Genomic DNA, 113,883 nt, shown 5'->3' with positions numbered 1-113,883 from the left:
TGACGAGTAGAATAAATTAAGTTAGATATCGCTACAATCCGTGGAATAATTGTTTGTTTTTGTGTTATAGACGGATATTTCCATTCGATAACATTCATAGGGTCCAACTGGTGTGGAAGCCATTGAAAAATTAAGGCAGCTAAATATTTTTCAGTGTTGAGTATTGCTACAAAAAGGGGTATATTTTGAACAATGCGATTCGCATATCCTCGCGTAATTTTATTAGCAATAGTTTTAAGAGCGTTCTGCTGCAATTTGTCAAGTTTTCGAGGGGCATTCGCCCCCCCCCCTCCTTTCAGCAGGTGCACCAATGGAGCAATATCCTCATTGGAAATTCCACAATAGGAGCGAAGCCATTGAATATCTCCTAATACCTTTTGAACATCTTGTAATGTAGAAATATTGAGATTAATCACAAGTTTTTGAGGCTTAACCTGTAATTGTGTAACTTTAAATCCTAAATAAGAATAAGGTGAATGTTTTTGAATTTTATCAGGCGCCACTATTAAACCAGCGGCATTTAATGCCTGATGAAGGAAATCGATAAAATTAGAATCAAGGTTTTCCGCTGCACAAAGAATATCATCCATATAATGATAAATAATACAATTCGGAAAAGTAAAACGAATAGGTTGTAAAGCGGCAGCTACGTAATACTGACAAATGGTAGGAGAGTTTTTCATTCCTTGCGGCAATACTCGCCACTGATATCGTTTATAAGGTGCTTGTTTATTTATAGTTGGCACCGAAAAGGCAAATTTTTCTTTATCTTGTTCAGCCAATGGTATCGTGAAAAAACAATCTTTTAAATCAATTACTAAAATTTCCCATTGAGCAGGAAGCATAGTTGGAGTTGGTAGACCAGGCTGCAAAGGCCCCATTGTTTCCATGACAGCATTAACAGCTCTTAAATCCTGTAAAAGTCGCCATTTTCCTGATTTCTTTTTTATAACAAAAACAGGAGTATTCCATGGACTAAATGATTCCTCTAAATGACCTAATTTCAACTGTTCCTCTACCAAGGTCTGCAAATGCGACAGTTTCTCAAGTGTTAGCGGCCACTGCTCTACCCAAACAGGAGCAGTTTGCTTCCATTTTAAAGGTATTGGGTCCGTCAACTGTCGCTGTGCAGTGACCGCTAAGTAAAAGGCGATGTCTGTAACACAACTCCCCATTGCGTTAAACAGTCCCTGCCTAGCAATGCGATTTCTGTTTGCATAACATAAGGTCGGACTTTTGCAGATAAGTGGGGTTCATTTGTCTTACACATAGTCACATACTGAGTACTAAGCATTGTAGATTGTTTTCCTCCTATTCCTTGAATCATGGCACTAATTTCTTGTAGAGGCCAAGTAGTTGGCCATACCTTTTTTGGAACAATTGTAATATCAGCACCTGTATCTAATAACATCAACAATGTAAAAGTAAAACCATCATTTTGCTTAAGTTCTACTTCAATTGTAGGTCTGTTTTTCAGGATAGGTATAGAAAAATATACAGAAGGATCATTAGTTGATCCAAATCCACTTGCCCCTCTTATTCTTTCTTCCTTATTGGGCACCATTGCCTGGAATGGAATTAACTGTGCTATTTCTGTTCCTTTTTCTATCGTTATGGGTGGATACAATGCTTTAATCATAATCTTAATTGTCCCGGTATAATCTGAATCAATAAGACCTGGGAGAACAAAAATTCCCAAACGAGAAGCAGATGATCGTCCGATTATCAAAGCACTGAGCCCATATCCCAGCGATCCCTTTTCCGTAGAATCTACCACCTGTACCATATCATTTAATAATTGAACAGTATTAGCAACCCTAATATCTACTCCGGCGCTTCCGGCAGTTTTCCCCCGGAGACGGTCCAAGCATCCATTGAACTGGGTACCCAAGCATAGGGAATCCGCTGGTTTTTCTTGGAGGTATTTAGTGTCATAGCGCCCCTCTGGTTGGCGCTCATTATCATGTTTCCCGACTGCAAAAGCTGCCCCTGTTTAGTAAATCGCGCACGGCATTCCTCTACAACATGTCCTTGTCGCTGACACCGCGTACAATATTTGCTTCCTGAATTATTTTGAGATTTCTTGGGACAAGTCTTTTTAAAATGTCCTTTTTGTCCACATAAAAAACAAATTCCCAAGCGTTGCCGAGTATTTCTAGGTTGTAAAACAGGTTGAAGGGCAGCGGCCAAAGCTTTAGCTTGTGCCTGGGCATATACTACAGCCCTATCTTGTTCTGCTACTAGATCTGCCCTAGCACAGGCTTCCATCATTTGTACTAGCCCAGCCGTTTTTGGTAACGTTGAAAGTATTCGCTTACACACATCATTAGCATTTTGTACAGCCAGATCAAGCATTACAGCTGACTTTGCTTCGGTCGATAAGTTTGGTGATTTCTCTATTGCAGTTCTCAACCTATCCAAAAATGTAGAAAAAGATTCCGATGGCAGTTGCAGTATTTTAACATAAGGTGGGGATGCGGTCGCAGAAACCTGTAGTGCTTTTAATGCGACGGCAGCAAGAGATTGAGATTGCTGTAATATTCGTCGATCTAACCGAGCTTGTGCCCTAGGATGCACAAAAGCTCCTTGTCCCATCAACATATCGATTGTCGCAAATTTCAATGGGTCCCCATCTTGCAAGTCCAAATTTTTCATTACTGCAAGTTCACAACGTTTTCTCCAATCATCTTTAAAAACTAATCTTTGCATGGGTGACAAAATTAACGATACCAACGTTTCTATATCAAAAGGAGTGAGAATATTTTGCGAAAATACCACATCAATCAAGTTTCTTACATATGTATTATCCAAACCATATTGCATTATTGCTTTTTGCAGTCGATCTAATAACTGCCAATCGAACTGCTGCCATTCTCGCACCTCCGCTCCTGCAGCGTTATGATGAAGGTGCACAGGAAAAGCCTTTAATGGACCTAAGAATTCGCCTTCAATAGCTGCATCCCGTATTATTCCATGCCATTTCTGACCAGCGTCCACAGTCTGTGTTTTTTCGTCTTGCATACTTGCACTCTTAAAACCTGTTACTGATTGTCGTTGCAGTTGTTGATATAGATTCTGTAACAGTCCTGATTGTTGTCTCATCACCTCCTGCAGCCTCGTACCCAACTGCCCGAGAGCAATTTTTTGCCTATCACCTTCTAACTGTAATGCAGAAGCTTGCCTTTTTAATTCCTCCTCCTCACGCTTTATCTGCTGGAGTTCCTCTAACGGCGAATTTTCTTGCTCCATTATTTCATTTTCACTGATTGGAGGTGCAGTAAGGGCTGCAGACTCCATACCCGCCTCTGCACCAGTTTCTTCAGGGGAAAAATAATCAGGCGGCAATGGGATTTCAAAAATAGACTTAGCATCTCTTACATTTGCTGGCAGAACCACAGGATCAGGTGAAGAAATAGAAGCCTGCTCACTCTTTTTGGCTTTTTCTCGGAATGAATATCCTAATGCTCGTTCTGCAGCCTCCATAATTTCAGACTCAACGCGAGTCTTTTTCATCAACTGATTTATTAAATACCATACATGACTAAGGGTTACTGCTTCCTTATTTCCAACTTGCACGGATTCCCATAGATCCTTTCCTAAAGCCTGCCAGCAGTCTTCCTTAAAAACCTCATCCATCGTTGTTAAAATGTTCCTTCTCTGTCCCCATTGCAACAAGTCCAAAGCTCCCTTTTCCTTCAGAGCTATTTCATGCTTCTCTGCCAGAGATAACAATATAGCTAAAACAGCTTTCACTTCTACTGATACAGTAGATCCCATTATGAAGCAAGCCGCTCACCTGGTACCAGTCAGTTTCCAGCGGCGCCCGTCGTTATCCCAGCCGTCTTATGACTAAGGCTGACTCAAAATATTCATAGTACAGTTTTCATTCTCCAACGTCGAATCACGTCGGGGTCACCAATTGTTGCATAACGACGCGAGACAGAGACTTCTTCAATATGAAGCAGGAATCATGTCTGTCTTTATTTGCTTGTTAGTAAAGTATTTATAATCAACTCGCGACCTTCGAGTACATTTTTGGTCTTTGTCCAAAGCACAATTACAGATAAACAGGATCTTAAAACAGGATACAAGATAAAGCCAGATTATATTCTAAATATATTACAAGCTCTATAATTAGCAAAATGTTCCTCCAAATTACGTTCCACCTTCTTTAATGATATTCTATTCCTTATTTATTGTTTCCTACTTATCGCCAAGCTCCTTATTCTTTGTACACAACTTTTCCGAAAGTCATAACTCAGCTTAATTACTGGATTTTGCCAAACCGTAACTTTTCCATAAGTCATAATTCAGCTTAATCACTAGACTTTGCCAAATCCTTATCTACCACGTTGTAACATCGTTCAGTCATTTTACTTAATTGCAGAAAATCCCACAAGGAACTATGCAACTTTTCAAGCCAATTTAAAAGAAATTATTTAACATACTGAAAATGATTAAGATGATGAAAGGATTGCAGCACCTGTCAACAAGGCTGAGAGACAATGGGACTGTCAGCCTGGAAGAGAAGGCTTGGGAGGGATCTTATCAGTGTGTATAAATACCTGTGGGGGAAGAGTGAAGGGGATGGAGCCAGGTTCTTCCCAGTGGCAGGACAAGAGGCAATGGGCACACACTGCAACACAGGAAATTCAGTTTAAACATAAGAAAAAGCTTTTCTTACTGTGAGAATGGTTGAATGCTGGTACAGCTTGTCCAGAGGTTGTGGAGTCTCCATCTTTGGTGAGCTTCAAAACCTGACTGGACGCAGTCCCAGGCAATCAGCTCTAGTTGACCCTGTTGTGAGTGAGGCAGTTGGACCAGACAATCTCCAGAGGCTCCTCCTGAGCTTACCCATTCTGTGATTAGAAAAGAACTGCTTTCTAAAGGAGTTTAACTGGGTTTTTTAGGGTCTTTTATCAAAAGATGCATATTTTCTCAATAAAAATGAAATGATTGTCCAGACTGGTATTTAGTGACATGCAACACAATATAATTACAATTAATTCATGCTTCAATGACCTAATGAAGCTAAATGCAACCTAATCTGCTCCATCATGCTTTAGTGGAAAAGACTGCAAGGCGAACAGGGGTGCCCAGGTGCCCTCTTGAAGTTATTTGGGCTTTCAGCAGCTGCTGGTGGTTTTGAGACCTTTGCATTCCCCGTTTTCCTGGCGTGCTCCAGCTCTCTCGGCTGCACCTGTGTCCTCTCTGAAAGCAGCTGCTGTGGGCTGTGGTGTATTTAATGGGAGCCACATGGCCAAAGCAGCTCGGCACTGGAAGCACCAGCTTACTGCTTTTTTCTCCCTTTGAATACGTGCATCTTTTAAGAGCTCAAACACGGTAGAGGAAGTGGCTTCTGAGGCTCTTCAAGGTCAAGAGGTAAGAAATTCTGTGTTTGCTGACTATTAAGTAGTAAAACAAGAGTAGGGATTTGACACGTGACTTTTCTCTTGTCCCACTCCAGTGATCTGCTGGCTTCCAGCTCCACCCGTTGCTTTCTTCCTTCTCCAGGTTTAAAGAAACATTGGTATGATACGATGATACTGCCCATTCTCACAGCTTTGATGAACCCATGGGTTGGTTAGGATGATCAGGAGTGCCTAAAGTTAAAGGGGTGCTCTGCTAGGTCTCTAGGGGGAAAAGGAGAGACAGAACCTCTTCACAAGTTCTGCTTCCCCCAAGCAAGGTAATAAAATCTCCAGTGGTACTGGTAAGGTTTGTGTGGGGATACCTCCCTCAGGCTCTGGATGAGCGGGGTGAGAGCCAGGCCAGGCGGTGGTATTGTGGTGCAGCAATCTGTGAAGCCAGACCAGGGGTATTGTGCGTGCTGGCTCAAGAGACAGGAGGGTGCTGATCAAGCCGTGTGTTGCAGGCTGGGCTGGCTGTGGCCGGGTTTCCCGGACATGCGTACACCTTGCAGCCACTGCAGGTCCTAGGCTTCCTAAGCCCATAGCAGTGGCAAAAGGCAGGTGTATGGCAGCGTGTGCTAGCACAGACTTAAGGAGGGACTGAGTGGGCTGGGGTTGCTCGCCACAGCGTCTTTGGAGATTGGTAACAAGTCAAAGGCAGTGATAATTGGTGGATGTGAAGTGGTTGATTTGGCTTTTCCTTGTCAACTGTTTGATTTCCCACCAAACTTCTTCAGTGACCAAAAGCCAGAGTTGACCAAGCTCGAGACACCAGGCGGCCGGGAGATCTCCACATCTCCCAGGTGGTTTTCTTGTATGTGGGCTGCAGTAGTGCAAGGCCAATGTTTTTAAATCACATGGTTTGTATGCTGGTTTGTGAAAACAGACAGTAGTGATTTCAATCTTAAAGCTGGGACACACTGTCTCTCCTGGATTCATCCTAATCCTTACCCTGGCATGGTGGGCATTTATATGGGTTGGATGAGGACTCACAGGTGCTGTTCATCCTGGCAGCTCTTTGTGAATCCCAAACTAAAGCTCACGTGTGTTGTTTCCTTCTAAAATAGTTTGTCACAGATGCTTTTGCTCTGGTCTTTTAGTATCTCCTTCTATTTGCTTTGGCATTTGCTCTTCAGACTTGTTCAAAAGCCACTTCGCCCAGTTTGCTGGGTCATTGTTGAGCAGGAAAATACCTGCTGGTCTTCAATGATTCTTTGCTCCAGCTCTCCTCTCTCTCTCTCTCTCCCCCCTTACTCTTGAAAAGCTTTGCATTGCCTGTGCCTTTGGTGGATTTCTAGGATTCAAATTTGGATGTTGAGGTGGAGGCGGGGAAAAAAGGGAATTGAGTGGTGTAAGCTCTGGGCTTTCACTAGCTGCATCTTGATGAACCTGCTCTGTTATAGTAAATCTAAGATACTCTTTCTTCTGGACGTTCGCAGTGGCTTGCATGTTACTTCAAGGCATGAAGGCAGGATGGTTACTTGTGTCTCTTTGCTGCCTCAGACTGTGCCTTAGGCTTTGCAATTTGTTAGAATGTGCAGTTTTGTTGGGGGGGATTGGGATTTTTTTTGCTTATTCCTCAACTTGCTCCTGGTGACAGGCAATTCTCTACCTCTCTTGGTTGAGCTGCTGCACTGACAGAATCAAGACACAGTCAAAATCTCTTGTTGTAGTCTGACTGAACCGTGGCAGTATTTTACCTGTTTTGTACCTCCTGTGTGTTTTCTTCCCTAAGCAGAAGTGGGAGAGTGAAGGTGCTCTCCCGAACTCGTGTCGGGCAGTGCTCGGGTGAAACAGTGGCTTCTTCTGTTATATCGACCTTGAGCGTGAGCAGTGCGAGTAGCAAGCCTCTTCCTGGAATTCGGAAGTTACGAGGAGTGGCCTCTGCTTTTTAATGACAACTGTGAGGGTGCAAATCTACCTGATATGTGACTTACTCATTAGCAGTGGAGGGGGCTGCTGCTGAGCTTCACCTTTGCTGCTTCGTCCTTCCTGCTCTAGGTAACACCTTGTTGAGAAACAGGGAAAAACCGGAGCAGCAAGGGAATCACTTTAAGAAGCTGACTTAGTCTTCTTGCCATGACAGAGCAGCCCAACTGTCCTGACTTCAGTCTGCAATTGTAGAAAAGCTCAGTTTCCTGGCAGTTTGTTTATTTATTTCAAATTCATAATACCAGTACACACAGGGCATAACACATGACTTCTCTGGAACAGCAAGTCTTTTGCAAGATATTTATTTTAGGCTTCTGCTGAACACATGAATAAACCAGCAAAAGAAAGAAATTACAATTATGACAATGATGAGGTCAATCTTAGAGAGAAAATTGTCTTGAGAGCACCCATTAAGTGAAATTGTCACTTGTGACAACGGTGTACATTCACAGACACAGTGGGATGCAATCGGTTAATGGCTCCTTTGGCTCAATGGGAGGTAGAGAAGCAGCTGCCTTTGATTTTTAGCCTTCTTGCACACCGATGCTTTCCACGGGGGAGTGGTAAACTGGAATATTCTGACCATCCCGCAGTTTCAGGGTGACATCCTGAAGGCACCAGCTGACACAAACCAAAAGAGATTTTTAAGTTGTTTCAATCACTTTTAATATAGTAGTAAAGTCAGTGTAGAAACAGCTGACAGGGAGAAACAAATCATTCCACGCACTCATTGCTCTTAAAAATTCTCTCAAATGTTTTAAAACTTGGTTTTCGAGTGCCAGCTTCTGAAAGCTGTTTTCCCTAATAGTGTAGCGCAGCCCAGATTTAAAGGTCTGGGATGCATGTTCCTATTTGTTGCAACCCGAATAAAATCCTGCTAGCTATTTTTAGACAGGACATTCCTCCCCCGCCCAGACCCAGTGCCTTTCTTCCTCTCCATCCTGCGGGTGCATTCCTTGCTCCGCTCCTTTCCAGCCGTGGAGCCAGGCTGTGTTGCTAAGGAATTATCCCGGCTTGGAGGGGTTTGAACACTGTGCGATCACTCAATGTGACTGCTGAAACCCTGACGGGCTACGAAGGCAGTTACTCAAAGGAGAGGGGAAACTGTGTTGTTTGGAGGCTGAGGGGAGGCCTTTTCCTTCCCCTAAGCTCTGCTCCAAACCCAACTCTGTGAGGCTGCTTTTCCAGCTGGGAAGGACTATTATTTTGGGGTACTAAGGATTTTTTCAAAAGCTCCTGGTGCTCGCCCAGCTCTGCTTTTGCTAGAGTCGGTGCCGAGTACGTACAATTAGGTAATTAGGCTGCCACACCTCTGTGCTCTTCCCTCAGTCCTTCGCCTCCACCCGACCTGGGACAAGCAACTGCCTCATTTAAAACAGGGCTTGAAAGAGCAACCGGTCGCTCCCCTCAGCACGGCCTGGGGTCTCGGCCCTTCCCTCCGCTCGCTTCGGGGCAGGCGAGCATCGCTTCGCAGGACTGGTGCCTTGGCCGCCCTCACCTCCGAGCGCCCTCCCCATCCGTGTGCTGCCTGCGCCTAAGCAAACGCTCCCTCCCAGGTCCAAACCAGCTCACGCACTCCCAATTTCCCTTCTTCTCAGTTGTGCTCTTTTTTTTTTTAATAACTACATAAATAAATAACCCCTGATGGACAGACTGCTCACTCAGAGTCTGAAGCATGTCAGTGGCTTGAGAGCCTCAATTACTTTTGCAGAGAGAGCTCACCTCCCGGTGCCTTTTTACTGTGTCCGTATCGGTCTCGTTGCCTCCACGTGCACGCTTTGCAGAGCCCCACCAGGATGGCCCGATTACAAGTTTGTTACTTCTCTCGGGGATTTCGGGAGCTCCTCTTTGTGGAGCAGATGGGAACAAGCCATTTTACTCTTAGTTCCTCAGCTGGGTGCAAGGACACTAAGTCCTGCCTAGCCCCAAGTGGAGCTAGGACCCCACGTGTAATCCAAGACAGTTAAGTCTGACAGATCTGTCTGCCACAAACCCTTTTATAGAAGATGCTTCTCCCCCTCCCTTTGCAGAAGAAAAGCTTGCAGAAGAAAATGCATGGAGAGCTCATTTTAAAACAAAACTCTGAGATGTATGCACTTCAATTACTGCCATAGTTTAACATCTTGCAATCTTCAGTTATCCTCACAGTAACTCAGTGAAACAGGAGGGAACTGTTATTTCCCTCCATCTGTGAGGAGAGAATGAGGAGGAGTGAGGAGATCAGAGCCCAGGGAAGCGGAGGTGTGCAAGAAAGGTGGCTGGGGACCTCTGGGGGTGTCCCGGGTCACTAGGGAGGAGGCCAGGTCTGGTCCTGAGCCTCTCAAGTCCCAGCCTAATGCCTTTCTCCGATCATTTTACACCTTACTTCCCATAGCTATTCAGAAGAGAAATACAGTAAGTTGTGCTCATCTAATTATGAAAAGAAAACATTACCATATGGCTGGTGGCAGCTGAGCAAAAATGTTATAGCTTTGGGTTTCTAAATAGAGCTACCCAAAGTGCCTAAAAAACCTCTGAGAACAAGTACATGTGAGGAGGTTTGCATTTAATGAAACTTTCTCGTGTAAAATGGGGGACTTCAAGTTCATGTAGCAATTCTTTGCTCAATTCTAGGAACCAGTTTACCCTTGACAAGAGAGGCTTTCAGGCTTCAGTATTAAAAAAATGTAATGATGTGGAATCAGACCATCCTTCTACTGTAATATCTCTGTTCTAGCACTATAAAGACTGTGTTTATTGAAAAAAAAATCCTGCATGATTTTTAGCTCACCTTGATAGGCTCTGATGTGTAAGATAATTCCCCTACAGCAATACTAGATACTAGACTGCAGTTAGGGCTGCTGTTCAACGGCCTTGCACCTTCATGGGGAAGAGGGGTGGGAGGGGACAATACGTTACCTTGCCTCACAGTATTTGTATATATATACTGAGCTATAGTTTGTAGAACACATTTCACACAAATGAATGGCTCGTGTTGTTCTGTTTGTATTCATAGGGATGAGTTCAATATATTTCTCAACTAATTTACATTTTTTGTCATAATGACGGTAATAACCTTTCACAAGACCTTCAGACATGAATTTCCTCTTCCTTTGTGTGCATGATCTCAGCAACACGGATGACTAAAGCAAATATCCTGCTCCACTCTTTTCTCCTACCACTTCTCTCCCTGCATCTATACGTTTCTCCCAGTACGCACCATTGACGGGAGTGGTCCATCTGTGAGTCAATATAGAGGTACCCCGCTGACTTTGTTCCAGATACCGGTAACTTTATCTGCAGATGTAAAAGTATGTTGAAGATTCAGTGAAGCATGTTACTGAAATGGACATTTACTCCTTCTACAGTCAAAGACCCAACACCTCCCTTTTAACTTAAATGCTAATTTTACTTTTTTGAATGTATTTCAGAGTTTCACTAAGCTTTTCAAATGGCTAACGTGTGTATGGCTATACAAGTATGCCTGTTCTGCCATACATTAATCTCTCTCTGCTGGAAGAATGTACTGTGTTACAGCTGCAACCCCCAGGGAAAAACCACTCAGTCTCTGAAATATTTATGAGCAAACACCTTTCCTTACCAGAATGCATGGTGATCCAGAGGTGACCTGCACTGTGCTAGAGCTTCCCATAACCATAACAAGCCTGTAGGTTGAGATCCTCTACAGATCAGTACATTAACATGCATCAAGGCAATGAGATGTTCAATGATTTTTCACAGTGTCACAAATTCTATCACTCAGTTGTTTAACAAACAAAGCTAGGAGCTGCAGCACCGACCACAGCTAATTGCACTTGGTCTAACATTTGAATAAAATAAATGTTTCACGTGTAGTGTTTGCTGGTGGTACTGCAATCACAAAGGGAAAATGGCAGGGGTTCTCCAACTGGCCCAGTAGGCAGGAGCTGGGGATGTTGTGGAGTCAGTAAATTGATCTATGATATAATCATCAATGATGATTAACTAGTTTATTTCATGAGAACATGAATATTTATGAGCATGAAAAAGCAGAGAAGAAAGTTGGTGGTTTGTGTCCTGGGTGAGGTCGGCAGAAGGCAGGGTTTGACTTCACCCTGAGTCACCTGAGAAACCAGCATTCTTAAAAGGTGACGCAGGAAAACATCAGTGGGACAGGTTCCTCCTTCTTTTCAGCATAAGAGATTGTGCTTTTTTCCCACGTTTTTTGCCTTAGATATGTTGCCTTGTAGAATCTCTAAAACCTGGGAAACTGGGAAACATTTTGGCTCAGGGTATCACATGGGTGAAGCCTGGCTGGACTGAGATGGAAAGTGGAGCTTTATGAGAGTTGGTTAAAGGTTGATTTTTTTTTTTTTTTTCTTGCCCTGACAGCCCCCCTCCTTCACTGCACCATCTGCCCCATTCCTTACTGCCCTTGCTTGGTCTCCAGGACTCAAAACTAGTCACCAGGAGAAACAAAATGATTCAAATGTGACGAGATCCTTCAGCGAGTTGCCCGGAGAAGTCGCTAGGGACATTTTGTGTCATGAGTAAAATCAGGGAAGAGCATCCTGGATTAAGAGGTAAAAACACTGATGGAAAGTCCTCTTCAGGCAGCAACCCAGCGTGGAAGTGGACTTGTGTTTGCGAGGTTTGCCTCGCCCCAACCCTGGGCTGACGCAAGGCAGCCTTGTGCAATAATTTAGAACCCAGCGCAGCATTCTCCAGTCACTATGTAATCCTGCGCTGGGCAGCCGTCCTCCGTGGCACAGATTTACGGGTGCTTTTAAAAACCATACCATTTGTGCTGTACCACAGCATAGCTGGTGAGCAGCTATAAATCTCTGTTCTGAATAAAGCTTTAAAAACTAGCACGGGACGTATCTGGGGAGAAGAGGGAGGCAGCTGCTATTTTAAAGATGGATCTTGATACGGTTTCCAAAAATGATTTTGTGGCTTACAGTAGCAGGAGGGGGCTTGACTGACTTGGGAGGCCCCTTGGCATTCTGTGATGTGCCCATATAGCACAACATGAAGATGCCGCTCTTGCTGTCTCTAGTCCCTTGCATTAGAGCATAGATTTATGCTCTGGAAATCCACTCCTCTTCCAAATCAACTGGCATCCCACCCTACGGCCTTCCAGTGCCCCCAAGTCACTCGTGACCTGCTGAAAATCCCCTAGCTGATCTCTTGTCACCTGGTGCCTTGGGAAGCCGCCCTATGACACTGCCTCCCCAGCATTACCTGTGCTCTTTCTGTGTCCACACGGTTACTCCCATCCGTCAGTCGGATGTTGTGAACCTTAAGAGGGGGGGCACCCAGGGCTTCCAGGGCATCGGGATTGCTGTTCAATTGCTCCAAAGCCTGCTGGTAATACTGGGTCCTGGCAAAGCTCTCTAGGTGAGAGAAACAGGGTAGTGAGGAGACTGTCCACTTAAAATCAAAACGTAAGTTAAAAAAAAAAAAAAAAGAAAAAGACATTTCCTCCAGACTACCACACCCTCCCTGAAAAACACTGTGAAACCATTAATTAGGAGAAATCTGGCTAAAGGAGGAAACACAGGCTTACATCAGAGAAGCAGTGCTGAGCTGTAACGTTATTCAGCTCACTTGGGTGAAGAGGGCACTGAATACAGTCTCTTCAATACTGATATACAGTTCAGCTTATGGCTATGTCTCCCTGCTTTTCATATGTTTGTACGTCATCTAAAAGGAACAAAAAAGAAAAGAAGGAAAAACAAAAAAGCATAAGGGTGAATATCTGAAAATATTCTGAATGTAATTGAATTTTTTTTTAAAGGAGGTACAGAATGGAGAATATTTTGCAGACGTTGGTCTGAGACAGGATCTGCTGCTGTGAAACTCTTGCTGTGGTCTTGATGCAGCTTTTCAAATGGCAGCCATGAAGCTGCAACTCTACTGACGGGTGCATTAAGAAGGAGGCACAAAGAAGTGCCATTAGAGTTGCTGCTTGACCATTAACAATAGCACAGTAGACTGGATGCTGCAGTGTTGGCATTTGGAGGACAACTGTAGTAAATTGCTATTTATCAATGTGTGGTTTCTATGTATAGCTGGGAAATGCTGTCCATTGGTGACCACTGCACAATGCAGAGCTGTGAGGCTGGAAATGTGCCGACCCTCCTTATGGAGGCAGAGACTTACTTATAAACAGTTTTAAGGCTTGCCCGCTGAGAGGTCTAGATGTGCTTCTAGATGAACTTCACCCTCTTGACATCAAGAAGGGCAGAGTTAAGCTAAGAGTGTGCATGTGTGAAAATCCTACTCTGGCAACTTTGCTCTCCAAAGAGTTTAAAACAAGGTGTAAGGTTTGTTTCCTGGTCTTTTGTCTGTCGGTATTACTCTTGGAGCGTGAGGCAGAAGGATGCTGCCCCCTTTTCCTAATTAGAGGTATCCCCTGTGAGCAGGCAGCATCCAGTTGGCATAGAAACAGCTTTGCTAGGCTGCAGCCTGCGCTGGTCCTCCCCGGCCCCCTGGGCCATCCGAAGGAGCTCCAGCAAAAGGGGTTGCAGCACGCCAGCCCTTTAGTGCCTACAGATCATGGCAAGGAGCCACCCAGACCACATTACAAGTATGTTGTGCTCATCCTGCAGGTTGGAGGGGAAATGGGTTTGAGCTTCCTGGTGCTCCTGCTCAGCTGTTCCTTGTTAGCATTATGTCCGTGTATCGGACATAAAATGCCCAACTAATCTGTTTGTCCACACGTTTTCAGTCGGAGAGCTGAAAGGATGCTGGGGTTGGTTGTGGAGGCTCCCGTGAGGAGGGTGTGGAGGTGAAGAGAGCAAGTAGAAATAGGATTACCTGAGTGTTTGTACAAGCTTTCGCAGAGACCACGTGTCTGCAAACTTCCCTTCAGCCTGAAGGAAGGGGAGGGAAGCACCCCTCTTCCCCCCGCTCCCACCACTATGGAAGCCACTTGCTCCTCACAGGTTCCAGTATGGGCCAGTTCTGTGCACTGGGATAGCAGAAGGAACTGGGATGTGGGCCAAGGGAGAAAGGGTCCCAGTGTGGCTCCCCTGTCTGTTGGAGGTCACAGAAGGACACACTCTGCAGCAGAAAGTGTCCTTTCAACAGCCTGGTTGGCTTGTCACCAAGTTACCAGACAGCTACTTGGTGGCCACTGATATTGCAACAGAGCAAGAAGTAGCCATCGCCACTTGATTGCACAGCTAAGTGATGCAGGGAATGAGCCTTTTGACTTTCTGTATAGCACAGGGGGTGACATTCCCCCAGCCCCCCCCCCCCCGGGGTTTCTAGATAATAATGCTGAAGCTGAAAATTAAAAAATGCTAATGTCCTTGTTAAAGCCAGATTCAGCATTTTAAAGCGTAAGAGGATCATTTATCTGTCATGTACTCCAAAGCTTGAGGGCATGAGCTGCCTAAAATGAAAGCCTGCTTTCCACCCTTGTCTGATTTGTTATTAATACGTGTAAAATGAAGGGGAGGTTTCAGAGCTTATTTGAGGGCTTGAGGAACAGGCTTGGCTATGCTTTTCTGGCAGCATCCTCTCATATAAGGGTAGAGAAAAAGCAGTATCATTTGATAGTACTAGCAAGGGAGAGGCATAGGGCCAAGAGGCCTATGGGACCCCCCCGAGAGAAGCAAAGCCTATTTCTGGTCTGATGCTAAATATCTAGAAACAATTTTAGAGAAAATAAACATCTATCATTTGGACTAATAATTTGGATTCTTGGCCAAAGACACGTAGCAACTAGAGCTGTCTATAAACAGCAATGGCACCTGTCTAGCTTTTCTCTCCTTGCCCTGGTTTTCTCAGTGCTGAGTGCTCTTATCGGCCCTTCATTCAGGAGAAACTAATGATGTCTTAGCACTTCACAGGCGTGTTGTGTTTAAGGGCCAGCACCACAGAGAGATTTACAGATAAAACTGCTAGACTTTAATACCTTTTCACAGATGGTCCTCTTTTCCGGCCCAGTTGTAAAATCTCAGCAAGAAACAAAACCTGCATTACTGCCTACGCTTTCACTTCGCCCTCACCCTCAGGAAACCCCCCAGAATCCAGACTTTCTCCTGACCACAGCAGCCTGCTTCCTATGCAATACTCGCCTCTGGAAATGAGTGCAGCAGCACTTGGGAGAGCAGCAGCCCTGGGGCTGAACAAAGCGGAGCCCACGGAGGCAGAACCCAGGGGCCACACTTCCCTTAACTTCATCTGCTTTTCACAGCTTGCATGCTGCTATTTTCCCTGCTACACAAAAGCAAATGAAAGGGGCAGAGGAGAAATAAGGTTGCTAACAGCACCAAGACTTACTTTGCATAAGATTATACATCACGATGCATCCCCCGCCGCTGAACAGTCCCATGAAAACAGCCATTTGCTGTAGTTTTCTTAGAGAAGCTGGCATTTTTCCTCCCTGAAAGGGAAGACATTTGTTGTAAAAGAAGAAAGCTAAAGGGTTATTTCCCCCCTCCTCCTCTTTCCTAAAAGCCCTTTCCAACCAGGCCTGAATGAAAGCTCAGTGCACAAGCACTGAGCTCTCGCTTGCTGGGGCCCCACCGCGCGCCCAGAAGGAAGGGTGGTGAGAACAGAGCAAACGGGGGACCCAGCCGGGTTGAATGTGTTTATTCAACTTCTTTTAGCGATGCCACCACTTCGCTAATTGCCGAGAAGAAAATGACCTCCCCGGTGTGGCCAGGGGCCAGCGGCACGGCGCATTGTTGCGGGGGCTCCTGGTGCCTGTGCGCTCGCTCGCACACTGCGAGCATTCAGGCTCCGGGGGCTGGATTTCTCTCTCGAGTAAACTCCTCTAAAGTAAACACGCTTGCGGCAGGGATGGATTTGGCCTGGAGTGGTCAGGGACGGAGCCAAGCCAGCACTGTGCCAGCAAAGATAATGGAGCCAGGGTGTGTGTATTCTGTTGTGCTGGTTTTTTTCCCAAGCCGTGGATAAACAGGAAGGCTCTTGCAAGCTGTTTTTCTTCCTTCCTTCCCCCCCCAGCCCAAGCTTGCCCTTTTCATGAGTCACAATTTTGACATTTGAATGAATGACCCAGCAGAATAAGAAACACCTCTGAGAAAGTCAATCTGCTGAACACTTCCACGGTTTGGGTAAGAGGGGGCACCGTGTGGCCTGAAGAGCCTGAGCTAATGCTCCTGCCCGCAGCAGGTTAGTAGGAGTCTGAGCTGAGTCGTCAGTGGGAGAGCAGCACGTTGCTTCAGGCTGTGGCAGGACGGGACTTGACCGAGCATCCGAGTATCGGCTTAATGCTCTTGCTTCTCTTGCAGCTGGGATGGTAGGGAGGAATGGTCTTGATAGGAATTTAAAAAAAAAAAAAAAATTAGCCAAAGGCAGCCCTTTTTGATGTAGGCACATAGACATGGGAATACCTGGCAAAGCCATATGGGATTTCTAATCCCAAAGGCTTCACACCTCGATCCTTGTGGCACGATGGTGTGACTTAGTGTTACACTCAGCGAGAGCTGGTTAATAAACCAAGGCCCAAACCACTTACAGAAATGTGACCTGGGCAAGGCTGTTTGAGTCCTGTTGTGAAAACCACCTCTAGCATCCCTCAGGTATGCGTTAGTCAGGTATTGCTCTGCCGACAACCACAGTTTAGAGAGGGTGGAGAGGCAAATGTCAGGACTCCTTCCCATCGTGGCCGGGTCAGGGTGGCACGGGCAGCCTCCCTCTGCTCACCACTCTGCTGACATGCCCGTACGCCATCTCTTGCGTCTTCTAGCCCAAGGGAAACCATGAATACAACCCAAGTACAACTTTCATCTACTGCCCTGTCAGCACTAGCATTCAATCATAACGCATGCTATCCCTTAGTTGAAGGCTTTCCTTGTTAACTAGTTCCCTTGATTTTAAGAGCTCTTAATATTTAAGTCCACTGTTTAATTTACTTCAAATTTATGGATGGCTAGTAATGGTAGCAACCCAGAGAAGCATGTGGGTATTATGTCTATTTTATGCCCCAAAATCCCCAAATTGTGCCATTGGTACAGTCAGTCACCATCTCTCTCACTCCTGATCTGTTTCTCTGATGAGTTTTCTTCTTCACTTCCCCTGGGGAACTTGAGTGGCGTGAGAAGTTGCAGCAGAGGAAGTACGAGTGTGTTTTTACAGAGAAACGGCAGTGGTTGTTTCACAAGGACAGCGAGAGCTTTCTGCTTGCCTGCTTCTGTTTGCAACTTTCCTTAAATCGCAATTTATAACATTATTTTCCCCCCTTCAAACTGCAAAATCTGATCAATCTGAGTTTCCCATAAGATTCATCCTGCCAAGAGGATGACACCAACACCACGTAACAGGGGGGGGAAAAATAAAGGTGGTAAATCTGGAAAGTGGATCAGATGTAACAGGCTGTGACCCGCGACGTTTGCTTTTGCCCCTTTCAAAGCTGCGGCCAGGCAAAATTTGCTTTCTGTGATGAAATTCAGGGTAATTGAACGCAAATGTCTGGGGGTGGGGGGTGCTGCCAGCAGTTTGCTGAATAAAAGTGGGAAGACGTGGAGCTCTTGCACCAGTGAGGAGGTTTTGACCGAGGCTCAGGGGACCTGCCTAGCAAAGGGCGGAAATTAGAGGCTCTGCAACTCGCTGTCAGCGGGTTTGAGGTTTGTTAGGTCTCACGGTCTGCTCGCACCCAAACAAGGGGGATGGAAAGTAAGAGGAGCTTCACGCTGATCGGTCACGGGCTTGCACATGCTCTCATCACCACCTCTGCTCACAGCAGGTCAGCGGCCGCAAGCGCCACGATGGTGCCATGCCACGATGGTGCCATCTGGCAAGGAAGCTTGGCAGCTGAGAAATGGTGATCCTGGCAAGCACTGCTGCCCCATGCAGCACTCTTGGCTGCTCCTAATGTGCTGCCTCTGCCTGCAGCCGTCGCACGTTCCCGGTCCTGGTGAGTCAGGGACATGGGGGGCTGAGGTGCACCCAAGTTGCACAGCCCGCACCAGCTCTGCGAAGGTCCTCATTGGCGTAACAGGGAGAACATCTCCATTGCTTGCTTTCGGTCGCAGTGGGAAGCCCGCAAGCTGGATCACCCCATCCCTAGGCTAGCCCTTGATGCTCTCCTCCCACTTATTTCTCAGCTGTTTTCTCAAGCCAGTTCTATGACAGAACGTTGCAGGAAGAGGTTCAGAGCTATGCATTTTAATGAGCCTCTCAAGACCTTGCAAACCTTCTCTTTGACCCCGCAATTCCCTGTTAGCTTCCAAAAGCAGAGACAAAGGTGTCCTTGGAGCCCAGTGCATCCCTCGCAGGTGGGCTGCTGCTCCCCTTCCCTGCCGTCATGGTCCCTTGTGGCATGGATGTCTGGGTATTGCATCTAAATCCCTGAGCATCCCTCGGCATGCAGCTGCTGATGACTTCTGAATGATGACACTGGAGATCCTAATGGTGTCAGCTCTTGGAAGACCGAAACCCAGCAAGGAGCTGTTGTCTGCGAGGACTCATCGCTAGGATTTCTGCCCTCTGGCCAACCGTGTTTGCTGCTCCCATCTGCTGCTCTGCTGAAGTGCCATGGAGGTGGCTCGCTAGGGAAGGGAAGCAGAGACATGCCCAGAGGTGTGCCTCCTGTCCTGAGCCTTTCTGAAAATTACTTACAGCCTGCAAAGCGTAGAGGCTATTAAAGGGAAGGACCAAATCCCCTTGACTTCATTTGCCACAAAGGGAGTAACTGTAAGACAATGCATTTAGGAGAATCTTATAGATACAATGTGCAATTGCCTCCTAAGGAGGGAAGTTCATGTTGCTATCTGTGGCGGAGATCTCCCTTCAGAACCTGTTATACCACTAAAAAGTATGCAAGTCAACTGGTGGAAAAACAGATTTCTTCACAGCCGGTAATTTAAAAAAGCACAATTTCCAAGCTATGCTGTTCTGCAAAAACATCTTTTCCCCTGTGCTATTTGCAGCAGTAAGAAAGATTAAGTGGAGATTAGCACACACAAAAACACCGAGCCTACAGTAACCAAAAGAAGAGATATTAAATCATTGTAAGTAGTGTTCTCTAAAAATAAATAATAAAAAGCAGAGCTTCCTAATAAGGGTAATGTTCATTTTGTGACTTGAAAATATTAAGATATGGTGGAGAAGGTAGTATTCAGACTTGACTTTGAAACTAAGCAGGACTCAGGCAGTTAACAAGATTTAACAAACCCAGAGAGGTGGAAGACTCCCAGGGTCACATGTGAAATGGTGGGTTACTGCAACAATAAAGTCTGTTTTTAATTAGACTTTGTTTTCTCCACAGAGGATCTTCTAAAAATAGGCTGGGCTTAAGAGATTCTCCCTTATTTCAACAAATTCAGATTTTCTGTTTTGGTCTCTGAAATTCACGTGGCAGAGACTGGTCTCGGGCACCTCCACCAAAGGCAGGTAGTGGTGAAGCAAGGGCATTTTCACCAAGCCACAAACATTCATTTGATTTGCCTCAGACTCCAGCGAGGGAGCTGGGGCTGCAGGTTCTTTGGGGAAGGCATTTCCTCCTCCTCCTCCTCCTCTTCCTTCTCCTCCTCCTGGCACTACCAAGCTCCACCAGCACCTCCAGCTTCTGGGTGCTATCTCAGACAAAGAGTAAACAATAATATTGCTCTAAAATCAAAGAGAAGCAACTTGATCCATGCGAACTCAGTGTGATCGCTGCTGGCTATCTCAGTTTGGGCTGCTGCCTATGCACTTGGCCAAGACAATATACTGCCAGGCCACCAATACAAGCAGCTGGGAGCCTTTAAACCACTTTGAACCACTGTAGTCCTGAGGTGTTGGCGTGACACACTGAATATTTTTGGCAAAAGACTACTATTAAATTAAAACTTATTAATAGGGCTGAACGTGGACCTGAGCATCTAACTTCAAGGCTGGAACTGTTGCCTAACCCTTCTGCAATGAAATTCTCCCTTGGACTGGTGGGATTTGAGTCAGCCCCAGGTCCAGCTTTTCTATAAGCCACCAAGGTAGTCATGGAAGTCACAGGAGATGAGGATAATGTCAGGCAAACCACACACAAGCACAGGCTCACACTTGTATTTCACATTCTTGCTCTCTTACCCATCCATTGATCTTGTAAGATCCATAAGGCATCTGGGTGTGAGCCAATTTCTATACTAATAACATGCCAGGACAACATTTTAGAGACAGCTTCTTGACACCCGCTGTCTACAAAATACCTTCATCATCAGTACTGTCACCAAAGAGAGGACAGTACAGCAAAAGTGTTTTGACAGGATCATCATTTCAGCATATTATTTTCCCCTTTTTCACGGAAATAGTCTCAACATACTATTTACCTCATTTCTGAGAAGTAACAGCACAAATTGTGCCCCCTGCTAGCACGTTCGGAAATACCAAAGACTTTGCATGTACGATCTGCCTTCACCAAAACCTCAGCAACTTGTAGGAAAGAAGTTTGCTTAATTCACAGTCAAACCAAAAGTAGGAGTAATATTTTTTTTTTCCCCTTAGTGGTTCTTCTCTAGATGCACTGAAAAGGCGTATTTCGGCATTTAGGGAGGTAAAACACCTTTTCAGCCAGCTTTGAAATGGTCCCTTCCAGGGTCTCCTTGTGGATTGGTTCCTAGAAATGTGTAATTTACCCTGGTTAAAATGCTTTGAAGGGACAACTCTCTGTATGAGGAAGATTACTGGCAAGCCAGGAAACTGCATAAAGTTTATTTTCTGCCTTTGCTGCTAGCTAATTAACAAGGAAAGTGAAAGTAGTCAATAGAGTGATTAAAGACTCTAAACAGCCACCTCATTCTTGTAGTTGTATCACATCTCCTGGGGCACACGCTACAACGCAGGTTGCTTGTTCGGTTAGTACAAAGCCTAACACGGTGCCTACAGATATTTTAGTTTCGTTTCCTTTTTCTCCTCTCTTGGGCGCTCTCGTTTGCATGTTTCTATATATTTATATATCTTCATATGTGTTCTGTACTCCACTGTCACAGACTACTTCCCCACGTGCTCTTAAGCTACGCAGTCTCATCTGGCGGTCTCGCCTGTACTGCATTTCTTTTCCTCCTGCCTGCCCACCTTCACCCCTCTACGTGCCCTCTTCCCCTGCAGACTCTTGCACCACCCCAGTGCCAGGCAGACAGGACAGAAACGGTGGGGCCACCGTTCCTGTTGTCCGAGGAGCCTTCTCCTGCCATCCCTCGGTTTATCCTTCTGTGAAATGGAGTCTGTCTTCCTAACTACAGGTAACCAAGGCAGGTGCCTAAATCCTTTTTTGCTGTTCTCCTAGGTTGCAAAGATGCTACAACCTAGTTTGTTCCGTCTTTTTGAAGGCCAGGCTCATGTGCCAGCCAGTTCGACAACCCACTCCAGATCATCCTCCAAGACAACTAGAGCTGCCCATGCTTTGAACTGGAATACGAGGGATATCACAGAAAAGAGGCACGATTAGGGCGTGTTATTGGACAAGCAGGATAATTATACCTACAGTGTGACCCATTTTTGCTGTTATTGGAGCATGGCGTTATAGGTTAATGCCTAATAATCTGTCATTAACATCCCTAATTGTATGTTTCTGTAATTGGACACTATGGAGGGGGGAGGAAGGTGTGAATGTTCACCTTTTGTGTTTTAGAGGTGAATTGCAAAGGATTTAAGAGTAAGAATTCATAAGTAGGGTAAATGAAAAAGTTGCATCCAAGGTGCAGGAAGAAAAGATCAGTGGTGTTTATGGTTTAACAGTGCGTGGTTTACCTGAGAAAACTATAGGACTTTGGCTCCCCTGCCGCTGGGAGTGAGGTCACGAGTGCTGCAATCCAAGGTTCAAAAGAATTGCTCTACGCTGTACCCGTGCCTCCCCACAGCATGCGTCACAGCCCAGCTTCCAAATGGGCATGTTAAAACACAAGAATCACATAAAGAAATAGCAAATATAGTCCTTTGACTGTCTCATGCTGTCAGGATGAGAGGGAATAGCACTCTGTGCTTAGCAGGAGCTTATCAGAAGTGGACTGTCAAGCCAGGGAGGTTTTTGTAGTGTGATGTGTATTTTTTGTATATAGTTTCCTAGAATAGGTTCACCGAACCTGCAAGGTAAGTGATCACTGAAGAGTACCAAACCATTTCTCATGGAAAGTTCAAAGAGTTTGCAATGCTTTCTATGCAGTGGTAACTACTTGGCTCTCTTGCCAGTCTGTGGGCATTTATCTGTGTCCAATACATTAATTATGCCGAAGACCCTGAGAAGTTCTCAAAGCCAAAACCAACAACCTGTCTAGTTTTAAGTCAACTTCCTAAATCCTGAGATGGGGAAAAAACATCAAGAAACACAAGGAGTCTGTAATAACCTTCTTGGCTAACAGGTCACATTTTACCTTGTAAAGAGAAAAATGGTCACAAAAGTTCATAGAAGTAATGCAGACGTCATTGGGCTAGGAACTGTACGTGGCTACGTTAAAAGTTAGTACCTGCCTGGAAGTTTACAGTCCCTAACTCCAATCTTGATAAGGCTTATGCCTGTCTGTAGTCTTACTAACTTCAATAATGCGATCCACATGCATGCATTAAATAGGCACGCAGTAGGCAGTGACCTAAAGGAACTGAATGCCAGGGGAGGCAGTCACAGGGGAAAAATGTTTAAGGCAGGAACATAGTGTAAATCATATGATGCTTGTTCCCTTGTAATGTGTCTGCTTCCGGAAATGAGGGGGTAAAAGATGTGATCTACTCTGCTGTGATCAGCATGGAGCCCGATTTACAAAGCCTTTAAAAATATCAGCGGAGACGGGAAGTTTTGCAGCCCTAAGGCCAAACATCTTGCTGATATAATGCCTTTTATTATACAGTATTATAGCAGTACATACTTTTGGCACTTCACAAACACCTTGCTCTTATTCATACTTCCTACTGAAAACCAAAAATAAATAAAATGCTGCCCTAAATCCCCCCAGATTCTCAGATGTGGTAAGTTTATTTCAAGTGCCCATCTTTACAGCCTTCCCAGAAGGGCCCCTCCTTCAGAAAATGCTGACCCTACCCTTCTTCTGGAAGTCAAGTCCCTTTGAAATACATCAGATCAACACTTAAAGCCTAAGGCTTTGAGGAAAACTAATTACTTTCGAACATCTTGGACACCTGGATCGTTTCCAGAAGTTGGTCTTTGCCCATATGAGCAGAACTGGTTCAGTATCAGCTAAATCTGTTAACACAAATTAAGATCTGGGGAAAAAATAACCTCAAAGACTCGTGACTTTTTAATAAGCATTGAACACCAAAACCAGCACAAGACCAACAGGGATTCTGACCTAGAAACATTCTTTTCTCAGGAAGACAAAAAGGGAAAAAAAGTTATGATGGGAACCATTGAAAAAAAAAAAGAAGAAAGAAAAGAAACTCCCATAGTACTTGAAGGTTTCCATTCAGACAGATCCAGCTTGTTAACTTGTGCACAGAGCTGCGCGAGATGGAGATGGACAGAGCAAAAGGGCGAAGGAAGTGGTGGAACCTGCCACACCGTTTGCAGGTGCAGCATCTGGAGTCAGACCTTTAACTTGATCTGAGGAATAGCTACCGATTTATCCATCCACCCTTGGAAAAAGGAAAAGATATGCTGGATGCTCACAAGACAGTTGGACATGAATCAGCTTCTCTTCCAAAAATGAGTCAGAGCAAGAGGAATTTCAGAGAACAGCTGACTGCAATCCATATTTTCCTTCTCAGAACATGTGTGGGAAAAGATTTGAGGGAAAAAATGTCTCTCTGTTTAATGCTTTAAATTATGTCTCTATTTTATTCACTAAATCTTAGGTCCTTCTATAGCTCCTGTTAGGGAAGGCAAGGATTTTTTTCATTTTGCAGAGCTGTGGCAGAAAAACATGGAACGACAAGTGCCATGGAACGGGAAGCCTGTGTCAGGTCAGGCACTTGGTCTCCAGAGACCTGGGCTGTGTCCATGCCCATGCACCATCCCCTCTCTTAGGCTAAAACCTAGCTGAACCTAGACAGGTTTAGCACAACTCCAGGGCTGTTTCCTACAGCGAAGCTACCTTTAGGGATACGGGGACAAGCTTTTCCTACAGAGCTACAGCAGAGGGCTTTGCCCAACAAGGAGGTGTGACAGTCCAAAAGCCGGACAAAAGCACAAACCACACTTTTCCGTACTGTTGATGGGTGAGATTTTTCAAAACATTGAGTGCTTTGTGTGTGCTCAACAGCCGATACCTTTACAGGATCACTGTTTCCTAAAAGTGCTGGGATCTTTGAAAATTAGGCTGCTTTATGGCATTTTCAAGACACACCCTCACTAGTAACTTTCAAACAGGGCTGCTAACAACATACATTATTTCCTCATAAACTTACTGCTACCGTAATCTTCAAATACTTGTTTGTGGGATTTGTTGATCAAATGCTAGATTACCAAGGGCTAAATACAATGAAATTTGACAAATGTGGCATACACGAGACACACAGGTGTGCTGTGATCCATTAGAAAAGGAAACAGGACCAGTTAGCGGAGAATCACTGCTGCTAATGACGCTGGCAGGGATCCATGGCCACAGATTTCTTAAATTGAAGGCTGCAGAGGAAAGACTTTGCCTTTGACCACAACACACACATTTTTCCGTTTGTTTTTGTTTTCTTTTCTCATCACATGCTACTCAGCTCTCTCTTTGTGGGAATTAGGAAGAGTGATAAAGAGATACCATCACTTTTGTACAATGTTACTCCCAGGGACCTCTGCTTAGATAGAAAAAGCCCCTACTCAGTGTTACTTCCAATTTATCTGTGGCTTTTGGAGTTCATAAGACACCAGCGTGGGCAAAGCAGAAGACGGTGCTCCCAGGTTTCATAAGCAGCTCAGGGACTGACTCACTGTATCACTGTGGCTAAAATCATAAACTTTGGGTGTCCCAATTCACACATGTAAAAATAAGTGACTAAACACTTCCTGGTTCTTACTTCGCTGGAAGATAGCAACATTTAATGGCTGCAAAATGCGCTGACAGCCTAAGATGTAATTTTACTTAGGTACGAAGTTGTCCATGTGCAGTACATGCATGTTAAGAGCTACCACAACGTGTTCCAGAAAAAAAAAAAGTATTTTGCACCCTGGCATAGGGCGTGTTGTAGGACCAGCAGAATAATTACAGCAGCCACAGTTGGCACTTATTAGAAAATTAAAGCAGCTGTTAACAGGTCATTAATAATCTGTGACTACCTGCCTTAATAGTATTCTTCAGTCGACAGGCATGAGGCTGAGGGGGTGGAGGAAACGGTCACACCTTCTTCCAAGTCACTGTAGAAGGCTGATACCCTTATTTTTCATCACTTTGTAATCTGCTTGTTTACTTCCCTCCTGGTGTCTCTTCTCTCGCTGCTAGCTCTCACACCAAAGGACCGCAAGGCTCTTGGCCAGTGAAGCCAGCAGCCGCACCTGCAACAGCCAGTCCCAGGGGAAAGCCAGCCCTCTCTGTGGTGTCCCAGCCTGGTAGCTGTCTCCCTGCTGTTCAGAGTTGCCTCTGAACATCTCTCCTGAGCGTGTGCTCCTACTTTTGCAGATTATTTTGTCTGCAAGGCATCGCTGTCCATTTAGAATACACTACGATTTGTTCTCTCATGTCTTGCTCCTTGCCTTCCGTGTGTAGGCAGATGGTTGGAGGGGGAGAGAAAAGCAACTTGTTTCCCTGCTTCTTCAGACAAACACACGCTCTCCAGAGCAGACAGATGCCTTAAAGTCAGATCCAGGGCATCAATTCATCTTTTGGGTTCAGCTGTGGCGTATAAAGCATTTGCTGGCTCTGGTCTAATGCTTTTTGACATTGTCAGGCCCCCTTCAGTGAACTACTGCCTTGTAACCAACTTGACAGCAAGTATTGTTCTACATTTATTAATACCGTACGTGCTATCTTCAAACTGACATGTTCCAAGGCCAGGCATCAGCTGTGCTCGGCTCTGGCTTCAAAAAAAATATTCAGACAACAGCACAGACCTCCTGCTGCTAATAAGTAAATAACTAAATAAAAACATGCCTTTACCATGCTGCTGCCACACCTTTTTACCCTTTCAATCTCAATTTTGCAATATTTGTTTCTTTTCCTCGGGGTCTTAAAATTTGAAGTACCCACTTCCCTGCACCCTCCCCTTTTTGGCTTCTTTAGGAAAGGGCTTTTTTTTTTCTCCAGTCTTCTTTCAATTTATTCCTTTCTCTCTCTTTTGGATGCAAACCTAAATTCCAGAAACTTGAATCTACATAAAAGTTAATTAACTTCAGGAACTGTTTTTCCTCTCCTTTTTATTTTTATTTTTTTTGGAATGCAGATTTTTTTTTTTACTATAGCCACTGTAATTTTCTACTATTTTTAAAATGTTCAGCTTAATGGGTTATGTTTACTTAGTCAATAAGCTGATGATGCCCATGACAGGACCAGAAGTGTTTGGTTAGCAGCAGGGAGGAAAAAAAAATCAATAACTCCAAGCATTTGGCAGCTTTGTGGGCAGGAAATCATTTGTATTCTCTGGTTTAAATCAATGACCTTCTTTTCTTTGCTGTTCCAACAGGAAATTATAAACTCTGTGAACACTATTTGCATAGTGCCTTCTGCAATACACTTGTATATGCCGGGGTAAAACAATATGTTAACCCCAGCAGTGCTTCTCTGAGGTCTCTGTTAGAGAAACCTGGGCTCTTTAGCATAGAGCTTTTCAGCTGCAGGCATCTGTATTTATTAGAAGCAGAGGCAAAATAGAGCAAGACGTGAAAAGAGCTCCTTCTCCACTTCCAACGGCACCATCAAAAGATGAAGGCATTATTATTTGATAACAGGGTTGTCTACTGCAGATTATGAAAAAAATGCTTTCTTTGTAACTTGGCAAGATGTTGTATTTTCAATATGACAGACAGAAATTTGCTACTTCTACATTAAAGCTGCAATTGCACTTTTCTATCTTGCTCGTCAGGGTTGCCCTAATGTGCCAGGTATGGTTTGAAAGTGCTGCACTTTTGCTTGAACACAGCTTAGCATTACAGAGTTCATGTTTGTGAAAGTTTCAGCCTCCTCTATCCTGCCCTTTTGCTAAATGCACTTAAGGAAGAAAAAGAAATTGCGACCTTGCGTTGCCGTGCTGATGGGAAGCTCTTCCAGGAAGGGGACGTTCTGAGAAAAGGCAGTGTTGAGCCTGGCGCTGAACTTGCCTTCTAATTTTTTCTGCTGCCCACCACTGCATTAAGTCCAGCTCAGCTATTTCTTAGCATGTAGGAGAGCTGGCATTCAAGAAGACAAGCTAGTCACAGGAGATGGAGGAGGTGTGTGACCCTTTTTTCTATGTTTCCCCCAGTGTGATCACAGTGCAGACCCAAAGTCTGGGATTCTTGTCTATGGCCAGAGCAAAGTGTTGCAGCTTGCAGCACCAGCAACTAGTACTGTAAAGCTCCTGGACCTAAGCCCCACCTTGATATGCTTATCTTCATCCTGTGCAGGAGAATGACATGGTAAATCAGTCTGAAAATCATGATTATAACCCCAGAAACCACCAAGGCCTCAGTAGTCCGCACTGAAATTAAATGTCATAAAATTCAGGCATTCAGATTTCTCTGCTTTGCTTTTGCACATGACAAGTCCTTTCACAGTAATTCTCAGCATCCCTCCTGTGCTCCCAATGCCACTGGCACAAAGCTGTAGTCATCAGGTGATACTTGAAGTATATTTATTAGTTATGTCACAGCTCTCCCTCCCTGATACAAAAATGACAGGAATGTTACTCGGAGTGATTGAAGTGGAAGTAATATGTAATTCTTGCACTCCTGCTTTGTTTCTATTAATTTGCCACATGTAAGGTTGCCCATTCTGACCCCACAAGCATTTCATTCCTTCTCACGGCAAACTCTACATGCTTGTTGGGGTCCCTTCCAGAGCTCCTGACTGCTGAAGCACCCTTTGCATTTCTAAAATTTGCAGTTCCTGATTGAAAGGAGCCACCAAGAAAATGAGGCGCCTCACTTTCTCACTGACAAGAGACCAAGGCAGCATCACAGTATCACAGAAGGGTTGAGGTCAGAAGGGACCTCTGGAGGTCACTTTGTCCAATCCCCCTGCTCAGAGGGGATCACCTACAGCCAGTTGCCTAGGACAATGTCCAGACAGCTTTTGAGTACCTCCAAGGATGGAAACTCCACAACCTCCCTGGGCAACCTGTGCCAGCACTTAGTCACTCTCACAGTGAAAAAGTGTTTCCTGACGTTCAGACTGCACCTCCTGTGTTTCAGTTTGTGCCTATTGCCTCTGGTCCCATCACTGGGCACCGCTGGAAAGAGCCTGGCTCCCTCTTCTTCACAATCTCCCTTCAGTTATTTACATATATTGATGAGATACCCCTCGAGCCTGCTCTACTCTGAACAGTCCCAGAAAGCAGAGTGCTAAATCAAAGGATTAATTGGGAGGCTACTGCTTAGTTGACTTTCTTCTACCGAGTGGTCAAAAGCAAATGTGCCTTTCTTTTCTTTCCCTGTTGTTTTTCCTCCCTTCCCCACACATACATCTCCTAAATGTCATGCTGTCACCTTTTCCTATTGAACACCTCGTACCTGGAATCTTTCCATATCACAACAAGAAATGTCTTAATCTGGAAAGACGTGCAAATAGAATAGCTCATGCCAGAAATATGAACTGGTTTTGTTAGTTTTAGGCTTTGGACTGATTCGAGAGTGATTTATGATTACATATGAATAAAACATAATCAGAAACTGTGGAGTGATAGTGGTGTATGTACAAAGAGGAGAGCTGCTCCTGTTACACATGGGAACGTATGGGCCATAATCTAATTCTTTTGAGGTTGTGAAAGGTGTGCTATGTGACTAATTCATTTCATTAATACATGACAAGCCACTTCCATAATGGAAAAAATTACTTTCCTAGACAATTTGTTTTTTAACGACTTATCATAGTTGCTACCCTCCTAAGGGTGTATATTTTCCACTATGCAGAAAACTGGTATGGAATAAAAAATGCTGATAGACTCAAAAACTGCATTTAGCTTCAAAACAGAAGTTTGTGGGTTGTTGTTTTTTTAATATATATAAGCTACGGTCTTTGAGGTTTTTGCTCAGAAGACAACCATGTGTTTCATGTGGCCTCTCTTTACAAAAAAGGAAAATATAATTCTTTCTGGGGGAAAGAAACTAGATTACACTGCAGGAAAAGGAGATTTAGTGCTGCAGTGTTCAAGAGTACTCAGATGGAAATTCAGCTCAAGAACTCTGTACCGAATTTAGGGCACAGGTTTACCAATTGGCTTTGTTCTTGCATTGCACTTAAACGTACTGCTGTATTCATACTGAATTGAATGGGATTTGCTGTAGAAGTAAAAAGCAAGACTCACTCTCTTTTGAGTTTAATACAGGGTAATGACTTCGCTGACTTCAGTAGAGTAATTCTTGATTTATACTGTTATAAGCAAGAGCAAAGCCAGATTAGGAATGTACTTCAAAATGACAGTGTTCAGATGTGTATTTAATCTTTGTTAAACGAAGCATTTGGAATAAAATGCACTATTCACTGCTCTTGCCATTCTCTCTGTAAATGCATTGTGCAATAGCTTGTGGTATTTTTTTTTAACCTTTATAATAATGAGGACCCGTAGTCTCCAAACGTTACTCTCCTCATATGACGCTTCTTCAGTGTAAATCCAAACACTTTAAATGAGGTATAATTGGTACCAGGGAAGATAGAATTGGCTAGTTTGCCATGTGCATGTACAAACAATAAGATAGCAGAATTGGCTGATACAGAGCTAAAATTTACCAGATCTGCTCCTCTGCCCAAGGCTGGCACAGAAGAGCAAAAATTCCTCCTTTCCTGCCCTCGATATTTGGATCCATTAGACACACCCTCAAGTGTCTTATTTGTTCTTCTCCATTTGAGTTGGCCATTCCTTTCTAACAGGCCGTTCTCCTCCACCCAAGTCAAGCAGCTAGGCAAGCAAATGGTGCTATGGCTTGGAAGTTCCTATAAGCATGGGATTTTCCCCTGGGGATGTTTTGTCTGGGCCGTTTTATAATGCAAAGGTCTTACTGGAAGAAAGAACTGGTCCTACAAGGTCTGGGTGCCTTGCTGAGAGATGAATACTAGTTAGCATATATAATATCCAGTACTGGTGGGGAAAGTAAGAAGAAAGAAACCAATCATTTTTAACCTATGCAACAAGCTGCGCTCCTCTGACTGCGTTTCTCCCCAAATCCGCTTGTTAACTATGGTTCAGTATGTGCCATTTGTGCTTTATGGGACTAAGAGTCTAAGCCAGTTTACTGGTGCAAGTAACAACTTTCTCATTAAACGTTAATGGCAATGTTTTAATTAGTCCCAGGGTTCTGGTAGAAAGTTAAGTTCTTCCTTCAATAACCAGCAGTTACAGATGCAGTAAGTGTTAATAACCTAATAGGAAGCAAACTAGGCAGGCCTACATTCCATCACCCAGAAAATGGATTTCATGTAGCTTTTTGATGGACTGTTCATACTTTAAACCAGAAAAGTGGTTGATTTTTAATACGGAGAGTTGGGCTGTTTGCAGCATCTAAAGCTGCAGCCCCATCGTGTTGTTTCCCGTTCCACTCAGACCTGAGAGAATGTGCTCCCTGCTATACAATTTGAAGCTACAAATGTCACCTGGTTTAGGGTGGGGAGGGGAACAAATTCAAACAGGAGCAGCAACAATTCTCAGACTTCTAGCAACTGTGCTCAGATGCCAAAAGAATAAACATAAGAAATCACAAGAGATTTAAACAGCTTTGTTTCTGATATGAGCTTTTCAAGCCACAAAAGGACTTTTATAAAGAAGCAAGAGTATGCATGGTGGTTATGTGGGAATGGGAAAGGGCTGCATATGTGAGTGTGACACCAGAAAGGATTTAGTGGGAACAGCAAAGGAAAAAAGTTTTATCAAATGCTGGTCTAAAGGCCAACTAGAGTAACCAGCTGGTTTTCATCTCTATGCAAAAAGAGAGCAGCCAGTTACACTGCCCTTCCTTCCCCATCTCTCTAGCCACCAAGGTTTTAGTTGGGGGAAACTTTCTCTTAAATGGAGCCCAGCAAATTGCAAGGAAAACCCAAGACAAGGGATACTTTAGGGATTCTGTATCCTGGATAGCCAGGTTTTTGAAAGGTTACTGTCTCTTTAGGGATACAGTACCCTTTAGGGATACTGTAGCTTTAGGGATAGAGAGTTGTCATTTTGATCAGTAACATCACTTTCTGATCCTTGTTTTTCCACCCTAGTAAGAAAAGTAGACTGCCACTTTATTTGCTTAAGTAACTGGCCAGCTTAAGAGATGTCTTCTGCACTTTCCAGTTTAGGAAGTAAACTGACATTGCACAAAGAAATCTTGAGCTTTTGTCATGGACAAGAAGCAAGACTGTTTTTGGTGGTGGGTAGGGCTTTTCAATGATCCACTGCAGTTTTCCGGCCTCAGCACTGCTGTAACTGAAGGAGTTCTTGAAATGCAACCCAGTATCAGCACACTGCTAGGGTGTACTAACAAGACCCCATTTACTGTAGTTTTAGTACAACATGGAGAGATCTGGCAATATGAGTGTCAGCTACACAGCACTGTGCTTTAGTGATTTTTCCCCTGGCTTGGTTTAAAACAGTTGTATGGTAGGCTGATAACTATAATTATTTTACACTCAATCATGCAACGGATGCAGGCTTCTGAGGCCTGACTTACCGTATTCAGATTGAAGCTCAGTATCTATGGCTTGGTTTTTAGGCAGCTGAGGAAGCACTGAGTGTTATTTGTCCTGTAAAGCACTCGGCATAACAACAGGCTTTTTGGTGCCACTCCTCTAAAAAGATGGTTCAAGATCGCTATCACTTGGTAGCCTCAATCCAGCTAAAAAGTTCTCCTGACAGCTCTCATCCAGACTCCACCTAGAACAAAAGAGAAAATGCAAAGGAGTGGGTATGTCGCAGAGGAAGAATATTCAGACATTCCTAAGGATTCGACAGGGTCCCTCGACCTCCCACTCCAAGTCAACATCTAGTACTGTCAGTCCTACTGCCTGTGTTTTCCTTATAACCAATTTACAGTAAAGCGAGAAGTTAGCACATGACATTTTGACATGACAGTAGTCCCATGAAAAACATCAGGGATCTCCTGCAGCTTTGTCTGACCTTATTCACAAAAACCTTATGAAAATAATGACACATTCTTTTGCATGAAACCATGCCTGCTGGCTGTCTGAACAGTGCTAGCAGTATTTGCAAAAAGGAGGTAACAGACCATGTATTTCAGTCCTACAACTAAATATAATTTTCATAATAGACATTCCTCCTGTACAGCTCTTCCTCTGTTGGTAAGAACGAATATATCCACAATAGTCCATGTGCTGGACTTTTTGTTTACCAGTTTATCCAATTTTTATGAACCAGCCTTCCTGAAAATGGATACATTCATTCTTCTAATGTCACTTTGTGTTTACCAGTCCCTGCTCATGCAGAATTTTGCTCTGTACCAGGAGGAACAATGTAGAGGAGCTAGTGTTTTTAAAGATGAAACATTTCAGGCTGCAGCCAAGACCTTTAAATTAGTAAGCTCTGTGAGAAGTGGAATAAGAAAACCTGGTATCTTCCAGATTTGGGCCTCTTGGAGTCTCAAGGCCAACTGAGAGCACAGTTCCCTGCAGCCTTTCCCCTGCAGAGAAGATCCAGACCCTCTTCATCATCCAGCCACCTGCTTCCACATAATTCTAGTATCTTCAATATCTCAAAGACCCCGTGCCTCTCTGTCAGGTCTGTTACAACAGGGAGGGAGTTCCCAAACTGTATATACACGGATGCGGACACACGCACAACACACATGCCGAGAACAGTCATTTCTGCAGGAAACCAGGCTGAAATACGTGCAAGTCAGTCAATACAAAGCCAGGCAAATTTCAAGACACCTGTTAAAAAGCTTGTTAAACATTTGCTAAACTCTAGGAACAGGACTGCGTGCTTGTAACAGAACTGCATACCATGGCATCCCAACAGCAGCCTCTTGAGTACTCCCAGCATGCAGGAGTTAATGTTACAGTATCACCATGAACAGCCCCAACAGAAATGAGACATTCATCCATTGGTCGCTCAGCCTTAATTAATAGGACACTTTTCAATTAAACTTCAATGACATCTTTTGAAAACAAGTTTTACACCTACTATATTTCTTTTGGACAAAACAGTCTGCTCAGCTGTATTCCCAGCTGTACGTTTTGTTTCTCTCAGCCTGCTGGCAGCCACAGCTACTTAGAAAGAGAGTAAGTTATGTCAACTGCTAGGATTTTCTACAGTACATATTACATCACCTTTCCTGAGAAACTTGTCTGAGCAGATCCCTTTTCTTGCTTTCTTCTTTCATAATGTCCTTCACATTCCTCTTTCAATATTTGTTGTTCTCTCTGTGGAAGCTCAGTTGCTGGCATTTTAAGGAAAGGTTACATAGCAAAAGGGTCACTAATGGAGCTTTTTTCTCCCTATCCTATGCTCCTAAAGAGAAAACTGTAGTGTGTGGCACCTTTAGAGAAAGGTTTTCCTTCAGAAGAACCTACAGCACTTATCACTGGTTCCAGAACAAGAAAATTAATTTGGAGCATAAATTACCTTGGCCATCTTAATTCTAACAGTGAAGAAGTAAGGAGGAGAAAGAGCAAAAGACAAAACAAAACAAAGACAGCAAATTATGCTCTGGTGCAAGTAGAAAGCCAGATCCCTAAAGTTTACCCTCATCCCTGATCCTCTGATGACTGTGCCCCTGATCAAATTGCTCTGCGCCTCTGCTTGCTTCTTTAAGAGTCCTGGTCTTTATGAAATGGGCTTGGAAGTCAACAGTCATATGTCTTTCAAAATGTCCTCTAAATAAAATGTACCAATTGAAGTCTGGTCCAGAAACAACTGAAGGTGCTGGCAGCCTGCCCAATTCAGGTCCACAGACTTCAAAGTAGGCAATGTAAGAACGAAGTATGTTAAGTCTGGGGACAGGATTTGGAATAAGCTGGGAATGGAGCCTAGGAAAAAAAAGATAAACATTTCCAACCTTAGGTGTATAAACTTGGATGGCTTAATATACGTGCTCACCAGTGCGAACGCATGCACACACGTGTGTGAGTTGGCATGTGAGACGGCTGCTTGCTGTTTGTTTTTGTGGGCTCTTTTACAGTCCCTCGTTGCAGAAGGTAGTTGTGTGCAGTAGACTGGTACAGTCCATTGTAGGGCATCAGCTCAAAAGCATGGTAAGGATGCTTATTTTGACTAAAGCTAAATGGCTGAACATGAAGTTGGGAGGTATCTTCTATTCAAATGCAGCTCCTTCTTCTAACACAGTGGCTCCCACATGATCTTCTTGAGTAGTTTGAGTCTTTCTATACAAACAAAGAAGAAGCAAGTCTAATTCCCAGTCTAGGAAAGGAAACACAGCTAAACAAATGCTGTTAGCAAGGGCAAGCATATTACCTTCGCCTGCTTGAGAGCCCACTGAGGTTGAACAAAATCTTTTCATTAGCTGTAGTAAAGTCTTTATTACACTCCATTTGAATGATCTGCTTAGGATTAAGCATTTCTTGAAAAACACACTGCCTTTACTCCCGAAGCATTTTCCATTCCATGGGACTTGGTAACGCTTCAATTTAGCAAAATGATGAATGATCTGTGTCATGTTTAACATGAAGTGTAACTGAAGCACCCTGTACCCTGCAGTAGTGCTCTCTGGACCTCCGTTTTTTAAGGGATCTGTGAAAAATCAACAGAAAAAAATGCAAGCAAGCTATTTTGAGCAGGCTTAAATTTAGTATAAATAGGTCCTCATCTTTACTGGAAAACTTTTAAAGGAGCCAAAAAACAAAAAAAAAAAGAATTCAAAACCACTGTGCTTCAACAACAAAATTGTCAAAAAATTAGCTTAATCCTTTTAGGATCAGCAATCTGGGCAGATAACTAAAGCAATGAATAATAAAATAGCCAAGCACTGGGTACCCAATTAATATATCAGCATGCTTGTTGATGGTATAAACAATGCTAAAATAATAGGAAATTATTAAAGCAGAAGGCAATACTTCATTTACTATTCAGCTGGGATTACTGCTTAGGAAGTCACTAATACACATTCATAATGAATACTAGAAGTGAGCACAGGCAGAAACTTGCCTGTTACCCAAATGAGCATGACTAGTGCTGAATGTTTCTCTTACTAATCTTTCTTAGAGCCTGAACTTCACTTCCAGAAAGGCAAGATTATTTGGGAGGTTCCGTTTTCACACTTAATTGCAGAATCAGACACATGGAGCTCTTCCAGGAGCTCTTTGGGTTTTGGTTTCTTCTGAGCAGAAAGAACATGAAAGAGTAACAAAGCCCAAAGTACCTGCTCCGAACTTGGTTTGCCGACCTGCCAGTTGCGTGTTAGATTGGGAACTTCCTTCTCTTTTCTGGAAGGTAGAAAAGAAGAGGGGGGGGGGGGGAGGCGGGGGAGGGGAGGGGGAGGAAGGAAAACTAGCCCAAAGTAGTATTCTGTTCTTGTTCCAGTTGATCTGTTTAGGATTTTGTCACTGGCCTCTGCCAGAACAGGAAAGGCTTCAGTGTTTGAGAAACAGCACTAAGAGATCAGATCGGAAGGGGACATCCCAAACTAGTGGATCCAGTATGGGGTCCCTGGCATGGCAAGACCCCTCCCATGGTACGGTGTGACCCCCCTGCCCCTTTTGACAGAAACCACTCACAAGACCACGTGAGTATTTTCCCACTTTTCCTGTCTTAGGAGTCTCAGGTGAAGAGGCAGCTGCCTCGTGCCAACCAATCGGGAAATGTTAGGCATAAGGCGTGTCTTCCAAAAGGTCTGAATCAGGATTGCAATGCCCAAGTCAGATGCCTAAAGTAAGGAGGCAGTCTCAATCCAGACTACCCTTTCCCCTTCCTGAAATGCCGAAGTTGCTGATTTTCCCACTTGCCTTTTTAGTTGCTATGGATTTCTGTTAGAAAGGGATGATACAGTAACTTAATTTCTGAAGCACCAAAAAATGCTGCAATAAGAGATTCAGATAACGCTACTGAGGAGCACTTGGTGTCACATACAGAAGCCCCATGTAGGATGGGCTGCTATCACAGGTAAAACCAACTGGGTTAGTAACAGATTGGAAGTTGTGGCTTCCATAGAGAAAAGGCAGACTTGGGACAAACGAAGGGACGTGAAATAGAAAGGGAACTTCTGACCATACTTTGCCCCCCCCGTTCCATTTTTACCCATTCCTCTCCTCCCACTCCATCCCTTGTCCTCCTGCCCTTTTGCAAAAATCCAAAATGGCACTGGTCGTGTTACAACTACAGATCATTTGTCAAATATTTGTCTCCTCCCTCTCTGTATTAGCTAATCGTTCCCAGCAAGCTTTGAGTCAGTGGCACAAAGAACTGACGGATTAGATGTGGTATTTATTTTCTTCTGCTTTTTTTAAGCATGGCGGTCTCCCCCATCCACAAGCATAGAGGAAGGGGTAGTCAAACGTACTGCAGCTGGGAGCTCTAAGGGTAATGTCCGCAAAACCTGCAGCTTCCAGTAAAAGCCTTGTATTTTTTGTATTCTTTTTTGGTACCAGGCATTGCTGGATGTTTACTCAGCAACACACTGTGTTAAAAGTTGCAACATTCATCTTTAAACATTAATTATCAAGGCATGATTGCTTAAAAAATCCACTGCCTGAGGCCAGGGCCTAGGAAGTGGAAAATGTAATTTCAGAAAGAGATGAGAACAAATGCTGAGCCTTTTAATTGCAGGTTAGTACAAATGACTAACAGTAAAGCAAAAATCGTTTGGATGTATTTGTTGTTCTGAAAGTCGAATTCAAAACTTAGCAATGAGTTACCTGGGGTTTGTTTTTTTCCCCCCGCTCTTCTTTTTGTAAAAGTCAGAGAAGCTGGTGAATTTTGGAGACGTGCAGGAAGTACATTTCTAAAAATTCAGTTAAAATCATTTACTAGATTGGAAGAAAGTAAGTAAGTAATAAAAGGCTAAATGATGCACGCAAAGCCAGGCAATAGTTGCAATAGTTGTTGGACAGTTACTGTGCTCATTTGGAGTTTCATTTCGGGAAGAAGGCTGCAGTGATTCTCAGCATCTATCTCCACCTCCCTCAGTTCTACTGAAATCTACCTGGAATTATCAACAGTATAACAGTGGCTCGGGCCTGTTTCATCACGTGTGGCAACACAAGATGAAATGCTGCTGTGACTCAACATTGCCGTATCAGGTGTCCCAGCCTGAAGCCAACAGAACCACTGCAATAGCAATGGCATCTTCATCTCCGCCCTTCTGGCCTTACTGCTGGCAGACTGGGGACAGCCCTGCGTGAGCACCTTTGCAGGGCACCAGAGGCACTTCTTTTCCCACAAGGATAGAGACCTTGTTCATTGTAGCCCCCCATCGCCCCTCAGTGTTGGCCATGCCTGGGAGCACACAACTGATCGGAGCTCTAACTCACGGTCTGGTGGGCTGAGGCTGGCGTCTTGTGTGACCGTAGGAGAGATGAGAAGGGCAGGGTCTGTGATCATCCTAAAGTTGCAGTTATGCACCAAAGCCCAGAGGCCAAAGAGACTCCAAATTGTGACACTCATCTTTTCTAATGCTGACGTTCACCAGGAACCTCCAGTTCTGCTTCTGGGTGTGCTCAGAAGCACTTCTGACCTCATAGCGCTGAACAGCTTGGTGCCTGCCTCCCTAGGATTGAGAAATGGCATGCCGCTTCACTACCAGAAGGGCCTGATCCACTAGGTGTATCAAAAACCTGCCTAACCCATCATGTTTCATCCAGAGGAGTGGAGAGAAGACAAGAAGATGGTGGTGACAATAGTACTTGTGTCCCATCTCCTCTCCGTACTTGGTTCTATCTAACAGTTCTGTACGGAAAGCTTTTTCCCCATGACCTGGGAGATCTGATTTCAACACGCTCCGAGTATGTTCTCTTGCTGAGTCAGTCTGCACCCTTCTGTTAAATGGGGAATAAAAGACCACCTTTACCTCATGGCCATTCCCACCAGGCCTGTACTGGAGACCCTTGCCCACAGGCCAGTTTTTGCAGGATGGCTCATGACCACACTGTTAAGAGTTTGCTCCCTACTGAGTGGGCTGGCTGCAGCCATGCTGCAAAGCGCTCAGCTCACATCTCCTCTCGTGACCCTGTAGCTAACAGTCGTTATTTTCTCTGCATGGGCTTGGTGGGGGTTTTTCAGTTCAAAGTACGGAGAATACTAACAGGTGTATGCTGCAGGCCAGCAGAGCAGTGCTGCATCAATAACATTACAATGCCAGAAAAAATTGTTGCGTGCTCTAGGAAAAGGATGGGTGAGGGCACAAATTATGCTATTGCCTAACCTGGCAATGCTGAAGCACTGTCCTTTTTGAAGGAAATACATTTGGTGTCTCCCACATCTATCCTGTCTGTCTGGAGCAATCCCTGGAGTGAACTACATGGTTGACGACACTCACGTTTCCCCTTGGGGATACCAACAGATTTGTTCCAGAAGAGAGCTCAGACACTGATGGGTGTCTGACATACTGAATGACCAGGAAACCCACCCCTGGAGCAAAACAGGAGTGCACCAAGCTACAGTACAGAGAGAGCATTTTTAAGCAATAGCTGTTCTAATTTAATGGGGCCCATGAAGTTCAGGAGAGGTGTCTCTGCTGAGCTCACTCTACTTGGACAAAGCACCAAGCAGAACATCAAAACCAAGTGAAACACAGTGCTGTACAGCAGCCCTCAGTTGGTGTGGTCAAATAAGTAATGACGACATTCATTTTTTCACTATTCCTCCCTCTCACGCTTTCAAATAACCCAGGTGGATGCTGCATTGTAGGGTGATGCCTGGAAGCGTGCAGGAGAAGACTGGGGCTTGCACTGTCTCCCATTCTCCTCTCCTTTGCCAGCAATCCAGTGACCAGTTTCAGTTCTGTTTTATCACAGGTACAACCGGGAGACTGAGAGGAGTCTCCTGTGCCTTTGCCCTCTTGAATGTCACTGCTGCTCTATGGAAACCCATATGCCACTATGTTTTCCTGACTGCCTCTAAGATGATTGTCAAGGACAGAAAATATTAATTAAATTTTAATTAATAAATTGAATACTGTGGGGTTAATTATAGCTATTTACAGGGAGTGTATGGGATTTGGAGGGCTTACCTTCTGGTGTTTTTGCACAAAGTGTTGCCTATTCCTCTAAGCTCTAATTAGCTGGCTTTTTTTTTTTAAATAGCCAGTCTCCAAATGATTGCTCCGTAGCTCCCATTTTGTTCCTCATCAGCAGTTCTCCAGCACAGCTGCTACAGAAGGGAAGTTGCCCTGCAGTGTGCCTTGCAGGGAGCAGGTGATAAAGAATCTATCAGAAGTGGTGTAAACCGATAACATAAAAAAAAAAGAAAAAAACCGAGAGGCCCAGCCCCTAACATTGTCTAGCAAGGGGACTATATAAGAAACAAAGGACACGGGCAGAAATAAGAAGGAACAGCAACATCTGAAGCTGCTGCAAGGTCAAAACTCTTCTCTCCACATGCAGCCCTCTTGTCCAGCTGCATGTTCTGCCTTCCTGCATATGCGTAACGCCAAGAGTCATCAACAGCAGACAGGCAGGGAAAAAGCAGGCTGCTCCAACACAAAGTCAACTGAGCAACTTGGAATAATTTATCCTCTACTCCTTATTTTCAACCTACATGTTTCCTCCTTAGTGGTAAAACCTTTTCAAAATTTAAATGGACTTAATTATCTGTATTTTAAAACCTGTTACTTTTAGCCACTCACTGTATAGCTATAAAGAGTAAGGGTCCTTTCAGGACACTGTTAAACTAAAGGCACACAGTAAACACACTGCGCGCAGATATCAGGAGTTTGTTCCAGCCTGCTTTTCAATTTCATGCCATTAGATGCAAACTAATAGCGTCTACGAACCAGCACAGAAGAGAGCTTTGGGAGTTTGGGGGTTATTTTGGATGTTGTTTTGTTGGGGTTTTTTTGCAAAAATGATCAACACGATCAGCAGACAGTCCGCTGCTTTCCCGCAAGTATCTTGTCCTGCCTGCTAGTGTTCGTGACTGAACGGCTGCCACGGGGGGGAGTGGAGGGCAGCGGCTGGAGGATGAGGAGTGACAGTGGTGCCGCAGCCGGCATCTGGCCTGGTGCCTGTCTTCCCCTTCTCACCGCAGCAGCTGGCTCTGCGTGGCAGGCACAGGAGCCTGTTTTTGGTTCCTGCTGAGATGAGATGGGGTGAAGAAAACACGGAAAAAAGATTTTTTTTTTTGTAACCAAGAGCAATAATGCTAGTAAAGGAAAATGGGGATAGACTGGCCAACATGGAGAACAGGATATCCCCAAAACCCAGCATGGATCCCTGTGGTTTCTGAGGTTGGAAAACCATTGCCTAAATTAAGAAAGCTATCTTCCATCTCAAGAAAGGAAACGTAAAAGCCAGACTCACATTTGCATAAAAGCCTAACTCGTCTGGCTCCTCAAGTGTGCTTGAAAATTTTATCCACTCTCCTTTGCATCGAAACGGTTTCACTGCCCAGGGGCGCTGAGCTGAGGGCTCTCTCCAGCACCCCATGCTTCGGCTGAAAGCCTCAGATTACAGTGCCAAAACCCTGCTCCAGGTATACCTTTCACAGCCACAGAGATTCCCCCAAAACAGAGAAGATAAAGCACCGTCTCTTCTTTTAGTGTTTAGAATTGTGTCACCTGAGAAATGCTTGCCAGTGCGTGTGATAACTCAACTGCTCGCACCAATACGCGCACATCTACTTACAGAGTGGCAGTGCCCACGCTGCACTAGCAGCTGCTGCAAGACACCCTTTTAAAAAAAAAACAAACCTGAATGGTGTCTTCAGACGGGCTTTTCCCCACTTCAACAGCAAAACTAATTTTGTAATGAGGAGTAAAGATCCCGCTGCTTAAAGCTTTTGCTCCTCCCGAGGCTCAGTTTCTTATTCAAGATCCCAGTCACACCTATGATTATTGGTCACCCCCATGCCAGCCACTCGTGGGCTCAGAGGCCTGGAGCCAGGCAAGGAGAGCACAGGCTTGGCTGCAGGCTTAAAGGGCTGAGAGCCTTTAAGGAGGCTGAGACCCCGGATTAGCGAGGCTGCTTCCAGCCCGGGCGGCGGTGCCCGCCTGGCTGGGGCCGGGCAAGGGCCGGGAGAGCTGCCGGCAGGCTCGGGCTGCCGGTGCCACCTTCTGGACACATGCGCAAGCGTTATTCACCTTACCCTTGGGATGGAAGAACACTAAGGAAAGTGTCTTCATTTCACCCCCCGGTCCTGCTTTTTGTTTTTTCCCCCCTTTTTAATCCACCATCACATAGCACATAACTCAGGCGGGAGCAGCCCCAGCAGGGTGGCAGCAGCAGCACCTAAGACGGCTGCACAGTGCATCCCGCCTTCTGTGGAAAAGTACATACTGCAAGTTCGGAAAAATGCTCCCTCCCTTTAGCATTTCCTCTTCTCCAAGCATCTCTGAGAAACACCCAAGCATGGGAGAAGTAGAGACAAGACAGTGGCACTTGTCTTAAGAGACATCTGTGCATTTTAGGCCAGGGAAGAAGAGCAGGGGCATGCGAGGGCACCCTGATTAACACTAGTGGCACCGTCTCAGGGGCTCACAGAGTATTATTTTCAGCAAGGACTAGCCTGTGGAGAGGGGTCTGATCAGCTTTAATGGCCATGTGTGAATGGAGACATCATGAAGCCTTGCCATTTATGTCAACGGGAGTCGTGTTCTGGAAGGGAATTGTCCTCTTTAACATCCAAACCACAAACTGTCGAGCGTGGTTACACCACAGGCATTACTGAGAGCAAGGCTAAGGTTAGAGAGGCCACCTCATTCTGCAAGAATCCAAAATTATATCTCCTGCGGACAGCAGCTGCAGTTCTACCTATTTCTTATAGCTGCAGAGTGGGACCTGACCACTGTCTTCCAAGTGGCAAACAGGATGCATACACTCAACACAGCCTCAAAACCGGCTTGCAGAATAAGCTTGGGAACAACTTTTAGTGCAAAGAAGATGTCTCCAAGGAATAGTTTAAAGAGCACAATTAGGAGCGGCAGACCAGGAAAAGCTGTGAGGTTGGAAAGAAATATCTGAATTGGTAGAAAGCAAAAGGGAGCCAAAAGGAAGAGCTACAGGGATGATGCAGAAAGCAGGCAGCAATGAAAAGTTGGAGGCTGCAGAGCGCAGCACTGCAGGGCTCCTCACTGAAGGCTTGTTCTTCTGTCCCAAACTAAGATGCAGCATCTAAAACAAAGGGCATCAATTTGGTGGCAGCTTTTTTAGGGATTACAGTAACATGCGACGGTGGCAATAGAGGCAATGGCTCATATGAAGTGCACAGGTAATGAAATGTGGCCCACGATGGGAGCTGAAATGATCTAAGTATTATACGGACGCTGCTGCACTTCTATACTGCAAATGGTACTTGCTTCTGTTTCAGAGACCGGGGCTCAGCAGTGACATGGAATGAGGCTGAAGGACCCATAAGGCAAATGTACAGCAATGGTAGGGCAATATATTTATTTCAGAAACATAAGGTACTTGAAATATGTTTTCATTACATTTATTTTAAATCTGTCAAGCCTTCCTTTAATACGCACATAGTTTAATGATAAATACCAGCCGTGTGGTGATTAAAGCCACACCGCAGCTTTGATATTGCTATGTTGCTATTATGCAACCCAGTTTCAGATGCTGACCCATCTAGGTTATCAGTTTTCACAGTTGGACTCCACTTGAGTTTAGTTGCATAGCTGGTCCAAACATATGTACTGTTACTGCTTGTTTGTGCAATGGCTTCACTGGATTTATTTTAATGTAGATTTATTAAAAATAGCAATAGGCTATCTTCCACAATGGTGTAATCAGAGTAACTGATGATAACGGCAGTTTACTCACGTCAAAGCATCTAATTCCTGCTGCTGTTAAGTCTCAGTTCCCATAGCTCTTCAGGAAGGACGTGGACAACTCCTGTCTGAAGTAAGTTTCGGCAGCATCTGGGATTCTGAGCCCTGCAGAAAGGGATTCATAGATGCGCTTCTCTCTAGCACTGGTACTTGACAGTGTTGTATGCTTTATAACAAAGGGGGTCAGTGAAGTACTTTTACTCTCTTTCGCTACTACACCGAGGAAATAGCAAGATCTCTATTTATAAGTTTTATCATTTCCGGTCTGTATTGATTTTAAAAGCATCTTTAGCATGCAAGCAGCTGTTTAATGCATTTTGACCCAAAAGCAGGGCATTTGCATTTGTATTCCCACTAGAACATTTGTCCTTTCGTGTCCATGCATTAAGGCCCTGTTTAAAATCTGTCCATGTCCCTAATCTCTCTGGGGAGCTTTCCCTGAATATTCAATGCTAGTCCACAGTCTGTAACAAAAGAGGGAGGGAAAAAAAGAGACAGAGAACAGTGTTTATGCATAAAGTTCAACAGCCTTTTCACATAAAAAACATACGCACACACAAAAGCACCTCAACTACAGAGCCTGGCATTTCCACAGTAAAGATCTGACAGCGTGTGCAGTTTTTCAAGTTAACTAATTTACAATAAGGGCATAAGGCATCTGAGCTCCAGATGCACTCATTCAGGCAGCCAGGGCCATAAATAAAATAGAAAAGAATGCTCTGATTCTAACATGGGTTTTGCAGAGATGTGTTGAAGGTCTAGCAGATGGGTTTTGCTGTCTCAGCTTTTACCTGTGTAACAAAGTAAATGCATAAAGCTGCTTACTGGCTCCTTCAATTCAAAACCTTTGCATTTGCTCCCATATGCTCCCGTGAAGATACTGCTAACAAACAATGAGCAAAATCCTACCCCACAGGGAAGCTGATGGCAAAACTCCCACTGGCTCCAGCAGGCTCTGACTGTTGCTCAACATAAATGCAATTGGCTGAGCTTGACTAACAGCAAAACCAATACTGTAATCAAATTTGTATTCTTTCATCTACAAATTTGCCACCCTAACGCTGCCCCTGGTGCTGCTGTCGCCCCGTGATTCTCGTAGAAGAGCAAAACTAGCGACACAACTTCTGCCACCAAAACTGGCCTTGCTGCAGCCTCGGCCCATGCTGAGAAGCAGCTCTCTTCCATGGAGGGGTGAGAAATCCTCTCTTGAATTAGGACAACATATCAAAACATTTTATCATACCATTAACTTTGTTTTGCTCAATCTACGTGCTGTTCTAACACAGTTCTTACGAAGCAGAAAACCAGAATCCTGCACTTGAAAGACAACATAGGAGATGGCAGAAATTTGGTTTCAAGAAAGTTTGCCAGTTGAGAAATTATTTTTTCCCCTCACACAGAGACTTCATCATCATCCTCATCATCCAGTCTAGCTTTCATAAACAACTGAGTATTCTTTTTGAAGCCAGTCTGCTGTTTGGGCAGATGGCATGGAAATTTTACAGTCCATTTCATCCCTGATGCCTACAGTTAATGCTGACTGTTAATAATGGGATACACACACGAATACATATACAAACACACATGCATATACAGACATGCTAAGAGAAGAAAACATTTCTGATGTGTTCTAATAAGAACTAAAATAAATAAGAATTAAATTGGCGAATGCAGATTCCTGAGCTCAACACATACTAGAAGTACATGCCCAAAACTGTGTATTTGGCTGACTTTAGGAAAAATTGTGCCCTGTGTACTGTGAACAACTAAGCAATGCTTCCTAGTATTTCTGGAAAATCAATTCCTCTGTGTCTCTCTTAAGCCTTACCAAAATACATCTGCTCACCTGTACTACTTAGTTTTAAAATATAACCATTTGGGTGGCCGTATTCAGTTTGGTTTCTGTGGATGGTCACTATTTGCCGCTCTTGGCTCTGATCTGCAGATGTCAGATCCTCTGGCCAGAAATACATGCGGCAATTTAAAGGTATGTTTGACTCATTCCATTTCATAACCAGGGAATACTTTTTTCCTCTCAAGATTTAAAACTGAAATTCCCAGCATTGAGGACAGGGAGATGACAGGTTGAGGAACACCCAGCCTGGGACTCTTTAAGACCAAAGCCTGCATCAGAGGGAAGCAACAGGGGCAACTCCAGGGATGAGAGGTAGAACAGGCAGTACAGGGAACAGGCACCAAGGGAGCTGCCGAACTAACGCATGGCTTACCCATGGTTGGGTATGTCCTTCCAGAGCCCACCTTAAGAAGCAACACTTGACTCAAGCAGCTCTTGCAACTGGGGCTCCGGTCGTCTTTCTCAGTACCTTGGCTCAGTCCCTCCCCACTGTCTCCATCCCTGCCTGCTCTCAGGAGCACCCCCGTAATGCACCCCAGCTTCCAGTCAAAGCACTGCTTTGTCATACAGCTTAGGGAAAGACGGAGGAAGAAGAAGAGAATAAACATATTTGAGGACTGATGACTCAGACTAACTAGAGAATGCGCTTAAAGCAAGTTTGTTTCGTCAATGGCAGTGCTCTGCTGTTTGCTTTACTCCTTTTAGACTGGGTCATCCCAATTCTTTTTCTCCATTTAATGGTGACATAACTAAGTGGCTAGGAGGAAGCTGTCTCACCTATCATAAAAGCACAATATGCAGTAATCATCGGAGGCTACTGTTCAAGACAAAGCCATGAACTCCACTTTTAAGAATGTGCTGGGCTGTAATTCTGAAGAACACATTTATTAGCAAATTCCTGTTTTTATAAGCCGCAAATCAAGACACAGCTCCCTTAAGCATTTGACCGGCTTTATGAATCATGAGCCCTGCAGTGCATTGCCATGAGACTTTGCTTTAGAAATAAAATTGTTTGTTCAACAGCAGAACACCCTTAGTTCAGCCTTCTCTTTGCACAACTGCTGCTTAGTCTCAAACCAGAATGAAAGAGCGCTAGAATTACACATGCACTTAATGTCCTCTTACAATCTACCAGATTCAGTATAAAAGCATCATGGTGAGTTTCTAAGTCTGACATCTGCTTAATTAAGCAACATTTTCAGTATCTGGCTACTTTGCAAAACTATGCAGCTAAGTAAAACAGGTTTAGCACAGAGTCAGTCATGTGATTTTTTTTTTTTTTTTTGGGCGGGGGGTGGTGGTGGTGCTAGAGGTTTCCCAGATATCCCTTATTTCAAAGCAGGAAAAAAAAACAATGGCCAGCTCTGTACCAAACCACAGGTCAATAGATTTCAATGATCCAAGGTTAAAATTGGCCTCCAGCTAGCTGCACAGACTTATCCCACAGGTATTAAACAGGAAACTTTTAAAGCTTAAAAATAGTTACAGTTATGTGACTTATTCTTGTAAAAGGATTTTTATCATGTACATGAAGACTAGAAGCTTTCCTCCTTTGAAATGTTTGTGTTTGACACTTCCTCTTGTAGCACAGCAAGTCTGTGTTTTTCTCTCTTGCGCGGGCTGTGGGTTGAGTTTTGTTTTGCTATTTTGTCCTTTTTTCTTTTCACAAATCAAGCTGTCAGCAGCATGAGAAGTAAATCTGTAACTGGGACATGTAAGAACTCTGTTCTGAGACTGCATCACTGCCCCTAGTAAAGTCACCCTTGGAAACAAGAGCACTTGCGAGTATCTTAGCACACAGTGAAAGGCTTTTCGCTATGGTTTATTTAGCTGAAAAGGAAAAACATAATTCACGTAAAAAACCCCAGAGATTAGAGATGCTAAAAGTATGTGGTCTCTGTTGAGCTTCCTGCTACTGCAGGCCACAGCCTCTAAAGAGCACTGTGTTTGAATACCCGCTTTGGTGGGCACAACGCTTTTGGGCTGGGAGATAAACCTAGTTTTCTTGGACTGATATGAAAGCTAAACAATAATATATGCTCTTCTCCTACTACCGCAACCACTCCCAAAGCTAAGGGAGTCCAGCCCAATACCAAAGGGCCATGCTGAGCACAGCTGGTTGCTACACAAATTGCTTTAGCCTGCTATTAACTTCTTCCTCTGCTCCTTACTCACTGCCCTGTATCATGGCTAGTAGCTGTACTCTCCACATGTCCAGCCTCTATCCCCAGCAGATCCATTCCATCTGTCCCCAGATGCCACATCTAGCCACCACTTCCCAGGTGGCCCAGTTTACCTAACCTAGATCTCCTGCTGGGCCCCAGAGCCTATCTCCACTGTCAGATGCACCACGCTCAACCAGCCCAGCTATGTAATTAGCAGTGCAGCTGCACAGCCACCAACCTGCCAGTAGCATGTGGCAGACCACTTCTTGGCAACTATTAATCATATATTGCATAAGAAACAGTCCCTTAGCGCAGGCTAGTCTTTCCACTCCCGAACCATGTAAAGGACATAAAAGCTTTTGGCCATGCAGAAAAGTGAACAAAATGAGCGGTAATTAACTCTCATGACTACAAAGGCTAACAACTTCGGCACTTGCAAAGGGGATCAGAGGCAGCTGAGCTGAGTAAGAACTGTAGCAGAACAAGTATTTGCCTGGGAGCAAACACTGCCAGAGTGGTTATTTTAGAATGAATAGTCATGTTAGTTAACTAGAGCTAACTATTGAACAAATAGCTCACGTTACAGCATACCGAGGTACACTAGCTGCATCCTTTGATCTACTGACTGACAGACCTACTGCAGTGTTCTTTTTTTCAGAAATTGAAAAAAAAACAATTTATCCTTCCTAGCTGGTTCTGGTTTTTGGTACAGAGTCTTTTCACAGATTAATAGGAACAAAACTTGTATGAAAAAGGAACTAAAATGGACTTACTCATTGCAGCGTGAAATATTTACATTCAGCGTGAGCATGCGGTTTGCAAAGAAAAAAAGAGCAACCAAATTAAAAGTTTTTTTGTAAATCGACACATGTGACTGTTAACCCCTTACTCGTATCTCTGTCAGGACAGGCAAGCTTTGGTGCACTACATGCCCTTGTCGTTTCCAACCTTTTAACACAACTGCAGCCTTTCAGCATCAGGATTTGGCCTGCTATTCAGTGGCATACTATGTAGCCCACCACACCCTACGTGCCACTTACTTAAAATACCAGTGTGGACAATGACTATAACTCCCAGGGTCTTCAAGAAGTAGGGGAAAAGAGCTCTTTTTTTGAGAGTGTTTTTTAGAGAGCAGCCAAAATTCATCTTGAAAATTACAAGTAAAATGTACAAGTTCTGATTATGACTATGCAAGTAAAAACATCTCATCTGGAAACACACATGAATTGATGAGTAAAAGTTTCTTTTTTACATGAACTGCTTTACACTGATCATAAACTTAAGGGATTTGACAGGGATTAAAGATTCACTTGTCAGCTGCTATGTCCTTTAATAAGCTTCTTAACACCTATACTGACAGAAGCAGCGTGTCCCCAATTTAGCAAACCAGCCTATCTCTGTCCAGGTTTCACTGCAGCTCTGGAGGCCTGGAAAAAGTATTAAATGCAGTGAGTCTTCTGCCCCCTTTAGGGAAATAATCTACTAAATAGATTTTCTTTAGACCTAGCTTTTGTGGAATGGACAATAGAAGTCTTAATTTCCAGGAGCCGCACGAAGTGTGTGTGGCTCTTCATGCTCTACTGAGGAGAAATTCACATACCAAAAACCCGTGCTGTGCTCTACTATATCCTGTTCGCCTGCCTTAGTTCAGGTCCACAGCAATCTTCTTCCTCGAGGCTTATAAAGCTCGGTAAGGACGGCTTGCTTGTAAAGCACTTGACAGCAGCTAGGGGTTCTCTGCCACAGGCAACGCAGCTGCTGACCATCTAACCCAGCCAAGTCATCTTAATCCCTGTTTTGCACTCTCACCTGGAAAAAATTCTTTCACCTTTTCAGATAAATATTTTTCTACTTTTTAAATGGTATGCTCCTTGGGACAGAGGGTCGACCACATGCTTATCCAGAACCAAGCACAAATCACCCTTTGCTTTAATTCTTTGGGATCTCTGAATAAGAATCACTGCCTAAACAGCTTTTGTTTAACAGCATTTTTAAAGTTCAAATCAACTGTAAAGCAGACCAGGCAGATTCTCACTTTGGGCCCTTAGGTTTATCTGGTTTCCATCCTCCTGTCTTTCTATGCTCTAGGCGATTCCAGGCAAGTTTCTTGCTGGTCTCTTACACTTGTTGTGTGCCATCTTACACTTCTGGAGCCATGCAAGTAAGGAACTGTAATAACAATACTAACTGCTCAGCTTAGACAGGACATAGCTATTTTTATTGGATTACTTTTCTGGCACAGCACTTTAAAGCACCAAATGATTTGACACCTGTAATTTTATACTTGGAATAACACAAGGTATTCATACTTCTTTTGTAATGTAAGATAAAAGCAAACACTACATATCTTCTCATTCTAGTGCTGCTGTCTGGCAGCTATTTGCCTAAGGAAAAAAAAAGTACTGTTACATTACAGAATATGTGGAAAAGTAAAAGCTATGGAAAAGAAATCATTAAATAGCTAACTTATTCCCCTGCTAGCACTAGATTGCTCCCTGCAGCATGTTTCAGAGTGTTTTGTCCAGTCTGGTTTTACAAGTTTCACATTACTTTCATTTATATCGTTAATACAGCACTGAGTCCAATGCGGTTTGGTGCTGCTTATTTTCCTTTCCTTTCAACTAGAAGATTCAGTGCTAGACCAGCTGTTCATATAGAGTCGGCTCCAAAACTCCTGAAAAAAACCTGGACTCTTTCCACTGACTTCAATAGGCTTTGGATCAGGCTCACGAAAGGACGGCGAATACATTTCATGTAAGACTAAGCAGGTTACAGTCAGCAAAGTATAAAGAGGATTAGCTGTGTACAATCCAAAGGCATATTACTTTGCATGCTTCTGAAACAACTGGCTAACACACTTTCGCTTTCACAGAGAGAAAGGGACAGATTCGTTTCTGGTGCACTGCCACTAAGTCAATGCCACCATGCCAGGAACAAATTTGGTCTGGAATCTGCCTTGTTAGCTTCATTACAACTGAGATTTTCCTAAACTGGAGGTGAGGAAATTTATTGTCTAAAAATGCAAAACAATAAACAAATGCGTTCTGCTTTTCAGTTGAAGTTTACGTCTTTAGAGAGACCCCTATGGAATAAGTACCAGGACAAACAGGTTTTCTCTCTTTCCTCTATCAGGAAAGGATGGACCCTCTTTCTTCTTCAGAATGTGAAATGGGTCATATTTGGTTTAAAAGACATACACTTAGACCTTCACTTTCTGTCACCAAAACAGATGGACAGCCCCAAACCGCTAATTGCGCATATTTTACAGAGCACTGATCCTTCAACACACACCCACTGTGTATGCTTTGAGTGCACGACTTCTGAAAGCTAGAATGCCTTTTATCAGGAATTATTTTATCAGTGGGGGATTCATTCTGAACAATACAATCAAACGAAGACGGTGGTGCACAGTTGTTCTTCACACCCTTTCAAAGTTCACAGCAAACCGTGTCAGTTAGTGATGTTCTCAGCCACTGAGAATGCTTTAATCAACCAGACTTTTTTTTCTGCTCCCTCTGTTCCCTACGGACAGGGGACTTCACGGCACTGCTTTGTTGTACGATGTGTACAGTTATAACCTACGCTAAAAGTATGCCATTAATGAACGAACACTGGGTGTGTGTGTCAAGCAGATGAGAATGTTCTTTTGATCTTCTGTGCTCCACCACTGTAGCAGACGGATGTCTAAATTGCTTTACTAATGCACTGAAGTCTTCCATCATTTCTCAAACAATACTGAAGGAATAATCAGAATTTCATGATGTTTTGATTTTCTGCTCTTCCAGCTCAAATGTTATGCAGCAGGGAAAAAACTGATGAATTTTTTTTTAATTTATTAATTTTCCAGGGGGTTGGGAGGAATATATCATGTGCTTGACACTCTCTGAGGCAGCCAACAGAAGCTTCTCAAATTTCTGTTTAATTTCAAAGCAGTTTCCACACAATATGGGAGATGTATTTAGCTTTAGGTACAATTTCAAAACTAGTTCAAGGGAGCAAGATTCAAAGCTTTTTTTAAGGATACCCTAGAATCAGAATAAGCATGTTTAAAAAGCATAGAGGTTTCTGAACATGATGATAGCAATGCTTTTAGCCTCCAACATATGAATAGCTGGGGAAAAACAAATAACCCAACTGGTTTGAGGCCACAGAAGCATATTAAAGAAAGTTTATATGCAAATGCCTGTAAGACCATGATGTATAAAATCCTTGATAACACTTCCAAAAATATGATTCTTATGTGGTGGTGTGACAAAAACTGTGAATCCACCCAAATTTCCCCAAATTGAATGACATAGCTATAAATGACAAGGGGGAGAGAAAAAGAAGCAAAGTAGAGCCTCTGTTCTGTAGAAGAAAGAAGTCAAACTACCGCTTCACAGGCAGCTAAGCTGATCTAACAAGTCACTGTTGCAAAAGTGCAAGGCAAGTCTCTCAATATTCCAGCCTCCCAGCTGCACTTGCAGCAGCTCGGGTACTCCTCTAATCCTTTATCTTATATCTGTCATTTAGTCAGCTGATTTACCTTGCTATTCCAGAGAAAGCTATCCACCTTTCTGCTATTTTTCTTCCAGGCTAATAGGTCAAGCGGCTAATGGAGGGATCCAACACATGCCAGCACAAGAAGGTAAGCAGCAGGATGACCAAGAGCATGACTGCTGGGAGGGCAAAGGATTGGGGACTGCCACCTCTCTCTTCTGGCAGTAGCAAACTGTGAAATTGTCCCAGGGTGTCTCATGGAAGCACTGTCTTAGTGCAAGGACTTGTCATTAGAAGGGAAGGGGGAATCGAAGGGAGAAGTGGAACAAGCATGGGTGCTGATCATTGTTGCTTTGGAGGAGTGTGGATATAAGGATGCAAACCAGAGGGGTAGGAATCCCATATGTCTGCAGAGGATTTCATGGGTAGAAAAAAGTATGTGCATATGCAGCAGCTGCAGCACAGCCAGGAGGCAGGGGATGTATAATCTATATGCAAATAACTGCCTAGTTCCCCTATGAAAGCATGGGGCTGACTGCACAGAGTCTTAGTAACTGCACAGTATGTCTAGCATCAAGTCTGCTGTTTCTGAAGAGTTTTGCACTTGCTATGCATGGCTGGACAGCACAGCACACACCCAGAGCTGCTCCTGCTAGGATGCTTCATGTTCGGTAACTGCAGTGCATGCTCACAGTGCTAATGTCCAGAGTTTCCAGACATGCAGCAACTAGTTCAGAAGTGTCTGCTCCCTACAGCTACCAGACATCCGGAACGCCCAGACAAATTTATTAAGTCCTCAAAATCTGCCTAAATGTGATTTCCAGGCGGAAAGAGTAAATGTGTCTGGGAAAAAGAAGCCTGCAACATCCAGAAGGTCCTTTGCTACCTGTAGAAAAGCAAACATAGGACAACAGAAGTGTAGGAACCCCTGTTCTGATGAACTGAAGGCAGGGCTGGAGCTCAAGTCTCAACTTCTTCACCTGTCTTCTCTACTGACTTGGTTTTCCATAACTCCATTTTACAACAAATTTGAGAGGACATGCTTTCACATAATGGAAATAGGAGAGGTGTCTTGCAGTTCAGCTTCACAGATATTCCTGTTACTGTGGCCATTACAAAAGCTGCATAAGGAACTTACTTCAGGTCTAGACACCTGTGAAGAAAATAACTGTAAACAAAAAAGAGGCTATGCACTAATGTGAGAATCCACCCTTCTCTCTCCTTTATATGGCATTGGCTTATAGAATTAATTACTTGCATACCTCACAGAGACGCAATACTTAATTAATATTTGTTAAGTGCTTTGAAATTCTGATGGAAGACATCATACTAGTGTGCATTATGACTAATACAGTGTAAAAGTGATGCCAATGGTGTTGCTTAAGCAGAATGCTGAAAGGATATCTACTCAGTTTCTCATTTAAAAAGGGGAATGGAGATGAAGAAGGTTTAGGAAAGCATTTTAAAACTCAGTTATCCTAAAAGAAAAGGGAGAACTGGGGAGGAGAGGAGCTAAAACAGTTTTCAGAGGAATTTACTGTGCAGTGTGCATTAACTCCTGCAAAGTTAGAGAGTAAGTGCCTACAGCAAAATCTTGGCTCCAGTCAAGTACACGGAAAATGTTTCACCAACTACAGTGAGGTGAAGATTGCTAGCTTTTGTCACAATTTCCAAGAGATGCATCCAGCATCCCATACGCAGGTTTGCGACTTTGCACGGTTGCTTGTTTACAGTTTACATTCAGGAAATAACCTCATCAAGCTAAGGCATGCTCACCATGTAAAAGCAACTGCTCAGCTTCTAATCATCTTTCTACTACATTCCACGTTTGGAGTAAATCTTTCCATTCTGTTAGTGAATTTGGACCTGAGCTACCTATTTAAGTTAGTGGCAAAACTCCAATTAAATGGAAGCAGTGCGGAGATTACTGCAGATTTTGTAGTAAAGATAGGAAGAAAACACCCTGTGTTTAACAGTGCTTGTAACTCATATACACCCCTAGAGTTCAAGTCATTTACTCAGAAGCCTGTAGAATTTGTAATTAATTCCTGACTGGGAAAAAAAAGGAAGTAACAGAAATTCAGACAACTTATTTTTTCAGAATTAGTCCTCCATACCTAGCAGGATAAAGATTAGGAGAAATATGCTCCTCACCACTTCTGGGAAAGGCAGAGTTAAAGAACACATTTTTCAACTGGAATCTTTGCACCTGGGAGGCTCGAAGGAGAAAGGCTGTAAAGAATAGCAGGTGAGAGGCATCAAAATTAGAGAGACGGTACCTGGGAGCTTCTAGTATTAAGAGGAGTCATTTTACAGCAGGAGTCTACAGCTACTTTAGGTAGGAAGCTAAGTAAAAATGTGCTAGGATACAAGTTTTGATTGATTTTTATTTTTTTAAAAGGATTGAAGTCTGTTTTTTGGTGTATATGGGGCTCTTGGTAAGCTATTACTTGCCTTTTTCCAAATGGTGTGTGATGGCTTCCTCTTTATGTACGCCTATGCAGCACAGGGAATCTTAGAGGTGCTATTTTTTGTAAACCATCTCTTAAGGTAGGCTTTCCAACTATGCTACATGTAGAAGTGTTGTACTACAGCAAACCAGCACTTCTAAAGCAGCTTTGTGTCTATGCAATTGCCTAGACCAAATGTAATGATAAAGTTACACATAGCATCTCTCCCTCTGCACTTGCGCTAGTATGCTGTATCTTTCTTACTGTACTGCAGGCTCTGAAGCACATAGGCTTTTAGTTTTCTCTCTCAGTGCTTGTACAGCTGTGTCCACAAATGTACATATCCAGTAAAACCCAAGGAAATGTTCCTGGATGCCAGGATTAAGCTTAGATAGCTGCAGCTCTAGTAACTCACATGCAGTTCTCTGTTTTCTATTTAACAGAGATTTTCATAAACTTCTTGCAGCAGCTCATGCTGTAGCTCTAAGTGCTGACAGTTGATTTCCAGTCCTAGTGGAATAAGCAACATCATTCTTCCATCTAAACTCAGTAGTCAAAATGGGTTGGTGTATGACCTACATCATGTTGCAGCTCTCTGGCTCCCGAGGAGAGATGATGCTAAGGGGCCAAGGCAAAAATTCAAGCCTAAAGCTTTTATTGACTAAAAGTTAAATGCCTGATACGTGAAGTCATGTGAAAACAGTGCTGTGTCACTTGTTTAGACAGATAGGCTGTCTCTCCTTCCTCTGAATACTTATTAATAACATACTCACTGGACAACTAGTCCCATCAAACATGGCAAATGTTTCTTTAACGTCTGCCTTTATTATGGCTGGAGATAATGGTGGGCAGGCAGCATAGAGGAAAAATGATTCTTGGCAAGGCTGCTTTCAGGGAAGGCCACTGAAAAGATGCTTACTATATGTTTTGGAGAAGTCTAATTTTGTGGAGGTGCTAGAAGAAAATGATACAGGAGATCAGAGTATGCAAGGCTGTATGTAAGTCAAAGACCTTTACTTAGTGATGTCTGCATTGAGGTGACAAGACTTGAAGGACTTCGTAAGACAATACTGTTCCTTATTTTAAGACTTCAGAAAAAACACAATGCTGCTAAATAAGGTATGTCATGGCTTTTTCTCCTTAGTGTGTATCCAACTACATTATCCTTGACTTTTTACCTGGCTAGCTCTGGCTTTCTCCTACTGGCTTGATCTTTTTTCCCCAGTAGGCTGAAGAGCAGCCCAACAGCAATCTCTAAAAAACCACACCTATATGGAAAGCATCTGAATTGCCTCTAAGCGCATCTAATCAAGCCTAATCACCCTTACCTAACATGCTTTTCAGAGTAGGTTCTTGCAGTTCTCTAATCTTCTAACTTACGTTTCTGTGCCTGGTTTTAACGTTAGCACTACTTTCATGATTCTCTTATGCCATGAACAGGACACAAATCCTTGCTTTCCTGTTAATTTGTGCCTCTGGCAAGACGTGTATTCCTTCTACCTACAGCTGGCCAAAGTGAACTCTTGTTAGGCAGTCTAGTCACCCTGTATCTACAAATGTCTCTGCATTCGGAGTACCTTCTTACTTTCTCCTACCTCCTACCCTACATACATTTTCCAGCCTCAGGTGAATGATTTTTCATGTTACATTAAAATGAATGTTGTTCAGATGAGCATGTCTTTTCAAGTAGTCCAGATCTCGGTGTACCACCCTGTGTTTACACCTTCAATTTGTGGTGTTCATCAACACCACACAACTAGTTGTAAAGACTTCTGTAGAGTGCTAAAAGACTGGAAAGCACTGGTCTGAGATCTTTGGGACTGTGTTAGACTTCTGTTGGATCAAACTTCTCTATGGATATTCCTGTTTTTTGTGGGTCTTCCTTCGGGGGGATTTCAATACATCAATTTCTAATTATTATAATGCTAGACTGATCTCTCTTATTATTACTGCTGGCTATATCTACATCAGGAATAAGTACAGGTCTGTAAATCAAAATACCTGATGCTGAGGGCTGTGTTCCCACTATGTGGGTTTTGCGTGTGCGGTTTTTTTAGACTAGCTCTTGCCTGCTCTCATGGACTTTCCCACCTATGAGCTGTGGAGGGTGTTAGGCATTCTCCTGTGGTGCAGCTTCTGGTGGTCCATCTGAAAACTTCAAGTTCAAGTCAAAGTGCAGTACATGGAGACAATCTGCTTCAAAAGCACACTCTTGGCTCTAACTCATTTAACATCATCAAAGTGAGAATCTACACTAGTGCTGGAGCATAGATCAACACCTGCCAGACAGACTGGGAGATTACTGCTGCCATTAATGAAGTTAATCCGCATCTGGAGAAGGCATACAGGGATGTGGAAGATTTCTATCTCTTTGTTAGTTAATGGGAGAAGCTTACAAAGCTGTTCTTCAAAGCAGATTCAGCTACAGATATGAAAAGGGAAAACATTCCCTGTTCACGTGCCTCCAGCTTGATCTATGAAAGGTCTAATAATATGATGGCAGAATCCATTTTTAGGTAATGGATAATTGGGCTTACTATGTTTAGTGTAGTGATCAAATTAATGGCAGGAATGACTTTTTATTTGGTGTAAGGAGGGCTGAGAAAGGCAGGGCAAAACCCTCCAAATTATCTGCTGCGTACTGAGGATATGCAGAGTACTCTGAGACAGCTCCAGAAACAGGGACAACGTATTTTAGCTGGTGGTGTGCTGTGCAATCACTTAATGAAAATATGTAAACACCAAGAAAAGCAAATTACTCTGCCCTGAGGGAAGGGGGGGGGGGGTTAAATACAACTGTTATTACTGCTGTGCAGTTGTTAAACAAAAAAAACACCATCACCACCCCAGCAGATGAAAGTATTCTATCACTTAATTAAAGATACTCTAATACCAGAAAGCATCCCTGAAACACGCTTAAAAGCAAATGTCAGTATAAGTAGCTGGTGATGCTTTTCAAGTTGCTCACAGGGAAAAGACTAAGAAGCAATGCTGAACTGACAACTGGAACCGTGTTAGTAAAATTTCAAGTTTTCTTGTGTATTGAGTAACTTTTCAGAAGTACACTCTCAAATAGTTTCTATTCCTTATGATACACTGAGTAGAAAAAAGTAAGACTGCATCTTCAAGAGGTTAGCTCCCACACTAGCTTTATGGTCATGTAACTGCTGCTTACTTCCAGAAACTGAGAAACAATACAGTCCTTTTCTGCAACCTCCTCAGTTATGCAAAATCACAGCTCAAAACTGTAGACTGAGTCACTAACAGCATTATAGACAAACAGAAAAATCCAGCTAAGTTCCTTTTTTCCCCTCTCCCCTCCCCCTTGCTTGAATATGCAAGCATTTCAAGATCAAGTGTTCACGCACATCAGTTGTTGACTTCTGTTTCTCTGGCACTTGTACAGTTGGGAGTTGGACAAGCGGTGAGGTGTCTGCGCAAAAGTAGGCCGGAGCTGATGCAGCCTTCAGATCTGCATCTAGAGCTCCCTCCTAATTCTCAGAACAACCACAAGTTGGGCTGCTACCAAATCATCCTCGGAGCTGCTCCAAGGGCTGTGCTGCAGACTAGGTAAGGTAGCACAGGCAAATAAGAGAAACTGCTGTGCAACAACAATGCTCGCATGGAGCTATGTTGTTTAACAGGTAAGTTGCATGCACCTGTGCTGGCTGAACTGTGGCAGGTATAAAAGAAAGGTTAAGTGCCCTAATAGCCACGTTGTTAGGGAGGGCATGCGTGGGCCTGTCCCTTTGTGTGAGCTCCAACACTTAAGGTGCCTCAAGTGTAGTGAAAACAACCCCCAGCATCAGCTCTTCCTCCTGCTCGATTTTATGTTGTGGTCACAGCTGCAAAGGTAAGGATGTTATTTTGCTCCTTTTGCTCCTCTGGCACTGAGTCAAAACCTAGAAGTTTGTATTAGAAAAGTGGCCTGGAAAGTACTATATTTAAAAAACATGCAAAGCCTCTGACTTCTGGGGAATAAACAGCTTTGAAGTAAAATTCGCGCAGCAATAATCCATGCACACTTCATTAATTTCAGAACTGCAAGCAAAGTACTACTTAGAAAAAGCTGTAAGATAGTAACGAAGGGTTTGGGTTTGTTTTTTTTTTTCTTTTAATCCCAAAAGCTCCTTATCTCTATTCTCCATGTTTTTTCATTCAATTTACAGTAGTCTAAATTAAAGCTCATCCAACAAAAAATGACACATTAAGTTTGACTAACTTCTTCACCCCTCTCTTGATGATAATCCTTTCCTCCTCAGGGGAATAAATGCAACAACTTTAAAATTGCTATGTTGCTTATTTAAGATAACTTTTCTTTGCACTTTGTGTTTAATAGAGTTTGGCTGACTTTGGATTCAGCACCTTAAATTATTACGTTCAGATAGTAAGGGCAGCAATTCTTGTCAAGTCTTAACTAAGACAAAATGATCTCTAGGCACTAAGCTGCCAGAAAGGCAGTATTTTGTTATCTGTCAACATGCACGCATCTTTCTCTACCACACCCCCAGTCAAGTTTGAGAACCCTTAACACGGGCTACTGCATGATATGAAACATCAGTTTACTGCTAAAATTTGAGTCAAAGCTTAGACTCAAAACAAAGAGTAGGTGCAGTTTAACACTGCATTTAAGTGCAGCTGTGAATTGCTGCTGGAAGGGGTGCTCATGCCCCTTTTCCCTCCCTTCTGCTGGACTGTGCAGCTGCAATGTATGCCATGTCCAGAAAGCCGTGATGCACTGGAAAACCAACTTTCAAAAAGCCAGCTGATCCCTAAACTTGATACAAGAGGTACAGCACGATTTACAGCTGGGCAGTAGAATAGGGACACCTTGCTGTCACAGCCTGCTATTACTGCAGCCTGTGAGGCTGGCCTAAGGGGGGAGGCTCATTTTTCTGTTTCAACACTTCAGTTTATCAAAAACTGGCTTTAAAAGAAGTAATCCAGCCCACTCTTATACCTCATGCTACATGCTCCCTTCTTGCACTTTAAGAGTTCATGTGAATCAGCAGAAAGTAATTGATTCGAGTCAAAACCAACTAGGCTGGGAGGCAGGAGGAACTAGCCTCACCAATATGGGGATAGGGGAAACCTTGTCTGGTTTAGCAACGAGAATAGTCTTGAACTGTTTCAATTTTTAGAGAAACATACATAGCAATTCCTTTTCTTCGCAGTGTCAGAATATTAAACTTGCTCAAGACAAGCTGATCGCTTCTCAAGTTGTACCTGAATGACAAAGCAAATCTGACTGTAGTTTTCTTACTATGTGGATGAGTTACTGCAGCTGACTTGCTTTACACTTGCCCTACTTCTTCAAATTTCCAGTAGCTGTTCTGCCACCGGGTTTTCCACAGCGCAGAGTACTGTGGGCCTGTGCCTGTTTTAACATCCCTTGGGCTGAGGCACAGTTTATCTGCCATGGCCCTTTGTGCCTGTCGGCCATGGGGCAGAAGAGATGGCACCCCGTGCCTCCTTCACCTCAAACCCACCCGTGTGGGAGCTGGCTGTGCTCCCTTGGACAGCACGCTCTCTGGCAATGATATTTAAGTAGGCGAAACCAGCGTTAGAGGAGCAGGTCTTTACAGCAGCTTGAATATTTTCTGTGTATCAGGCTTTGTTTGTAGCTTGCTAGATAAATTTGCCTCACATCCCACTTCTAAAAGCAGGTGAGGTGTGTTTAAAGTGCAATTACCCTTAACATGGTCCTGATAATGGCACGGTGAGATGATGTGTGTATAATTACCGCACTCGTTCATCCTCTTACGGGTCTAAGAGTCCTCGTTTAGCAGCCACCTCACTGCACAGCTTCCCTCACCGCGATGCCACCCGGTTAGTGCCTCTGTTTTCACCCCTACCGCTTCTGTAAGTGTCTGCCGTTCTCTGTACCCACTGTTCCCTTCACAGAGCCGCCGGACCCCTCTCGGATCTCCCCCGGTGCAAACCCACCCCCGCGCCCCCTTCCCGGCCCCCGCGGGACCCCATCAGCCGTCTCCCACGCCGCGGCCGCCATTTTGTGCAGCGCCGAGCCCTCCGGCGGGCGGCGGAGGGGGGCTCACTCGGGTGCCGCACCGCCTGCGGGGTAGGGGGCGGCGGGGCCCCGCCCTAACGGCCGTAACCGCCTCCCGGGCTCGGCTGCCCCTCCCCACTCACGGCAGCGGCGGTCGGCGGAAGGGCTCACGCGTGGGCCGTGGGGGCCGCCATTGCCGTAGCCTGCGATGCCGGCGGGGCGCGGCAGGGAGCGCTGCTGGGCGGCGCTGCGAGTGGCGGCGGCTGAGGGGAGAGGGGAGGGTGTTGCGGCGGCGCTGCGCTGGCCTGTGTTTAAACCAGGGATTTAAACAGGGTCCGAGGGTCCCTCTCCTCGGGGGCAGAGTTGGGGGTTTCCTCGGTCTGTGCCTCGCCTTTTTCGCCGGAGGTGGCGGGTGTCCCGCAACCGTGGCCTTGGCTGTGGGGATGTATTGGGGGAAACCTGTGAAGAGGCGGCTGCGGTTCCCAGCCCGCTGCCATGCTACAACGCAGGCCTCCCCGTAACCCAAATCCCATCAGCTCTGTACTGATAATCCAAAACATACCTGAACTTGCTGCCTGGTTCTGAGATCCACTCTCTTTTGTGGTGTTTTATTATTTTTCCAGGCCCAACCCCAAACCAAGGGACACCATAAAAACACCCTTATGCATTAAAATAAAATCGAGAAACCCAATAGAATTTCTGAAAGCGTCTTTCCAGCAATCCCCAAAGAAAACTCTGGATCTAATCTGATGATGTGATTCCAAACACCGATATGCATATTTAACTTAATTACTGCTGTCTTTAGCTTATCTTTTTCATTCCAAATTTATCCCTCACCATTGTACCATGTAAGCTGATGTCCCTGTCAGAGTTTATTTAAGCAGGCTACCCAGAGCTGTCACTGAGCTCAGCACTTGGGCTGTAGCATTCGTAAAGTGTGCATGAGCGCTGCTAGATTACAGCATCCTGAGCCTTGGCTCACAGTTTTGACTCATCTGAAATTAAACGATGAGTGTACCAATAATTTCAGAGTGTGTTCCGCTGCTGTTTCTTAGTGCATCATACCTGCTTTGATATTTACTGTATGCACTCCCTGGCTGAGGAGTTGAATCAGGCATTCTTCTCAGGGCTGTTCTCAAGTCAGTTTGTTCTCTTATTCCAAGTAGTTTCCAGCTTCTTATTTATGCTTTTTGGCTTGCCATTGTGATTTAGTGCAATATTATCTGCTATTGAATTCTCCCAAATAAAATTGTTTCTTCCTGTGGAGGGCTTCTAGTGGTTGCCAGTCAACTCCTATCGTCAGAATGATTAGTTTGCTTTGCTTAGTTGTTCCTGACAAAATAATTGAGAAGTGAGAGGTTGCTAGGTTGTAGCTGAAGTTAAATAATACATCTGCTTGCTAGGACTTTGCAACACTTGTGGGACTGTGGAAGGTGAGAGCAGGGAGAAACATGGCATGGAAAGACAATCAGCAGAACAAAACGATGTGCAGATATGACCAAAAAATAGACAATGAGAAATACTGGACAAAAAAGGGAGCGAGTGGCCCCGCCTAGTGGGAACTCTTCCTACGCTCCTAAGAAGCCCTGTTAAGAGCTTGTTTTGTATGCAAAGCTGCAGGTTTTTTAACCTCTCCTTCTCTCCTCCTGCCTTTCCACTAACATCCCCTCTTTGTGGGAATCGGTTGCCTTTACCTTCAGGGGTGGTCTGACTCCTACATATCTAATTACTCTCTGAAAAATCTACTTCATGCGTTTCAGAACTGAAGAAGGATTTTGTGCCAAAAGCTTGTCTACGGTTCCCAGCTATGCCTGTGTTGACCTAACTACCCCTGCAGGCCTTCTCCTTGTAATTTTGCAATGATGAAAGCTATACAATACCCATCCAATTTTGGTGAAGTTTTATTGGTATTGAAAGTTATTCATTATTTATAGATACTCTCTCTGCTATTTCCATATGGAAAGAGAAACAGTCTGTGTAAGACATCAATACACCAGCAGAGCTACGTCCACACTGGGGGCTATTTGCTAATGCTGCTTCCAAGGTTGGCATTTCCCCTGCCCACTGTCACCACCCTGGGGACCCTAGCTTCACTTTGCCATGCTGGCTGCTCATCTGACGTCCCCAAACGGCTCCTCCAGAGCCCATGTCTCATTCCACCCCTGGAGGAACCGTTCCCCCGACCCCCCCAATCTTGACCAGGTCTGGAGTTCAGTTAAATGTTGGGTTTGTTATCTAGCCACCTGAGTAAATAAACAAACCTATGGCAGAACGAGCTCGAGGCTGTATACAGAGATCAAACAGCAAGTAGTTACCTGACTGGTTTAAGCTAACCTAACTCCACAGTGTGGTGGGAAGAGGCAGTTGGGCCCTCCTGTTTGGCTGCGTATTGCCACTCCCACCTGGTTTTGGGAACTGATCCATCTGGAAAGTAGGGTTTTTTTTTTTATTTTTTTACAAGGTTAATTATGAGATCGAACAGGTCCCGCATCCTGTAGAACACGTGTCTGTACAAATGCGAGCACTGTTACCGAATCCAAAGACTCTGAGTTACATCTGCCTCTAATCACTCCCATATGCATTCTTTTATATGTTTTGCTATTCGTTAGGATTTCCTATCATGTGCTAATTGATTCATTACTTTATGCTAAGCATACAGTCACGTGCTAGTCATTAGCAGTCCCATATGTTGAACTCATGATGTATATTTTTAAATGCCATATCTCCTGGTCTGCCAATCCTCCTTTATGCAATACCACACATATGTTGGCAGACCTTCATTCATGCTTTGATGAACTTCAAAATTCCTGCTCGTTAGTCTTGTATGTAATTCTTCAGTTACTCTCTGGAGCTCCTCCTTACTGCAGTTGTGTAACGACTGTAATTAGAGCTGCTGATACGTAGATCTATGCTTCAGTCTGTGGTAATACAATGTGTTTGAGAGGGGAAGGAAAGAATTTTGAAACATCCTGTGACATATTTGAAACATCCAGCATAGTAATGTCAGTATAAACCCCATGTTCAGATGAAGTTATGTTAGACCACGGAAGTTTTGCACAAGTTAAAACTCCATAACTGGCTCAGAAAACATGACTCTGGAAAAGCAAATGTAGCTGGGAGGAGGCCAAGTGAATTCCTGAAGTCTTGCTGGTGTGGAAGTTAACTGGTCAGAAGAAATGAGTGGGAAAAGATGGAAAGAAGCGTGTATCACACTTACAATCCCAACCTGCAGAATTTCAGAATAAAGAATTTAAGGAATCTAGAGCTGCATTGAATTTTCAAGTTTTCTAGGAAGGAGGCAGACTACTTACGGTATTACTGCTTACACATAGCATGCCCCAAGATTTGTCAGAAACGGGTTGAATTGAACACACTCGGGGGCAAAAAAAATAGTTACTGATTTCTCCAGAGTTATTTGTACTTTACATCTAAGGTGAATGAGTACAGAATTTGATTCTTTGTACCTGTAGTCCCAATGTGACACAGTTTTAGGTTCTACCATAGTCTGTGAATGCCCAACATCAGCATGGTATAGAATGATCTGTGGAATTCAGACCATCCTCATTTCATACACTGTTTATTGCAGGAACTACTGGCCTGGGAGAAAATAGCTGCACCCTCCCAGGCTTTTATCTTCCAAGCCCCAAGCAGCTGAATGTTCTGTGGCATGTAGATAAGGAATGGCAAGTGAAGAGGCTGGGACTAAGAGCTGGGTAAAATGTGGCTCTCCAAGGAAAAGCTAGTGCACAGTATGTTGTGGGCCAGGACCCTGTAGGAAGGGAGACAAATAGTCTCGAGTAAGAAAGAGCTTGTGTAACACCTGGCCTGGGCTGTCCTAGTGGCTGCTTTCCGTCTACTGCCTGCTTGGGGGAGGCCAGGCACAGAATGATTTCTTTTCCGCTTGGCACTGCTGAAACTCTCAATTTCCTGAGCACGGACTCAGCCTGCAGCGTAAACCCTATGGATGCAGCTGGGCGGACGCAAGCGCTGCTGATGTACCAGCATCTGCAAGCCATTGCATGACTGGGCTCTGAGTAGTGCTTGGCTGGGCTGACCACTGCGTGGGCTTAACCAGGGTCTGGCACAGGGTCCCCAGGGAGGTGTCAGCCCCTTGCTAACCACGTGCAGGCTTCCTTGGTGTTTTCTAGGCGAAAGTTCTCAGCCTCAGTGCCCGTACCGGCCTTTCTGCTGCTGCAGCTGCCTCTGGCGATAGCCCGCCCCTATAGTGTCCTTATTGGATTCCTGGCCGAGGGGGTGTTGCTGCAATGATAGCAACAGGGGGAGCGGTGCGTTGATAAGCTGGAGCTGCAGAGTGTTGTATAAGAAGGAGCCGCAGGGAGCGGAGGAGAATTAAACAGGATCACGTTTCTCCTCTGTGAGCTGAAGAGGTTAGTGACTATTACTTAATCCCTGCTAACTGTAATTAGGATTTGGAAGCACTGCTTTTGTCTTCTGACCCTCCCTCCACCCTTCCCAAGATTGCTTGCCACCAGCGTTTCCCCCTCGTGGTTGTGAAGGAGTGGGGGAGTTCTGCAAGTCACGTTGTCCTCGCTGCTCCAAAGACACCCACCACACTGGAGGGGACAGGCCAGCACTCGGGGAGCGGGGGAACTGAGAGAAAGAAAAAAGAGAAGAGCCCTCTGTTTGGAAGACTGTCTAAGGTGGAGTGAAAGAGTATTAGCTTGTAAATGATGTGGAAGTAGCCAAGTAGCATCATTGGGTGGCCGGAGCACTGCATGGTGAGGGTGTGAGTGGTCATTTAAAACCTTTCCTACAAAGTGGCTTCTGGGCTTGTTTTTAGAAGTGCTGAGCTTCCTCCAAGTCCTGTTAAAATCCATGTTTACTGAAGGTGTTTGACATCTCCTTCTGAAACAGCAGACCATTAACCTTGCTGTACCTCAGTTTACCCACGTGTAAAGTAGAGATGAGAATATTTTCCTTTTGTAAAGGAACGTGGTGGGGCCATATTCCAGACAGCCTTTGGTGGGAGAAAGGTGATTCTTATGTTCTCAGATATGGTGCAGAATCCATGTGTAAAACACATTGACGCTTTATTAATAATTACTTTATGCTGTAGTCACAGCTACCACCAATCTCTAACTATCTTAAAAAAAACATGCATCAGTCTACACACAGAGAAAAGACGTGCTCAGCCTTTATATAACTCTTGTGGCATCGTGCTGAACTTCTGTGTTGGAGCTTGTTAAAAAAAAACCAAGCTAGTGTTAATTAGGGCAACAGTTTATTGAACTGATTTTGTGTGAAATCATTTTTATCAAACTCCTCGCATTGGTTTGCCAAAATGACTTCTCCTGGAATGAGCATAGTCGTTCAGCTATTGGTTCTCTGATTACAGATGTGAACACAGAATGGCACTGTGCCAAAATTAAATAACATAGTGTTTGAGCATCTTCCTGTCATTTGTGTCGATAAATGGGAAAAAAAAGACAAATCTGTTTCAATATTATAAATCCAACTTGAATTTTAATCTTCACAAAATAAAGAGCAATAGGTAAATATTTAAAATTATTTTCAGCACATATAAGAAAGCCTTAGTTAAAGTCTTACTAAAAACTATTGTCATAAGCAGTGCATGCAACTTAGATATTCAATAATTGATAGTAAAATATTAATGATTGATATGATTCTTACTATTAGATCAGGGAACTTCCCTTATACCGGAAGGCTGATGATCCTGGACTTGTCCTGAGTTTACATGCACATGGTCAACAAACTTTTTTTCTAATACCAACCTCACAGTTTCTTTAGACAGTGAATTGAGTTACTGTTTGTGAGCAACTGGAGTTTAAGTGAATGAAGTATGGTTTGTGTTATCCTTAAAGAAAGGGCAATGTGTATTTTGTATAGCCAAAAAGAAGGATCAATCTTTGTAGTTTTCAACTTCTTATTTAGTGCCCTCATTATTTTCCAAATTGTAGCTCTAACTGGATGTTTCAACACCCACTCCTCGCCCCCCCAACAACCCCAAAAGACCACCACATTCAGCTCTGAGAGACTTCATTTTAAATGTCAAAGGGCCGAACTTTTTTTTTGTATGAAGAATGTCTGCTGTTACCCACAGACTTCAGAAACTAAGCTTAGCGGATGAGAACAGGATGAGAAAAGGGCCACTTTGATCTCTGCACTAAAACTGAACCGTCCTTGTCAAAACAAGTGAAGATGAATGGATAAATTAACTGACCAGTTTTCGAATTAAAACTGGAATCACTTCCCATCTTGCACTTGGGTGTCAGGACTTCAGTGAGATGCAGGAGTGGAATGCACATTGGCGTTTTTACTTTTTAATGATGACTCTGAAGTCACCTCAGTTTTATATGGCTTGTAGAGAGGATATTGCACTGTATGTTGTACAGATTTGTTATAGGAAGCTTCAGTGGGTGTTTTCCATTGGTGGTACTGGTGTGGTCCATTGAAGCTCTGTCTGTGCTGCCATCCTTGGCTAGGTAAGCACCAGTCAGCCAACAGGAGATAAAACCAAAACTGGAAAGAAGTAGTGTTGTGGATGAGTGATTTAGATTGCTTGAAGAATCACTGTCAAAGGTATTAGCAAAAGTGGTTTTAATATGATCTTGTAAAAGTGCGACTTAACGAAGTTTGATGGCAAGGTTCACTCTATTAATTACTGCATGAAGAAACATGCAAAGGAAAATTGAGTTACACTTGAGTTGGAATGATTCACAGAGAGACTGGGGATGCAAAAGGATAAGGAGGACCCTTCCGCTGAGTCACGAGGTTCAGAGTGGGCCCCTGTGCTCTCTAAAATCCTTCTCAGAGAGGAGTCTAGGTGCAGCTAGGTCCAAACCTAGTCTCAGCCTTGGTCAACGGTTTATGTCTAAGGGATTATATATGCAAAATTTATGTAATGCTTCATTAACATCGATTCAGCATGCAATCAAAGTTACCATACTACAAGGTTATGCGCGATACCATTTGCTTACCAAAGATCTGCCATTGGTAAAAGGTCTCTCTGCCTCGAGGAGCAACCTTGAGAGGCACCCCAGCTCAAGGGGAGATCACCACCATGCAGCTACGCTGCCTAGCAGGGAGAGCTCAAAGAAGGCTCATTTAGGTTGTCATATTTATGGTATAAAGTGGTTGGCTCGTAGTCAAATTCCATGCAATAGAAAAGGTATGCGCGAGACTCCGCGTACTCACCGCTTTCTTTGTTCCTTGATAAATGAGTCTTGGAAAAGCCACCCGCTATTCACGCGTTAATCGCATAATCGGTGTTCCAAGCTCCTATGCATCAATGCTCACCTGCCTCTCGGCTCCTTTGTGGGTTCTCAGAGAACAGATTGAAACTAGAGGAGTTCATGGCCTGGCTACGGCTCAGACCTTTACCTCTTCCAGAGCCTGCACCAAACCACCGCCAGTCTGGGTAAGGGGTGGAGTGCATCCCTCACAAGTGGAGGAACCTACAGAAAGAGCTTGGATAGATGTGATAAAGCAGTATTTGCAGTGGGAGAATAACTCCCCGGGAAAGGAGTTCCTGTGTTTGACACAGTGGTACAGCAACATCAACACATGCAGGACCGGGGATAACTCGTTCACCCTTAATTTTAAGGCAACCGTAGATCTTTCTGAAGCTTGCGGGTAGTGCTCAGTATAGTAAAAGAACTTACATTATGCTTGCACTGCACTTTATTAAATGAGGCGTCAAAAAGGTTACCTCACCGAGAGGGGAGGGAACAGGGCTTAGGGAAGAAAAACAGTCTGAAAGCCAAGGCACTTAGCAGCTTAATCCTGTAGTTAAAAAAAAAAAACAAAACTGAATGTATACACGCCCTGTTGTAACTTAGTAGAACAAAGGCTGCTGAGGGCCTGTGCCTCTCATCTGGCGTTAGCCTTGAACCGTGGAAAGTGTTCTTATGCATGTAAGGCCAAACTGTTGGGTGGGCTTACGTCTTGAAACTTTATAAAATAAGTGCAACTGTAATAAAAATATAGATCTACATTTGACTTGTTTCTTCTCTACTAAGCAAAAAGAGCTTTGGCTTTTTGTTTAACTGAACTTAAGCATTCCCTAGACTAATGTTTGCAATCCAGACGGAGTGTCTAATGCTAATTAGAAAGCATTGCAGGAAACACACCTGACTGGGAAAGATAATGAAATGCATTTGCTAATCCTGTTATTCCAGATGAGTGCAATCCACCACTTTAACAACATGAGTTCAACAGTTAGCATAGAAGTAGTTTCTCCTTTTTTTTTTTTTCTTTCCTTCTTTCTTCTGAGCATAGCATTATAAACCAGTTAGAAAGACCCTGTTTGGGGCAACTAGCGTTCCTGTTATATTATAGTAACTATCCTAAATGATAAATTAACAGTGGCACAACACTGGCTAATAAAGCAAGCCGTTCTCATGGCTCAAGTAATGTTACTGTGTTTATTAGCTTTCCCTCTTAGTGAAAGCAGAGTAGTACAGAGTTCCCTCTTAGTTGGCAGAAAGGGATTTTTATTGTCTTGTTGTTACCTTTGTTCCGTGAATGAGAGGAGAGGAAAGCTGCCAGAAAGAATATGGAATTATTAAATGATCCCATAATCCCTAAATAAGAGAAAGAAGTGGTACAGGATGTGAGGGGAAAAGTTGAGACCACAGTCATTCTAACTGAAACGCCATGGATGTTTTTTAGCTATGCTAGAAGCTATAAAGCTTTGTGAACCTTTCTGTTGCCAGGGAGAACAGCCCTTAGTCAGTATTTACTGTCTTTTGCAGGCTCTGACACAGATTAGCAACAGAAGACTGGTTAGTCTGTTATTTGGTGATGAATTTAGAGACCACGGTGGCTTGCTCATACTTGTCTTTGGAGTAATTTGCTAATTTTTCTCAGGCATAGCACAATTCTGTGCAGCTGGAAGTGGGATCAGTGTGTTTGTATAGATCTCTCTAGGTTTAGTCTTGGTGACAGATACAAATATATAAAGGACTGAGATTTTTTTGTCCTATTAAATCAGATTCATAAAATTTGGATGGAGAAGGCAAATTAGCTCCTGACTTCTGTCCTCTTCTAAAGCTATGATTCTCTAGTGGCAAAAATCTGTGAGGAACTCGCAGGAAAGGATAAAGATGGATTCTGTACTGCTGACAATTCACTGTTAAGTGATGAGGCTATAAACTGGAGTGGTACTCTTCTGGCATTGGAGGTCACCATGGGCTTCATCCGCTTTCATTCTTGGTGTCCAATGTAAGACAGAGTAGGCCTGTTTTTTACATTAGTATGGAGTACTTGAATTTGCAGTCTGAATGACCTGGAGTGCAGTCTGTTAGAAACAGCCCTGAGATGTTTTAGGTGCGTCATCCAGAAGTCAGGATAACCAGTACTGGTGCCTGCTGGAAATGTTTGCTCTGGGAAACATGTTTTTCATTTGGACTTTGTAATCTTCTCAAATGGAAACAGCTTAGCAAAACTTTGATTTTGAAATCTATTTTATGTTTACTTGTTTGCATAATAAAGTGGAATAGCTATCCTTGTACTTAGCCCAGTATTTAGAAAGATAAGACATACTGTCTGTTCTTATATGCCTGGCATCTGCAATGAGGCCTTAAGACTAAGGGCTGTTGAAGAAATCTTTTCAAAATAAATAGTTCATTTGCCTGACTGCCTTACTGCTACAGTATTCTGACAGGTGTTTCCAACCCAGTCCTTCCTGGGTAGGTCCTGGTGACAACCAGCCTGATCTAGTAATATTTGCAATATAGGCACAATGAAAACACAGCAAAAGAACCATAAAAATATCTGTATTACATGATAATATAAACAGGGCCTAAAGTGGATTGATGGCAGCTGGTGCTCTGTTTTAGGGGAGAGAAGAGCATCACATCCTTTCTCCCCTTGCCCTCTGAGCAGGGAATGTGGCAACGCAATTCTCTGGGTGCGATGAGCCCAGTTTTTCTGTTAAAACTCCACCAGAAAGGATGCTGCTTTCTCAGGATGGCAGAGGTGGAGAACACAGTCTTTATTCTCTGCTGTCTCTGAAGAAGGCCTAATTTTTCACCAGGGAAATGCATGATGCACTTTTTTTTCCAAATGCAAGGTCAGCAGTTTTCTTATGTTCATGTACTCAGGTTGAAAGAGCACCTTTCAGAAAAACTGCTGGTCCACTGCAGCTTACCATCATCCCCATCAGTTGGCTAGTACCTTCCCAGCATCAAATGTCCTGTAATATCAGAAACACAATGTTCCTGTTTTTGAAATGTGGGAGGGAAGTCCTCCTATCCTAGGTGCTGCTAAGTTATCAGCTCCTCAGGAAGCATGGAGGTGCTGATAACCCTGGAGATTACGTTTCTTTTGGTTAAATGACTACTAAATGAAGCTTCAACTCTTCATCTTTTGCCTTTGGGATCTCATACTGCCATGCTGACAGAGATGGCCTTTTTCATTAAGAGAGTCGTCATGAGCAGGCAGAACTGATGCAGTTGCCAAGTCACTCTCCATCATATTTGAAAAGTCATGGCAATCAGGCAAAGTCCCCAGTGACTGGAAAAAAGGAAATATCACACCCATGGCAGGGGAGTTGGACTAGATGATCTTTAAAGGTCCTTCCAACCCAAACCATTTGATCATTCTAACAAAAAGAAGTTCAAAGTACATTCCTTTACAGTCTGCTCATTGTTATTTTTAATTTCCAGCTCCTACATCACCTTATTTTTGCTTATATGCCTACCTGGCATAAACTTTCCTATTCCAGACTGCAGAACTAAAATCTGCGTGGTCAGGAGGGAAACCCAGCCAGCCTGAAAGAAAATGTAGTCAAATGGCTTGTGACCTGCAAGTCCGGCTCATAAGCCATTGTTTGGCCACACTCTTACACTCTTTCTCCAACTCAATTTAATCCTAACCAAAGCCAGTGGATCCAAGTGGACTCGGAGGACAGATCATTGCAGACAGTTGTCAGTTACGTATTCGGAGCTGCTGAGGCTCCATTGCTCCTTTATCCACACAAGTCTGACCATGGGAGGGGAGAACAGAGATTTATTGTCCGATAGCTGAGGCAGACATCTATAAAACAGTGACAGCTTACAAATACCTGTGTGTAGTGTTTGTGTTTATGATACTAGTGTAGGATGCTTTGTGTTTTCCATTTCTAATGATAAAAAAAGAGGTGATTTGTCTGAAACTCAGTTTGTGGAGAGGCCACACTCATGCCTGAGATGTGAATGACTTAAATAACAGAAATTAGTCTTACACAGTGAGTTTCTTTCCCAGAACCTCAAAATGCTCTGTTGAGTTATGCTAGCAGAAGGTAAGGAGGAAAGGAGGGATTTAGACCGAGATTTAGAAAAGCTGCAAGGCTGAATAAAGTAATGGGCAGGATTGCTGTTACATTTTTAAAATATCTTTAATGATACCATTGGTAACATAGGATGGTGGTGGTTCAATACAGCCATTCTCTTCTTTTCAGAACTTAGTGACCTCTTTGGTTACTTAAAGGGATGGTGCAGTTAGGGGCATGAACTTGAGGAGGGGACAGAGCTCTTACCTTATAAGAGTAATTGTTAAATCACTTCACCAAAATACTGCAGAAAAAATCCAATGGACTGAGTATTGTCTGCTCCTGAACCTTTGCAGTAACTGTTTTAGTTGTTGCAAAGTTAAGCCGTTGTGCCAATCCTGCCTTTGACGGGATACTATCCATTTGTTCAGCCACAGTTGTTCTAAATAAAATACTGGTCCACATTAAGTAGATCCACTTGGTAGAGGAATTGAAAGAGTGGTACTTTGTTGTTTTGTCCCGATTAGGGACAACCATGCTGGTTCTGAATAGGTTGTGTATTTAAAATACTCCTCTGAGCAGGCATTCAGCTTCACTAAAGCCTTCAAGCTCCACATCTTTGAAGGCACATTATGAGGAGTAAAGGCTTTTTTAAAGCCTATTCGCCAATTATAGTTATTTTTACAGAGATTTTGGTGGGGGTCATGAGTCTTGTAGGTGCTGCCAGCAGCTTCACCGGTCCCAAATCAACAAGATTTAACAAAGTATGTAGAACCTACAGTGCCCCTAATACACTGGCACAATGCATCCTGTGTCCTTCTCCAGCTGTGGACCCAACCATCAGGTTATGATTTTAAATGAGTTTTGTATTCATTACACATCCATGTGCAAGATGGGAATACCTGATCTGGGAGTTGCAATATGTATTCATTTCTCCTTAGACATGTTTTTAGTATTAGTAGTTGTTGGAGTGGCTTGAGCCAAGTAGGATCTTCTGCTTTGCTTGCAGTTGGACCCAACTTGATGGTTGTTTTTTAGGTCCTTTTGGAGACTTTTTGGACCACTGAATCTGGTGATGGTGGATCTGTAAAGAGGCAGACAGTTGTAAATAGGAACCGTTTTGTAGGTCATTCTTTTGCTTGTTTGTCAAGCCTGTGCGTGGGCCTGAGCGTGTCAGGCTCTAGGTTGGCACACTTGAAGGTGTGGCATGCTCAGAGCTGCCTGACTGTACAGGCAAATCAAAACTAGTAGGTAATTTAACCATCTTCTTGGCATATAAAACTACCTCTCTGCTTGTAGAAATTGTAGGGTTTGATGGAGGTAGACCTAGGAATTGGAAGGGGAGACGTCAAGTTTGCTTTTGCAATTTGTCTGGTTATACACAAAGAAAGCATTGTTCTTCCTAAAACTTTGCATGGGACCTAATGTGCAGTTGAAGTACTGTGGGAAATATGCTTTTACAGCATTCCTGTAACCTTTTAAATTTTTTTTTAATTAATTTTCTTATCAGCATGATTTAAGTAGGATACCAAACGCCCCCTCTAGTGGCTGATATTTTGGTAAAGGTGTTTTCAGTTTCTTGGGGCAATTTTAACAGATGAGTAGCATGTCAGGACTACTTGCCTGCTAAACCACATTGATCTGCAGACTATCTCTTCATGAGGGACCAGGCTGGTGGCTGGCCTGTACGATTCTTGAGTGTCGCAATGCCCAATAACATGAAAAATACTGCGCTCTAAAGTTAGGAGGGATTTGAGTAACCTCGGTTGTTAATCTTTATTCAAGACCTATTTTTTTTTCCTACTCTCAAGCAATTGCTGCCATTAGTAGACTTCCAAAATTTAGTGGGAATGGAGAGCATCCACTGCATTTTTCAGGCCCTACTGAGGAGTGGTAGACTGATAAAATGGCGTTAGCCATTGCATGCATCATTTTTAAGATTACAACGTTATGCAAAACTTTATCTACTTCCCAAGTTATCTTAATCTAGTTATTAAAAAAAACTTTCTATCACTCTCAATTTATTTTAGAAGGTGAAAACATTTTTGCTGGGGTAGGGGAAGAGAAAGTTGGCTAAAAAAATACACTCGTCTGACCAGCTACAATTTATGTGTATATTGTTTGCTCTGAAGAGAGTATGGGGGAGGCCCCGGTGTTATGATTTGCCATCATGCTAATGATGGAGGCAGAGGGTTTCATCAGCCATGGTAAGCAGTATCTTTATGGAGACTGCAGTGTGTAGCAGGAATGCTTTTTTTGTTTTGGGAATTCTCAAAATAGGTCAGCCTGTCACGGTGTGACCTTTAGTGGACCGGAAGATAGGTATCATCTATTGGGTTGAGTCCATAAAGATATTAAAAGGCCATACTTATGGCTGGATATGTGTTTGGTTCTTGTGCCTACTAATATTACAGTAAACAGCAAAAGCTCTTATTTCTTAATGTACTTGTAGGAGTATGCTCATTGATATCAATGGGATTATTTGCAATTAAAGCTAAGCATGCATATAATTCCTGGTAGGGTTTGGGTTTCAGATGAATTTAACAGCAAGAGAAAGGAAAGAAAAAAGATATTTTTGTGTCATGCATTATATGGCATTGTTTTATATAGATATTTCAATACAAACCTTAGTTATAGCCACCTTTCCTGGATGTCTGATCCGTGTGGGATTTCCTACAACGAAGAAGAGAAGTTATAATAATACCTATTCTTACATTGCACTTATCATCAGTAGGTCTGAGAGTGGTTTACAGAAGAGAGAGATATCCCCTGTTCTGGAATTGGGAGGACTGACAGGGAAAGGGGATATGATTTGCTTGCTGTAGGTCACCCAGTAAATTTCTGGAAGAAAGTAGGAATACAGCCTGGAAACACAGCTTCCCTGCTTCTGCCCAGCCCAGCTCTGCATTCATGACACCCTCTGAAGAAGAAAATTCTAGTAGAAAGGACTGCAGTAATGGGCAGGCAAATTCAGGGGCAGATGTAGTAATTGAGAAGATATTTCAGAACATTTTTATGTAATTGTCCATCATCACTTTCATTTGTATTACAGCAAAGGCTTGGAGGCCACTCCTGGTATTGGAGTTTACCTGCAAAACACTCGTGAATCTATCAAGTGAGGTGGAGAAGCCTCTTCTCTTGGTAGGCGACACAGCAAAACCAAAATGAGCAGCATAGGGAGGGAAGGGAAAGTGCTGAGATTATTTGGCATGTCTCAGCTCCCTGCCCTGTCAGCTACACCTCTTGTGGTTAGCTCCGAGTAAAGTTTCCCCAAAAAGGCAGGTATGGATGAGTAGTCCTCCTATTTTTTTTTTAATGGAACATGAAAAGCTCTCAATTTTAAGAAGTGTAAGAGTCAGCACAAACCAGCAATGTCTTTGTATGAAATAGGTGTTTAAGCAGAGTCTCAGTAGTTAATGTTCAGCTAATTAGCCATGCGGAGATTTTACTCTGGTGGCTTTATTGTTCTGCAGGAAATCCAGGGGACAAGGTTCACAATCCACAGAGACCTGGCAGAGTTCAACTCTGTGACAGCTTTAGTGTTTGTGTGGCCATTAAGTCAAAAAAGTGGTGGAGGACATGTTTCCTGCCATTTTTTCCTTTGAGTTAGTACCATTTTTAGCTTTACTCAGGGTTATTTTCTCCAGCCAGTGTTCAGGCACAGACTGGTACTGTAGCAATAATATTGTTTGATCCCATGGAAAATTAGGATCTGTGAATTGCTGATAGCTCCATACCATAGCTCATTCTCCTGAGTGCTCATCTAAAATTGGACTTCACTCCAAAGTAATAGACAGTCGCTTGTTAAAACACTCTTCTCTTCTTCTACCACCATGGACAAATTCACTTTCAAAAATTGTTACAGCACATTAAAGCCTGAAAGATTTTTTTGGGACTGTTTGTGGCTCTCTTTGCTTTGGTCATATACTAATTTGCCACATACAAGCAGCCTTTTGGTTAAAGAATAGCTGTAATGAGGCTGCAGTTATATGGGATTGTTGATTTACCCACCAGAAGTTTCACAAGGCTCTCTGTAATTCACTCCAGAGTAGTTCCTGGAAACTTAACATTAGAAGTAAGGGTTTGGGTTTTTTTTTAAGGGGATATTTTTATAAAATGAAAAGTGGAGCCCTTCATGTCTTCCTCTTAAGTTTTTTTCAGGTGCCCCAAAGCAGACTCAGTTCTTTCCTGGATACTTTCAGCCTTAACAGTAATAGGTATATCCAAATGTAATTTGGCTCTCAGAGTTTCAAACAAAATGAGCCTGACTGAGGACTTAGCTTCTCTACACTTCTCTGGGACTCCATCTCAAAAGTGTTATTTGCCTTTGTTTTTCCTCTTCAGAATAGCAACCAAATCTGAACCACAAAGGATGGCTATACACAGAGAACAGGACAAAATGTTCATTCATAGCCATGCACGCATGTCACAGCACTTCTGATTCAGTTCCTCCACAGGGTGGAATATGTCGTGTATTAAAAACAGATCTTCAGATTCTTCCAGTACCTCTCACGGTTTTGTGAAATGTTTCTGCTGCAAGTATGGAGTTGCTGTGGAGAGCAATCTCACTGTGACAGGAATCTGGACTGTTGCAGACTATGGAGTTAGTAGAGTTAAGTTGCAGAAGTATGTTTTAATAAAAGTTTTCCTTTCTACTTAAGTATATTAATGCTGGAGACAGTATATCTGTGACAAGTGCAGTCATTTATTATTAACCATCACTGTATATAGTAAAGGTGCTTGTTTGGCAGCTGTAACACAGCATCTGGCCATATCTCAATATAACTACATCAACTTCAGTTTTGGCAGCCAGCTGGAAAACCAGAATTTAATCAGAAAGCCTGGGCAAATAAGCCTGCATATACATGTAAACGAATGCAGGTGTATTGTTCAAATGACATTTAAAAGTCAGGAAGAAAAGCCCACTCTGGCTGTTTCCAAGGTACAGTGGTGCCAGTCAGGATGAGAGACTCTTTTCTGCTGGCAAATCTCTGCTAGAGTTGGTGCCTCGAAAGTGTAACTCACCTGCCAGAGCCTGCGTGCCTGCCAGGAAACTGTGGCCTGGGTTGTGGTACCTGGAGAGATGGGTGTGAGAGGTGGAGAGGTGCTGCGGAGGGTTGATACTTAAGACCGTAACAAACAACTCTCACAGGAAATGTATGTCGTTGCTCTACAACTTCTAGGTGCTGTTGTTTTCCTCTGAAATGTGGAGACTGTCAAAGGTTTTGGCAGGTTTTTGAGAAAATTTCTGACTCTCATTGTATGTTCAATTAATGTTTTAAAGAGAAGTAACAGAGTGTTGGGAGTTACCTTCCTGACTGTCTCTTGCAGAAGGACTTTACTTTTGTTTCTAGGTTGCAGCAAAGACAGAACAAAAACACAAACTCCTGCTGCAGCATGTTACCATCCAACAATTATTTTCTTTGCCTCCATTTCTGTTTTTCTTCAAGTTCTGCCTTTACTTAGGATTAGTGAGGCCTGTGTTGGGTCAGCTTCCCAAAGGTACTTCAGCACATACAGAGGTTAAAGTGCATAAGTGGTTTCCTGCAGAACAAAGGGTATTTATGCCTTTGAGTAGGCTGCTAAATTGGAGCATTTGTGCAGATCTTCCCTTTTAAAAAACAACACTAAGAAAAGTCACACTGTTCAGCTTCTGCTTTCTCTGCGCCAGGCAGATGCGTCTGGCTATGAGTAGACAATATGAGAGTAAGATGTGGTGGCACAGGCTGTAACATGTATGAACACCCTGAGTACAGCATCTGCCAGGACTCTGGGTATTTGAAATCAGAGATGTAGGGCTGGAAGGGACCTCAGGGTTTCAAGTTGTTGATTTTACAGTGACTGCTGCTGTCTGACCCTAAAAACTTCTGTTGAGGAAGATGCTGCAACCCCCATCTCAGGGCTTTGCTGCCATAACATTTTCTATGATGTCTAATCCACAAGTCCGCTGCAAAGGGAGCTCTGGAGAGCTTCCTCGGTCCAGCATGGTTTATTAAGGGGAAAATACTGTGTTGAATCTGACAGCCTGAGAGGGGCAAGGCTGCGCAGCTCCATGGCCCCTGGTCCAGCCAGTAGTGAGGCCAAAAATGTATTCCCAGTCAGCAATGTACACAGAGCACACGTATATATCATGTATATACACTTGTTCGTGGCCGGCCACACAGACCACAGACAGAGCACTAGCAGCACCAGCAGCCACATCCTCCTCCCCACTCTGGCTGAGCAGGATGGAGGTCCGCTAGTGAGAAAATATATATATGTACATGTGTACAAGGTGGCTCCCTCCAGCAGCCGGGCTCAGACACTCCGTCTGCCCAGTAGCTGCCCCTGAATCCCAGTCTCCCCAGTTGCTGCGCCCTGGCCATATGAGTCCCCCTGTACTCTTAGGAGCAGTGGGAGGTGGCTGCCAGATCAGTAGGGATTGTATTGTGTATTTTTAAGTGGCAGGAAGGACATGACAACATATGTTAGCACTCAGGTTTGGTACAGTTATAGATTTAATGTGAGCAAAGATCTGACAGGTATAGAAGGGTGTGCTGGAGAGATTGAAAATTGCCAAAGAATTACTGTGGGAATGAAATGGTTCAACTGCTGAGTATGCAAAAGTGAACTAGCCTTGACAGCAGTATTTTCAGACTAAGTACTCATCTGCGAGGTTTCTGCTATTCTTAAGATACATGTGGCAGTAAAGTGGTAGTAATTTGAAGTAGCACACTTAAAAAGACCAGGCTGGGAGTGCTTCAGGAAAGACTACCACATCACTGTTATGCTATTGCAGGTGACATTAATTGCAAATTATTTTGATTTCAGATGTGAGTCACTCATTCATACCTGTGGGAACAAGACTTTGAAAACTGCAGGGAGAATGCATGAAGCTTACTGAAATTCTCTATATATCATGAGAGAAGGTACCCGTTCTTATCCTGTAATGTCTAGATATGCCATGAAAGATTTTCTCGGAGGGGAGATAATTCTTAAGTTCTGCCTTTTATCTTGCCTCTGCCCTGGCTTTGCATGGCCTTAGCGGTGTTGCACAAAACAGAGGTAAGCCTCACTTCCCTAAAGCTTACCTCTGTGAGGTAAGCTTTTTGAGATGTAGGGACTGAAGTTCCACTGTGATTGCACTGGGGAGGAACACGTTTGCTGGGTGACCGATCCCTTTGGGCATTGCCTGTTTTGCTGCTGAATATTCCTGTTTTACTGCGAAATTTTGCAAGAATACTTGGATATAGAGTACTTTTTTTGCCACAGAATGGTCTGTATCTATTCAATGGAGGAAATAAGCAGCACAAGCACAGAAAACTCAACAGAGAACAGAAGGGTGACGGGACAATGATATATTGGTGTAGGATAAATTATCTTCTTCAGCTAGATACCTTTCTTGGGTCTGCTTCTCAGTGTCATGCAGGGCTCATCTCCCTCAGTAAGAGGAGCCACTTGTTCAGGCTGTCAGTGGGGAAGAGCCCAAAAGACATCCTTTTCTAATCTTCTCACCAGCCGCTTTGCTTTCATACAGCCAGTTAGGAAAGAGAAAACTTAGCAGAAAAATGCTTTTGGACACCGGCTGATGTACTGTTATATCACTTACTGTACAACTTTTCAGTATGACAGGAGCCAAAGTTCAGCAGCCTTGAAAATGTCTCTGAAATCTTTTTGTCAAAGCTTTAATTGAGGTCACCTATTGTAAGAAAAAGGTATGGAAGGCGGGCACAGCAGCTTACCGTTTGGGCTTCCTCTTTCATCGTTTTTGTACTTGAAAGATAACTGTAGGTGTTATCCTAGTATAAAGGTTTGAATTAAGGAATAAATCTTCATATATCCATCTGGACTCTCAGATGAGTATTCTTTATTCCGCTCTTATCTGGTTGATGACTGTTCCAAAAACCATCTAATTTACTTTTCTCCCTGAGCAGCTCCAGGATTTGTTGTGTGAGCAAAATCAGGGTAATAAAAAGCAGCAGCAGGGATGCAGACGTAGTGATTTTTCTCTTAGCTACGTGCATAAGCAAAGGTTCTGTAATGTACATTTAGTACCTGTCTCTTTCTGTGTGGATACCGTATTAGCCTGCAAACCCTTGACCTGGACCAAATAGCTGGTTGCTATGGCAACAGGTTGCATAGTAACAGGTTTTTTTCCTAGGTTGAAATCATCTTGCTTCTCTTAAATGTGACTTTTGGGGAGGTCAGAAGTTGTTTATCAGATGAAACTAGGAAAGTTTTTCAAAGGAGAGGCAAAAATGTCGATGTTCAGCAACCTGAGCATTTGCCGAGAGATGTTCTTTGTTAACGGCAGTGGAAGAAGGTAGTCGGCTCCCCCACCACCTCCATTTCGTTGAAGCAGAGGTCAGCAGCTCACTAGAAAAAAAAGCAGTTATTGGAAACAAGATGACTGTAGGAGCTTCAGGGGAATTTGTCTCTTGCACAACTCCCACTCCCAATCCCGCTAAAGGCAGTAGGCAAATATTAACAGCTTAACACTCCAGTAACCTTGAAAATTTCTGAACTTAAAGTAAGCCACTGATCAGCTGCTCTCCAGCTGGACTGCTTCTAAACCTCTGCTGACCTGGTCCTGATTCACACTGGAGCCCTTTATGAATCTAAATTTTAAAGAACTAAAACACTTCAGAAGAGCAGTTTTTTTGTTTTTTTGATGGCTCTGCTTGGCAAGGTCCTGTGGGAGACTGCCCTGGGGGGCGGAGGGGCTGACGTTGATCTGCATGGACGACCAGAGCACAGATGCCCCACTCCAGTGTGCTGCAAGCAGAGCCAAGCGTGGCAGAAAGCCGGAGTGGATCGGCAGGGACCTCCTCACTGAGCTCAAACACAAAAAGAAAGAGCACAAGCTGGGAGGGACATAGAGACAGTGGCCAAGCTTTCAGGGACAGAGCTGGGAAAGGCAAAGCTTGACTGGAGCCGAAATGAGCTATCGGAAGGGTTTCTCTGCGTACACAGGCAACAAAAAGAAGGCTGAGAAAATATAAGCCTGCTGCTCAGTGGGGCCAGAGTGAAGGAAATTAAAGGTACTTGATGCCTTTTTTTGCTGTGGCTTTCACTAGTAAGGTCTGTCCTCAGACCTCCTGGGTTTCTAAGTCTGCTAACAGAGTCTGTGGGAATGTAGCATTACCTACAGTAGAAGACGACAGTGATACAGCTTTTGAGCTAATTGGATGTACAGCAGCCCCTGGCAGCAGACAAGGTACATCCGAGGGTGCTGAGGGACTTCGTTGATGTCACTGCGAAGCCACTTGGCAATCAGGGGAGGTTCCTGGTGACTGGAAAAGGGCAAGTATTACCTCATCTTCAATGCTGTTAAATGTCTTATTAATCACCTGGACGATAGGATAGAGAGCAGCTTCGACAAGTCTGTGGATGAAATCAAACCAGGGGGAGTGGTCAATACACCAGAGGGGCCTGGACAGGCTGGAGAAATGGCAGACAGGAACATCATGAAGTTCAGCAAAGGCAAAAGTAGAGTCCTGTGCACCAGTACAGGTTGGGGACTGCCCGGCTGGAAAGTCAGAAAGTGCCCTGCAGATGTTGGTGGACAAGCTGAACCGCAGGCCACAGCATGCTTTTCTGGCAAAGAAGGCCAACTGTGTCCTGGACTGTATTAGCAAGAGTGTGGCCAAGAGGACCTGGCTACACCTGCAGTGCTGTGTCCAGTTTTGTGTACCCTGGTACGAGAAATAAGTTAAATACAGGAGCAAGTCTGGTGGAGAGCCACCAAGATGGTCAGGGGGCTGGAGCAGATAATGAACGAGGATTTGTCCAGCCTCCAGAAGAGAAGGGTAAGGGAAGTAGTATTGCTACCTACAGCTTTCTGATGGGAGGATGTAGAGGAGCTGGAGCTACACTCTTTTGGGAAATTTGCAGTGAAATGGCAAAAGGCAACGCAGGAAACTGAGTAGATACTAAGAAGTTCTTTCTGTAAGGGTGGTCAAACGCTGTAGCAGAGGCCCTGGGAGGTTGCCGGATTCCCATCCGTGGGGACAGTCAGAACTTGGCGTGGACCTGGTGCGGCTGAGTGGGGTTTGGATTGGGTGACCTCCAGGGGCTCCTTCCAGCCGAGATCATTCTGCAAGTCTCGGTCTCTTTTCTCTTTGGCCATAGAGAAAAGCGAGTGTAACTGAGAGCCCAGACCAGGACTCTGCCTGTGGGTGGAACTGAAAATGGGTTGTGTGGTCATGTTACCCTCCTTTCCCCTCTCTCTCTCAGCCCTATACATCTCTCGTCCTTGGTGAGCAGCATCATCAAGTTATACCTCAAATATTTGGTAATGACATGTCACTGTAATCCCCCTAGAGAACTCTTCCAATATCACTCATTTCTGCTTTTGTATTAAACACACTGCTGTGTGTTTTACCCTTGTACCCTTTTGGCATATATAAAGTAAGCAGAGTTCAACACAGACAGGAATATATATGTAGACAGGAGCTTATAGAAAAACAAAATCCAGACGTAACTTGTGGTTGGAGAGGGGTTTTCTTTTACTTCTTTTTTTTGTGCCAGTTGATGTAATTTCTTAGCAGCTGTCAACCTCTAGTACTGTCAGAACAGTCACTTACGGCCGTGCTGCTGCACTGTGATCCCATCAGACAAGAGGCGCAAGGAGGAGTGAAGTGGGGTCGTCCATTTATCCATTTAAGTCTCAGAAGGATTTGAAGGGCTGCAGCCAGGTAGTGGAAGCGATCAAAAGAGTTCACTCGGGTGAAGGGATCGGCAGCAGCAGGAAGGAGAACACCTTAACAGAAAAAACAGAGTTTGAAGGGATGCTGTCATAGGATGGAAGGAAGAAAAAATGCAGAGGGGCTGACTTGGCTTGGTTTTAGGCCGTTTTTCCTGTCAACCTTAAAATTACAAAGTGTTGCTAGTCTTCAGGGTGGTGGAACCGTCCAGGTTTGAAAGGTTACACCGGTTGCCCAGTGCTTCCGCAAATCATAAAACCAGCAGAAGAATTTATTACCAGTGGCCCAGCAGCCCGGCCAGCCAGTGCAATACCTGGCTCGTCCTTCAAATCGTGTAATTGTGGCAGGAATGTGCTTTTGGGAGATGTAAATCTTGAGGACATGCCTGCTTGTCATTAAAGAGATGGCAGAGCTTTTTTCGTGCATGGAAATGTCAAGCAAGCATCTTGACCAAATTATCAGATGCTTGGTTGCATCTTGACATTGTAGGACGTGCCAGCAGTTACATGGGGGAAGAAAAGATGCTCTTTGCTTCCTGTCCCAAAGTATTCCGACTATGCTGCTGTGCACTGTGAATGTCCATGTGGCAGCCCGGAGCAGGCTGTGCTGCAGATGCTCAGGAAGTCAGCAGGGTTTATATAAAGCTCTGCTGGGTTTGCAGAACCTTTTGGCTCCTTTCCAGCATGGAAGCAGTGATATAAATAGAAGAATGTCTCACTTTGAAGTCTGCCTTCTATTCACGGAAAGGAAGAACTTTGTGCTGGAGCTGTGATATAATAGCTGTTGCAAGTCTCAAGACCAGTCCTATGACAGGCTGAACCGCTTGACCACATTTCAATGGGATGCAAGTGAGCTCAGTAGCCTATAGCATCACATCTCTGTTAGCTGGTTGCTGACACCTGAATAAGGTTTGGCTGTATGAAAGCAGGGCTCAAGAGTAATCCATCCTCCCACCTCCTCGCCCAGCTGCTCCTCTCCCTGCTAAAAGAAAAAAAATAATTGCTTTTTTTTTTTTCCCTTTGGTCAGATTAACAAAATGTTTGGGACTGTGGTGGTTGGAGTTGGAATTGCTGGCTTAGCACGGATCCGAGACTTGATGAATCCGATGCCTTCCAGCCCTTCTGAGCACCTGAAACTCTTTGGATTTGTATCCAGGTTAGAAATTTCATCTTAACATGTTTAATATGGATATTGTAATGTTTCTTTCTTCCTGTGCACATGCCTTTCCATGTGGAGGACTATTATTTGAGGGGGGCAGAGGATGAATATCCAAAGTTTTATATTTCTCTTATAATTAAGGCTGTCTGAAAAGGGAAAGTTTATGCAAATATGCCTGTCATTCTGAGTGGCAGCTAGGAAATGAGCACAGAAAGCTTTGCAAGAAGGAACAAATAGGTTACCTCAGTGAGATACCTTGCAAAAATGACTACAATAAAAGCTGAGAGACATTCTCGCTGCAGGATCTGTGTGATAAAAAGAAATGCAATTCTGTTTGACTGGAATTTCCTGTAGGTTTAGGATGGTACAGACAATAATTACACTAATGAGCTAATGTCTGCATGAAATTTATAGAAATGGTTAAAAAACGTAAGATGTTTCACAATGTTTGTAAAAACTTCTTTTACAAAAACGCGTGTTGTAAAGCTCCTAACACTGCAACTTCATTGTAAAGTTCTATTTTTTTTTTTTTAAACCAAATGCTGAACCTGTAGATGTCTTTAAAGAAAAATCTCATAATTTAGTACATACAGTAAGGTTGCCTCTTAGAGAGCAACTTTATGGTTTTTCTCACTAGCTTGGAGCCATGGAAATTTAGCAGGACTGTGTTACGCATATACCTCCCTCTGAGCATCCCTGCTAGACTGTCTGCCCCATAACAGCGGAGCATAAAGGTTTTAAATAGGCGGTACATGTAGGGACCTCAGACTGTGAATGTATTTTTCCAGCTATATTTAAATCATGCAGTCAGGGTTGTTTGAGACTGAAAGGACCTATTGGTCATCCAATTTATCTCCCTGCCAAATACACTCTTGGTTCCCTGGTGCCTTTGCTAGCGCTACGGCTAGCCTTGAACAACACTGAAGATAGGGTTTCCACTACTTCTGTTGAGAAACAGTGCTGTCAAAACGCAGGGTTCACAGACAGCTTGCTTGGATATGTTGCCTTGCTCTTTGCATTCCAGTCACATACAAACATTACCTGTCTTTGTTTTCGTGTCCTGCTTGTGGCCTACCCTCATGCCGTCTGTCAGCTATCCTAACACTGTCAAGGTGTCTGCTCCAGCCTTTACTAATGCAAAGGGCTTTTGGGGGGAGTGTGTGTGTTTCATTTTCAGGTGGAGATGTGCTCAGGGTGGTGGCCAAGAGAGCCTTTCCCTTAGCACTGACATGGTGTGTGTTTTGCAACGTATGAGCCATCATAGCCAAGTGTCTGCTTTGTCCCTCTCCTGCTTGTCCGAACTTGTTGTAGCTGCGTGTGGCCCCGCCAACTCAAGTGCTTTTGCCCATGTTGTCCAGCATGGTGGGAAGTTCTCCCATAGGAGTACTGCCCTCTTTCAAGTCAGTCTTTTAAAGTGGCTTTTTTGTAATGATGCTTATTAAAAAACAAAACACCAAAACTAAAAAGCACTTTACACTTCAGTAGCGGGACAGTTTCTGTACTGATACCACGACCTATACACCGACCCATCTGTTTTCTTCTTTTGTGCACTCCACTTCTGTCTGTAAGTGCTCGTGCCCTTCCTGGATTACAAGCTGCCTTTGTTCTACCCTGGTTGAACTCAGTAAGACAGTGGTCCATGGGAACAATTTCTAAGTGCTGCTGCACAACATGCAGTTGGGAAGAATGGACTGTGATGGTTATGCTCTGGTTGTATTTATGCTAAATACGCAGGAGAAGTTTTGGCAATATTAATGAGGCCAAGCAGATTAGCCTGGAAGATGCTCTAAGAAGCAAAGACATCCATGCAGCCTTCATCAGCACAGAGAACAGAAGTCATGAAGAAACCATCAGGTATTTTGAGGTGGTTTTTTTTCCCTTTTCCCACCCTTTTCCCTGTAATTTAGAAGCATAGAGGAGCTGTGTAAGGCTGTTGCAGGAGAGGATGTGGATACTGGAGGAAACGCCGTCAGACTAGAAGCCTGAAGTGAATGATAGCGAGTTCCCTAGAACGCCCAATAAGCCCTGGAAGAGGGTAGGATTTAAGATGCATTCATTTCCCAAGTAATTCCAATGGCATACCTCTAGGCCTGCGTTTGATGTACAGGCAGCTTAAAACAGGATTCAAAGCCTTTCCTCACAGATTACATAGAGGAAGGGCACTCCAGTGCCCCACTCCAGCCACTCAAGAGTCTGGAAGTTAGAAATTGCAGTGCTCAACACTGCGGCATTTTAGTGCCTTGATGTAGGTGAGTGAGGGAGTTCTGTGGAAAAAGGAGAATTAAAACCCAGCTCTACTGGTGTTTACATGTGTGATGTAGCCACCACACCATCCTTGCTAGGAAACTTGCCATTTATTTCTGTTACTCTGCGTTGTGGATTTCCCCATGTGGGTCTGACTGTGGGAATGAGAAGCAGCTTGCACAGTGGAAAGAGATGATGACGATGATATACTTTTTAAAGACTGATCTCCTATCCCTTTCAGAATGTTTTTAGAAGCTGGGAAACATGTCCTCGTTGAGTACCCCATGGCTTTGTCTGCTAAGGCGGCCCATGAGCTCTGGGAGATGGCTGAACAGAAAGGTAATGGCATTTGTTCTCAAGGGTGTAAACAGTATTACCTGTTTGGTAGCACCAAAGGCGTCAAACTCAAAGGCAGGGCTCCAGTCTACTATTAATCATGACATACAAGGGAGTATGCCTGTCTCAGAGATTTGTCAATCTAGGATTTAAGACGTGTGTCAATGGGGAAGTAAATACACAAATGTCAAGGCGAAGAGTAAGGTACGTTTGCCCTCTGTCCTGGTTTTGGCTGGGATAGAGTTAAATTTCTTCCTAGTGCTGTGTTTTGGATTTCGTATGAGAAGACCAGGATACCCTCACAAAAGCACTGGTATCTGCTTTTGACACTTAAGAATGCAGTTAGAGAAGGAAACTTCTGTCGCAGTGATCGTAAAGCACTTAATGAATGTAGCCATTGGATTTATGCACTTCCCTGACCTCTCCCTGAAAATAAAACTGGAAACGGCTCTCCTAGCTTCTAGCATTTGTGATGTGCTGATCACACACAGCTGCTCATGCTATTGTAGGCCAGCAAAGCATCCCCTGTCTGAAAGACAGCTTGTCTCTAAGCAAGATCTCTTTATTTCTGGTAAGCGTGTGGGCCCATCCTTGTGGTGCCAAGGATCAGAAGCTGGCAGTTCAGTTGAGGCCAGTGGGGATGTATGGGACTGCAAGGAACAAGAATGGTGCTGGGCAGGAGCAGAGTGCAAACTGTTTGGACAAGCTGCACTATTTTACCACTGCTTCTTAACAATTTTCTTTGTGACTTTTGTCCTAAAACACCGGAGGTATAGGATTTCTGCTTTGCTCTTTCCCTGTACCAACACCATTTACTGCCTTGTTGCTTGCCAAAAGGCTTCCCATTGAGCAGAATTTATGCCTCTTTGAAGCAGCAACAGTTACTGTCAGCAGCCTAAATTGACTCTCCTGGAAACCTTCCAGAAAAACACATATTGAATGAGGGCCACATTCAACGGGTATTGGATAGCCTCCATTCCAAAGTAGCCCAATTAATTGCAGTGGAGGGAGGTACGCCTTAACATGTTGTTACAATCTGAGTCTGAGTATTATCCTATTTTTTCCCCTCCTTTTTCTTTCCTACTACCCTGGGAGGAAAAATGCAGAACAAGGAAATGTGAGGGGAAAGAGGCCAAGAATTAATCCATCTTTTATTTTGAAGACTCATGTTTCAGCCTTAGTTGGGTATTGGGTTTCATTACAGAGTTTCTGTTAAACATAGTGGCTACTGTTCCTGTAGTCTCTATATTTGTTGTCTCCTGAAAATCCTTAACCCAGATTGATGCCTCAGCACAGGACCCATGTTTGGTTTTCCTCCTGACATCATTTTGCCAGCCATGCGTGAGAACATTTCCCACTGGTGGCTGGTGAAGCCTTTACTGCTTAGACGTGCCTTTGATTCACACAGAAAGCTCTTATTTAATCTGTCCTGATTTTTGGTGTGTGTGGGTTTTTTTGTTCTTTTTTTTTTAATGGCAGGTAAAGTACTCCATGTGGAGCACATTGAGCTTCTGACGGAAGAGTACAAGCAGCTGAAAAAAGAGGTGGCTGGGAAAGACCTGGTGAAGGGAACATTGCATTTCACAGGTCAGTAGCTATGAGGAAATCAAAGTCCATCCGGATTTGTCTGCCTCCTCCACAGGGACATTCCAGGCTTCATTCAGTCCTTCCAGGCTTCATTCAGTCCTTTTAGACAAGAGTCTGTCTATAAACTGACTAGAGACACAGGTATCCATTCTGGATATTTCCATGAAATTACAGAACTGTCTGGAAAGCACCTTTGCCTTAACAGTTGTCTTCTACGGGCTGTTGCTTTGTTAATCTCTTTCCGCTATCTGGTGAAGAATGCAAGCCCGTGCCTTGTTGTATGGAGGAGAGAGCACTTCTTCATCCCTTCTGTACTTTGGTGGTAGTGACCAATTTCTCATTCATATTGGTCTCAGAGAGAAGGATGAGCTCTGACGAAATGTCCCAATTTCTAGTGGGGACCTTTAGTCTTCTGTACTGGTGTTTGGCCCCAGAAGAGCTGGGAGAGATTTTCGAGCCATAGTTTTGTCCTTAATTTATTCCCTTGTTGAATCCACGTACACCCTCCTGTCCTCAACACGTCCTGAAGGGTTTGTTGTATATATACTTTGTGCAGCTTCCTCTGTCGTAGCTCACCAACTGATCCATTTCAAGGTTGACCATGTTTGTTGTCTTTCCTACTCAGTCCATCCATCCACTCATGGCTTTTCTACACCCTTATCTCTAAGCCTGTAATACTGCAGTTTCTTCAGCCTTTCCTACGCAGAGGGCATTATTCTCTTTCCCATTTCTCAAGGCTTTCTGTTGCTGTTGCACCAGGTAGTGTCCTCGATGAAAACAAAACAGGATTCCCAGCTTTCAGTGGAATTGCCCGACTGACTTGGCTGATTGACCTCTTTGGAGACCTCACTGTTACCTCTGCCACCAGAGAAAAGCAGAAGGATAAGAATTATTCCAGAATGACTGTTCATTTTCAGACGGCAAACAACAAGTGAGTAATGGCCGTGGCAGCAGGTGAGCCAGGCTCCTCAGGTATCATCTGCAGGAGTTCTGCATCCTCTCTTCCTCTTGTGGAAATGGGTGGATGCTGGCATGAAAGTGTACAAGAGAAACAGACCTGAAAACGCTTCCTATAGTAATCATGTTAAAAAGAGCCACCACTGTACAATGTCTACTGAAGAGCATGAGGAGGTTTAAAAGCTCTTTTCTGATGTCTGAATGCAGGAATGGTCCCATAATACATTTTACCATGCCCAAGACTGAAAGACCCTTCTCTTGCACTCTGAAAAATTGTTCAGAGGCAGGGTATTTTTTGTTTAGCATCAGACACTTGAGCTGTACATTGAAAGCTAACCTTTCTTTAAAGGTTGAAAATATATGACTGTTTGAAAAGGTAATGCACTAGTTATAATACTTAGCTTATAGCACTATAATACTTGTCCTAATATGTAGTACCAGATGGAGGTTAAGAGAAAATTATACATTTTGAGCAGAAGTATAATAAACTATTGAAAGGCCAACATGCAAGGTTTGCTCTTGACTAATGCCTAATCTGCAGTCGTGAAGTTTCCTCGATTTTTCCTGCGTAGGACAACAGTCTGTTTCTTGTCTTTTTGCTTTTGTTGCATGAGTGTATCAGGCTGAGTGAGAAACCCGCAGCCAGGATTACTTGTCATTTTTTCCAGTCATTGCACTATGACTTTCTTGCAGAAAATTCTTTCGATGATGCATTTTATAATAATTAGTTTGATCTCCCTTTTATTATATGATAACAATAGCCTTGCTATCAAATAGTATATTTTTAGTGGCCTTGCTATAAAATAGTATATTTTAAAATATTATATGACCATGAAGTAAGTCATCGGTGTTTCATACTGTGGATTGACTACTCAACTTAGTGCAAAGTCTGGTGGTGTATTTTGCTGGAAACTCTCCGGTGTGGTCATTCTGGGCTGTCCACATGGAGGTCCAGTCCTCTCAGACAGGTTGAAGTTACTTACGATGACAGTTTACTGCATGCTATAGATGCAACTTGAGAATTGTCTGACTACAGAGAAGTTATCCAAGCTCTATACGTTTCCTATAGGAGGTAGGAATGGTGATGGAACAATTTGTTCCTTTCCCTTCATTCCTGTTTTCCTGGTTTTCCAATAGCACGCTCTGCCTTTGAGACAGATGACCCCCTCATAGGCATATGACAAAAGGCAGATGAGAAGACTAGGGAGAGCAGCGGAAAATAAGACCCCATGGGAAAATATTCTGGCCTATCTTCGTTTGTAATAAATTACCCTTTTTGGTTGCACTTATACTGCTAGAACACTTAAAACAAAAAAAACCCCAACAACAATAAAATAAGAAAAAAACACCAAACATGAATGCTTACTTCTTTAAGAATTTTAGATAAGTGTTTAGTTAAAAAAGTAATACCCTGAAGGACTAGCTATTTGGGGAGTGAATAATCAGGGCTCATTTGAACTATTAGTTTCACCACAGGTCTAGTTAAGCATTTTATCAGCCAATCCTACAAAGCCCACTGCAGTTTGTCATGGGATTAGCATCTTGTCTTAGCAATCTTCCTCTCTCTTTAAATAAAACATCATTTCCAATTCCTTTTAAAATGCAGTTGTGAGAGGCCAGAACTCGGTGTACAAGCTCTGTTTACCCTCTTAGCAATTTGCCAGTAACACGAGTAGCTGTAAAGATCTGTATAGAGTGAGATTTTGAACTAATTCCAGCAGGTGGAACTAGTGGGTGGCTGAAACATTTCCCTGGCTGTCCTGTCTCCTAGGTAGTCCTTAGCTGCTATATATGGTATTTGCTAGATACAGAACAGTTTCTGGATTTCTGGTTTTTTTCCTGCTCTACACCGCTAACAGATACCCGCTCTTCTTAGCCCACTACTATTTGTATGGGTCAGTAAGTGTTTTGTCACCATGAGCTTTTTAATGACCTCGGGGACAGTCAGCTTTACGGCTCTGGGATAATTTACGCCGACTGGAAAGTTACATAGCGTTCCTGAATTCTGTTTGGTGGCGGGGCCATGTTTCCTGCTGACCTTCCCCCATTGACGTCAGTGGAGTTACAGCAGTAGAGAATTTGGCCCACTCTCCATCAAGTGAAGTTACGGCCCAGCAGTAATAGTGGTGGTGTTACGGGTTGAATTTGCCCAACCTTTATTTTGCTGAAGGATGGGAAAGGTCTGCACCTTTCCTGAGAGCATCCCATCCTTTTTTGAAAGACATGAATACACTAACCTTGAGAAATCAGGTTAATTCAGCCTATTTTCTGCCTTGGAAAATACAGCAGGTGCAGAATGCAGGAGCCTGTGTTCTGCTTGTTAAGCAGGGATTTGTGCAAAGGCTATAGTCTGTCTCTGCTGCGCGGCCCTGCTCATCTGTCTCTGGGTGGATTTTGGAGGTGTGTGTTAATGCCTGATGCCCAGCTATCTGAGAGATGACCTCTGCCTCTGTTGTGTTTCCAAGACAGTTGAGCTGACAACCTCTCGGTGATAAAATATTGAGCAAGGGAAAAGCCAAACCTCTACTGACAGCACGGCTGGTTTGGGACTGCAGTTCCTGTCCCAGGATTACAGAGCTTGGATTCAGTAAAAGTCAAAAATGAATTTTTAGTGCGAGCTGGAGAGATAATGATTTGGGCAGTGTCTCTTTTGATGTTAACTAGGGATGGGGTCTAACTGTCTAATTCCCATCCAAGGTAAGGTAGCTCCTTTTTGATTGCATGGTAAATAAAAAATATTGGCATTTTCAAAGCATGAAAAGGAAGATGTTGAAAAGAACACATATTCTGACAATAAACATTTGAAATGATGTTTTTATTTTATTGAGATCTAAGTTTACAAAGTCTAATAAAATAGCTTCAAATTGAACATCCATAAAAAAAATCTGCAGAAGTTGCTGCATAAAATATTAAGCTGAGTGGACCCAGAATTCTTTCAAGTGTGAAACCAGCTTAATTCTTCTGCAGGTACAAAGAGCGTTTGCTTCATTTCGGTTTATTGAGCTAGCACAGTCCAACTAGGGCCACTCATTATTTGAGGAAGCAAGGAATCAGAAAAGCGGAAAGTCTCTTCCAATCTCTGAATAAAATGTAGCTAGGAGAGCTTTACCAGTCTGAAGTCTGGAAAGACAGAATGACCATAGAAAGTCAGGGTGGTTTCTTCGCTGCAGATAGTGCTTGCTTTGTAAAAAGTCAGTGTAAAAGTGGTTTGTTAGTGTTTGGTTAAACTTTCTTTTTCTTCCTTAACTGTCAAACATATTTAATGTGGCTTTATTCAGCTACCAAAAATTCTGGATTTGTTGCTTCTAAGTAACACTACTAAGACTTCTAAATAACTAACTACATCCCTAGCCAGATAAGAGTTGATACAAGGCTTTAATAAAAATGGGTAAATTATCTATTAAAAAACCAGCAGCCCTTCACAATTTTCTGACATAAAATGCAATCCTGTTTCTCAAGCTAGAAAATTGCTTAAATAATGTGCAGACTTGCAGCATACCTATCTTTATAGCAAAAAGGGACTAATTTTAGTGTAGAAATTGTTGTTAATTAAAAATTAATACGTTTTGGTTACCAATCAAGTAGAATCAACCTCTCTTTGGGAAAATAACTAAAAATCCAATCGCAGAGAAGATAAATCTATTAGTAAACCCAACAGTTTCTTGCTCACTGATCTAAATCAGTCATTTTAATCACTTTGATTAAATTCTGCCCACTCTGCATGATTGTGCTTCTGGTTCCGTGGGTTCCCTAAGCTAGAGCAGAAGAAAGCATGCACTTGAGCCTGACCATTGGTGTGCATCTGCTCTAGATCACCCCAGGGAGGTGACCCTGCATTGACACTGCCTGTTTTGGATCATATCGTGGACTCCCAGCTATCTTTGCTTATGGTGGAGATCTTTGCTTATGCCTGCCCAGTTGTTTCTTCATACCTGCCTACCTGAGATAAAGCAGCTTTGAATAACAGTGGCCTGAACCCTCTGTGGCTGTTCGCTATCGTAAGAACGTAAAACTGGCTCTGTCGAGTCAGAGTAAAACCCAGCTTGCTCAATGGCCTGCCTCTGGTCGAGGTCAACAGACGGCACCTCGGGGAAGGAGGATGAGGACACAGAAAACACCAAGTGATACACCTAGTGAGCACCTTTCTGGCCTGCAGTGACACGTAGCTTTGGGACTTCCTGAAACGCATGGTGTCTTTGCATTTATTAGTCCTCTGAGGATTTTTTCTGGTGCATTCTTGCAAGCTGTGATTTGGGTCCTTTTTTTTTTTATCCTCCGGTTGTTTTATTCTGTTCAGTCAGGTTCATCTTGCCATGCTTAATTTGTAGGGCATGTGTGTGGCAGTGCAGGTGAGCAAAGAGTAACTGATACAATGGTATGAATATAGAAACTGGATTCTAAAGCATAAAAGATGAGAGGTGCAGAATCATTAAACTCTGTAGAATGTGTTCAGGGTAAACTGACAGGGACTTTCTTTCCAGATCTAATGATATTGAAGATTTAATGGGCAGTACTTGGAGACAGAATTTATTCTTCCGTGGTATTGATGCCCTCATAATTTGTGAGTGGCAGACTAAAGTGGGCCATAAAGGACTGTGGAAGGGCCATCAATAACCAAGTAAGAAAAATAATATGCATCCTCTAAACACAGGCAGTAGTGAGTGCTGATGAATGAGCTGCAGAAAGGTAATGGCACGGTTTAGGCAGTTGACAAAAGAGCAGGAAGGGAGGATCGTGGCTGTGGCTGGTATTGAGGACCATTCTTCAAAGCCTCTGCAAGGATTTGCAGTGTTGGGCCAGGGGGTCTGTTAAGACCCCTGAAGCAGTGCAGCATGTCCCATGGCTCCTCTTTCCTCAGCCAGACTGGGAAGTTGGGGAGGAAAGTGCGAGGACCTGTGAGTTATGCCAGCCAATAGCCAACACCACCAATGCTTGGCCTGGAGACTGTATCTATCATGTTGGCATAAGACAAGACTTTGCTCTGATGAAGAAAGACCTGCCTGAGAGTCTATGTAGCTGAAACAGGCAAATTGACATCTTCTGATGTAATCTCTAGGATCAACTTAGTGCTCCCAGTGGAGAGAAAGAAACGTATTTGAAAAGTTCAGAGAGTACAGACGCCAGTGTCTGCATGAGTGAACTTGCCGTCTGTCCAGCTCATCCTAAAGAGGTGGTGCTCAGCTTGCAGAGCAGCTCCTGGGTCATCATTATGTACCTGAGTGACATAAATTTATTCTCGCTGGAGGAATGACTAGACATTGAGGGCCTTGTGAGTTTAGCTGCGATTGAATCATGCACAAAATATTTGGATGTTTAACTGCACTTTTCATCCAAGTCCACAAGCAAACAGATTAAACTTCCCTCTTCCCTGTGAGATGGCTAGACATTGCTGGCTTCACTTTGTGCGTAGGGAAAACAAAGCTGGAGAGAGCTTGGATGGTGTGCTGAAAGTCATGGCATGAAGCAGTGGCAGAGTTAAGACTATTACCTGGTGTTCAACTCCGTAACCACAGGCATGTTGGTCAGAACATGTTACCTGAATATGCAATGACTGAAATTTAAAAATGGTGCATTTATTAGGGCATTTTCTGTAAATGCTGAGAAAAAAGCATAAACTGGAACTGTTGATTCCATTTCTTCATAAATACTCTTCTTTTTCTCTGCTCCTCCACACTAGACCTCTGACTTGGATTGAAGAAAGGGGACCAGGGATGAGACGTGAAAAGAAAATCAACTTCTGTTTCACAAGTGGTTGCCTGGAGAACTTCCCTCAAGCCCCAAGGTCTGCTGTAGGCCTTTTCATGCAGGATCAGAACCTCTTTGCCAAAAAACTGCTGGGCCAGGTATCCAAGGAGGAGCTGGCTGCTGAGAAATGGCGAATTTTGCGGTGTCTTGAGCTTGCCGAGGTGATCCAACAGCACTGTGAACAGCCAGAGAAAATCTGTTCCTGAGACTGCTCTTAGGGAAGGAGGAACATGGCAGACGGGAAAGCTGTAGGGCTAGAGCTCGCTGTTGCCATCAAGCAGTTGCTATTTCTGTTTCATTACCTTCTTTTTGACTAGTTGTGATTTCTAGGCTCTCTGGGTAGTCTGGAGAGCCTGGGCTATACCCCGTGCCTTCTGGTTTGCAGCAGAACAAAGCAACATTACTCTGCTCTGATCCACTGCTTCTCCTGAAAGGCATATAGGAACCTAGCAGCAACAAGCTTTCCTGCGATTCAGCTGGAAATGTCCCTGAGAGCAGATCCTGGAGGACTGCAAATACTAGATATGGTTTTCCCTCCTGAGGTTTTTTTTTCCCCTCAAGATACATCTGAAAATGAGATGTGTCTCATTTAGTAGTATTCATGTAATATTATCTAGAAAGAAGTATTAGCTAGAATTAAGTTTTAGATGGGTTTTCCACCTCTTTACTTGATCTGCAGAACTTGTGCCACCGCAGTCCTGACCTTTTCTTCCAGATGCCCTGAATCGTTCTGTGTGTTTGCTCTAATTGGCTGTTGTGCCTGTTTGGGGCTTTTTGTTGTGTTTTTTTTGGTTTTTTTTTTCACGTTGGAAATCATCTACCTTCAAATAGAATCTATACTGGTATCAAACCAGAATAGAAGAAATATCTTGTCTCTTGATAGATGCCATGTTGAGTTCACTCACTTAATTTCTCTGGTGCCCTGTGCCAACATGGAAATCTTTTTCCAGCAGAGATTAGAACAGTACATTAAAGTAACGCATTGCCTGCCTGCTTTCTACTGAATCTAAATATTTTTCTTTTTTTTGTACTGGAAGCAGCATGTTATTGTCCTTCATTTGTGTTCTGTGTCTAATTCAGCATGTGAACGGATCACTGCTAAAAATAATATACATCCTGCCTTTAAGAAAAAAATAACTAATGTGCTCCTGGAAACAGTGGAATTCATTAGAAATAGTGATAAAATTAGAGTAGAACTGTAGAAAATGGAGCAATTTGCAAATACAGCCATGCGGTTATGGCGTATGACACCTGTGGGGGTGGGTCTTTAGCATTTTACAGTAGTCCCAGTGTCACGTATGAAGACATTATCACTTCCCTAAAGAAGCATTTTAGTTTTAGGAGAAGCCTAAACAGCACACAATACTATTAACAATTCCTCCGATTGCCTTCTGCTTTCTAATTACAGCATCTGTCGACGCAATATTAATATAGCAGCAAACTTCAGTCTGTGCAGTTGCTCTTTCAAACACAGAACCATCATTTCTTTTCTACGTTATCACTTGGGCAATTTTTTAATAAGGGAGCATGTATGTTGTGAATGTATACATAATTACAGCCAGCCAATATTGATGGAAAAAGGTTGTCTTTTGGGTAAATCATGTTCATTCAGAAGTTGGATAGAGTTCGGTTAGTTGGAAACAGGGAAGGAAAGACTGTGCATTTTTTCCCAAATCAGTCAGATTTTAGGAGCAACTGGAGCTTGATATGTGAATAAATTCTGTGTGTGAAATTTGTGGAAACCTACTCTATCTGTTAAAATCAGTGAAAACCCTCCTACTGACTTCAATCCATGTGGGTTGGCAGCGGATTTGTGCAGGCAGATCATGCACTTGTCCATGCAAATGGACACCTTACTGAGCATTCACAGGGACTTCTTTACCAATGTGATGGACATTGCCTCGGCAGATCTGACGCTGTATGAAGGGGAAAAGTGGGTTTGTGGCAAAATGCAAAAAGTCCATCTGGGATCGGAATGAAATTAGAATCTGCTGTATACATCTATCTGCTATGTATGACAGCACATAAGAGGTCCTGTTACTTGACGAACTCCTCAGCTGTGAATATGGGGTGAATACCACTTGTTTACACACTAATTCACAACGGGTAGCTGGGGAGGGAGGGCAAAGGGAAGGGAGATTCATGCTCCCCATCTATAGGCATCAAAATTAGCCACCACGTCTCCCTGGGCGCGCTCTGCAGTTGCTGGTGAGAGCAGTATTCCTCTAAGAAGTGTGGAATAAATTCACAGGAGCTCTGTAGAGCAGCAGTATAACATTGTGCAGTGAATCACCCTCTGGAGAAGCTTGTTTCTATAGAGAGCACCTGGGGAAATTAGCTGGTTAATTTGAGCTAGGGAAGGCAGATGCCTAGAGCTGGATATCCTGCGCTCTCCTCCATCGCCCTCCCATTTCTCCCAGTGGAACTGCTTGCCTACTGCTGTCTGCCCTGCTCCTGGGAGCCTGCAGCATTCAAATGGCTTTTCCTTCAGCCCTGTGAATTTGCTGAGGTACTGTGATGGTTTGTATATGAGAGCTACTGGATGTCAAGCTTCAAATGTATGTATTGTTTAACCAGATGTCGAACTCGCCAATAAAATATTGGAGCTCTTAATCATTCCTTTTAGTTCCTGTTGTCCTTCATTAGCAGTTCCCATTGCCTGTGCTGAAAGTAGCTCTGTCCCGACGGCTTCTTTTTCCCTCTTTCGCTCCTTGAGCCCTGTGAAATCCTGCCAGCGACTACAGGCTGTAATCCTATCCTAAAGCCTTCAGCTGTCTCCCTCTCCTGTTTCAAAGTTTTGAATACAAGTCTGGTGGGGTTTGTGACCTTATCTCAACTCGTGAGCCCTCCCACAAAATTCCTGCCCTTCCGGTCCCATCTGATTCCTGCCCAGGAATACTGGCGAGTCTGAATCTTGGCTGTACGCTTTCAGTTTCCCATGTAACAACTGGTGTATTTGGGCAACCTTTTTGAATCTGCTAAGTAGAATCTGAAACAGGTATTGAAGTGGGTTTTCTTGTGGTTTTAATAAACTGCTTTATCATACCAGAAATACTATCAGAAGAGTTTTTCAGGTAGTATTTGGCATAGCCTGAACCCAGCCAGTTTTAGAGATGCAGAGGTATGAAAAGGTAAGTATAAGGTGTGTGACACGGGCAGGTTGGTACATCACGTTCTTTGGAGGTAGCTGCTTTTCTACTCTTTCTGCTAGAAATCGCCCTGCTCCTGTGGGACAGTGTAGGAAGTCCATTGCAGTACACTTCATTAACTCTGCCTGATGCTATGGAGTTGTTACAGAAAGTGCTGTAAAGCAAAATGCTCCTGCATGAAGGAGGAATGCTCAGTTTGCTGACACAGGCTGAAGCTTGTCTCTGGCAGATGAGAAGGCATGGAGTCACTAACTGCAGCACACTAGCTGACATCTGGAAGAGGTGGCTTGATCCAAAGGCCTTTTCAGAGGACTAGAGATCAGAGGAATGGAAAACTTCCAAAGAGCAAAGAAACTAGCTATTTGTATGAGGACTTGCAAAGTTGTGTGGGAAGCTCTGGCCAAGAGGGAAAGAAGGTGAAATGGCCTCAAGTTGCGCCAAGGGAGGTTTAGACTGGACATTAGGAGAAATTTCTTTACTGAAAGAGTGGTCAGGCCTTGGAACAGGCTGCCCGGGGAAGTGGTTGAGTCACCGACCCTGGAAGTATTTAAAAGACGTGTAGATGAGGCGCTTAGGGACATGGTTTAGTGGGCATGGTGGTGTTGGGTTGGCGGTTGGACTCGATGATCTTGGAGGTCTTTTCCAACCTTAATGATTCTATGATTCTAAAGTGGATGTGATTCTGGGATCAAGTGTTTACCTGAGAGCCTGTTCTGTCAGGGCTGGGAACAGGGTCTAATTTAACTCTGTGATTACTGAGGACTGTCGGGAACAGTATGGGAACATGGGAGGTGGGATGAGGGGAAAGGCAAAGAGGACCGGGGGACACTGCAGGAACTACTTGAGCTGGCATTATTTATGAGGAGGATGTCATTGGAGCCCCCAGAGCAGATCAAGCAGACAAAGAAAGGGGAAGGCAAGGGGCGGCAGCTGTGTAGACCAGGACTGGTTTTTTAAATGGTTCTAATACGTCAAAACTGTCTGTTTTAAAATTAGTGGTACATATGGTGTCTGAGTAAAACTGCAGGGCTGAGTTACAGAAAGCGCTTCGGGGACTGCAGGTCCTCCAGCAGTCTGCAGAGGGGTCAAGGTTGTAAAGACTGAACTGTACGCATATTTTCAGCTGTCACTTAAGGTGTTTGATTCCTTCAGGTTGGCAGTATGATCTGGGGCCTTGGGCACTCTCACAGTTTGCTGGTGAGTGATCCACCAAAGGTGATCCTGGCTGGACGTCTGGCTCCGTAATGGTGTCTCCAGTGAGACTCGCAGAACTGTGTGCTGATGTGCTTCATGCAGTAGCGTTTACTGCTCCCCAAGGTACGTGGTGTGTCTGTGCAATAATAATAAAACATAATACCAGGAAGCCAAGGAACTCCAGCAAAATAGTAACTCCAGACTTTTGACAGATAGCAAGATACTTGGTTAGCCTTAAATGCTCTAAGCTGGTATCTGTAGAAGCTGAATTAAATTGAGATTACAGGACTCTGTTGAGAGACCTGTTAGAGTTTTTGTTCACAGAACAAAATGCAGCACAGATGATATCGTTGCGAGCTTCAGCCCTAACCCAGAAGAACCAAGCCTCGCAATGGGAAGACAGGAGATGTCCATGCAGTGCAATATGGTGGTGTACAAAACACCAGAGCCAGCTCTGGCTGAGGTACCTCAGGTACCACGAGGGCCAGCTTGTGGTGTAACTTCATCTGGCCAGATGTGCCCTGCTTCTCAGCAGAGCTAGCTGGCCTGCATGCAGTGCTGGGCTAACTCGTTAGGCCATGTAGACATATCTGCAGCTCAGCCCAAAGTGCCCGTTTGGCTCCTGGCCTGCCAACATCTATAGTATCTTTCTCCTGTTTACACTTATCTCTTGGGCAGCAAAGGGAACCCAAACACAGCTTCCAACCTATAGCTTCTGCTTTCTCGCTGACCCAACCTGGTTAAAATGGACTGCTTTTTTCTCACCCTTGAACAGAAACATAAGGCTCAGGAGGTACAGGGCTGCGGCACAGTGATACCCACAAAGCTGCTGGAATCATCCCAATGTTCCAGCTAGCAGAACTCCAGGCTTAGCGCTTGTCTTCCACATCTTGGCAATAAACACACCTTACTAGGTCCCAGCTGCATGCAGATAAATAAGAAGGGAAACTTCAAAACAATAATTTAAGTAAAAAATACCATCATCAGAAGCTTCGAATAATAGCCTGCAGGTACGCATGCTAGCTCTTACAACAATAAATGCATCCTGGTCTAATAAAAATCACTTACTTAATCTGGGTTACTGCTTCAAAAAACTTCTCTAAAACTTCATACTCAGGGCATCCTAGATCACAGTTAGTGTGAGCTGACTTTCTGATTTTGCTGCTGCTGTTAATGGCATAACCTGCCTACTAACGTTCCCGTCTATCACACCTAGTGTATCATGCCATCCTGCCTGTTCTCCAGTGAGTCATCCCTTTTCCCTGATAAAGGTTAACTCACAAAGAACCCAGTAACATGTCTCCAAAACAGCTAGATTACCCCAATGTAGTGAATAACTAATTTGCTGAATTAGGGCTTTCTGATGTTTTGTGCATGGGTGTAAAAATAATTTTAAAATGCTAGGTTAAATATTAGCAGAAAGTCAAGAAAGAAGCTCAACAGAGGAATAATGATGATGATGATGTCAGGAATAATGTCCCTTTGTGAATAATCTGTCACTCGGGATTTCTAAAACAGTCCAGAAACAAATAGATAGGATGGGGATAGCTCTGTATTAGTAGGAAGCAGTGGGTGAACTATTAGCTCTTCTTTTTCTCTTATGTAATTCAAATATAGTCTGTAATTCAAATATAGCTCTAATTCAAATAGTCTCTTCCCATGATTTGGGAAGCGGCACACTGGCAGCGTGTGGTTTTTGTATTTGATGCATTTGTTGTAGGGATTTATAACTGGTGTCCGAGGCTGGGTAGGCAGCAGTATCCTTGTTCTGCATGGTTCTTAAGGAGCTGTTTATATCTGGTCTCTCTCTTTTTTTCTCTCTCTCACCTACACCAATGGCTCTTCTGCCTTTTTGAAAATATACAATTCCCTTTTAAGTTGACACCTCTTCTTTATTCTGGTCCTTATTATTAGCAGTACTTGTAGATAACATGGCTTTGCAAAGTCTCGGTAAGATTTTAAATGGATCAGGACACCTTTTCTCAGTTTCCTCTGATGTGAGATTTCGTTTTATGAATTCCACTGCCAGTGGATTTGTTATCGAGTTCAACAGTTTTAAGATTTTTCTTTCTAGTACCGATGCAAAATACACATTTATTGTAGAAGAGGCCTGGATGCTGACATTTTCCTATCGTTGACTGTACCTGCATTTGAATATAGCATTTTTGCATATGGGGACTGTTTAAATTCCTAGTCTCGTTCACATGGACAGTGTTCATGTTTAGACTTTTTCTTTTACTATGCTGAAATCTATTTGTGTCCAGATTTTGAATATTATGGAAATTTCTTTAAGACCTGTTAAGATGGGGAGTTGCAAATGCCTTATCACCATCTTTATCTTATTTTACCCTATGGTAAAAACCAACCAGACCCAAACCATCTATGTCACTGTTTCTACCCTGTACACCCTGATCTTGTCTGCTAGTCTAGCTGCAATGAACTCGGGCAGAATGGGTTTTTATGTAGTTTTTCATGTACATCTTGCCTCTCACTGGGCATGCTTTTTGCTTTGCCCAGTGCAATCCACCTCTGCTGCAAACCTGCTGTGTTCTAACATTTGCTTCTCTTGTAATACTGCGTCCTGCTGTTGCACCTTCACCTCTGTGTGCTCATGAGACTGTTGCTCATATCTGTTTTATTACAGATATCTGTTTTACTACATGACCGTGCAGGTCATGCCTGTACACCAGAGCACTCCCATGTGCTGTTATATCTTAAGTTTTTCTGTGTTAACTTATCAGCTATTAGAGCTTTCTCTATTTTTGCTTTTGAGCTTGATTTCGTTAGGAGTCCATCTTTCAGCCTGTCATCCCAGCCTGCCAAGGCACAGTCATCTTATTGTCAGCTGTAGCCAGGTTACACAGTCATGAATCATTTTGGAATGTCCTTGATTTCACTCATCAGAGAAGCTCTTTGCATGGAGGTGTTTTTCACTGGAAAATAATGAAGTTTTGTGTAGCTCAAACAGTGCACATAGTTGTTTTTTTTTTTTTTTTTCTATTCTGCTTCAGTGAACTTGTCACTGGAAATGGGGGGCTCTGCAGATATCCCTACCTCTTTCCCTGGTGCCCAGCATTATGTGGGCTACAGCTGCCGACAGCCCCGAGGTGATTAGGTCTGTCAAGTGCTTGTACACAGTCTGTTTCTCTGCAGTCCTTCCAGTTTGAAAAACCATGGCAGGCAGCATGTTCCTTCTAATGCTTCACATGAAAAGTCCTCTCTTAGTGTCTTCTAACATTACGGATTTTGAAGGGAAGGAGGGTAAAGCAAAAAGCTTTCCTTAGTTTTGTTGTTTGCAAATCCCCTTGCAGGTACTATGCTCTCAGAAATTCAGCCCTGTACATGGCAGAGCTTAGCCATGGTGGTTTAGGGTGCAATTTGACAGGCGTTTTTTCAGGCAGGACCACCAAGCGCCCATGTCTTGTCCCTGCCCAGCTGCCTCTATGCGACTGTGGCACCTCCATCTTCTACTCCTCCTGCCTTACCTGTTGAGGTTCCTCCAGTGTGCTGCGCTGCTGCCGCTGCTGTGGCCCCTTTTCCAATACCTCAAGGAGCATCCCTAGGTGATTAGTGGAGGGACCGCCACAGGGCTGGGGAGTGCTGTGAGGGGAGGAACAGGCAGCAGCAGTTCTCTGCCCAAAATCTGGGCAGCAGCTGGAGGGATGGAGTCTAGTGTGGAGAGAGGGAGGAGGCTGAGCTGTCACTCTCAGTCAGCACTTCACCAGCACTCCCACTCTTTCCAAGGAAGAAAGAAAGAGAAAAAGAAATAATCCAGTAAGGGGCATTACATTTTTTGGTGGAAAATAACTCAGAAAACACAGATAACCTTTCTTCCTGGTGTTTGTATTTGAAAGGCTCAGAGTTACTCCAATTTTCTGTTGAAAAGAGTTGCAAGAATCCAAACCCCACCAAGTGCATCTCTGTAGGTGATGCCTGGATTTCTCATGTGTAAAATGCCCATGGATAAAAAGTCCTACTGTAATTTGGCTGCTCTGCATTGATAGGTTTTGTCCATGCAGAGGTGCCTTTTCTTGTGCTGAGAAAGAGCCAGTGGCAGGGGGATTTTTAAAACAAGAGAAAACAAAGGTCAAAAAAGGCTTATGAGCTAAAGTTTCTCTTGCAGGCAAGCCTGCTTTCCTTGACTGGTAGCTCATCTTCTCTCAGGAGTTGTTGTCATGTCTGGTTGTCGTGGTTTAACCCTGGCTGGCAACTAAGCACCACACAGCTGCTCGCTCACTCCCCCCCAGTGGGATGGGGGAGAGAAGCGGAAGAGTAAAAGTGAGAAAACTCATGGGTTGAGATAAAGACAGTTTAATAAGCAAAGCAAAACAAGGAATTCATTCACTGCTTCCCATCGGCAGGCAGGTGTTCAGCCATCTCCAGGAAAGCAGGGCTCCATCACATGTAACGGTTACTTGGGAAGACAAACGGCATCACTCTGAACGTCCCCCCCTTCCTTCTTCTTCCCCCAGTTTTGTATGTTGACATCATACATGGAATATCCCTTTGGTCAGTTGGGGTTGGCTGTCCCGGCTGTGTCCCCTCCCAGCTTCTTGTGCACCCCCACCCACTCGCTGGTGGGGTGGGGTGAGAAGCAGCAAAGGCCTTGGCTCTGTGTAAGCTCTGCTCAGCAGTAACTAAAACATCCCTGTGTTATCAACACTGTTTCCAGCACAAATCCAAAACACAGCCCCGTACCAGCTACTATGAAGAAAATTAGCCCTACCCCAGCCAAAACCAGCACACTGGTTTTATGGTTGTTGTCAGGTATTCAGAGGCTCTTTTTGCACTTTGAAGTGGACAAGGGCTTACGCAGGGGGTGTACCATGGATCCTTCTGTACTAGACATCTATCTACTACATGGTGAGCTGACATTGTGGGGGACTGGGCTCAGGGACCCAGTCCCACATCCCAAGCTCTTGATCTCCTCCTTGGTGTCCTACCAGAGGTGGTTTTGAAGGGGGCAAGTGTCCGTGAAGGTGGTTGACATCAGTCATGAAGGGAAATCCAGTAGAGGAAGGATCCCTTTGTCCCTTACCTCATATACACCTTCCTCAGGTGTACCTTGCTTTCTTTTGAATTTTAACAAAGAAAGAGCCACATTCCTTTTAGAAGCCATCTCAAGGTGCTCCTCCTTGCCAGCCCACAGCACTATCTGGCTCTGGGAAAGGAGGTGAGATGGAGGAGCGGCACAACGCGGGGCCCAGCACCACCTCTGCTTTCCGGTGCTGTGAGTGGGAGTTATGCCTCACCGTGAAAGCAAGGGGAGTGTGGAAACCCACCCATGACCAGGGTTTCACCTGGATGCTGTGCTCTCTTTTTCTGCATGCTAAGTTCCTATTGGGTGATCTGCAGTCATAACAGCTTATCTTCTGGCTTTGGAAAGCCTGGAGCGGAGAACTTGGAAATTTCCACGTGGGGTGAAGCTCTGGACTCAATATGGGATTGGGCTGGTCACAGTCACTTTGACTTCTGCTTATCACCCTTTGAACAGCAGAATTTGTACCTTCTCTTTCTGGTAGCTCTGCTAAAGTCATCCTCTGAAGGAAGAAGCAGTGCCTTGACCAGCTGCACGAGTTTCGATGGCCATGTTGCTGTGTCAGACAAGTCCTACACTCTGACAACGCCTTTGGGTAAGCATCTGGTTTTTGCAAGTAAAATTTAAACTAGGGCTTGATCTGTAGCACCACAAATAACTACAAAGTACTGAATGTGAGCCTGACTATTTTCTTACTCTACCGTGTGTAGACTTCTCTCCTCTCTTCATGTGCATTTTGTACAGATTCAAGTTGCCAGCCCCGGTACAAAGCTGTGACCAGTTGTTCTGGAGGGGGAGGAGTTACTACAACACAGGTATGTGGGAAAAGGATAAAAGAGGGAAACATAAATTGTTCCAATAAAAAAAGGGTAGGAAATTTTTACCCCTACTTTTAGTCACATCAGTAAAATACTCTACAAGGTTGATGTATCCTTTGCATACGTAGCTGAAAGGATGTTTTTGTGCATTGATATTCATTTTGCAACAGCTTATCATAAGATGTCACTCGCAATGCTCTGGTCACTGAGTATGTTAAGGCTTGTTTATTAGGCAGAAAACTGCAGTAAATCATAGTCAGGCAGTTATTACTGGCAGTGTAATATCTTGCTATCAATGCAGCTCTGATCTTTTGGAAATTCAGAACACAAACTAAGATATATCAACAACTCAGACTATCCCGTGGACATATCACACTGATTCTTAATGCATTAAATAATCACAGTTTAATCTGCCTGTCTGCTTTTAGCCATTCACGTCAGGGAACAGATTTGCTTTAAATGATGTCTTGCAGTTATTTTCTTTTTGACTGTTCAGTTCATTCAGACTAAAGCAAAAAGTCTTCATATCTTAAGCCTCACGTAGTAATTCCCATCTGTGCAAAAGCCTACAAAGGGCAACCACATTGAAATGTACCACATCTCACCCACTTTCTTCAAAGTGCATAACAACGGAGAGCCTCTTGAGTTGGTACTTGTCTATTCGAATTCCATTTAAGACCCTCTCAGAGAAGCTGTACCGCTAACCCATCACAGTGAAAGGGAAAAACAAAGCTGAAGGGACACCTGTTGATTGAAGATGCAACAAAATTGCTCCCAGGGGCATCAAGGAGTGGGAGCTATTCAAGGGAGGTGTTCAGTGGAATTGTGCAGGTGCAGAAATAGAACCACTCGTTGGTCTGGCTGTCGCAGAATAAATGCCCGGCGAATAAAGGCCAACCTGAGCATGTCTGGGACAGAGCTGGCAGGAGAGTAATTCTATTTTGTGGCTCCAGAATTTATTTTTATCCAGACTGGGAGATAGCAGAATTTCTCACCAATTTTTGTGGACACAGACAGTGAGTTTGAATAGTGATCGAGATATGTAAAACTCAAAGTCATGCTTTACCTCACTTGGAAAAGAGCTGTTTTTTTCTTCTTTTTCTCAGATCACTCCAAGTCAGGCAGAGCGAACATTTCACAGGCCAGTGCCATTCAGTGTAGACTCTATGACTTTGTAAGAAAATATTCTTATTTAATGAAACAGAAAATAGGAAAAAGTTCCATTTGGAAATTGAAGGATGCCTTTCCAGGACTGAGCAACACCGTGTGAGATTTCCTTTTTCCAAGCCAGCTCAATGTTTGTATTTCAGGGATGGTAGACAAAAAATAGTTAAATGACTTAAATTAGATTTTAATTTAAAAAAAAAAAACAAAAAAACATAATAAAAAATTAAAACCTAAATCTACTTAAAAATTGCATGTGAAATTAAAATGCAATGCCTGTAGTGATTATATATGTAAAATAAAATAATGTGATAAAACCAAGAAAAAAAGCAATGCATATTTTCCACCTAAGTTTAAGATAAAGTCGCTGAAACTGTGGGAAGCTCTTAGCAGAATGACTGGCGCCAAAGTCTTCTGAATTGATAAAATAGCTTTCTATAGCCCTAACTTCTCATATAATGCTTTTTTCATTTTACTGTATTTATTTCAGTATAGTTCCCTCCGAAGAATAACTAAGCAATAACAAACGAAACGACTGGAAGTTTAAAAAGTTAAATACTTGCTTGGTTCTTTGGGCCTGTGCTTACAAACTAGGTATGAGGGGCTATATAACAGTTTTAAAATCTTCAGGTTCAAACCCCAGATTATACTTCCTTTGTAATAAACCAGTTTTAAATACAGCACATTTTAGGGGTAAAACTACTATTTTTCTTCTATATGCAGTACATTCAACATAGCTTTAGATTAATGCCCATATAAAATAGAATAGTCCATCTGCCATCCAAAGCAAATCACGAGTGAAGTATCAATAGCTCAATAAATAAGAAATGCTATTTTTTATAAGATAATAAAATGTTATCAATGGGAATCTGGGTGCATACACTATAAGTTAAATGAGCATATGCATCCTTGTATTATATCTTCCTGACTAGCCAAAGATAAGTGAAATGTAAGTTTGCACAAACATTAGTGTTGTTAAAATGGTTATTCACTGATACAGTTCAATTCTGCTTTCAAAAATAAGTACAAAGTATGTATTCAACAGCATTAAAGCCTGCTATTTAAATTGAGCTGATTTGCCTTGCTGACTTAATTCCAAATTTTGAGAGTTTTAAATCACTTAGATATCACTATATGATTACTTTTGTACTTCACCAATATATATAAAAATATGATCATTTTGGGACTTGCATGCGTGCAGAGGAGTGCCACAAAGGCGGGGAAGGGGCTGGAAGGCATGTCCTCTGAGGCGCGGCTGAGGACGCTGGGTTTGACTAGTTTGGAGAGCAGGAGGCTGCGGGGCGACCTCACTGCTCTCCGCAGCTTCCTGAGGAGGGCAAGTGGAGAGGGAGGTGCTGATCTCTTCTCCCTGGTACCCAGTGCCAGGACGCGTGGGAATGGCTCAAAGCTCCGTCCATCGGGGGGGGTTCGGACCTCACGTGAGGAAACCTTTCTTTACCGAGAAGGGGGTCAAACCCTGGAACAGGGGGTGGTTGATGCCCCATGCCTGTCAGTGTCTAAGAGGCATTTGGGCAACGCCCTCAATGCCATGCTTGAATTTTTGGTCAGCCTTGCAGTGGTCAGGCAGTTGGACTAGATGGTCTTTGTAGGTCCCTTCCAATTCAACTCTTCCATTCCATTCCATTCCATTCCATTCGATGCTATTCTACGCTATTCTATGCTATTCTCTTCTATTCTGTTCCCTGTACTTACCATGAGTCCAATAACCATGAAACACTTATTTGCCTGAAGAGCCAGGGGTTTTTCAGATCCAAAAACACTTTCAAGGACACAAATCACAAAGGTTACAAGTGGAAACAGGATTTCATTTAATTTAGTTTACTTTAACATAATCTAATTTAATTTAATTTTTTAAAACTCTATTCTATTTTACTTTATTTTGGTTTGGGTTGGTTTGGTTTGGTTTAGTTTGATTTGATTTGGTTTGGTTTGGTTTCGTTTGGTTTGTATTATCTTCTTTGATTTGATTTGATTTGATTTTTTTGAATCTGTTTCAGAGCCGATGCTCCTAGGCCAGGAGCAGGCTGATGCATTCTTGAGTTTAGCTTGAAGAAACATCCCTTGCAGTCTGGCAAAGGAAAGCCATAGAGCCGCAGAAAGTAGCAGCAGGGATGCAGGGCAAGCAGTCCCTGCTTCCTCAAGAGTGAGAACTTGAAGAATGAGGATCAGGAGCGACCACACACAAAAGAAGAAGAAGAAGTGTGTGGTACCGTGGGGTATTTTCCAAAGTAGGACACATAATAGCGATGACAAGCACACTTCTTGCCTTCCAAAACTTGCTGCGCCGCTGTGCTGCTTGGCCGATGATGCATGAAAAGCGCTCTGGTGCCGGCCCTGCGCTTGTGCTGCATGCAGGGAGAGCTGCAAAGCGGCAGCTCCGGACAGTGCAGCAAGCCTGCAGCCCTTCCAAGCGCAGGCTGTTTTGCAGAAGCGAGAATCCCTGGGGAAACGGAGCCAAGGGAAGAGCAGAGCTCGCTCCCGCTCCAAACTTGCGACGGGCAAGAGAGCCCGAGAGAGCCAGGGCACGAGCGGTGCCTTGGAGGTGCAAGAGCAGCGGGCAAGAAGGGAGCCGAAAGGGCCCAGAGGAGCCCTGGCAAGGGGCTGTGCTCAATGCTACGGAGGACAAGAAGCAACCCGCGGGGGCCACCGTGGGGGCCCGCCCTGGGAGTCTAGAAAGCTTCCTCCCCCCGGATGCGGGGCACGAGGGCCATCTTCGTGGAGCACGAGCAGCAGGCACCTAGCCCAAATGGCCCAAAGGAGCCCTGGCAAGGGGCCGTGCTCAGTGCTGCAGAGGCAGGCAAAAACCCCCCGGGGACACTTGCTAGCCCACCGTGGGGGAAAAAAAGCCTTGCTCCCCCCAGCTGCAGGGCACGAGAGGCCATCTTCGTGGTGCATGAGCAGCAGGCAGTAACCTAGCCAAAAGGGAGCAGAGGAGCCCTGACAAGTGGTCATGCTCAATGCTGCAGAGGAAGGCAAAAAACCCCCGGGGACCAGTGCCAATCTGCCCCGGGGGAAAATTCCTTCCTGACCCCAGCGCTGGCGATCGGCTACTCCCTGAGCATGTGAGCAAGACCCGCCTCCTCCTCCCACAGGCTGGTCACGCCTCCCTCCCAGGAGATGCCCAAGCCCTATTCTCCCTCAAGCAGGAGCCACCTCAGGGGCTTGCGAGAGAGGCGATATGCCCCGGGCCTGATGGACCTTGGGGGCAAGAATCCTTCCCATGCCTGGTAGGACACCAGTGGCTGCTCCGAAGCACTGGGAGGCCTTGCAACATCTCTGCATTCCGTTTCTTACGGCTGCTGCCCCTGGCTGCGCAGGGGATGAGGACGGCGAGCTCTGCAGTGCTCTTCAGGAAGGCGTTCCCTTGGTCTTGCCGCGGCTATCCAGCTGAAAAGGCTATCCGAACCTGAGATGGGCTTTGAAGGTGGCGCTGCCGGGAGCTGGCCTGGCAGCAGAGAATCTCCAGCAGCCTCGCCCAGCCTTCGGTCTTCTTCCCTCAGACCCTCCAAGTAATTCCACCGGCTCCTCAAGGATTTCCTCTGGGATGTCTTCGGGCTGCCCGCAGGCCATCTCTGGCAGCAGGACACGGGAGGATGCTCCCTTTTATCCTGGCCCGGGGCACTGTGACTGCTGCGTTGCCGGGCGGTGGCACTGTGACACGGGGGTGACGGGGCCCCCCATGCGCAGCCCCGCCCGCCGCAGCCCCCCCGCCGCCCCTCCGCCCGGCATCCTTCGGAGGAAGGCCTTTGGGGGGCTGGCCCCGAGGCAGTCCCTGTGCCCAGGAGGCCCAGGGGGCTGTCCCTGCCCTTGGTGGCCGTGCACTGGGCACAGCTGCTGGGCGTCCCTGACGTGTCCTCTGCCCCTCAGCTCCCAAGGACAAACCCAGTGCTGTTCCTCTTCCTTCAGGCCATGGCAGAAACCAAGCCTGCAGCCCAGAGACCACCCCTATTAGCCGTCCCCTCTCTGCACCAGAGCTAACGACCACGAGGCCGCGCGGCGAGGAGGGCCAGGGACTTGATGTGGCTGGACACAAAGCCGGGGAGTGTGAGGGGGAATGGTTTCAGTAGTTGCAGCCTGGAGGAAAGGCAAAGCGTAACCAGAGCCATAGCTTGGGATGGAAAGAAGACAGGCTTTGACAAACAAGGGAGCGGAGGTTACACTGGTGGGGTGGAAAGGCGGGTCATTTTCAGGCCTAGAACATTTGGAGCCGTGCCCAAAGCACAGGCAGGCAAACGACGACTCCTCCAAACGGGGAAAATTGCTCATTGCTGCTATCGCCGTCACATCCCCTTGTGCCACTGCAACCAAGCTGCGCAGCTCCTCTGTTAAAGACACCCATTGCCCGAGTTTATAGGGGATAGCAAACGCGCTTCAGCCCTGGGGTAAAACTTTCGCAGCTCTTTTGGGACTTCAACGTTTCTGAGAGTTACTTGCCTCCCTCACTTGGCGGGAAGATGTTCAGCTCTTCTCTAAAGCCTGGAAAGTCTCTTTTTCCTTTAGGATTTAGTCTTTTGAGTCCTGAAAGAGGAAGGAAGGTGATATTCTTGTCATTTTGGTCGTTGGTGCCAAAATTCATCTGTCCGTTCAGACTCTGTAAATAAGGGCATTTCTACCGTATACATTCCTTTGGATGTGGGGATGCCAGAGGTGAAAGAAAGGCTTGTGGTTCCCTCTGCGTGAACTTTGCAGAGACGTAGAGAGCATGCAGGATTGCCTCACCATTCCTCACCAATGCACCAGGGAGGGACATTTGCTACTCCCCTGCTTATGGGGAGGTCGTCTTCTTGGCAAGAAGTCCTGAACGGTTTTGTGTTCTTGACCATCTTTCTCCTGGCACTTGAGTAGCTCTTCTCCTCCTCTGGCCTTCATCCTTGATATCTTTCTTGAAAGTGATGGCAGCCCTGTCAGCCTTTGTCTTGCTCCTGCTGGGCGTCTTCTTCTGTAGGCCCTGCATGCCCCTCATCGGCTGCTTAGTCTTTGTTTGCCTTGATCCCAGACGGAATTTGTCTTTCTTGAACGCGAGGAATGAGAAATGTCCCTAGTGGTGCCGCTGAGTTCTCACCAGGGCTTTGCACAATGCTTGCCTTTCCGATGGAAATAGCTTGCCTGACACACAAGAATGCATTTGCCTCTATGCCATTCGTGGCTCCTAGTCACCCTGTCATCTACTCATGCCTCCAGGAACGTTGGCCTACTCCGATGTTCCCAAACTGGAGCACAAACGCATGGTGCTCCAGCTGCCGTTGTGTTACCTGCAGTTCTTCACACGCGTGGTTTACTGAGGGAGGGGGCTCTCTCTTCTGGCAGAGCTTCAGCTGGTGTGGAGCATGGGGGCCATAGAAACATACCCTGAGATAGAGCTTTTTCTGGTTCATGGGTGCCATGAAATCCAGAAGACGATGTGGACAATGAATGTATCTCCTGGAGGAGGCAGGAAGCCTACATATCTTGAACGGTGGTTTTCTGCAGTCTCATTTCAAAAGACCTGACCGTGAACTTCACCGTTTCATACATTTGATGGCACGAAAGCGTGAAGGGTGGAGCCCGAGAGACGTGTTAATGAGGCTTTCACCCGTCGGTAGCCTGCTGGAGTGCAGCTCCACGCAGTCTCGACCAGCAGATCCAGCCCTCCGCCGGCCGGGTGAGCTAGGGACGGACTGTGTGGGTGGGCTCTGAGCACGAAGCTGGTGGCGTGCGTCTAGTCGCTTTCAAAATGGGTGTCTGCCTCCTGGGAAAGAAAAGAAGCACAGCTGGCGTTACGTGAGCTTCCATTTTGGAGGTTGCATTGGAGAAAGTGCCAAATCAGCCCCGACGCTGAAAAAGCTGCAGGAGATGAAACACGGGTGGGCCAGTGCGATGCGGTTCGTGGCACTGCTGTCTGTGGGGATATGCTTCACTGTGCAGGAGTGTGAATAAAGGTGGCTGAGCTTTTAAATGACCTCTGCAGGCATTTAGTGAAAAGGAAGGTTGTTGCTGGTAGTGCCGATGTGGGTGAGGAGTTGGCTGGCCGGGTGGCCGTCCGACACTAAAAGGCAACTGCCTCTCTCGAAGAGTCCCTGCGTGCCTGGAAGGTAGCTGCGAAGGAGGACTGAAGATTTTGCTTTTTATACACCCGCCTGAGATTACCTGAGCATGTCGGTGCGATGAAATTACTGGTGGCGGCATTCAGATACAAAGGAACTTCATTGATTGTTTTTTTTAATTAATAAATGAAACTATGAGAAACCATCTTCTAGCACACACGTGGTAATCCGTTTGCGAAACTGGTGCAATGAGTGCAGAAAGCTGCCAGGCTATGTCTATTTGGTTAAAGAATCTCAACCTTTTGATGCAAGCTCGGTGGGACGAGCCAGGCCCTTGCATGTGTTGAAATGTGGATTTGATGGAGGAGCGGGCAGAGGGAGATAGAGATGGATTCGCTTGCCAGGAGGGCCCCCTGTCCAGGGGGCTTTTAGGAAAAAGACAGTCTTTAAGTAGCAAGGGTTTCAAACTACGTGGAATTTAGAAGCTAAAACCTATGTTTTGAGTTCCGCTTGAAAACGAACTGGTAGCCAGTGCATTTTAAGACCATGCTTTCTTCTTTGCAAAGGGCCCTAGAAGGCAAATGCACGTGGCAATAGCACGTCCCGCACTAATTCCCTCTAGCTGTACTGATTGCATTCCCATAGTGGCGGGGATCACAGTTCGGGAATGCAATCCCGTAAGTTGGGCCCCACCGTTTAAAAAGGATGTTAAGGGACTCGCATGCGTGCAGAGGAGTGCCACAAAGGCGGGGAAGGGGCTGGAAGGCACGTCCTCTGAGGCGCGGCTGAGGACGCTGGGTTTGACTAGTTTGGAGAGCAGGAGGCTGCGGGGCGACCTCACTGCTCTCCGCAGCTTCCTGAGGAGGGCAAGGGGAGAGGGAGGTGCTGATCTCTTCTCCCTGGTACCCAGTGCCGGGACGCGTGGGAATGGCTCAAAGCTCCGTCCATCGGGGGGGTTCGGACCTCACGTGAGGAAACCTTTCTTTACCGAGAAGGCGGTCAAACCCTGGAACAGGGGGTGGTTGATGCCCCATGCCTGTCAGTGTCTAAGAGGCATTTGGGCGACGCCCTTAATGCCGTGCTTTAACTTTTGGTCAGCCTTGCAGTGGTCAGGCAGTTGGATTAGATGGTCATTGTAGGTCCCTTCCAACTCAACTTTTCCATTCCATTCCATTCCACTCCATTCCATTCCGTTCCGTTCTGTTCTATTCTGTTCTGTTCTTTTCTGTTCCCTGTGCTCCCCGTGAGTCAAAACCATGAGACAGTTATTTACCTGAAGAGCCAGGGGTTTTTCAGATCCAAAAACACTTTCAAGGACACAAATCACAAAGATTACAAGTGGAAACAGGATTTTATTTTATTTTATTTTATTTTATTTTATTTTATTTTATGTTATGTTATGTTATGTTATTTTACGTTATTTTACGTTATGTTATGTTATGTTATTTTATGTTACTTTATGTTATTTATATTATTTGATTTGGTTTGATTTTTCTGAATCCATTTCAGAGCCGATGCTCACAAGCATGAACACAATGCACATGTGTAGCCAGGAGCAGGCTGATGCATTCTTGAGTTTAGCTTGAAGAAACATCCCTTGCAGTCTGGCAAAGGAAAGCCATAGAGCCGCAGAAAGTAGCAGCAGGGATGCAGGGCAAGCAGTCCCTGCTTCCTCAAGAGTGAGAACTTGAAGAATGAGGATCAGGAGCGACCACACACAAAAGAAGAAGAAGAAGAGGTGTGTGGTACCGTGGGGTATTTTCCAAAGTAGGACACATAATAGCGATGACAAGCACACTTCTTGCCTTCCAAAACTTGCTGCGTCGCTGTGCTGCTTGGCCGATGATGCATGAAAAGCGCTCTGGTGCCGGCCCTGCGCTTGTGCTGCATGCAGGGAGAGCTGCAAAGCGGCAGCTCCGGACAGTGCAGCAAGCCTGCAGCCCTTCCAAGCGCAGGCTGTTTTGCAGAAGCGAGAATCCCTGGGGAAACGGAGCCAAGGGAAGAGCAGAGCTCGCTCCCGCTCCAAACTTGCGACGGGCAAGAGAGCCCGAGAGAGCCAGGGCACGAGCGGTGCCTTGGAGGTGCAAGAGCAGCGGACAAGAAGGGAGCCGAAAGGGCCCAGAGGAGCCCTGGCAAGGGGCTGTGCTCAATGCTACGGAGGACAAGAAGCAACCCGCGGGGGCCACCGTGGGGGCCCGCCCTGGGAGTCTAGAAAGCTTCCTCCCCCCGGATGCGGGGCACGAGGGCCATCTTCGTGGAGCACGAGCAGCAGGCACCTAGCCCAAATGGCCCAAAGGAGCCCTGGCAAGGGGCCGTGCTCAGTGCTGCAGAGGCAGGCAAAAACCCCCCGGGGACACTTGCTAGCCCACCGTGGGGGAAAAAAA

General features: G+C 44.3%; 2 protein-coding genes across 12 annotated transcripts; one reads left to right on the top strand and one right to left on the bottom strand.

Moving 5' to 3' along the window:
* Positions 1–7,631: 7,631 nt before the first annotated feature.
* COA1 (cytochrome c oxidase assembly factor 1) lies at positions 7,632–63,923 on the bottom strand. Of its 8 annotated transcripts, none has more exons than XM_075142942.1 (8): positions 60,291–60,349; positions 34,725–35,000; positions 34,350–34,633; positions 31,966–32,168; positions 15,597–15,699; positions 12,546–12,697; positions 10,543–10,619; positions 7,632–7,964 (listed from the first exon to the last, which is right to left on the bottom strand). In XM_075142942.1, exons 5-8 carry the CDS (start codon positions 15,688–15,690, stop codon positions 7,868–7,870), a joined length of 420 nt encoding a protein of 139 aa, XP_074999043.1. In that variant the 5' UTR covers positions 15,691–15,699; positions 31,966–32,168; positions 34,350–34,633; positions 34,725–35,000; positions 60,291–60,349; the 3' UTR covers positions 7,632–7,867. The 8 variants fall into 8 exon arrangements, with proteins under 8 accessions (XP_074999043.1, XP_074999049.1, XP_074999045.1 ...); XM_075142948.1 differs by lacking the exon at positions 60,291–60,349 and adding an exon at positions 15,965–16,593 and having other exon boundaries at positions 34,725–35,318; XM_075142944.1 differs by lacking the exons at positions 34,350–34,633; positions 34,725–35,000; positions 60,291–60,349 and adding exons at positions 61,213–61,479; positions 63,612–63,923.
* Positions 63,924–64,282: 359 nt separating this feature from the next.
* Positions 64,283–96,710, top strand: BLVRA (biliverdin reductase A). Of its 4 annotated transcripts, XM_075142938.1 has the most exons (9): positions 64,317–64,535; positions 74,433–74,521; positions 78,191–78,288; positions 83,093–83,220; positions 84,958–85,077; positions 85,709–85,806; positions 87,283–87,390; positions 88,150–88,321; positions 94,025–96,710. In XM_075142938.1, exons 4-9 carry the CDS (start codon positions 83,102–83,104, stop codon positions 94,296–94,298), a joined length of 891 nt encoding a protein of 296 aa, XP_074999039.1. In that variant the 5' UTR covers positions 64,317–64,535; positions 74,433–74,521; positions 78,191–78,288; positions 83,093–83,101; the 3' UTR covers positions 94,299–96,710. The 4 variants fall into 4 exon arrangements, with proteins under 4 accessions (XP_074999040.1, XP_074999039.1, XP_074999041.1 ...); XM_075142939.1 differs by lacking the exon at positions 74,433–74,521 and having other exon boundaries at positions 64,283–64,535; XM_075142940.1 differs by lacking the exon at positions 78,191–78,288.
* The last annotated feature ends 17,173 nt before the right edge of the window (positions 96,711–113,883 follow it).

Source organism: Calonectris borealis, chromosome 2 (genome assembly GCF_964195595.1).
Source record: "Calonectris borealis chromosome 2, bCalBor7.hap1.2, whole genome shotgun sequence".
In the NCBI taxonomy this organism is placed as follows: domain Eukaryota; kingdom Metazoa; phylum Chordata; class Aves; order Procellariiformes; family Procellariidae; genus Calonectris; species Calonectris borealis.
Note: the sequence above shows the minus strand (reverse complement) of the source record. Positions and strands in the feature narration are given on the sequence as shown.

Excerpts from the sequence above, each read along its gene's own strand:
- BLVRA (XM_075142939.1), top strand. The coding sequence starts at position 83,102 with ATGTTTGGGACTGTGGTGGTTGGAGTTGGAATTGCTGGCTTAGCACGG. Across the intron at positions 83,221-84,957 it reads CTCTTTGGATTTGTATCCAG|GAGAAGTTTTGGCAATATTA; the intron begins GTTAGAAATTTC and ends CTAAATACGCAG. Across the intron at positions 85,807-87,282 it reads GGAGATGGCTGAACAGAAAG|GTAAAGTACTCCATGTGGAG; the intron begins GTAATGGCATTT and ends TTTTAATGGCAG.
- COA1 (XM_075142948.1), bottom strand. The coding sequence starts at position 16,051 with ATGCTCGCAGTGTGCGAGCGAGCGCACAGGCACCAGGAGCCCCCGCAA. Across the intron at positions 15,700-15,964 it reads CCCCTGGCCACACCGGGGAG|GGAGGAAAAATGCCAGCTTC; the intron begins GTCATTTTCTTC and ends CTTCCCTTTCAG. Across the intron at positions 10,620-12,545 it reads TGGACACAGAAAGAGCACAG|ATAAAGTTACCGGTATCTGG; the intron begins GTAATGCTGGGG and ends TTACATCTGCAG.